At 39.4% G+C, this 124,259-nt stretch overlaps 5 protein-coding genes, 1 long non-coding RNA gene and 1 pseudogene across 8 annotated transcripts; 5 read left to right on the forward strand and 2 right to left on the reverse strand.

The window, feature by feature from the left end:
* The first annotated feature begins 4,592 nt into the window (after positions 1–4,592).
* On the forward strand, positions 4,593–5,522 carry LOC112832202 (olfactory receptor 8S1-like). Its single transcript, XM_025882734.1, has one exon. It carries the CDS (start codon positions 4,593–4,595, stop codon positions 5,520–5,522), a length of 930 nt encoding a protein of 309 aa, XP_025738519.1.
* Positions 5,523–29,053: 23,531 nt separating this feature from the next.
* On the forward strand, positions 29,054–29,962 carry LOC112832203 (olfactory receptor 5BS1-like). The gene has a single exon (XM_025882735.2). It carries the CDS (start codon positions 29,054–29,056, stop codon positions 29,960–29,962), a length of 909 nt encoding a protein of 302 aa, XP_025738520.2.
* Positions 29,963–43,556: 13,594 nt separating this feature from the next.
* LOC112832501 (histone-binding protein RBBP4 pseudogene) lies at positions 43,557–44,857 on the forward strand (annotated as a pseudogene).
* Positions 44,858–47,218: 2,361 nt separating this feature from the next.
* On the forward strand, positions 47,219–48,148 carry LOC112832204 (olfactory receptor 5BS1-like). The gene has a single exon (XM_025882736.1). The coding sequence runs from the start codon at positions 47,219–47,221 to the stop codon at positions 48,146–48,148; it is 930 nt and encodes a 309-aa protein (XP_025738521.1).
* Positions 48,149–74,186: 26,038 nt separating this feature from the next.
* On the reverse strand, positions 74,187–120,764 carry LOC141370766 (uncharacterized). Its single transcript, XR_012375086.1, has 3 exons — positions 120,718–120,764; positions 76,562–76,670; positions 74,187–74,663 (listed from the first exon to the last, which is right to left on the reverse strand). It is a non-coding gene; the product is annotated as an uncharacterized lncRNA (long non-coding RNA).
* ZNF641 (zinc finger protein 641) lies at positions 75,420–92,186 on the forward strand. Of its 3 annotated transcripts, none has more exons than XM_073882069.1 (6): positions 75,420–75,439; positions 78,755–78,963; positions 79,502–79,593; positions 80,757–80,886; positions 81,509–81,622; positions 82,721–92,186. In XM_073882069.1, exons 2-6 carry the CDS (start codon positions 78,780–78,782, stop codon positions 83,473–83,475), a joined length of 1,275 nt encoding a protein of 424 aa, XP_073738170.1. In that variant the 5' UTR covers positions 75,420–75,439; positions 78,755–78,779; the 3' UTR covers positions 83,476–92,186. The 3 variants fall into 3 exon arrangements, with proteins under 3 accessions (XP_073738170.1, XP_025738574.1, XP_073738169.1); XM_025882789.2 differs by lacking the exon at positions 75,420–75,439 and adding an exon at positions 75,686–75,813; XM_073882068.1 differs by lacking the exon at positions 75,420–75,439 and adding an exon at positions 76,404–76,543.
* On the reverse strand, positions 94,678–95,475 carry H1-7 (H1.7 linker histone). Its single transcript, XM_025882790.2, has one exon. The coding sequence runs from the start codon at positions 95,449–95,451 to the stop codon at positions 94,678–94,680; it is 774 nt and encodes a 257-aa protein (XP_025738575.1). The 5' UTR covers positions 95,452–95,475.
* Positions 120,765–124,259: the final 3,495 nt, after the last annotated feature.

The following is a 124,259-nucleotide window of genomic DNA, read 5'->3' on the forward strand; positions in this document are numbered from 1 at the left end:
ATCTAATTTGATCTGCTGAATCATTTGAAAGTAAGTTATGACACTGCAGCACCTCACTTGTGAATACTTAAGCATTCATCGCCTATGAATAAGGATATTCTCTTACATAATCACAATCCCATTGACAGACCTGAGATAAATAACAGTAACTCGATAAATATCTAATACTGAGTTTGTGTTTTAACAGATGGGATTTGAAGCCTTTTGAAATGTAGGTAGTGCTTCCTTGCCCTCTAAGATAGTATTTCAGCTCTAAAGAATTGTTACAGTGTCATTCTTTTGGTGCCTCACCATGTTGTCCATGCTTCTAGGACAAATGTGACTGCTATAGGGTACCAGAGATGTGAGGTAGTAAGCTTTGTCATTTGGTGCTCTTCCTGGCAAGCTGGAACTGGAAACTCCAGAAGGTGATATTAGTTACTGTGCAATGTATACAGCTAGTCCTCACTCATGTGGAGAAGTACTGTTTAAAAACTTGTCAATCAATTGCTTAATAGGAATCATTGTGATTTGTATATAAATCCTTGGGAAGTTTTACTGCAGTATAATTTATGTAATAATACTATTGATTTCCAGGTTTGTTTAGTAAAGCTTTGTGAAATGAAACCAGACCAAAGACCTCCCTTAACCCACCCCAGAGCATATGAGGTATCTCATCAGTCAAGGAGCGAGACATAAAGCAAAAGCAGGACACATATAGAAAAAAGGTGATGGTTATCTTTGGCACTTCTTATTTTATATTTCCCCCCAATGCCAAGTGCCCCTTATAAAGTAAGGGACTTCAACTAATACAGACTATTAGAAACTTGTATCTTGGTTACATTGACTGGCTTGTCTTTTCTTTCTTTCTTTCTTTCTTTCTTTCTTTCTTTCTTTCTTTCTTTCTTTCTTTCTTTCTTTCTTTCTTTCTTTCTTTCTTTCTTTTTCTTTTTTTCTTTCTTTCTTTCTTTCTTTCTTTCTTTCTTTCTAGCAGTCTCTTGCTCATTCATTCATTCATTTGTTCACATTTTTCACTATCACATTCTGAATAACCCTTATGGGCTATTTATTATGCTTTGTACCCTTTGTCTGACTCTGAAATTAACACTTCTCGGGGAACTTTTAGTTTGGGCAAGAGCCAACTAATTTCCTCCACATAATGGTGTTAATATCTAGAAACAAACCTATTCTGTTATGTTTCCAGAGCTGTTTACTTTAAATTTTGAAATAGAGACTAAAGAAATAAATCAATAATGGTTATGTTTCAGGAATGAACCACAATAAAAAAATGGAAGTTTTAAGATAAATTTTAAAGCACCTGATTGAGATGACATTGACAAAAAGCTGAAAATATTTAATGTATAAATTTGCTGAGTTTGGAGATAAGTATACATTGGTGAGACCACCACTATAATCTATGCCATAATATATCCATCACCTTCAAAGTTTCCTCCCACCCTCTTTATTTATTAACTTTTTGTGTCTGAAAATAACATTTAAGATATATCCTGTTAGCCACTTTTTAAGTATATAATACAGTATTACTAATTATGGTCATGATGGTATATGGTAGATCTCAGGACTTATTCATCTTGTGTAACTGATTTTGAACTCTTTGACTAATACCTCCCTATTTCTCCTCCTCTTAGCCCCTGGTAACCATATTCTACTCTCTGCTTCTATGAGTTTGACTATTTTAGATTCCTCATATAATTGTTATCATATAGTATTTTTCCTTCTGCATCTGGCTTATTTCACTTAGCATATAATCCTCCAAGTTCATCCATGTTGTTGCAAATGGCAGGATTTCCTTTTTTAAGGCTGAGTAATACTCTATTACATGTATATATGGCATTTTCTTTATCCATTAATCTGTGATGGACTCTTAGGTTGTTACCATGTCTTGGCTACTGTGAATAATGTGGCAGTGAATATTGGAGTGCACATATTTCTTCAAGAGGAAACTTTAACAAAGAAAGTCCTTCACTATCAGCCAGGCCAGAGATTCTGGGTAGGCTGGTTGATGGGGACCATGAGCAGGCTGGCTGATGGGGTATGTGGGTTGGTATTGTGCCCTTTGCTGGGGTTCACAGGCAGGCAGGTGGTGCTGGGATATATGGGGAGGTAAATCTGGGACTGGCATCTGTGGGTATGCTTGCTCTCTCTTTCCCCCATGGGAGAAGTTGTGGGTCAAGGATCTTTATGCAGTCCTCTATGCTGTTGTGAGAAGGTTGACATGGGTAAAGGTATTTCTTACCCTTTCAAATGTGTCTTTTCTCATTTCTGTGTTCCACCAGAGTGCTGTAATCTGTCACCTGGATTCCAGATCATTCATAAAGGTATTTTCATCCATGGATGATTGTTAAATTGCTGTTTCTTTGGGGGGATTAGGGCTGGGACCTCTTATTCCACCATCTTACTAACATCACTCCTTAATTTTATTTTTAAAAGATTGTTCTGAGAACCTCTAAATTATGTTAAAGAAGAAACTTACTGGGAAATCAAACCCCTAGCATTGACTTTTATCACAATGGTTGTTTCTTTGCAAGGTATTGCCTTGATCCAAGGTTTGGATTCTCTCTGCAGTTCATGGAATCTCTGGATCTAGTTAGTTGGACTATGTTTGTTGGTAGCCAAGAGAAAGGGAATTTTATTTTGTATGTACTGGCTCTGAAGTCATACAGCACAAACCTCACTCCTGGCTACTGTGAATCCTTACTTGGGTTCTCTTGCTTTGCTCTTAGGGTGATGGGGTGATCTCAGGATGAGCATTGAGAGCCCCCATGTGTAATATTGCTATATCTAAAGAGTGAAAGAGTAAGAATTTAAGAGATCGTCTCCATAGTCTGACCTCAGGTAATTATAAATAAATACCTATATGTTGCCCACAATTTATTATTTTTCATTGCTAGTGTTGAATCCATCATAAATGTTAACTTCCAATTTATGATTTTCTACTTCTCCTTTAAAAGAGTATTCTTTTTTCTTTCTTTTTTTTTATTAACATATAATGTATTATTTGTCTCAGGGGTATAGGTCTGTGATTCATCAGTCTTACACAATTCACAGCACTCACCATGGCACATACCCTACCCAATGTCCATCACCCAGCCACACCATCCCTTCCACCCCCCTCCACTCCAGCAACCCTCAGTTTGTTTCCTGAGATTGAGTCTCTTATGAAAACAAAACAAAACAAAACAGTCTCTTATGGTTTGTTTCCCTCTCTGGTTTCATCTTGTTTCATTTTTCTCTCCCTTCCCCTATGATCCTCTGTCTTGTTAAAATAGTATTCTTAATGTTGACTTCACAAGCTGAAGAGTTTTATTACTTACTGGATCTGAAAGTATTGTTGCCACAAAACATTGTACTACCAACTAAGAATTCAGATAATTAGGTTTTGTTCCTTACATGGACTGGCATGCTTAGCTGTTCAGTCAGTGAATCAACAACAGGATAGATCCCTCAGTCTTCACTGATGGAGTAAATGAAGTAATGCTGAATTAGAATAGCAAGGGCCAGGGAGCACCTCCAGTTTGAGGCAAGAATATTGAGCAGTTATATTGAGACTTAGGTGAAGTCTAAAATATCAGGCCAGTATGAGGATATATGCACAAGTTTCAAAGTATGAGGAGAGAGTTTGGATAACCATATGGGGGCCTTAAAACCTGCAATAATGGCCTCGACAGGAGTGGTGACTACATATATTCCTGGATATGTGAGTTTTAGGGTTAGCATGATGATCTAATCAAAACATTGTCCTATTAAGTGGAAACAGCTTCTCATGACCGATTGTAGTCATAGCATTGCCCACCTAAAATATCACTGGGCATCATGATCTAGGCTACCAGTTTTTAAAACTTTATTATTACTTTGTGAATGTATTTTAAAATTAAATTACAATGTGATGCCATTAAATAAAATGAAGGAAATTTAAAAGTATAAGAATCCAGAACAATCTAATTCCACATCTAGTTTCTAATTTCTTGATGTCTTATTGTCCTCCTATCCTGTAATAGTTTCTTACACTTCACATTGACCCCTATGCCCATGATCGTGCACATACTTTTATCATTATCAATACCTTTATAATTTATTGTGTATATGTGGGCATGCCTGCACACAGCCACATGAACAACCAATAATCTCATTTACACTTTATTGAAAACAAATGGAAGCAGTCAAATGGAAACTCACTTCTTGTACTCTTGACTGTCTCTCCTAGACATAGAATACAGAAAGTATCCCTGCTCCTACCTAAGTCCTTTGAATCTAGACTTAATCCTACCTCAATTTCTCAGGTAATTCACTCCTGAGATTTTCTTCTCTACCTTCTTCTCATATCAGGAAACTTCTTTTCAAATGTATCACTCTAAACTACATTATGGCTCTAAAAAAGATCATAATAAAAAATAGGATCTTGGCTTATTTAAAATACCAATGGCAAGATGATGACCAAGAAATTAACTTTTAAATACCTGAATGTGGATTGTGGAACAGTAATGAAAAGATATTCATATTGAATAAGATCTAGGTAGTGGGGTACTGAGATGCACTGAAAGACTTTTGGTGGATCTTCTTGTTTTCCAGAGAGAATACTTCTCTATGTGGCAATGAAAAACTACAGTGCTATCAGTGAGTTCATTCTCCTTGGACTATCCATTGACCCTAATATTCAGGACATGCTCTTTGTGTTATTCCTTCTGATTTATCTCTTCACTCTGATGGGAAATTTCTTGATGCTGCTGGTGATTAGGGCTGATTCCCACCTCCACATGCCCATGTACTTCTTTTTGAGACAGCTCTCCTTCCTGGACCTCTGCCACTCATCTGTCACAGTCCCCAAGATGCTGGAGAATCTACTTTCTGAAAGCAAAACCATCTTTGTAGAGAGCTGCCTGGCTCAGGCCTTCTTTGTGTTTGCCACGGGGGGTGCTGAGGCCTGTCTCCTGGCTGTGATGGCCTATGACCGCTATGTAGCCATCACCTCCCCTCTGCTCTATGGCCAAGTGATGGGCAACCAGCTCTGTATTGGGATGGTGTGGGGTTCCTGGGGCCTGGCCTTAGCTGATGCTCTCATCAATATCCTCTTGGCTGTCAATTTAGACTATTGTGAGGACCAGACTATTCCCCACTTCAGCTGTGAGCTGTCTTCTCTCTTCTCTCTGTCTTGCTCTGATACCTCCACCAACTTCACATTCCTGCTCTGCTCCTCTGTCCTACATTTCTTTGGAACCTTCCTTATGATTGTTTTCTCCTATGCCCAAATTGTCTCCACCATCCTGAGTATCAGCTCCACCTCAGGCAGAGGCAAGGCCTTCTCCACCTGCTCCTCCCACCTCACTACTGTGACCTTGTTCTATGGCTCAGGTTTCCTCAGCTATCTCTTGCCAACTTCAGGCTCCCCTATGGAGATGATGTTCTCCTTACAGTACAGTGTGGTCACTCCCATGCTAAACCCCCTCATTTATAGCCTGCAGAACAAGGAGGTGAGGGCAGCTATGGGAAGAATATTCAGAAAATACTTGCATTCTTTCATGTAGTAGACACAAAATCATGACTAAAGGGAAACTGAACTATTATGCTACATGATCAAATAATGGATTTTAAGTAGAGTTTCTTGGTTGTTCATGATGCTAGATGCTACAGAGAACATAGTGGCATTTATTTCCTTGAAAATGCTCATGAAGAGGACAGAAAACTAATATCTCAGGCTGATTAGGGTGAATTTGTATTTAGAAAAGGAGAAATGAATCAGATAGCCTTCTTTTTTAGGGGATCGTTTTATAAAAATATTATTTTTTATATCTATGTGGACATCTATTGCTATTGGTTGCTCATTACTCCTTCACACTTCTTCAAATAATTACACCCAAATCCTTAGGAAAACTAGTTCTCTCAAATTTATGTCTGCAAACATCCTCATTTCCTCACCAGCAAAGGAAAACTAACAATAAATGTATCTCATACCTGTTGAGATGATTAAGTAAGATAATAAAGGTAAGGTACCGTATTAGTTTTCTATTGCAGCTATAACAAATTACCACAAACTTAGTGATTTAAAATGGCAGAAATACATTATCTCCGAGATCTTTACGTCAGAATCTGGATAGGCTCAACTGATTCCACTTTTCTGGATCACACAAGGCCCAAATCAAGCCAGCAGGCCTTACCTGAAGGATCTGGAGGAGACATCATTCAGGTTGTTGGCAGAAGTCAGTTCTCTGAATTCCACAAACTGAGGTTCCTGTTTCTTTGCTGGCTCTTGGCTGGGAATTGTTCTCAGTTTCTAGGGGCCACACAGTCTCTGGCTAATGGCCCTTATCCATGATTAAAGCCAACAATGGTCAGTTGAGTTCTTCTTATGCTTATATTATCTCTGACCTTCCCTTCTGGCTTTTTTCCTGACTACAGCTGGAGAAGTTTCCTTGCTTTTAAGGATTCATGTGATTAGACGGAGCCCACCTGGATAATCCAGGATACTCTCCCTATTTTAAGGTCTACAATTTTATACATCTGCCCAATCCCTTATGCCATATAACATATTCATAGTTTCCAGGGATTTAGGAGGACCTCTTTGGGGGCAGCCTGCCTAACACAGGAACTTAGCACACTTCTTGACATGAGTTAAGAAATGTAACAAATTAGTTATTGTTACTATTTTTGTTAAATATATGACCTCAGGAAGGACAACTGCTAGGGGAGCCAGATTTCATGGTCTCTTTAGGCACTACAGTCAGATTGACTCTGTTCCAAATGCTGTCTTTTCTTGTTGTTTATTCCTGCTAAGTACTTGAATTTCCTAGAGTAAGATTCTGAATAACCTCACTTGGATCTTGGTTTTAATCCTTGCCTCAGTGTACTGTTAGGAGAAAGGGATAGAAAGTGAGCCTCTCCTAGGTTATTGGATCACCCCGTATTACAGACATAAATTTGAGAGAACTAGTTTTCCTAAGGATTTGGGTGTAATTATTTGAAGAAGTGTGAAGGAGTAATGAGCAACCAATAGCAATAGATGTCCACATAGATATAAAAAATAATATTTTTATAAAATGATCCCCTAAAAAAGAAGGCTATCTGATTCATTCAGATGATCCTTTTTATAATTATTTACTATCAGATTCAGTTGCTTACAACTAAAGAATGGTAACTGATATAGGTATCAAAGGTGAAATTAAGTCAACTGAACTTTAGTGAAATGCAAAGTGTTTAGAATTAGTTATTTGGTTAAGATTTGAGAAAAGAAAGTAATTTGTATGCTACCCTTCCTCTTCTGTTTTGTGAATCATCCTTTTTTCCCCCAAAAGTTCCTTTTCTGCCTTTAATCAGGTCATCCACAGTCAGTTTCTGTTGTTTTCAAAGAAAGCAAATTAGTTTTGAAATTGGAACTGGAGATTGATTTGTAGACAACACCTCTCAGGGAAGTGAGGATATGTAGAATTAGTTATTGTGCTATGTGTACAGTGAAGTGAGTTGTCCTTCCATTTTTTTCTGCTCATGATGTGTAATTGCCACCGTTAAGACCCATGATTGCCCGAGACTGTGGATATTGTGCTAAGCCTCTGAATAAGGAAAAAGTGCTAAAATTAAGCAAGTCCAAGAGAAAGAGGAATGCCAAGACCACAGGTCTTCTGTTGTCAAGATAATTATTTCATTTCTTGATTTTTGACCTTAAAGTACAGAATGAACTTCAGGGCCTTTCTTTCCCTATGCTGAAACGATATCTTTCATTTTACAGATATAGAGCAGAGGCTATACAAAATAACTCAGAGATTGATTCCATGAATTTGCTATCACAACAGGTTGCTTATGGGAGAATTAGATGTTTATCAGGGAATTGTATCATCTGAATAATTGGAATAATGACATTGTGGAGAATTTGGAGGACCTGGAAAACAACGAACCTCTAATCTTGCTAAAGCTACAATGTCTACCTTGCTTAGCATGCTGTCTCCCTAATGGAAGAAAGTTAGGAACTTCTCCTATCTTATATTCTTCCATGATGCTCTATTGAGGCGTAGAATTCAAACTAACATGGCCTGAAAGCTAAAATCAGAATCAGAGGAGGAAAGAATTACACATAGAAGAAATGATAGTAATGGATAAATTTTTATCTCCAATAATCTAGGGAATATTTCTAGGAATGAATTTTACTTTCTCTTAACTAAGGAGTGTATAATTAATTGCTGTGTGGTGGTGTTTTTTAAAATAATTTTTACATATATATTAATCCAGACATCATTTTATATAAATACCTAAATGAGATCATATCATACAGTCTATTTCCTGGTGATTTGGGGCCCAGGGAGCAGGGGGCTTGCCACCCTTTCAACATCTTCTCCTACTTATTTTCCACTCAAGGTAAACCATGTTAACTACAAAGTATTTATCTTTCTTAACTTTCTTTGGCTTATATATTCATATTCAAATTTCTGCATGCATATTCTGTCATATATATATATGTATATATAGAAGCTTTTCTATCTCTGTTTAAACACTATATATAATACACATTTTTCTTTTCTCATTCATTAATAATTTATAAAACTTACTACATGTCAAATGGCATAGCTCTAATTCATTTTTTTGTGTGTCAGCATTAAATCCCATCTTGTGACTGTGTCATAGTTTCTCAAGCCATTCCCCTATGTATGGATTCACTTTGCTTCCATTTAAAAAAATTTTTTTATATGAGTATAGTTGGCATACAATATTACATTAGTTTCAGGTGTAGAACATAGTGATTAACTTCTTTATACCTTATGTTAGGCCCACCACAAGTGTAGCTACCATCTGTCATAATGCAACACTATTACAATATCATTGACATATTCCTTATGCTGTGCCTTTTATTCCTGGATTTATTCCTTCCATAACTGGAAGCCTGTATCTCCCACTCCCCTCCACCCATTTTGCCCATCCCCTGACCCATCTCCCCTCCAGCAACCATCAATTCTTTGTGTTCACAGGTCTGATTCTGCTTTTTGTTTATTTGTTTATTTGTTTTGTTTTTAGACCATGTAAAAGTGAAATCATATGGTATATGTCTTTCTCAGTCTGACATGTTTTGCCTAGCCAAAATATGGAAACAACTTTGCTTCCCATTTTTAACCACTACAAAAAATGCTACAATAAACATTTTTCAGTACATAACATGAAATTTAATGTTTTTATTTATCTAGAATTGATTCCCAGAAATAGAATTGTAAAGTGTATGTGTATTTCTAATTTTAATTGATGTTGCCAAATTGTTTACCAGGTATACTTTACATTTCCACCAGCAGAGTAAGAGTGCCCTTTAACCCCTACTGAGCCTGCAATATGTTATAGTTTATTATATAATGATATTTTTATTTCAGTTTGTGTTCTTCTGACTACTAGGCAATATTAACACCTTTCCACATATTAGTTCACTATTTGCATTTGATCTTTTGTGATGATCATAACCATAGCCCATTTTACTTTTGGCTTGTTTGCGGTTTTTATTAATGTTTTAGAGCACTTTACATTTCAGGTATGTTAACCATTTGTATTCTACGCAGCAAGTGTTTTTTCAGCTCTATTATTTGCTCTTATCTTTTTTTATGGTATCTTTTGCCATGCCAAAGTTTTTGTTTTTATATATTCATACATAATTTATTTTCTTTAAACATCAAGTCTCTTTACCCATCTATGTAAAGGTCTGCCTCAGCTTTGATTTTAAAAAGTTTCCTAGATGTCCTTCTTATTAGCCTTTAATTTTTAACTTTTTACATTTAAGTCTGTAATCATTTGGAATTCATGTTTGTACTTGGTGTGAAATAGATGTCTAAATTCATGAACATGTTGGATAACAACTTGTGACAGCAACATTAATAAATGACTCATTCTTTTCTAACTGAACTAAAATAGCAAATGAGTCACACTAAATCTGAGATATATTTATGGGTTTTTAATTTTAACAATGTCCTACTTATCTCTTTTTATTAAAATATTATGTGGATATTTGGCAAGATAAGGCTCCTTCAATATCTTCCTCCCCACCACTATCATTCCTCCTCAGTTCTATTAAATGAGCTTCAGTATCCTTTTTTCAACTTCAAAGAAATACAATTTTGGCATTACAACTGAAATGGCATCAAATTTAGAAACTAGTTTGGGAACTAACATAACATAATTAAAAAAAAACTAGTTTGGGGATAGTAGACTTTTAATGATATTTAGTCATCCCAATAAGAATACTCTCACAAGAATATATCTTTGAATTTGTTCAGATATTGTTTATATCCCTAAATAAAATTTCACAGATTATCATTATGTAGGTCCTGTGCCATTCTTCTTAAATGTACCCATAAGTATAAAAAAATTCTGTCACTATTATAAATGGGTTGTTTTCCCATTTTTGTTTATAGGTTCTTACTAATAGTACAGAGAAAGATGGCAAGTTTTAAATAATTACTGTTGTACCCAGTATGGAAGATTCTATGGATTGCATTTGTTTGAATCCCTTCCTATCCTATTCTAGAATGCAGAAACTAGAAGGGTAACAACTATATTTGCAAACTCCATTGGATCTAGCTTTAAGAATCTTTCTTAGGTTTCAGACATATTCATATGAAATAATAATTTGGACCTTAATCCTAGGAGAACGAACAATGGCAAGATGTGTTATCCTTTTTTCTGACCTAGATCATGGTAGAGATGGCATGACTTTGCAGACAGCAGCTGTGGTGAAGACGCCGTGATTTAGAAGCTTCTACAATAGTAGAGACAGCTTTTGACTAGGTTGAAAGTAGCATGGCTCTTTAGTCAACTGCAGCAGTAGAAATTTCCTAATTCCTTGGCTTTCTGTACCAGTGGCCCCAGCTTTTCCTATTGTGACAAGGGAGTGGTTCTAGGATCTGTGTAGATTATTAACTAGAAGATCATCCTGGTGCCTGCTCCTCCAGCCCTTCTTTTTTTTTTTTTTTAACTTTTTATTGTTATGTTAATCACCATATATTACATCATTAGTTTTTGGTGCAGTGTTCCATGATTCATTGTTTGTTCATAACACCCAGTGCTCCATGCAGAACGTGCCCTCCTCAATACCCATCACCAGGCTAACCCATCCCCCCACCCCCCTACCCTCTAGAACCCTCAGTTTGTTTTTCAGAGTCCATCATCTCTCATGGTTCGTCTCCCCCTCTGACATACTCCCCTTTTCTTCCTCTCCTGTTATCTTCTTTTTCTTTTTTCTTAAAATATGTTGCGTTATTTGTTTCAGAAGTACAGATCTGTGATTCAACAGTCTTGCACAATTCACAGCGCTCACCGTAGCACATACCCTCCCCAATGTCTATCACCCAGCCACCCCATCCCTCCCACCCCCAACCACTCCAGTAACACTCAGTTTGTTTCCTGAGATTAAGAATTCCTCATATCAGTGAGGTCATGTGATACATGTCTTTCTCTGATTGACTTATTTCACTCAGCATAACACCCTCCAGTTCCATCCACGTCGTTGCAAATGGCAAGATCTCATTCCTTTTGATGGTCCTCCAGCCCTTCTTAAAAATTTTCATAAGCAGGGGCACCTGGGTGGCTCAGTCGGTTAAGCGTCTGCCTTCAGCTCAGGTCATGATCTCGGGGTCCTGGGATCAAGCCCCACATTGGGCTCCCAGCTCAGCAGGGAGTCTGCTTCTCCTTTGCCCCCTCTGACCCTCCCCCTCTCATGCTCACTCTCTTTCTTTCTCAAATAAATCAATAAAAATATTTTTAAAATTTTTCATAAGCAACTGAGACCTGTATCAAATTCCTTTCTGTGGTTTCAGGTGAACCCAGATGGATGCAATGAGCCACTGTACCAAAATCTCTTATTAACTCTTTTTTCTTTTACTATAATAATCTCTTAAGTGTCCTAGACATGCAATTATACAACCAAGAAAAGAAATTTTATAGTGTTTATTTCTCATATCCATATAGTAATTTCATTCTTTTTTTTAATTTGTGAAAAAGTTTTTTGAAAATGAAAATATTTAATAATGATATCAATGAGCATCCCTGGCTTATTCTTAAATTTAACTGAATTTTTTTTAGTATTTCACTTTTGAGATAATATTTCCTATAATATTTTATTTTAGGACTAGGTTGCTATTTATTAGCAATGGGTACAGAATTTTATAAATTACTTTTCAGCATCTACTACTATTGCCACAGTTTTACTTCTTTGATTGTTTGATATTGTCAAAGCAAGAATTGCACTAGATAAAATAAAGAAATAAAGAAGACTGTGTTCAAGACTATTGCAGTAGAAAGTCCAGAACTGAGTCTGAACTCAACTCCACTGAAACAAAAGATGGTAGGGTTTTAAGAACTATGGTGAGGGGGAAGATCCTAGGTTATCTGTGTTTGCTAATTGGTTTTACCCAGAGGAAAAGTAAACTCTCTTGTATCTTCATGACAGGTGGTAGTTTTACAACTTAGACCAATGTGCCCTTGAAATTTGGCTCCTACCCTCCCACAGAATCTGGGAGATCCAAGATGCTTATCTTTCTTGAGATTGCATTTCAAAAAGATATTTCCCAGTTCTTTCAGAAGGACATTCCTGAGTTGTAAAATTGGCAACAGGCCTTTTAAAAGATTACATCTCAAAGAGATAGAGAAATGATTTATGATAACAAGTTTTCTAAAGTAAATGTTCTAAGGAAAGAGAAGTCAGGGGTCTAGCATCAGGAAAAAGAAAGAAGCCCATCTCAAGACTAGTCAACCTGAGGGACACATTAGGCCATCTTGTTGTAATGTTTTTGTAGTAAACTTCCTGATATGAAGCCGTCCTTATATTTTGGCATTAATCCTTGTTTGGTCATACTGAATTTTAGTTTGATACATTGCTATGTTCAATTCACTAATAGTTTACTCAGAATTTTTGCATCAGTAATAATAATTTTATTCTATAGTTTTCTGGTTATCTTTTCTCATTTTATATTAACGGACTGCAGAGATTGCTCATTGTCACCAAATACCTATTATTACAGTTCTTTATCCAAGCACATGTATATGCAGAATAATTCTTTAACCAGTCTTTCTTGCAGCCATGTGTGACCACATGATTAAATTCAGACCAGTGAGGTATAATGTGAAAGTTTTAAGGAGTCATTCTTGAAAGAGTACTGTCTCTTGCATTTTTCCACTTTTTTCTTATCCCTTTCTCCTTATTGCTTGTTCGACTGCATTTATAATGCAGGAGCAGGGATACTCATGTTGTCTACCACATTTGGGAATGGAAGCCACTCAAATATGAGTTGCTGGGATGCTGAAGACTTTGGGAAATAAAGCCATAATAGCAACCCTGAATACCTACAGACTTTTACATGACAAAAATAAAATTCTGTGTTTCTTAAGCTATTATTGTTTTCATCTCAGATACTTATAAATAAATATTATCCTAAAGAATATAGAATGTGATTCCAGGAAGTGGAGAAACAAAACCTATAATATGTGGGGTTTGGTGCAAGCAGTAGGGATTTAGAAACTGAATACTAGGGGCACCTAGGTAGCTCAATTGGTTACGTGTCCAACCCATGATCTCAGCTCAGGTCTTGATCTCAGGGTTGTGAGTTCAAGCCCAGTGTTGGGCTCCATGCTGGGTGTGGAGCCTACTTAAAAAAAAAAAAAACCAAACCCTGAATACTAGAAAATCCAACACCCTAGTTAGGTTATAATAAATTATTTGATCAAAGTTTCATACATGGTACCCTGAAAGGCAACCCATGTGCTTACTGACAACATAACATTAGAGGAAATGATAGTAAAAATACAGGATGTTGGTGGATGTTGACTGCCTTCTTTTTATTTTAGCAAAGTCTTATGAGAGATAAATTATGGCTAGAATTCCTGCCCACAAGCAGAAATGGAAAGAAATACAGTCTACCGAGTTACTTTTTGCCTACAGTTAACAATCTGTATTAACTGAGAATTCTGTAACTGAGAGTTTTAATGGGAATGAAATGTTGATTGCTTCTGATCTGAAACTGATACAGTTATAAGCACTGGCTTTGATGAAAGGCCATAATAGGAGATGAGACTAAATTCCTTTCACACCAAAAGGCAAAAACATACTGGCAAAGCAAGGTTTTGAGTGTTACTTTCTCACTAAAATCCATTGATTCAGATAGCCTCAAAGTGTCCCAATTAAATAGGGGTGAGGGGAGTGCAGAGCATGCTCAGCATGGAGTCTGTTTGAGATTCTCTTCCTCTCCCTCTATGTGCTCATGTTCTCTCTCTTCCAAATAAATAAATCTTTAAAAAAAGATAATAGGGTCTTCAGACTTAAAAATGAAGGCTATTCAAGATTTAAGGCTATGATTACCTACACAGAGAACTGACAAGAAGCCTGCCCTGCAAAAACCAGTGTTTGATCAATCCCTAAAGAAAATTCTACATGTTGAAGCCCAATAAAAAGCAGGCAGTGAAAGCTATGAAGATGTTAAGAAGGACGTATTCTCCATTGCTCATCTCAGATGTGACCACGCAGGGTAATGGACAAGGAATACTCCTGAGAGTAGAGCTAAATGCTAGAAAAAATGATGGATTCAGGAGATCATCCTACCCAAAAGGAGAACCAGGGCTGTCATGTATGCTACAACAACCTTACTCTACTGCCAAGGCAGGAGCCTTCATAGCTCCTGAGCATATCTGAAAATTGTGACTGCCATTGAGTTGTTGAAGAAATCCATACAGTATTCCTGTGGAATATCTACACTCCGGACTTAGCCAATTGTCTTTCTAGTTGTGTTACTTACCTTGTCCATTGATCCCAAATTTTGACTTGAGTCCTTTCTGAAAATCTTTGTAAGTGGAGTTGTGATCTTCATGTTACATTACATCAAGAGAAGAATGATGTCTGGTTGTTCCACTTTTTTTATGACAAGATTGATCAGTGGATCCAGGTGATTACACTTGTATCCCTTCACTGTAGAGTTCTCCAACCTTCTTTTACTTAAATATATTTACAAACCACTGATGACAATTGCCTGAAGTACTTATTTTATTTGAAGTTTCAAACTGGTAATTCTCTTATTTTCTTTTCCTTCTGCATTTATTAGCTGGAATAAATCTGAATAAAATTAAGTTCTCATATCAATTAGTGTTTATTTGATTACCCTGAAATATAATTCATATTAGAAATCATGACAACTACTTTCTTTCTTTCCCTTTAATTAGTACATCTCTATTGATGTCCAACTGAGATTTTTCTTTCTGTCCTTTATCAGTTGATTGGTTGAATAATTGAATGTGCATTGTCATTAAATCATGTCTTTTATATATTCAATGTATTAATTATTTTTTACTAAAATATTCCATTCTTGGCCTGTGGGCTTATTGCTGTGTCCTTTTGATGAGCACAATAGGTTTTGATGCTTTCCTTACTTTCTGGCACAAAAAAAATCCCAGATTTTTTTAAGCCCTAAACTTGTAATCAGCCATTTTCCCAAGGAATTCTGGTTCCTTTAATGGTATTTAGAAGCCAAACTCAGGGTACCATAGGTGATCATTACTACTTTATCAATACTCCCAGGCTTTTTCAATAGACAGAGCCATTGAAAGCAGAAAAAAAAGTAACAAGTTCATAAATATTTCAAATTCAAATTTAAGATCACAAATTCTTACTTCTTTGATTCTATATTTTCTTACTTTGCTCTTGTGCTGAATAAATATTTTTAACCTTATTTGCATAATAATTTACTTTATCTTTCAAATATACCTATAATAATTTCAAAAAACTATCAATATTATTACTCACAATAAGACTACTGAATGAAGTGTCTCTCTCACAGAAGCAGCCCACTCAAAATCCTAAGATCAGTTGAAATAATTCTTTTCTATGGTGATTATATTACTTCTCTGATATATAGCTAGGCTCGTTTGTTTTAGTTTTGTTTTTTAGAATTTTGAATTTATTTTTAATATTTTAAAAGTCTAGATTAAAGATTAAAGAATTTAATCTTTTTTGTTTGGTCAAATAGATTATTCAGAAGTCAATACTATATAACAAATTACATTAAAAACAACATCACTTTCTTCCCTGTTTTACCCATCCTGTTTGTTTTCTCCATCCTCCTATATGTAATCATTCTTATTTTATTTTATAATTAAAATATTTTTTTGAAAACTAAATTATATATGTGTGTGTGTGTACACATACATATCTATATATATAAAATTTGTTTTACACACACACAGACACAGACATATATAGCCAACACCATACTGATTCCTATGGATACTTCCCTACTTACCAGGTGTAATTAGATCAAATATCTTTAACAACAACTTCTCCCCTTCTGGCTCCCTGATCTTTGAGGTAACATAAGAATAGGAGAGATCACAGGAAAGCTACTGAAACTTACATTCTGCTTATATACTTTACCATGACCATCTATTTGTTATATAAGATACAAATTAATATGAGTTATTTTAAAATTTAAAAAAATTACCTCACTTGATTAATGTTAATATTGATTAATGTTAAACCCAGTTGAATAAATAAAATAATCTCACACACACCTGAAAGGATAATCTGGAGGTTAGTTGTGATTCTCTTTTCAGACCCCAAGCGAATTCTCTGAAGGTCCATATGACCTGTGTATTCCTGAGGGAAAAGATTCTAAATTCTCTTTTCCAACCCTACCTCTCTTCAGTTACCAGCAGACTAGCAGGAAAGCACATGTAGGAGTTCAAGTTGATTGCTTCAGTTTACAAGTTGCAAAGGTCACATGTGAGAAAATCCCTAATGTCTTCTTAAAAGTTCAAGCTTCTTAACCACCTAGTCTAGACTGTAGCTTCAAGATGTACCTCCTAGGAATATATTATTGAGCCAGTCCCCTGGGTTCCTTAGTTCAGCCTAAACCAACTGGTCTTTTGATTGGTGGGGCATTATAGTCCTTTGTTCAGATAATGCTATCAGCGAAATATTTAGAGTTACAAGGAAAATATGTGAAAATGTCAATTCCCAGAGTTGGGAAGTTGTGGTACATCTTCTTTTAATGAGTATCACCTGATCCCTGATCCTGTCACCTATTGACTCAAAACTCCAGGATACTTTCTCCACTAAGAGAATTCAAGGGCATGAAAATGTTCCTCTGAATCCTCTGATGATTTTGTCTCCTCCTAACCTACTCCTTGAGTGCTTCCTTTTCCCCTTCACTCCCTTCCTCTCTTCTTTCTTTCTAAGAGGCTTAGCTTCTCTTTGAATCCTGTCATGTTCTCACTGTTCTCAAGTCTAGACACTATCTCCAGGTCTAGAGATAGCTCTTCTGCAGTATGGCCTCAAATTATCTCTTCCCTAACACACACTAGTTTACTCCTCTGAAATACCCTTCTTCTTCCTCTTCCTGGGATACATTAACAATTAAAATAGATCAGAAATCCTGTTTCCAGCTCTTTATGTACAAGCTAATTCAATCAAATGTAAGACATATTATTTCCCCCAAATTTACTAAGTTTGCAGGTGGAGCAATTATAGTTTAAAAGATCAAACAATATCATTGAAGTTAAACAGCTAGTAAGTGACATAATTGGGTTATACCACACATATGCCTGTCTGAATTGCACAATGTTGGCAACATTGTGCTGCACTTACTGAACCTCAGGCATAAAGCCCTTATTTTATGTTGGAGAAGCTGAGTCCACCATCTGAAAGCAGCGTGAATAGGGATATGGTAGGACATTAGGAGCCTATTTCCCACTCTTCATGGCTTGAACTGTCTCCTCATCAATGACTTCTGAGCTTCAGAGAATTACTTTATTTGCAGTTACAATAATCTTTAGATGGCCCACCCCTGAGACATGTGGGGCAGGATTGAGGCAAAATCTGGGCAAAAATGATGAACTAAGTGATGCTTATCTCCAATACACACTTAATTCTGGTTTTAGTTTAGTTTTGTTTTTTTTTCATTCGAAGTGCCTCTTCATAAACCCAGGGCTTTAGGCTCCTTTGTGACCAACCTTGTCTTTCAAAATCAATAAAATATGGGACCACTTTCTCCTTCTGCTTCTTATTCATTCATGCACTTAATAATGTTCTCTGCTAATACTTTCTGATCAACATTGTGAAATAAAGTCATTTCATATTTCATTCTGCACTGACCAGTCTTTAGCTATTTTTCCTTTGGATGGGATCCAATTAACTCTCTCCCTCTAATGATGTTACTATCTGTCAACAAAACTACTGTGTCTTGTTTTCCAAATTTGTTGATATTTTATGTTTAGAAACAGCAGAAGAAAGAACTTTAATGGTAACATTTTGGTCATCAACCACAGTAAAAAGGTTTGTTTTTATTATTTTACTTATTTACTTATTTTTGAGGAAATCCCTCTGACACTTTACAAATACGCTTAAAAGAAATCTGATGCTCCACTTCTGTGGAGGTCAAACCCCTGATGGCAACTTTTCTTCCTGTCATTGTATTTTATGTGTGCAAATACACTATGCAAGCTTATCCTGTCTTCACTTGTTTCAAGGATAAACTTTATCCCATAATTCATAAAATCTTTTGCAGTTAATAAGTCGGGAGTATTTGGAGGTTGAAGATAGGAAAGGGGTTTTTCTTTGTATTACCCTAAAATCATGTCACAGAAGCATGGCAGTCCCTTTCCTTCTACACCCTGGGTATCATGGGCCTTTTGCCTGACATAAAGGATTTCCTGCTTCAATTCTCTACCAGCTGCTTTGTCCATATCCTTTGGAGATGATGCGGTGATCTGGACAGCAGGAGCCCAGATCAGATCTAATTAATGAGTGAAATATGAAAATTTTAGCCATTATTTTCATAACCCAATGCTCCAATAACTGAAAATAAATATGCATATATTAGAAAAATAATATACATAATTCATCATTTCTTATTGCCAACATATATTTCACTACAAATTTTCAATAGAATTCTTCCCAAATCTGCCCTAGTACAGGATTCTCAATACTACCTGAAAAAGTTGAATTATTTTCCCTGGATATGAATAATTTGTCAGTGGATCTCAAAGTATAGCTGCCACCACCTGGTGTTACTGGTTATTCAGATAGGTAATTGAACTTAGTCATCCAGTGCTTGGTTAATGTCAAGGGAAGAGAGACCAGTCTTTGATCAACTGAATATGGTTCGTTGTCTTGAGTTAGAAGGAAAGTCCGGGGGGGATGGACTTGGACAGAATTAAACAGTAGTGGGGGGAGGAGCAAGATGGCAGAGGAGTAGGAGACCTAAATTTCATCTGGCCCCAGGAATTCAGCTAGATAGGCATCAAACCATTCTGAATACCTACGAACTCAACAGGAGATCGAAGAAAAGAATAGCAGCAACTCTCTGAACAGAAAAGCGACCACTTTCTGGAAGGTCTCTTCTGATTTGTTTAGTGTATATTTTTCTGGGGTCATTGTTACCCTGTTAGCATTTTGTTCTCTCATTCATCTATTCTCCTCTGGACAAAATGACAAGATGGAAAAAATCACCTCAAAAAAAAAGAACAAGAGACAATACCGACTGCCATTGACCTAATCAATACGGACATTAGTAAGATGTCAGAACTAGGTTCAGAATGATGATTTTAAAGATACTAGCTGGGCTTGAAAAAAGCATGGAAGATATTAGAGAAACCCTTTCTGGAGAAGTAAAAGAACTAAAATCTAACCAAGTCGAAATCAAAAAGGCTATTAATGAGGTGCAATAAAAAATGGAGGCTCTACAAGATGTCCATTGACAGATGAATGGATAAAGAAGATGTGGTATATATATACAATGGAATATTATGCAGCCATAAAAAAACCGAAATCTTGCCAGTTGCAACAACATGGATGGAACTGGAGAGTGTTATGCTGAGCAAAATAAGTCAATCAGAGAAAGACATGTATCATATGACCTCACTGATATGAGGAATTCTTAATCTCAGGAAACAAACTGAGGGTTGCTGGAGTGGTGGGGGGTGGGAGGGATGGGGTGCCTGGGTGATAGACATTGAGGAGGGTATGTGCTATGGTGAGCACTGTGAATTGTATAAGACTGATGAATCACAGATCTGTACCTCTGAAACAAATAATACATTATACATTAAAAAAAAAAGATAGCAGGAGGGGAAGAATGAAGGGGGGAAATTGGAGGGGGAAATGAACCATGAGAGATGATGGACTCTGAAAAACAAATTGAGGGTTCTAGAGGGGAGGGGGGTGGGAGGATAGGTTAGCTTGGTGATGGGTATTAAAGAGGGCACGTTCTGCATGGAGCACTGGGTTGTTATATGCAAACAATGAATCATGGAACACTACATCAAAAACTAATGATGTAATGTATGGTGATTAACATTACATAATAAAATTTAAAAAAAAAGAATTAAACAGTAGTTTATCCTGAGTCTGAGGTTACAAGTCATGTGTGTCAGAACAAAGCAGGTGAACATGGGCAAGTTTTAAGAGTGTGAAAATATGGGTTGGGTTAGCATGTGGACTTCCAGGCTGGCTGCAACATTGACAGGAGCATTGTCTGGTTTAGACATGGGATATGTGACCAGATATTATCCTGTTCCAGGGGAATAGCTTCTCTGATCAAATGCAAGTAGGAGTTTCCTCCAACAGCACACTAGGGTTATAACTTGACTGATTATCTTGGCTGAAATTTTTTCATTAAATTTTCTTTAAATTCTATATATTAAGGAGGGCACATGTGGTGATGAGCACTGGGTATTATATGCAACTAATGAATCATTGAACACTACATCAAAAACTAATGATGTATTACATATTGGCTAATTGAATGTAATAAAAAATAAATAAAACTAATTTGTATTAAAGGAAATGAGAATAAAATACTTATACTAGTGTGAATCAAATTAAAATTAATGTTGGTTGGAACCAAAGAATCCAAACTGGTATTCAAATTAGCACTAAAAAGTAAATTATGTTCTTCACTTCACGCCCAGTAAAATGTATGGGCTTTTAAAATTAAAATATAAGGAGGTGCAAAAGACAGGAAATCTATTTATATATTCAGTGTATTCAATGGCAAGTGTACTTACCACCCTGATCACCTCAAATTATGCGCCCATTGATAATGATGTTATAATGATTAAGAAGCTGCTGCTCTCATATTGGATGGTGGGGATAAGAATATTAATACTCAAGGATAGTTTCAAGCAAGACAAATTCAAATCTGGAAATTCTAACCTTACTTACGGCTTAGAGGTGATCTAAAGCCAAACTTAGAAGTTCATTCTCTGACTTGCTGAATTACAACCCTATTAGAATTAACTATCATATTGGACTGCATGTGTGAAATTAGGGAATTGGTCAAGAGTTCAACAGTGATACCTAGTAGAATTTGAGGTCTTAGAGTACCAAACTTTCAAGCCACTGAAAAGTACCCCCACAGCTGCACCTGACTGGCCATCAGCAAATGAAATCTTGCCATTTGCAACAACATGGATGGAACTAGAGTGTATTATGCTAAGCAAAGTAAGACAGAGAAAGAGATTTACCATGTAATCTCACTGATATGTGGAATTTAAGAAACAAAATAGAGGATCATAGGGGAAGAGAGGAAAAAAATAAAACAAGACAAAATCAGAGAGGGAGACCAACCATAAGAGACTCTTAATCATAGGAAACAAACTGAGGGTTGCTAGAGGGGAGGGGTGGGGATTTGGGGTAACTGGGTGATGGACATTAAGGAGGGCATGTGATGTAATGAGCACTGGATATTATATAAGACTGATGAATTACACTTTTACCTCTAAAACCCATAATACATTACATGTTAATTAATTGAATTTAAATTTTAAAAGAGTCTTTTGGCTTTTCCACATAAAGTATCATGTCATCTGCAAAAAGAGAGTTTGACTTCTTTGTCAATTTGAATACATTTTATTTCTTTTTGTTGTCTGATTGCTGTTGCTAGGACTTCTAGTACTATGTTGAGCAGTAGTGGTGAGAGTGGGCATCCTTGTCGTGTTCCTGATCTTAAGGGAAAGGTGCTCAGCTTTTCCTCATTGAGGATGATATTCGCTGTGGGTTTTTCATAGATGGATTTTATGAACTTGAGGAATGTTCCCCTCTATCCCTATGCTCTGAAGAGTTTTAATCAGGAAAGGATGTTGTATTTTGTCAAATGCTTTTTCTGCATCAACTGAGAGGACCATATGATTCTTCTCTCTCCTCTTATTAATGTGTTCTATCACATTGATTGATTTGTGAATGTTGAACCACCCTTGCCATCCCGGGGATAAATCCCACTTGGTCGTGGTGGATGATCCTTTTAATGTATTGTTGGATCCTATTAGTTAGAATTTGGTTGAGGATTTTGGAATCCATATCCAAATTACTAGAACTCATACAACAATTCAGTAATGTGGCAGGATATAAAATCAATGCACAGAAATCAGTTGCTTTCTTAGACACTAACAATGCAACTGTAGAAAGAAAAATTAGAGAAACGATTCCATTTACAATAGCACCAAAAACCATAAGATACCTCGGAATAAACCTAACCAAAGAGGTAAAGGATCTATACTCTAGGAACTACAGAACACTCATGAAAGAAATTGAAGAAGACACAAAAAGATGGAAAAATATTCCATGCTCATGGATCGGAAGAACAAACATTGTTAAAATGTCTATGCTACCCAGAGCAATCTATACTTTCAATGCCATCCTGATCAAAATTCCAATGACATTTTCAAAGTGCTGGAACAAACAATCCTAAAATTTGTATGGAATCAGAAAAGACCCTGAATCGCCAAGGAAATGTTGAAAAAGAAAAACAAAGCTGGGGGCATCACATTGCCCGATTTCAAGCTATATTACAAAGCTGTGATCACCAAGACAGCATGGTACTGGCACAAAAACAGACATATAGACCAATGGAACAGAATAGAGAGCCCAGGTATGGACCCTCAACTCTATGGTCAAATAATCTTTGAAAAAGCAGGAAAAAACATGCAATGGAAAAAAGACAGTCTCTTCAATAAATGGTGCTGGGAAAATTGGACAGCCACATGCAGAAGAATGAAACTCGACCATTCTCTAACACCATACACAAAGAAAAACTCAAAATGGATGAAAGACCTCAATGTGAGACAGGAATCCATCAAAATCCTAGAGGAGAACATAGGCAGTAACCTCTTTGACGTTGGCCACAATAACTTCTTTCAAGATACATCTCCAGGGGTGCCTTGGTGGCTCAGTCATTGAACGTCTGCCTTCGGCTCAGGTCCTGATCCCAGGGTCCTGGGATCGAGCCCCGCATCAGGCTCCCCGTTCCGCGGGAAGCCTGCTTCTCCCTCTCCCACTCCCCCTGCTTGTGTTCCCTCTCTTGCTGTGTCTCTCTCTGTCAAATAAATAAATCTTAAAAAAAAAATGATACATCTCCAAAAGCTAGTGAAACAAAAGCAAAAATGAACTTTTGGGACTTCATCAATATAAAAAGCTTCTGCACAGCAAAGGAAACAGTCAACAAAACCAAGAGGCAACTCACAGAATGGGAGAAGATATTTGCAAATGACACTACAGAAAAAGGGCTGGTATCCAAGATCTATAAAGAACTTCTCAAACTCAACACCCAAAAAACAAATGATCAAGTCAAAAAGTGGGCAGAAGATGTGAAAAGACACTTCTCTGAAGAAGACATACAAATAGCCAGCAAACATGAAAAAATGTTCATCATCATTAGCCAATTAGGGAAATTCAAATCAAAACCACACTGAGATACTACCTTACACCAGTTAGAGTGGCAAAAATGGACAGGGAGAGAAATAACAAATGTTGGAGAGGTTGTGGAGAAAGGGGAACCCTCTTACACTGTTGGCGGGAATGCAAGTTGGTACAGCCACTTTGGAAAACAGTGTGGAGGTTCCTCAAAAAATTTTAAAATAGAGCTACCCTATGACCCAGCAATTGCACTCCTGGGTATTTACCCCAAAGACACAGATGTAGTGAAAAGAAGGACCAGGTGCACCCCAATGTTCATAGCAGCAATGTCCGCAATAGCCAGACTGTGGAAAGAGCTGAGATGCCCTTCAACAGATGAATGGATAAAGAAGATGTGGTCCATATATACAATGGAATATTACTCAGCCATCAGAAAGGATGAATACCCAAATTCTACATCAACATAGATGGAACTGGAGGAGATTATGCTAAGTGAAATAAGTCAGGCAGAGAAAGTCAATTATCATATGGTTTCACTTATTTGTGGAACATAAGGAATGGCACGGAGGACGTCAGGAGAAGGAAGGGAAAAATGAAGGGCAGGGGGAATTGGAGGGAGAGATGAACCATGAGAGACTATGGACTCTGAGAAACAAACAGGGTTTAGAGGGGAGGGGGAAGGGGGGATCGGTTAGCCCGGCGATGGGTATTAAGGAGGGCACGTACTGCATGGAACCCTGGGTGTTATACAAAAACAATGGATTTGGATCACCACATCAAAAACTAATGATGTATTGTATGGTGACTAACAACATAATAAAATTAAGAAAAAATAAATATGAGACATATTCTTAGTACAAATGAGTAACAGAAACTGATAATAGGGTGGCTCAGTTGGTTGAGCATCCGACTCTTGATTTTGGTTCAGGTCATGATACAGGGTCCTGGGATTGAGCCCCACGTCAGGCTCTGAGCTCAGTGTGGAGTCTGCTTATTCTTGTCCTTCTACTCTTCCCCCTGTTCCTGTGTACTCTCTCTCTCTGTATCTTAAATAAATAAATAAAACCTTTAAAAAGAAAGAAACTGATGTTAAAAACAGATAATTGGCACAGTTGAAGGAGAAGGACCCAGAGGGCTAAGATGAAATGGTAGTTAAAATACATATACAGGTGTTAGTCTTGGATTCAAGGCAGATACCTCTACTAAAGAAAGGACAGAGAATACATTTGTAAGTGGGAAATCAAGAAAATTAGAGTTTCTACCTCATAGCTCTATTTGCTCTTGCAAGGCCATGTGAGGAGAATGTGATGGAAAAAACATAACACATCTGAAGACTATAGAGTTTGGAGTAAATCCAAAAGAGAAAAGGGAATGTTAGACTTTATATGAGTATGTAAGGGTGTGTGTGTGTGTGTGCCCACACGTGCACATGCTAGCAGGCACACTCATACCTCTCTATGCACATACTCATATAGCTGAGGTTGAGAAACCCTAAACTGAGCTTTATTTGTCAGATTCTGCATCATGCCTTGTGCTCTTCCTGGAAATGTTTCTGTAACCCTACTTCCAAATTACAGCCAGCCCTTCAAAGTCATCATGAGATCTCAAATGACTCTGACACTGCCCCATGGGCAGTGAGCAGGTTCCCTGGGATCTTTCCTCATGCTCCTTCTCGGGGTTATCTTGGCAAAGAGATAGCCAAAGAGAATAGGGCTGGAGAAATATAAGACTCCTACAAACTGGTCAGGAGCTTTTCTCAGGACTCAGGTAGGTTACTACAGGAAGACTGACAAAAACTAGTGGCTTTCAGCAAGGCCCAGAAAGTCCCAGTGCAGAGAATGCCAGCCCTTTAGGTGTTAGCTAGAACTGACCCCACAGTGTCTGATCTTAGAAAATGTCAGGTTATAAAATTGACTTTGTCCAAGGCCTAGCTAGAGTACCCTCTCATCCCACTTGCCCAACTGTGTGAGGGAGTAGGCAGTCTGGCTCAGAACCCCCAACAGGAGCCAGATTTAGAATAATCTAGCTCAGCAATAGGGATGAAAAAGGTCCAATTTTCATGGGTTTGCACAACCGGGAGGAATCCTATTCTGACCCAGATCCCTCATGGTATTGAAAAAGAAGTAAAAGTCAAGCATAAGAGAAATATCTTTCCTAAAGTAAATAAATAGACCAATTTATTCCTCCCGGGTGTAGAATCTTGTGAGATGTTGATCTATGTGTACTTCTGTCCGTATGGGATCTCTCTGTCTCCTCTGTTCATGTCCCTGGTCCCTGACACTAAGGCAGGCCTTCTTTTGGCATGGAGGAGCTGTTGGGAGGGCATTCAGATGGAAAACTGGAGAGCATTCTCTCAAATGTATACAATGGCAGGAGGAAAGGAAACAGAAGGAGTCCTTCTCATCCCCTCTTACTTGACTTTCACTAAGAGTTCCAAGATATTATGGCTTTAGGGATAGCAAGACATCATTAAGTTATATTCCTTGTCTCCAAACAAGAATAACTGGCAGAGAGGACAGACTGGGAGTTCAGTCTCTTAGAAAGTTTCGGAAGCGGATTTTCCCCAACAATGCCTTTGCTATGATTGTCAGAACTAGGAATGAGAAGTTTTCTTGATCTGAAAAGGCAATGCCACTAACCATAAGTATTCCCAAAGAAGGGCAGGGCTCACCCATTTCTTTCTATCCCTTCTTTTAGTAGTCAGTTCCTTTCCATGAAAGCTCCGCAGAACAGTTTCTTCAGAAATTTGTCTTCAACCACCAAAAAGCCTTTTTATTTTTATTTTTTTATTATTATGTTAATCACCATACATTACATCATTAGTTTTTGATGTAGTGTTCCATGATTCATTGTTTGCGTATAACACCCAGTGCTCCATGCAGACCAAAAAGCCTTTTTAAATAAGTTCATGTCAACCACATGAGACAGATGTAATTGTTCCATTTTATTTTATTTTATTTTATTTTATTTTATTTTATTTTATTTTTGTTGTTCTTGTCAAAAATTTATTTATTTTAGAAAGATAGTGAGTGAGCAAGTGGGGGGAGGGGCAGAGGGAGTCTGATGCAGGGCTTGATCCCCATCCCACCAGTCATGAGATCATGACCTGATCTAAAACCAAGAGTCCGGTGCTCAACCGACTGAGCCATCCAGGCACCTCAGCATTGTTGTAACTTATTAAAGACAACTTGAAAAAGTAAAATTAGAGTTATTACATTTCACTTCTCTATCTCAGGCTTTTAATTATTAATTCCAAAAGAGGTATTTGAAAGATTAGGAGAAACATTGAGATAAAACATATACTTGATTTTCATACTCCTGAACAAATAATTCAGTTAAATTTGGTTCCTGAAATACAAATGGAATATTGTGGCATTGTTCTCCAAATACACTGAAGAATGGTCATAAGACTTTAATTTTACCATAAGTTTTGATGAATTTTAAAGAATTTTCTTGTTATATAGAATGCATTTGTATTATTACTATTCACAATAACTTGTTTGTGTAAATTAGGATTTTCAACCACAACTTCGTTAAAAACAACAAAAAATAGACTCAGTACTGAATCAGATTAGCATGTATCCGGTCTATATATGTTCCACCTTTGAACTAAAAAACAGGAAAGCATAGCCACAATATTCAGTAAAATAATTCCGAATGTTTTTATACTGGAAATTATTTGCTGTGTTGTGTTTAAATATTAAGGTAATTATATTAGGTGTTAACTTTGTTATATTTTTACTTTATCACATATAGTTGGGTATGTGGGGTTTTTTTTGGTGAGCTTTTATTTAATATGTTTGTGTGTATGTGGGTATCCATGTATATGTCTTTAAAAGCAAATTGTTTCTTTTTTTCTTTTTATTATGTTAATCACCATACATTACATCATTAGTTTTTGATGTAGTGTTCCATGATTCATTGTTTGAGTATAACACCCAGTGCTCCATTCAGTATGTGCCCTCTTTAATACCCATCACCAGGATAACCCATCCCCCCACCCCCTCCCCTCTAGAAAATTTAAAGATGAGAAAAATTGTCCTTCAGAAGGGTTAAGTGACTCGTTCAAGTTCATATAGCTCTCAGGTCCAGCTTTTTAATTTTAAGCACAGTGCTATATTTAAGACACAACCATATAGTCCTCTAAGCATACTTTGAACGACAAAAAAATACATCATCCCTCTGCTGGCTGTGTTGTGGTGGCAAGAGCATAGGACTGACAGCAGAGTGTTCTGTTTCATTCTTGGCTGTTCTGCTGATAAACTGTGATGCAGAACAAGTCACCTCGTGTCTGTGGGCCTTCATCTCCCCACTCTGAGATGCTGTGAAAACCTGACCTCCTGGGCTTGAGGACAGAGCAAGCTTTCCTGAGGCATATCCACCCATTCCCACAAACATTTCTCCAGCTTTGCCAGTATGGGCTTGGAGAGACAGGGTACCCTTGAAGGATCTTGAAATGTTTGGAAAGCCCCATACATCCCCTAGTAGCATTTTCCAAGTCCCTTTTCCACATCTTTATCTAAAACTCAGACTGTCTACAATAAGATGGTGAGTTCTGTAGTTTTTGGCTTTATGATCCAAACCTAAATATAAAAAGACTTGCAACTAATGTCTGTTTTCTGGAACAGTTTCATTTGAAGGATCCTGTTTATTTGTTTTCATAAGTATACTTGTAAGTGTCAAAGGATGTAATTTGATTTAGGTTCCAAAGATGTTTGCTATATTCACTGACAGAATTAATGAGATCAGTTGGGAAGGACCAAGGGGCAGAAACCTTGAAAGTTACTGTTACTTGTTGCCTAGGGCTGATATAACAGAGTACCAAACACTGGCTTAAAACAATAGAAATTTATTGTCTCAGTTCTAGAGACTGTTAGTCTGAAACCAAGGTGTCAGTAGGGCCACTTGCTCCTGAAACTTGGAAGTTTCAAGTTTCCAAACTATGGAAGAACCTTTCCTTGCTTGTTTATGGTGGTGGCTGTCAATCATTGGCATTCCTTGGCTTGCAGCTGCATCACTCCAATCTCTGCCTGTTTTGTCACATGGCTGTCTTCCTTCTGTGTGTCTGTTTTCACATGGTACTGTCTTCTTTCTTATAGGATACCAGTCCTATTGGATTAAGAGCCCATTCCATATGAGCTAAACTTAATTTACCACATCTGCAATTATCCTAGTTCCAAGTAAGATCACATTGTGAGGTACTGGGGATTAGGACTTCCAACATATTTTTTGGAGAGGAAGGGATACAGTTCAACCCATAGCAGTCACAACTGAAAATACTCAACTTGTTTACTTTTCTATTTTTAAGCTGAAAGGAGTATTTCCTGAAAAGTTTTAGGGTGTGGGAATGATATTCTGATTACTAGAAACTACTCAGATTCTGTAATACAGTTGATTTCTTTCTAGGGATGGAATTTATAAACAACCATGAACAACTTCACTTTCTTCACTGAGTTCATCCTCCTTGGGCTGTCTGCTGACTGCCACATCCAGACTCTGCTCTTTGTGCTGTTCCTGGGAATTTACCTCCTGACCCTGATGGGGAATCTGGTAATGATCCTGGTGATCATAGGGGATTCTCACCTCCACATCCCCATGTATTTTTTCCTTGGACATCTGTCCTTCCTAGATATCTGCTTCTCTTCAGTTACTATGCCCCAAATGCTACAGAACTTCTTATCTCAGAAGAAAAGCATCTCAGTGTGGGGCTGCATCACCCAGAGTTTCTTTTTTCTTCTCTCTGGGTGTGCTGAAGCCAGTCTTCTCTCTGCCATGGCCTATGACCGCTATGCTGCTGTCTGCCACCCCCTGCTCTACACCATGGTCATGAACAGGCCTCTCTGCATGGTAATGGTTAGTGCAGCATGGGTGATGGGGTTTCTCTACTCACTAGTAAATAATCTTTTCATCCACAAGTTACATTTCTGTGGGTCCAACATTATCTCCCACTTCTGCTGTGAGCTTCCCTCACTCTTCCCTCTGTCATGTACTGATCCCACTGCCAACAAATTCCTTCTGTCAGGGTCCAGTGGATTTCTGGGACTGCTGACACTTCCCCTGATCCTCTTCTCTTACTCCAGAATCATTTCTGCCATTCTGAACATCCGCTCCTCTGAGGGCCAAGCCAAAGCCTTCTCTACCTGCTCCTCCCACCTCACCGTGGTGCTCTTGTTCTATGGGACAGCTCTATTCAGGTACATCAGCCCTGCCTCAGGCTCAGTGTTGGAGCGAGTGATCTCCATTCAGTACAGTGTGATTACATCCTTGCTGAACCCCCTCATCTACAGCCTCAAGAACCAGGAGGTGAAGGCGGCTCTGCAAAGGATGCTGAGGTAGTAAATGTGCTCCTCAGATGAGGGATTCTCTGTGTGGTGTTCAGTCAGAGAATGGGAGGGGAGATCTTCAGAAGTACCTTGAGAGGATAAGACATTTGAGGTCAGTGGTTCTCAAACTGTCATCCACAAACCAGCAGAATCAGCATTATTTGTGAGCTTACAAGAAAGGCAGATTCTCAGGCCCAACCATTAATCTACTGAATCAACATTAGAGCTCAACAATCTATGTTTTAATTAGTTAGCCATGTGAGTGTGAGAAGTATGAGAAAAAAATGTTCTAGGACAACTAATGTTTGAGAAAACAGCCTTTGGTGAAAGATACAATACTGACATCTAAAATTGAAGAATCTCTTATTAAATGAGAGAGTTGGTCTGTCCAGTAGTCAAGATGAGAACATTTGATTGTGTGATCTTATGATCACACCCTCTGCAAGACTATAAAAGAGAAAAATAAAAACCTGCATTATTTTAAGATATTGGAAAGAGGGAAAATGCTGGACTGTCTACTGAAGGCAGACCAGCCCATTCCTTCCACCACCATTTGGGAGCTAAAAGATTCTCCAGAAGCTAGCACAGCATAAAGCCAAGAACAGATGTTCCAAAACAGTGACTCACAAGCTTCCTTCACCTCACCTGAGAGCATTTGAGGCCATCAAATAGCCAGTGTGCCTGGGTAGTGGTCACTTGTTTGTCCTCAAAAGTAAAGACAACCTGAGGCTATGGCAGAAGGAACAGACCAGATGAGATAGCACTTTCTGTGCAAGCGCTTTCACTGGGAACCTCTGCTTCCTGACGTGGTTGCCTGGGCCATGCTGTCAGGAGCTCTGAAGGCTGAGTTCTTGCTTCTATATATTTTGTCACAAGACTACCTTTATTTTTATCTTTCACTTAAGAAATAGAGCATTCCCAGAGCCTTAGAAGCTCCATGCGTAGCCCCATCACCTCTTTTTCTCTCCCCAGAGGTAACCACCGTCCTGAATTGCACCATACTCATTCGTTTGTTTTATTTAAAGTTTACCTCTTATTTGTGATCCCTAAATAAGATTGTTGAGTTTTGCCTGTTCTTGAAATTTGTATGAGTAGAATCATACTGTAAATTTTTTTCTACGACTTGCTTTTTTCACTTAACATTATTTATTCTTGTGTTTTTATGTACGTCTTTGTAAGCAGTTCCTGGCTGCATTTTGATTATTTATTCCATTCTGAAAATTATTTTAAGAGAAGAGTTTAATCAACAATTATTACAGTAATTACTGGTGTGTTCAGATCCGTTTCTATGTTTCCCACTTCTTCTGTAACTTCCTTTTATTTCTCACTCCTTTTTCCTCTGCTTGTCTATTTTTTTTAAAGATTTTATTTTTATCTATCTATCTATCTATTTATTTATTTATTTATCCGAGAGAGAGAGAGAGAGCATAAGCAGGGGAAGTGGCAGGCAGAGGGAGAGGGAGAAGCAGGTTCCCTGCTGAGCAAGGAGCCCAATGCAGGACTCTATCCCAGGACTCTGGGATCATGACCTGAGCTGAAGGCAGATGCTTAACGACTGAGCCACCCAGGCATCCCTTCTTGTCTATTTTTTGATGGCGATCTTAAAGTTAGTACCTATCTAACTAAAGTATTTATCTAATTACCTATCTATCTAAAGTTAGCATCTTTATCCTCTTCCAAAACAATATAAAGATCATAAAATACTTTAAGCAACAACATCCCAAATTTATATGCCATTTAAATCCAGTATTTTAGTTCTTCCCTTTACCCCACAAATTAGACATTATCACTAGACAATATTACTATATTATTTAATCAATCAGTTTTTATTTAGATTTACCCATATATTTATCATATCTTGGCTCACCATATCTTTTTTAAAAATAATATGGTTGTTATTTATATAGTATTTACAGTATGCTGAAGAACTTTATTTATGGAAAGTATATTTATGAAGGTACAATTATAGACAAAACAGAAGATTATATATAACATCATAATGATATTTCATAACTTGTAAGACAAATACAGAAGATTTTAAATGTTTCATATTTTCCCTATATATTCTATAGATCACTATACCTTACTAAATTAAAAAAAATCCTTTGTATTACAGTATAAAATTAGAGGTTATTTTTTATCAATATTGCCTCTGCATGCCAACAAAACATTTTATAATAGAATTACCAATTACAAATATTGACTTTTCTGATGAAATTTATCATTACTTTTGAGATTGTCTTATTAAACCATAACACTTGAGATCTTTTATTAAACCATAATACTTGGAATCTGTATGTATCTTTTTTTTTTAAAGATTTATTTATTTGACAGAGAGAGACACAGCGAGAGAGGGAACACAAGCAGGGGGAGTGGGAGAGGGAGAAGCAGGCTTCCCGCTGAGCAAGTAGCCTGTTGCGGGGCTCGATCCCAGGACCCTGGGACCACGACCTGAGCTGAAGGCAGACGCTTAATGCCTGAGCCACCCAGGCCCCCCTTATTTATCTTTTATAGAAGGGACTGAAAACATTTTATAAATATTGAATATAATTTTGGGAATCAGTGACAAATGACACATTAATAATTAATTCCTATGGCAGTAGCCACAAGCCCACTTGCTCTTGAAACCTTAATGAAATGTAGACAAGCTTGCCATGTCTTTCTGCATCTCAGATCTTCTGTTAGTGACCATTTTCTCATGTCCATAGCTGATCCTTAAAAATTCTCTGTGTCAGGGGCGTCTGGGTGGCTCAGTCGGTTAAGCGGCTGCCTTCGGCTCAGGTCATGGTCCCAGGGTCTTGGGATCGAGCCCCACGTCCTGCTTTCTGCTCAGCGGAGAGCCTGCTTCTCCCTCTCCCTATGCCTGCCACTCTGTCTACTTGTGCTCTCTCTCTCTGTCAAATAAATAAATAAAATCTTTAAAAAAAATTCTCTGTGTCAGTATGTAAGTGATGAATTGTTTTTGTTTGCCTGAAAATTACTTTTTTTCTTGAAAGGTAATTTTTCTGGCCATAAAATTCTAAGTTGTAGCCTAGGTTAAGTTCTATTCTCATAGAAAGGATATATATTTCCTTCTGTCTGTTATCTTTGAGTCAGCCCCACTTTAAATGAAATTCTCTGCTTGAGGTGTTTCACACCACACACACAGACAGCATGAATTCAGACTTCACACTTGCCTGAGCACCAGCTGTAGTTATGAATTTGCAGGAAATACCCTTTCCCTCTTTACCCAACTCCAATGTCAAAAGATGCCAATGCCAATTCTCTCATGGCCCCCATCCCCATGGTAGATTATTTCTTATCTATGCTTACACTGAGATTGTAGCACCTTATTTCTAACAATTACATAATTCTTGCTATGTACCAGGCATTTTAAGAAGTTTATATATATTAACTAATTTAATGCTCTGAACAACACTAGAGAGATAGATACTATTATTTTCCTAATTTTACAAACTTAGAAAACGATGCACAGAGAGGAAAGTGACTTTCCCAAAGTCAGTGGGAGAGCTGGGATTTAAACCCAGGTAGTTTGTGTACAGAGTCCATGCTCACACTACTAGGCTATGCTGCTTCTGGGGTTTTTTCCAATGAATGTGTGTCAAATTCACTATTAAAGTTCTCTTATTGGAATTATTTCTATTAGGATTCTCCTATTAGACTCCCTAGCCTAGCTGGTCTCTAGGTTTTATCTCTTGCCCTCTGTATCAAGCTGGTTAGAGTACTTGCTTAACTCCTAGGATTTCTTCTTTCACTTCATTTGTGAGCTCTGAAGATCCAAAAATGTCATCTTGGTAAGCCATTAATTTTTTTCTAGTTCAGTATGTTAATTATTCAAGCAAAGAATACTGTGAGACAATCAGCTATACTGGTCAGAAGTAGAAGTCACCTCCTTAGTCAAGAGATCTTGATACCTTCATGCCCACCAGGCCAACACAGTTTCTGACCCAGGCCTCGCCTAACTTCCAAACTTGTCATCAACATCTTGAGTATTTTATGCTTTATTAAGATATATCAGAACCTTGTTTCAAAAAAAATTTCAATAAACTATAAAAGTCAATAACTCCATTATATTGAGTTATGATGCTCCTACTAATTGTTTCAAAAATATAAATATATCCTTTGGAGTAAGCTCCTGGTTTATTTTGGAAGTAACAAACTGTCTGATTCCTTCAGAGAAAAAGGATCTTGGTAAAGAGCATAACCAGCCACATGTCTCATTTAGAATAACTTATTTCCCTGGAACTTCATCTTTAAGAAGGTAACACCTGAGATATATTTAGAAAGTAGAACTAAGAAACTCGGTGACCTATTAAATATGATGAATGAAGGAAAAGCAAAAATCTGATTTCATTTTATTTGGGTTAATGTAAACTATTTCATAATTATGGAACAATTAGAATTTTTGTCAGGTTTTTCTATTATAAATAATATTGTAACCAATGTCTTTGTGCTTAAACACTGGTCTTCATTTTCAGGTGTTTCATTAGGAAAGATTCCCAAAAATAGATTCACCAGGTCAAATTGTATTAATGTGCCATCCTTACTGCTTCTGGCCATCCCAGGGCTTGAAAGATGGAGTCATAACCAAAAGTATCTGGGGGAAGGAGGCTCACTTTCATCAGCTACTATTGGGTGTTTGTTCCCTCCCTCATAACCTGCCTTTATTTATGGGAAACCCCAGGGGTATTTCTTGGTTCTTTAAGCATGTCTTCTCAATTTCCGTAAACTGCCAAGAGCACTTGCAGAGGAAATACTGAAATGGCCCTAAACAATACTACTTATGCCAGTAACTGGGTAGATTGGATATTTTGCAATATTCGGGATTCTGATCTAAAAAAATGAAATCTTTATTCACTGAGATTTTCTACTTGGGAAACAGGTGATTTTTCTTCATACTGATTATGTTTCTTCTTCAGAATTAGTCTGTTTATTTTTACAGATAATGTAAATGAAATCTCTTTTCCTGTTATATCTTTTAAGTGATTATTACTGGCAAAGAGAATATATAATAATGAAAATTATGATGCACGTACCACATATTTGTGATATTTGTTATATATTGACAAGTAAATGTATGCTGGAAAAACACACTGTGTTTTCTTTTACTCTCATACAACACTTCCATAGCCAAATGTGTGGGTTTTTTTCCCCACACTGACCAATTCTCTGCCACCAGTTGGGTGTATAATTCAATTCAATTTTGACACTGGGGTTAGCACAGACTTTGGAGGTTAAAGGCTTAGTCCCACAAGACTGCCCTGCCCCCCTTCCACAACTTCAGACACCAATTACAAGTCCAGTTGTTACCTGTGCTTTTGACAAAGCAGTTATAAATCAGAGGTTCCCACAATCCCCTCTTGGGTTTGATAATTTGCAAGAGCAGCTCAGAGAGCTCAAGAAAAACAATTTACTGACTAGATTACCAGTTTATTGTAAAGGAACACAACTCAGGAAGAGGCAGATGGAAGAGATGTATAGGGCAAAATATGTGAGAAGAGTTACTGAGCTTCCATGTTCATTCTGGGGCCACACTCTTGGCATCTCCATAAGCTTGGTAACCTGGAAGCTCTCCAAACCCCATACATTAGGGATTTTTATGAAAGCTTCATCACATAGACATGATCCATTCATTTGTTTTCCAGCCCCTCTCCCCTCTCCAGAGGATGAGGGGTAGGACTGAAAGTTCCAAGTCTCTAATCACGGCTTGGTTTTTCTAGTGACCAGCCCCCATCCAGGAGCCCACCAAGAGTTGATATGTTTATCATTCAGGACATCGTAAGGGACTTAGGAGCTCTGTGTCACATGCTCTTATCACTCAAGAAATTACAAAGATTTAGGAGCTCTGTGTCAGCAACTGGGGTCCAAGACCAAATACTAGCAGGAACAAGGAGCAGAAACCAATATACATATATTTATTATTTCACAAGTAGGTATCTCACACACAACACACACACACACACTTACATGGCATTGCTTCTCTAACTCAAAAAGTGTATATACCCTTTTAAATAAAAAAAAACCTTAATATTATCCATATTCTCTTACATTATTTTAACATTAAAAAATATTTTCAAACAAAATGTAACTTCCTTATCTTTATGGCATATAATACACTGTGAAACCAAACCAAACTTATGAATTAAACATGCACAATATTACAAAAGTTATAAAGAATGAAATTAACTATGTTAATGGGATAGATACTACCATTTGCTGTTACTATATTACCTATGTTTGGCTTAGTAATACAAAGCTATATCTGTTTGCTTTATGTTTGGCCGTTTTTATCCATTTGATTCTGAGCGTAATGGATTATCATTTGAATCACTGTAATTATCACTGTCATTTATTTTTCTTTTTATCAATTGACTCTTTTTATCTACCCTGTGCTATTTTAATTTTTCAAAAGGTTTTATTTATTTATTTGAGAGAGAGAGAGCACAAGCAGGGGGAGGGGCAGAGGGAGAGAAAGAAGCAGACTCCCTGCTGAGCTGGGAGCCCTACACAGGCCTTGATCCGAGGACCAGGAGATCATGACCTGAGCCGAAGCAGACATTTAACTGACTGAGCCACCCAGGTGCCCCTACCATATGTTATTTTTTTAAAAAGATTTTATTTATTTATTTGACAGAGAGAGAGAGAGCACAAGTGGGTGGAGTGGCAGGCAGAGGGAGAGGGAGAAGCAGGTTTCTCGCAGAGCAGGGGGAGCCCGATGTGGACTCGATCTCAGGACCCCGGGATCATGACCTGAGCCTAAGGCATTTGCTTAACCAACTAAGACACCCAGGCACCCCGTCATATGCTATTTTAATGAAACAGTAAATTTAATGCTATTGCAGTAAAATACTGAAAAAAATTGTTTAATGAAAAGTCTTTCATTTGTATTTAATAATGCAGTTACTGGTGATTACCTTTAGTTCTTTCACTGCATTTTGATGTCTTTTACCCTCCACTTAGCCCAAGAACTGATTAGTCTTTAGAATTTTGTCATTTGCCTGTAACAATCAAAATGGCCCATCACTGTGGAAAGATCTTTTAACTTTAAATTATCACTGCAAAAGAGAAATACATTCTAACTAGTAACTATTAAAATAATTAAACATGAATAAAACAATAGAAGATAATTGTAGGATTTCTACATTAGAAATACCAACCTAATAGCAGCCAGACAGCTTAATGCATCAAATTTAACTTCCATTGTTATTTCTTCTCTAATCTGTGAGTATATGAAAGTATTGCTTATTTTCCAAACATTTAAGGATATCCTAGCTATTTTTTATTGAAATACTGAAATAATATTGAACTGACTATTTCTACTTAGAGAACATCATACTCTGTCTGATTTCAGTTCTTTAAAATTTACTGAGATTTTTTAATGTCCTGGTATATAATGCACTTTAGAAAATGTTTCAGATACATATGAATACAGTGAGCATTCTGCAGTTGTGGAATGCAGTGATTTATGTATTGTATCTCAGTGAGGTCAAGATATTACTCATGTTTTTCCAAACTTTCACATATTTACTGATTTTTTGGTCTGCTTTTTCTATCAGATGGTTATCAAGGGTGCAATTTGTCTATTTTCTTATAGTTTAATTTTTTACTTTATATATGTTGAAGCTTTGTTAAGTGCTCTATCAGTCAGCTATTGCTGCATAAGAAACAACCACAAAATTATTGTGATAGCAGTAACTAGGTTTATCATTTACAGGTACACAAATCAATTGAGGTAGCTAAGCATTAGGCTGAGGTCTGCAGATTGGATGAACTTACTTCCTGGCTATAGTCTGTTCCACATGTCTCATTCTAAGTAGGCAATACCTACCCAGGGTCATTATTCTCATCATGAAGGTTAGAAACTCTCTGAAAGACGAATAGAAACATGCAATGCTTCTTAAAGCCTAGGCTCAAAGCTGGCAGCTACCACTTGTGCTTACATTCCATTGGCCAAAGCAGTCCATTCACATAGCCATAGCATTCCCAACTTCAATAGAATGAAGTGCATTTCTCCATGGAGGTGGTGGGAAAGAGGGTTAGTGGATATTTGTTGAACAGTGATCTAATCTACGTGTGCTTAAAAATTTTAAATTGTTATGTTCTTGTTGGATTGATTTTTCTATCATTATTAAATGTGTCTTATCTCCAGTAATTTTTTTTGCTTTAAATCTACTTTGATATTAATACAGTTTCACAAACTTTCTTTTGGTTAATGTTGATTTGTATATCATTTTCCATCCTATTGTCATCCTTAAGTATCTTTATATTTCAGATATGTCTCTTATAAGTAGCATATAGTTGGGTTTTGTTTTTTAATCCAATATGATAATCTTTACCTTTAATTGGGCTGTTGAGTCAATTTACATTTGATACAATTATTCATATATTCTGGTTTAAATTTACCATCTGACTGTTTTCTAAGTCCCATCTGTTCTGTTCCTTTTTCTCTCCTTTCCTTCTTTCTTTTGAATTTACTAAGAATTATTATTCTATTTTTCCCCTCCACTAACTTGTTTTACATTTTTTTCACTATTTCACTATTTTTTTCACTATTGTGGTGGCCCTAGAGATTACAACATGCATTTTTGTTTTATTAAAGTCAAATGTAAACAGTACTTTTGCTACTTTCTAAACAGGGCAAAGACCCTAAAACCATTTAACTCTATTTTCCACACTTATCTTTTGTGCTATGGCTGGTATGTATTATATATACACATACATTATACATATAAGACATTGTTTTTATTGTTCTATACAAACAATATCCTTTTGGATTTACCCATGTATTTACATTTTCTTGTTGATCTTCATTCCTCCTTGTTTCTCTGTTTCCAACTCGAATCATTTCCTTTTTCCTGAAGGACTCTCATTAAATATGCTGATGAATTCTCTATTTTTTTTTGTTTTTTGGGGGAATATTTTTGGTCTAAACATATCTTTATTTAACCTTTTTTTAACTTAACATTTCTTTTTAGAGAACATTTTTACTATAGAATTCTTTTTTTTTTTTTTAAGTAAGCTCCATGCCCAATGTGGAGCCCAACATGGGGCTTGAACTCACAACCCTGAGATCAAGACCTGAGCCAAGATCAAGAGTCGGATGCTTAACCAGCTGAGCCACCCAGGCACCCCACTGGCTGTAGAGTTCTTGACAGTTATTTCCTTCCAGCACTTCAAGGATCACATGATTTTGTCTTTCAGCTTCCATTAAGAAATTAACTGTAAGTTTCATATTGCTAATTAGAAGGTAATATACCTCCCCCCACCCCGGCTTCTTCTATTATTTTTCTCCTTGACAGCTGTTTCATTATGACATGTCTTGTTGTGGGATTTTTTGTTTTATCATGCTTGGACCTTGGAGCTATTCTTCATTCAGGAGATCGATGGCAGCTTTGGTCAGTTTGGGATAATTTTCTTCAAATATTGCATTTGCCTGTTCTCTCTTCCCTCTCCGGTGGTTTCAATTACTTGTGCATTATGTTTTCACCATTACATACATGCCTTTTATGCTCTTCTCTGTGTTGTTTATCCTATTTTTCTCAGTGCTTCAGTTTGGATGTTTTCTTCTAACCCATCTTCATGAAACTTCTGTTATGCTTGATATGCTGTTACACACATCCATTAAGTTCTTAAGGTGAGATAGTTTTGTTTTTCACTTCTAAAACTCTCCTATGATTCTTTTTTATAGGTTCCAGTTTATCCTGAAAAGGTCTACCTACTTTGTCATCAAATTTCTTAAACTTCTTAATTAGTAATATGGGAATCCATATCTGACCACTTCAGTATCTGGATCTGGTTTTCCAATCATGTGGTATTGCCTTTTGGCATGCCTGATATATATGTGTGTGTGTGTGTGTGTGTGTGTGTGTGTGTGTATAAAACTGAATTCTGAGAAAGAAAGAAAAGAAAGAAAGAAGAAAGAAAGAAAGAAAGAAAGAAAGAAAGAAAAAGAAAAGAAAGAAAAAGAAAAAGAAAGAAAGCATCCAAGCCGACAAGGAAGAAATCAAACTTTCACTATTTGCAGATGACATGGTACTCTATATAGAAAACCTGAAAGACCACCAGAAAACTGCTAGAACTGATAAACTAATTCAGTAAAATTGCAAGATAAAAAATCAACATACAAAAATCTGTTGCATTTCTGTACACCAATAATGAAGCAGCAGAAAGAGAAATCAAGGAATCCCATTTTATAATGGTACCAAAAATCATAAGATACCTAAGAATAAACCTAACGAAAGAGGTGAAAGATCTGTACTCTGAAAACTATAAAACATTGATGAAAGAAATTGAAAGTGACACAAGAAATGGAAAAACATTTCATTCTTATGGATTGGAAGAACAAATATTGTTAAAATGTCTATACTACTCAAAGCAGTCTACACATCTAATGCAATTCCTATCAAAATACCAACAGCATTTTTCACAGAACTAGAACAAAAAATCCTAAAAATTATATGGAACCATGAAAGACCCCAAATAAACAAAGCAATCTTGAAAAAGAAAAGGAAAGCTGGAGGCATCACAATTCTGGACTTAAAATTATATTACAAAACTGAAGTGATCAAAACAGTATGGTACTAGCACAAAAATAGACACATAGATCAATAGAACAGAATACAAAACCCAGAAATGAACCCATAACTATATGGTCAATTAATATTAGACAAAGCAGGAAAGAATATCTAATGGGAAAAAGTCTCTTCAACAAATGGTGTTGGGAAAACAGGACAACTATATGCAAAATAATGAAACTGTATCACTTTCTTAAACGATACACAAAAATAAATTCAAAATGGATTAAACACCTAAATGTGAGACCTAAAACCATAAAAATCCTAGAGGAGAACACAGGCAGTAACCTCTTTGACAGCGGCAATAGCAACTTCTTTCTACATATGTCTCCTGAGGCAAAGAAAATGAGTAAAAATAAACTATTGTGATGCCTCCAGCTTTGCTTTTCTTTTTCAAGTTTGCTTTGGCTATTCGGTCTCTTTTGTGGTTCCATACAAATTTTAGGATTGTTTGTTTTAGCTCTGTGAAAAATGCTGTTGGTATTTTGATAAAGGTTGCATTAAATGTGTAGCTTGCTTTGAACAGTATAGTTGTGATGAGTACCAGGTGTTGTATGGAAGTGTTGAATCACTATATTGTATACTTGAAACTGATATTATGTTGACTAACTGGAATTTAAATATAAACCTAAAAAAAAGAAAGTGTAACTTAGCTATTCTTATAAAAAGATATGAAACATAACTCCTCAAGATTTTACAGTTGTTTCTCAAACAGTTGCATAGATTTCATGTACTTCTTCTTAAACATCCTATAAATCATATTAAATACAACCACAAAATCCAAAAAATAAAAAATAAAAATAAAGGCTGCTCCATAAGGCTAGGTCCTGAAGTAAAGACTATGTAGTAACAAAGCCACGGCTATCTTAATAGACATGTAGCATCAGAAGTGAATTATTGTTGTTAGCCACTGAAATTTTGGGTCACTTGTTATCACAGGATAACTTGGCCTAGGCTGATACATTCAGCTTCCCCTTCTGTAGGTCCATTAGCCTCTCCAACTCTGAGCGGCCTCCACTCCTCCTCCATCCAATATAGATCTTACTCTTAACAGGTAATTTTTGTGAGGTCATTTCCATTTGTGGGGCTCATAAAGTATCCCTAAGCCTCTTTTCCTAATCCAAAACATCCTGGGCATCCAGTCTTCTGGGGGTCAAAGCAAAGCCTTCACTGAGTCCACCAATGCTCACCAATCAACCACAGTCTTTATGTCTCTCATGGGCTTCTGAATATAGCAGGTAAATTGTCCCTGGGGGCAATAGAGGTAACAGAAAAAGAGAGATGATGGTGTACTGAGAAGTGAATGAGGAGGAGACTACAGTATAGAGTATACTCCTACCCCCCTCAAAAAGAAAAAATTGGCTATAAAGAGAAAGAAAGACAAGGAAGTTCTTGGGAGCTCCACCAGCCTGGAGTCTGATATGTTTGCTTGTATACTCCAGATAGTTGGCTTCTCTCATTCCCTGTTACAGAGGAGTAAATTCTAATTTGTGGAGGTAAGCCAAAGTTTTCATTTTACCTTTACTTGTGTCTGTACTCACCACCTGTTTCCTTAGCAGAGTAAGTCCTTTCCTGCTACAGCACTGGCTCTAGGGAAGCTGACTCCCTCTGGAGGAGGAAGGGATACTAATTCTGTCCACTCTATTTTGAAGTGGGAAAAACTTGAGCAATAACAGTGCTGAAGCCCAATAGAGAGCAATACAACAAAATTAGAGAAAGGAACATTTTCTCAGTTAAGTAGGAGGCAAGAGCCTGAGCTGAAAGCTGGAGAAGCAAGGGTTGAGAAAGGAGTAAGTGTCTTCATAGAAGTAATGAACTTTTAAATTGTGTAGACCTGTTTGTGTGTGTGTGTACATATTCACATTCAAAATCCAAGAGCTGTTAGAGACAAGACAAATCCTTTACAGAACCTCCTGATCCCCTGATTTTTAGTTAGTAAAGCAATTTGTGGCTAGGAGCTTTCTGCACTTCTGTACTCTCAGACAGACCCCTTTTGGCAATAGCTATATTAGTAGCCACTTTGTCCTAGGACCAGTGGCCCCTTTGACTGTGGTTAATGCTGCATTTCCCGTGGGCAGTGAACAATTCTTGACTCTCCAGAGACTCTTCTCACCACCTCCTCAGGGCCCGCCTGGCACAAGATCTCAGAGACTTAATGAAAGAAGAAATACAAGTCACACAAACTGGCCAGGAGCTCTCATCAGTACTCAAGGAAAAAAGAAGAGAAAAATCCAAGTCTTAAGAGAGCCACCTCCAGAAAGACCCACACCAGAATACTTTGGCTTTTAACCACTGCCTGTCTATATCTATCTCTGTTCATATTATTAGCTGGAAAACAAAGTCCACTTTTCATGGGACCTGGTTTGAGGCCTCTCATCTGAAGCTGTTGGAACTACATCTCCTTTGAGTAACAGTGTCCTGTGGCAGGCAGCCTGGCTGGAAAACCAGATGTTACATCAGACCAAGAGCAGTCCTGCTCAGTAAGGTTGGTGAAAGCCTTAGAGGCACATTGATATATGTAACTGGGAAAGATCTAGTAGAGGGACCTCTGGCCCAAGCCCCTCTAGTTAACACAGGACCTAGATTAGGGTAGTATCTTTCTCAAAGTCAGACATAGTTACTTCTCATCAGATAATAGCTGAGCTGGAAGATGAAGTCTTCTTTGTCCATGTAGGGTCGTTCTGTTCTGTTTCTTTATGTATCAGGTTCTGGACGCACACACAAAGTTAGGCTGTTATTTTAAATAGGAATGCATTACTGGCTACAAAGCCAGATGAAGAGCACAAAGGAGATTTCTCTGGGGGATTGAAAATGAAAAGGGTGAAGAATAGAGAGAGAGACATTCTTAGTGCCTCTGGCAATTGAATCCCGAGTTCTCTGTGTTTTAAAAAGTTTTTCGTAATGGAACCCTTTGCTTCAGTGAAATCCTACTACCAAATCAAGTATGATAAATAAAAGAAAGAAGAGGCCCATAGCCTCCCCACCCCTCCTGCAACGCTCGACACTGGGATCCTCCTGACTTACCTGCCTGCCATGGCCAACAAGGAAACAGCCTTTGATGATGCAGTAGAAGAACATATGATCAATGAAGAGTACAAAATAGGGGAAAAGAACACCCTTTTTCTCTATGATTTGGTGATGACGCATGCTCTGGAGTGGCCTAGCCTGACTGCACAGTGACTTCCAGATATAACCAGACCAGAAGGGAAAGACTTCAGCATTCATCAACTTGTCCTGGGAACACACATGTCAGATGAACAAAACCATGTTGTGATAGCCAGTGTGCAGGTCCCTAACAATGATGCTCGGTTTGATCCTTTACACTATGACAGTGAGAAAGGAGAATTTGGAAGTTTTGGCTCAGTTAGTGGAAAAAATGAAATAGAAATCAAGATCAACCATGAAGGAGAAGTAAACCAGGCGCATTATATGCCCCAGAACCCTTGCATCATTGCAACAAAGACTCCATCCAGTGATGTTCTTGTTTTTGACCATACAAAACACCCTTCCAAACCAGACCCTTCTGGAGAGTGCAACCCAGACTTGCATCTGTGTGAACATCAGAAGGAAGGCTATGGACTTTCTTGGAACCCAAATCTCAGTGGCACTTACTTAGTGCTTCAGACAACCAAACCATCTGCCTCTGGGACATCAGTGCTGTTCCAAAGGAAGGAAAAGTGGTGGATGTGAAGACCATCTTTACAGGACATACAGCGGTAGTAGAAGATGTTTCCTGGCATCTGCTCCATGAGTCTCTGTTTGGGCCAGTTGCTGATGACCAGAAACTTATGATCTGGGATACTCACTCGTTCAAACAATACTTCCAAACCAAGCCACTCAGTTGATGCTCACACTGCTGAAGTGAACTGCCTATCTTTCAATCCTTATAGTGAGTTCATTCTGGCCACAGGATCAGCCCACAAGACTGTTGCCTTGTGGGATCTGAGAAATCCGAAACTTAAGTTGCATTCCTTTGAATCACATAAGGATGAAATATTCCAGGTTCAGTGGTTGCCTCACAATGAGACTATTTTGGCTTCCAGTGGTACTGATCGCAGACTGAATGTCTGGGATTTAAGTAAAATTGGAGAGGAACAATCCCCGGAAGATGCAGAAGATGGGCCACCAGAATTGTTGTTTTTTCATGGTGGGTCACACTGCCAAGATATCTGATTTCTCCTGGAATCCCAATGAACCTTGGGTGATTTGTTTTGTATCAGAAGACAATATCATGGAAGTGTGGCAAATGGCAGAGAACATTTATAATGATGAAGATCCTGAAGGAAGCGTGGATCCAGAAGGACAAGGGTCCTAGAGATGTCTGTACTTCTTGTGATTTTTAGACTCCCCTTTTTTTCCTTCTCAACCCTGAGATAGATTTAACACTGGTTTTGAGACACAGACTTTGTTTGGCTATCCCTCTATGATAGGTAGCATCAACAATGTTATTAGCCCAAACAGAGGGTGTTTTCTAAATATTAACTGGGGGACTTGATTCAGTAAAGCCACAGACTTATATTTAAATTTTCTTTAGGAATTTTCTAGTAACAAAGGTCTAAATAGCCACAGAAAGGGGAATATTATGTGTGGTTATTTTTCTTCTTAGGCTATATCCCCAAGTTTTTCAGACTCCTTTAAGTAAAGGCTAAAGTAAGGAAGGAGTAAAGCCAAGTGAGGTAGGTGTCTGAGCCATGAAGTATAAATACCACAAGATGTCATTTTTATTCAGGAAATGGGAGATTCAAGTCATATAAATTCCTATTCTAAATTTTTCCCACCTGACTTTCCAGGATGCACATTTTCCTATGTAGACCAGTCTCCTCTCAGTTTCTTCAGTTAAGTCAAAACTATGTGTTCCTCTTTCCCCATATATTTTTGCTTGTTAGTGTATTTCTTGAGCTGTTTTCATATTTCTTTCCTTTCTGTGAAATGGTTTTTTAAAAAACTTGGGACCACCAAGTTGTAAAGATGTATGTTTTTACCTGACAGTTATACCACCACAGGTAGATTGTCCAGTTGAGTTGAGAAGAGTAAATTGATAGCTTGTATTTGTTTTTAAAATTAAATTAATCCTGGGCAAGAGTTGTTTTTTTTAGGAGTTAGTCTTTGACCGCAGTTTGGTACCATCTCTATTTTGGGTGACCTGTTTCACCAGCAGGCCTGTTACTCTCCATGACTAATTGTGTAAGTGCTTATAATGGAATAAATTGCTTTTCTATGTAAAAAATAAATAAACAAATGAAAGAAGAGATGAGGCAATTGAGATGGTTGTGAGGGCCCAAAGATGCCTCTAATTCCTCACCCCCTCAACACTTAGAGTGGCCCCTAAGGCACTACAACAGAATATATAGGATTTCATTCAACACACTTAGAAAACACAGCCCTGGTAGTGTTCTGGGATCCTAGGTATGAGGGATTTCAAGGGGGCATCAGTTTCAGTCCCACGTACCCAAGCAGAACCAAACTACTGGGATGCCCAGCAGTGATGGGGAAGAGACCACAAAACCATTTCTCTTTAGGAGTTCAGCTTCCTGTGCCCTGGGGCTTTTCTCTCACTTCAGTCCAGTTTTCTTTTTGCCATCCTCTCTGGAGAAAACAAAGCTAGCCTGAGAGTTTCCTGAAAGTCTCCAAGTCATTTCTTTACAAAAAAAGAGAAGTATTCAATGGAAAAATAATTTTACAATATTAGAGAAACTATTTAAAAGAAAAAAGGCCCATAAGCCTACTACCCAATAGAGACATCTTTTCTATTTTTCAGTATTCTATATCAATCTTTGTTCATACATACAAAAATTGATTTTTGCACAGCATGTTATGAGCTGTATGGTTTACAAAAGTTTATGTTTCATTTGCTCAATTTCATAGATGAATACAGTAAGGCTTAAAGAAACTGAGTAATGTTTAACCAGATGATACTATTAGAATGTTAGAGCTAAGATTCAAACTAAGGTTACTACTCTAAGACTGGTTCTTTTTCCACTTCAATAGCAGCTGACACACAACTGTAGAGGCCACTGTCTAAGTTTCAGAGCCAAGGAATATTGAAATATATTTTAGGTGAACTCCCTACTAGCAAAGTTGTTTATGACCCCAAAACCACACAAAACTCAGCTTGTAACAATTAATTCAAAACCAAGTGTTGTGCACTGGGAGCATACCAGACTAGTTGGAACATCTGGTCTAGTACCTACCTCAACATGATTTTGCTATGAGACCTTAGGCAATTCATTCTCATCATGTGTAAAATAAAGACTTTAAAGTCCACTATGACACCACCCTCACTGTGAGTCTATGACCTTACTATTCTGAGAAGGAATCACTTTTCCATGGGCCTCCTAGCCTTTAACCATAAAAGGTTTTCCAGGTTTAGCCACTGGGGCTCTTCTCCCTTCTTTTGACTCCAGGACATACCTGACTTGCATGTGCATGGTCTTTTTATTAAAAGAGTGATGAAGTAGGGTGAAAGTATAGGGATCATGACAAGATAGTGCTACTAGTTAGAAAAGAAGGGCAAGTGAAGAGATTGTATCTGAGAAGACACTTCCTTATCCTGAGTTTCCTGTTTTGGTCTATAGGTAAGGAGGTATATTGTCTGTGAGTAGGAAACTCCTGTTCACTGAGAAAGACTCAGATTGATGTCTTACCAAGTGGAAAAGTCATTCATTTCTTTTGAGGGACTGAATCTCTAAGCAACCATGAAAAATATCAGTATAATTACTGAGTTTGTCCTTCTGGGATTGTCTAGTGACCCCCAGATCCAGACCATGCTCTTTGTGCTGTTCCTGGGGATTTACCTTCTGACTTTGATGGGTAATCTGGTGATGATCCTGGTGATCAGGGTTGATTCTCACCTCCACACCCCCATGTACTTCTTCCTTGGACACCTATCCTTCCTGGATCTCAGTTTCTCCTCAGTCACTGTGCCCAAAATGCTACAGAACTTCCTATCTCAGAAGAAAAGCATCTCGGTGTGGGGATGCATCACTCAGAGTTTCTTTTTCACTCTCTCTGGGGGAACAGAAGCTTGTCTGCTCTCTGCCATGGCCTATGACCGCTATGCTGCCATCTGCCACCCTCTCGTCTACACCATGGTCATAAACAGACCTCTCTGTATTTTGATTGTGAGCATAGCTTGGACAATGGGATTTCTGATTTCCTTGATGAATAGTCTCTTCATCCACAAGTTACATTTCTGTGAGTCCAACATCATCCCCCATTTCAGCTGTGAGCTACCTCCACTCTTTCCTCTGTCATGTACTGATCCCATTGTCAACGAGATTCTTCTAGCAGTGTCATGTGCATTCCTAGGGCTGCTGACACTTCCTCTGATCCTCTTCTCTTACTCCAGAATCATTTCTGCCATTCTGAGCATCCGCTCCTCTAAAGGCCAAGCCAAAGCCTTCTCTACCTGCTCCTCCCATCTCATTGTGGTGCTCTTGTTCTATGGGACAGCTCTATTCAGGTACATCAGCCCCGCCTCAGGCTCAGTTTTGGAGCGAGTGATCTCCATTCAGTACAGTGTGATTACATCCTTGCTGAACCCCCTCATCTACAGCCTCAAGAACCAGGAGGTGAAGGCAGCTCTGCAGAGGATGCTGAAGCAACAAAAGTGTGCCTTAGGGTAGAAAAAAACCTGTGTGATTCTGCTCAGGAAATAGAACAAAATTATTTCTAAAGAAGAAAGATTTTTATAGGCCTAGAGCACTTGGGGAAATTTCATTTCAATTAAATTCAAGTATTTGTCTGGACTTCAAAGCGAATATAACAAAAATGGGCGCTGGGGGGAAAGAGTTTGATGTATAGGCTTCTATCTAGCAGCGCTTTGCAAAATAATCTCGGGATCTTGGCTTCATCTGAGAAGATGGCAGGTGAAGTGTATTTGGAGCACAGCACGGTGTCTGGCCAAATTGATTATTTCTGGATGTGTCTTTGAGGGTATTTCCAAAAAAACTTGAATCAATGATGTGAGTAAAGAAGATTGCCCTCACCAATGCGGGTGGGTATTGTCCAATCTGTTAAGGCCCCAAATACAACAAAACTGGATTGGCAGGGTGAATTTGCATTCTCTGCTTGAAACAGAACATTTATTCTCCTGCCCTCAGATATTGGTGCTCCTGTTCTTGGGCCTTCAGACTCAGATTGGAACTTACACCACTGACTCCCCTGGTTCTTAGCCTTTTGGGTTTGGACTGGAACTATACCACTGCCTTTCCTTGGCCACCAGCTTGCAGACAGCAGATCATGGGATTTCTCAGCCTCCATAACCATGCCAGACAGTCTGTCATAATAAATCTCTTTTCTATTCTATTCTAGTCTAGTCTAGTCTATTCATTCTGTTTTCTGGAAAAGAGCAACCAATACACCAAGGAAAAGTGAAAAAGAAAAATTAATAGATTGTCAGATTGAAGATCAGTATATTGTGCCTATTTCATTTGCCCTAAACTCTCCTACCTGGGGGCTTACATCTAAAAATATAGTTTGTGCATGTGCTCCTGTGAATCACTATTTTTGTATCCTTTGGATAAATACCTACTAGTGCAATTGCTTATAGCAGCACTATCCACAATAGCCAAAACATGGAAAGAGCCCAAATGTCCATCAGCTACTGAATGGATAAAGAGTATGTGGTATGTATATGGACTGGAATATTACTCAGCCATCAAAAAGAATGAAATCTTGCTATTTGCAATGATGTGTCTGGAATTAGAGTGTATATGCTAAGCAAAATAAGCCAGTCAGAGGAAGACAAATACCATATGATTTCACTCTTATGTGGAATTTAAGAAACAAACCAGATGAACATAGGCGAAGGGAAGGAAGAATAAGATAAAGACAGAAAGGGAGGCAAACCATAAGAGACTCTTAAATATAGGGAAGAAACTGAAGGTTGCTGCAGGGGAGGTGCATGGGGGGATGGGGTGACTGGGTGATGGGCATTAAGGAGGGCACTTGATGTAATGAGCACTGGGTGTTTTATGCAAATGATGAATCACTAAATTCTACCACTAAAACTAATACTACACTATATATGAACTAACTTGAACTTAAATAAAATTTTGAAAAATAAAAATATAAAAATATAGTCTGTGAATTTGATCCAAATACATATTGTATACCAGTACATGGAGAGGGGGATAGATATAAATCATTCTAGAAGCAAAATTAAAAGATCAACAAGGTACCTGTTGGGTCTACTTAATAAACATAAATATATAACAGCAGCTTCCTGAGAAATGTTAAAGACAACCTAAATAAATGGAGACTAATATACTATGCTTATGAATTGGTAGACTGGGTATTTTAAAGATGTCAATTGTTCCAAGTTGATTTATATATTCAGAATAATGTCAGTCAAAAATCTGGAATAGTACTCCAGACAAGGTACCCTTTTTATAAATTTAAAAAGTCCATTCTAAAATTTATCAAGAAGTAAAATGGTCCCAAAAATGCCAAGCTACTCTTGAAGTTAAGAAGAACAAAGTAGATGAGCTTGTTCTACTAGATATCAAGATTTATTATAAAACTAATCAAGATTTTCTATTACTAACACAGAGACAGACAAATACAGCATTGGAAAAGGAAAGAGAACTCAGAAATGGGCCCCAAATACTGAGATGGCAAGACATATAAATTTGTTCAGGGTGGACTTTTCAATCAATACAGATGGATGATTAGCTATCCAGGTAGAAAATTATTGAAATTTTATCCTCACCCACCATAGGCAAAAGTCAACTCCCATTAGACTAAAGTACTAAATATGAAAGGGGAAATTATAAATCTTTCAGAAAATCATATAGGACAGGTGCGCCTGGGTGGCTCAGTCGTTAAGTGTCTGCCTTCGGCTCAGGTCATGATCCCAGGGTCCTGGGATTGAGCCCCGCATCGGACTCCCTGCTCCACAGGAAGCCTGCTTCTCCCTCTCCCACTCCCCCTGCTTTTGTTCCCTCTCTCACTGTGTCTCTCTCTGTCAAATAAATAAATAAAATCTTAAAAATAAATTAAAAAAATAAAATCATATAGGACAATGTGTTGATGGTAAAGAAGGATTTTTAAAAACAAGATATGAAAACCACTCACTACAAAAAAAGATAAATACAATTATATGTATATATGTAATTTATATATATGCAATTGTATTAAAATTATGAACCTTATCAAAAATCTCATAAGAATGAAAAGACAAGCCACAAAATAGGAAAAACATTTGCCACACACATGAACAGTAAAATCCTAGTATCCTACATTATAAAAAGAAAAAAATTATTCTGACAGGAAAATGAGCAAAAGAATAGAACAAGAACTTGACAGAAGAGGAAATCCAAATCTCTAAGTTCCTCAGCCTTAATAGTAATCATACAAATTAAAACCACAATGAAAAGTACCATTAAACAGGTATCAGAATGGCAAAAATTAAGAAACCCAATAAAATGAACCACTGGCAATAATGTAGAACAATGAGGACTCTCATTTTGGGAAAAATTTTAGCTACCCATTATGTGGTAAAGTTACTTCAGCCCAGAATTCCATACTAGGTATTTATCCTAGAAAAACTCATACTCACTGCACCAAAATAAATGTACAAAATGTTCATGGTAGCACTGTTCGTAATAACCAAAATTGGGAAATAACTCAAATGGCCATGTACAATAGAAATAGAAAGATAAAATTTTATATATACATACTGTGAAGTGAATATAATCACTGAAAATGAACTAACGATAGTCATGGAATAGCATGAATGAATTTCAAATATAATATTGAACAAAATGATATGTAATAAATTACTCTGTTCATATAAAAGTCAACTAAAGGCAAACAGATACATAAATAAATGGTAAAACCAGGGGGGAGTTAAGATGGTGGAGTAATAGTGGGACCCTATACTTGCCTCATCCCTTAAACATAGCTAGATAAATATCAAATCATTCTGAACACCTAAAAAATTGATCTGAGGACTGAGAGAACAAACTGCACATCTAGAGGGTGAAAAATAGCCACATTGTGGAAGGTAGGAGCTGTGGAGAGTTGATTTGGGAGAGAAAAGAATTGTGGGTACTGCAGAGGGGAGGGACCCCTGATCACAGGAGGAGAGAGAAAGAGAGAGAGAGAGAGAATAAAGAAAGATAGCTGCATACAGGAGATTGCACAAGAAAAACTCTTCCCCAAAACCATTGACTGGGAAAAGGAGGTGAGCTGTTTATCATAAGTTTTAACAAGCAGCAGAGCTCAAAGTCTGAAGTTTTAGAAATTCATGCCATCACCGGGGTTATGCTGGAGGGCTTAGGGGTGCTCCTGTGGGGAAGGAGGGCAGAGGCCTTGGAGCAGACTGCATGATCTGAGGATCTCCTGGGTTGCAGCGAAAGAAACAGTTCCCTTTTTTGGAGTGCATTTGGGAGAGGTGGCACTGCCTCTCAGGGGACAAAAGAGACAGTAGACACTATTGAGCAGACCTGTTAATTAGCATAGTGGCAGAGACACCTGCTGAAGGCAGCTAACCTGGAAGCCAGCTTTTGGCTGTGCTTTACCATAAACTCCCAGACCCTGTGCAGTCCTGTGACTGCTTTTCTGGGACAAACTAGCACCAGCCACAGTGCAGCGAGACCCTCCCCCAGAGGATCAGCATGGGTCCAGCCAAGCTGGTCCCTAAAACTTGGAGTTTTGAAACCCAGCCATGCATCTAGATAAAACACAGGAGTACTGTGCTGCTAGGAAGGCAGACAGCTTGGACACAGACAGGGTGAAAGCAGGGTTCTGATGGAAGCCTGGAACATAAGAGGGGAGATTGTTTGCTCTTCTGTGAGGGCTTCCTGAATGGTGGTGGCTTGAACTCCCCTCTCCAGGGTTGAGAGAGTGGGGTGATACCACTTCCCCACTCCACCATCAGCAGAAACAGACTTCAGTGAGCAACACAGCACCCCCCCAGTGGAGACTGGAGCCACTTACACCAAGCCTCACCCCACTGTAACCTGCAGTTGCATCTTTACTAGGGCAAGTTGGCCTGAGGACCAGCTCAGCAGGTCCTTCCCTCAGAAGACCAGTACAAACCCTCTGCATGCACAAAGTCTACTGATCATAGAGTGCTGCAAAGCTTCAGCTCTAGTGGAAATAGGATCAGGCTTATTTTAAGAAGCAATCCAAAGCACATCTAATTAAAATGCCACACTGGACAAGGTCCAAACACTCCCCACTGCAGGCAAGGGAAAACTCTGCAAAGGACTGACCTAAGGGAAAAAGCAGCCAAAACACAACAGCAGAGTGCACACTCAAACACTTCCTGAAGCACCAGGCCCTGGACAGTATAGGACCTTTTCTTAATATAGCCATTAATCAGGAGCAGGAAATATAACAGGCTTTACACACACACACACACACACACACACACACACACACACACACACACAAAACAGTGACCTAGACAAAATGCCAAGATGGAGGAATTCACCCCAAAAGAAAGAACATGAAGAGGTCATGGCCAGAGGTCTTATCCAAACAGATATAAGTAATATGCCTGAACCAGAATTTAAAACAACAATCATAAGGAACTAGCTGGGCTTGAGAAAAGCATAGAAGACACTAAAGAATCCCTTACTGCAGAGATAACAGAACTAAAAACTAGTGAGACCGAAATTAAAAAAATGCTATAACTGAGATGCAAAACTGACTGGATGTCATAACAACAAGGGTGGATGAACCAGAGGAACAAATCAGTGATAGAGAAGATAAAATTACAGAAAATAATGAAGCTGAAAAGAAGAGGGAAAGAAACGTATTGAATCATCATGAATGTAGATTTAGGTAACTCAACTACTCCATAAAGCATAATAACGTTCATATCATAGGGGTCCCAGAAGAAGAAGAGAGGGAAAAGTTCCACTTGAGCAAATTGTAGCTGAAAACTTCCCTAATCTGGGGAAAGAAACAGATATCAAAATCCAGGAGGCACAGAGAACTCTCATCAAATTCAACAAAAGCCAGCCAACACCAAGACATATTGTAGTAAACATTTTAAAATACAGAGATAAGGAAAGAATCCTGAAAGCAGCAACAGAAAAGAAATCCCTAACCTACAAGGGAAGACAGATCAGGTCCACAGTGGATCTCTCCACAGAAATCTGGCAGGCCAAAAGAAAGTGGCATGATATATTCAATGTGCTGAAGGGAAAAATATGTAGCCAAGAATACTTTATCTAACAAGGCTATCACTCAGAATAGGAGGAGAGATAAAGAGTTTCAAACAAAAACTAAAGGAGTTTGTGACCAATAAACCAGCCCTGCAAGAAATATTGAAGGGGACACTTTGAGTGGGAAAGAAAGACCAAAAGCAACAAAGACTAGAAAGGAAGAGAGAAAATCTCCAAATCAGTGACTTTCCAGGTAATAAAATGGCACTAAATTCTTATCAATAATGACCATGATGAGATACCACCTCACACCTGTCAGAATGGCTAAAATTAACAACACAGGAAACAATAGATGTTAGGAAGGATGCAGAGATAGGGAAACTCTCTTACACTGTTGGTGAGAATGCAAACTGGTGCAGCCACTCTGGAAAACAGTATGGAAGTTCCTCCAAAAGTTAAAAATAGAACTACCCCTATGACCCAGAAATTGCACTATTAGGTATTTACCCAAAGGACACAAAAATACAGATTTGAAGGGGACATACACCCTGATATTTATAGCAACATTATCAACAATAGCCAAATTGTGGAAAGAGCCCAAATGTCTATTGACTGATGAGTGGATAAAGAAGATGTTGTGTACACACACACACACACGCATGCATGCATGCACGCACACAACGGAATATCACTCAGCCGTCAAAAAGAATGAAATCTTGCCATTCACAACAATGTGGATAGAGCTAGGATGTAGTATGATAACTAAGAAAAATAAGTCAGGGAAAGACAAATACCATATGATTTCACTCATATGTGGAATTTAAGAAACAATTTGAACTGGAAATGGAAAAAAAATTCCACTCACATTGGCAAAAGAATATCATAAAATAACTAGTAATAAATTCAACAAAAAAAAGATACCGAATTTTTTTAAATTTTTAAAAATTTATTTATTTGACAGAGAGAGAGAGCACAAGCAGGGGGAGCGGCAGAAGGAGAGGGAGAAGCAGGCTCTCTGCTGAGCAGGGAGCCTAATGTAGGGCTCGATCCCAGGACCCTGGGATCATGACCTGAGCCAAAGGCAGACACTTAACCAACTGAGTCACCCAAAAAGATACAGAATTTATATGAATAAAACCATACTGAGTGACATAAAACAAGCTCTGAATAAATGGAAAGACACACCACATGGCTGACCTCAGCAAAACATTAATAATAATAATTATAATTATAATAGAATATATTTGAAGGACATTGAGAATCTCAAGAAATAAAAGAGAAAGCTGAAGATCCAGGCTTGGGGCAGGTCAGGAATTAGAGTACCTGTGGAGATCTAAGTAGTGGAAATTAATGAATAATCTCTTCAGATCATTCCCCCATTGGACAACCATAACCTCTGCTGATTAAAATTCCTGGGTGAAAGGGTCCAACTGGCCTAAATTAAGTCACCTCTTGCCTGGGAAATGACATTCAAGGTTTGTCTGTAATGTCATTTTCCTATCTAACCCAACTTTTTAACCTGCCCTTTAAAAGGATCTACAACTCAGCAATAATAAGAAACAGCACTGCTGTTTTAATGAGCATGTGTTTGGCTCAATATATAACCTTGGTTTGGCACATGAGTCTCAAGGTCAGATGTTCATGTCCATAAGTTATTAAAGCACAGCCCCTGCGGCTTGTAAGTACTTTTCCCCAGTTTTAAGGCTTTGATTCTTGTTGGTGATCATATTGATCTATTTTTCTCAGTCTGCCTGGGTAGCCACTGTTTCTTGAAGTGATCCTGCTGGAAGCCTCCTGGAGTGGCCAGAAATGGCCCTCTTCACCTTTCACTTTATCCTGACTTTGAGCTGTGAACCATTCTGAAGGTGCTCTTGGCCTTCCTCCTACTCTCCAGGATTAGGCCTCCTTAGCAGGCGACTTTCCTCATTTCCTACTGGGGCATTTGTTGTGTTAGTGAACATCCTACTACTTCTAAGGGCTCAACAATCTTTGAACTCTCCTTAACACAAAGACAGTCAATGAGCCAAACTCTGTAGCCTTCCTCTTGCCCGGAGTCAAGATCCCTTTTCTGTCTTGAAAATCATGTGCCTCTAAAGGGCATGGTCTGATGACACCAAGTTAGCTTTCCCAGCCCAGATATGACCAAATGTGATGGAATCTATTACAGCCCAAACTGTGATTCTTTTTCTTCACCTCTGATCTTTTACTTTTCTCCAGTACCCTGCATCCCTAAGCCATGTGTTCAAATTTGGATTCCCATATCTCATTTTATCTGTTACAGGCTTAAAAGTACTCTTATATTTTTCTAGAAATGCAAATACCATTTTTAAGTGAGGCAAACATGAAAAGCCAAGTTTGGGTGATTGTGATTATGATCTACTATTCCACAAACCATTGCCCTGTACCCAAAGATTTTGCTAAACAGAGAGAGTTCTGGAAAATTGAGACCTTAACCCACAACCCTTTGGAGCCCTATGAGGGTTAGAAGACATTAATAGATGAAGAACTTGAACTGGACTGGGAAGCTAGACAGGCTATGCAGGTTGGGTCACCCCGGCTACAAATTTTGGTACATAATCACCTGAAATCTAAAATATACCATTGAGAAGTGAAGTTAAAGGGTTTCATATAGTATGGGTCAGTTCTAATAGAATTTGGGCCTTGGAATCAATAAGTTAACTAGATGGTGACTTTGTGCAAGTTATTGAATCTGTGTGATTGAATATTCTTATTCGTAAAATTAATAGAAGATAGTTCTATTTTTGCTTTCATTGTCACAACAGCTCTATGTTAAACAGCTGCAATTTTACAGATGAGGAAACTGAGGCTCAGAGGGGTTATTTAATAGCTTATTTCTACAGAGCAGAACTCGGACTAGGTATTTGGATCTCAATACCTGTGTTTATCCTAACTTTAACCCACTTACATTTTCAAGACCCTGATCACCCCCAAAATACCTATTGCTTAGATAGAATTCTGGGTAATCTTTTTATTTTAAAAATACCTCATTGTTATTTTGGTGATACTGTAATAAATAAAATTTGGGGGTAGTTGAAAACAAGAAAGGGAAAGAAAAGAAAAGAAGAAAAAGAAAGAAAGAAAGAAAGAAAGAAAAAGAAAGAATGAAAGAAAAAGAAAGAAAGAAAGAAAGAAAGGAAGAGAAAGAAAGAAAAAGAAAGAAAGAAAGAAAGAGAAAGAGAGAGAAAGAGGAAGAAAGAAAAAAGAAAGAAAGAAAGAGAAGGAAAGAAAGAAAGAGAAAGAAAGAAAGAAAGAAAGAGAAAGAAAGAGGAAGAGAGGGAGGGAAGGAAGGAAGGAAGGTAGGAAGGAAGGAAGATGAGGGGAGGAAAGTAGGAGAGTGGAAGGGAGGGAGGAAGGGAGGGAGGGAGGAAAGAACTGCTCCCAGAAAAGTAGTTGTTATATTTCCCATATTTAAAGAAAATAAATATTGTAAAATAGTATTAAATAACAATATGGTAAACTATATTTGAAATTCATATTTTATCCTTGCTTTTCATTCCAATTATAGGTGTTTATTTTATTCAGCCAGCATTCAATGTCTAATGTATTAGACCTAGAAGAGAGAATAAGAAACAAGATGACTGACATATGTCTTAGGAAGATTTCCACTTTCAAGGATCCTCATTCAACACTCAGTAGGCCTGATGTATTGAGTATTCAATACTCAGTGCTTAGTTTCTGGGTAAAAGTTTGATTAAGACAGTTACTTCTGTAAATATTTTGCCATTTGCATTAGTTTTCTAGGTACATAACAAAGTACCACAAATTGGGTAACTTAAAAAAACAAAAAATTATTGTCTCACAGTTCTGGAAGTTGTTAGTCTGGTGTCCACAAAGTTGGTTCCTTCTAAGTGCTCTAAGAGAGAACTGTTCCAGGTCTCCCTTCATCTTTGGTGGCCTCAGGCATTCCTTACACCCTATCCTCCAGTTGCATCACTCCAATTTTCTATCTTCACGTGACATTGTCCCTGTGTCTTCATGTCATCTTGCTTCTATAGGTGTCTGGCTCTGTGTCCAAATTTCCCCTTTCTATAAGGATATTGGATTAGGGGCCACCCTAATGACCTCATTTTAATCTGATTACCACTGTAAAGATCTTATTTCCAAATAAGATCATATTCTGAGGTACAGGATGTTAAGACTTCAACATACCTTCTTTAAGAGACACAATTCCACCCATAACACCATCTTTCCTTTTTTTTCCTATAAAGTTTGCTAAATTAGTTGAAAACCAAATGATGATGCTCCAGTCTATTCTAATCAATATGATTTTTCATATTGCCACTGCACTATGATGAAAATTCATTTTTCATTTATTATACTCAAGAAATTCCTAGAAAAGTAAATTGGAGGTTATACATGAATGAAGAAAAATAGAGTGATCTTAGCAATAAAAGTAGCAGGTTTGTAATATATGGAAAAAAATGGACAAGATGTTGCAAAGAGTTAAGTTGTATCTGCTTGGAGGAAAGTTCTCCAGATGGCGGGATTCCAAAACCATCATCCATGGGCTGCGGGATTGCCATATTGACCATCATTGTATGTTAAACTGTCTTGCTTCTAACCAGAGAGCTCATTTTATAGCAAAAATTTATGAGCAATGGTGGAATTTATTGGTTTTACCATATTCCCCATCACCCTGAAGTTGGCATTATAACATGGTGGAATGGCCTTTTGAAATCTCATTTATCATGGCAGCTGAGTGACAACACTTTGTCAGTGTCCTACTGCAACAGTTCTCAAATTATTTGCTATCAGGCCCTTTTATATTCTTAAAAATTATTTAAGACTCCAAAGATCTTTTAATGTGGGTTATACCTGTTGATATTTATTGTTTTATAAATTAAAATTGAGAATTTAGGAGCACCTGGGTGGCTCAGTCGGTTAAGCATCTGCCTTCATCTCAGATCATGATCTCAGGGTCCTGGGATCAAGTCCTGTGTGAGGCTCCCTGCTCAGTGGGGAGTCTTCCCCGCCACCCCTGCTTGTGCTCTCTCTCTCAAAAATAAATAAATAAATAAAATAAAATTGAGAATTTAAAAAAGTTTATCAATTCATCTAAAAATAACAATCATGTGTTAACATAGTAGCATTTTTATTAAAATAATTATATTTTCTGAAACAAAAATGAGAAGAGTAGCATTGTTAAACATTTTTGCAAATCTTTTTTAATGTCTGACTTAATCAAGATAGCTGAATCTGTTTTTACTGAAGTATATGAAGAATATCCTGCCTCAAACAGAGACATTATTGGAAAGGGAGGAACATTTTCAGATCTGAAACAATATAAATGAATTTTTCATACTCTGTTAAAATCCATTGGTCTATATTGCACTTTGAGTGGAACTTTCATCCAGGCATGATTTTTTAAATACCATGCGTTAGTCATTTGAAAACTATTGGTTCCCTGATGCCCCAAATATTGACACATTTATTATATATTATACAGATGCTCTGAATATTAACACAATTACAAAATATTAAAAAAATCCACATCCATTAATATCACCACAAATCTCAATCAGAATTTTATCACTGGCAACAAATAATGTCAGGTGTTTTTTTCTGTCATGCTCATTTAAGTTGGTTTCAAGAAAAAGTCTGCCAAATATGTTTCAATAGCTATAGTTTGCCAGGCATTCTTTCAAGAAAAGTGCTGTTCTATTTTTTTTAGAAAAGAAGTTCCTTCAGTTCACAACTAAAATAATTGTACAGATGCTTTTCCTTGAGACAACCATCATGGTCTGGTTTGTAGCACAAGTGACTTATGCATACTTCCCATTTTGTCACACAGAATAGTAAAAAGATATATACTTGAGTCTCAAGATTTAATAAAATTAACATTTTGTACTGTTTCACCAAGATGTTCTCAGTGTTGTCAAGCTATCCTCCTATTTTCTTCTAAAGACACTAAGGAACAATTTGGAGATAACCGGCATCTTAATAATAGTGAGTCTTCCAATCCATCAACATGGTATTTCTCTCCATGTATTTAAATTTCTTCAATTTCTCTCTGCAATGTCGTCTAGTTTTCAGTGTACAATTCCTACACATCTTTTGTTAAACTTATACCTGAGTATATCATATTTTAAATATCATAAATGGAACTGTTTTTACTTTTTTAAAATTTTATTATGTTACGTTAATCACCACACATCATTAGTTTTTGATGTAGTGTTCCATGATTCATTGTTTGCATATAACATCCAGTGCTCCATTCAATACATGCCCTCTTTAATATCCATCATCAGGCTAACCCATCCCCCCACCCCCCTCCCCTCTAGAACCCTCAGTTTGTTTCTCAGAGTCCATAGTCTCTCATGGTTCATCTCCTCCTCCAATTTCCCCCCCGTCATTTTTCCCTTCCTACTATCATCTTATTTTTTTTAACGTATAATGTATTATTTGTTTCAGAGGTACAGGTCTGTGATTCATCAGTCTTATACAATTCACAGCACTCACTATAGCGCATACCCTCCCCAGTATCCATCACCCAGCCACCCCATCCCTCCCACCCCCACCACTCTAGCAACCCTCAGTTTGTTTCCCGAGATTAAGAATTCCTCATACCAGTGAGGTCATATGATACATATCTTTCTCTGATTGACTTATTTCACTCAGCATGGAACCCTCCAGTTCCATCCACATCATTGCAAATGGCAAGATTTCATTCATTTTGTTGGTGGCATAATATTCCATTGTATATATATATACCACCTCTTCTTTATCCATTCATCTGTCAATGGACATCTTGGCTCTTTCCATAGTTTGGCTATTGTGGACATTGCTGCTATAAACATCAGGGTGCACATACCCCTTTGGATCACTACATTTGTATCTTTGGGGTAAATACCCAGTAGTGCAATTGCTGGGTCATATGGTAGCTCTATTTTCAACTTTTTGAGGAGCCTCCATACTGTTTTCCAGAGTGGCTGCACCAGCTTGCATTCCCACCAACAGTGTACGATGGTTCCCCTTTTTTCACATCCCTGCAACATCTGTCCTTTCCTGACTTGTTATAGCCATTCTGACTGGTGTGAGGCGATATCTCACTGAGGTTTTGATTTGGATTTCCCTGATGCCGAGCGATGTTGAACAATTTTTCATGTGTCTGTTGGCCAATTGGATGTCTTCTTTGGAAAAATGTCTGTTCATGTCTTCTGCCCATTTCCTGATTGGATTATTTGTTCTTTGGGTGTTGAGTTTGATAAGTTCTTTATAGATTTTGGATACTAGTCCTTTATCTGATATGTCATAGGCAAATATCTTCTCCCATTCTGTCGGTTGTCTTTTGGTTTTGTGGACTGTTTCTTTTGCTGTGCAAAAGCTTTTTATCCTGATGAAGTCCCAATAGTTCCTTTTTGCCCTTGCTTCCCTTGCCTTTGGTGATGTTTCTAGGAAGAAGTTGCTGTGGGTGAGATCGAAAATGTTGCTGCCTGTGTTCTCCATTAGGATTTTGATGGACTCCTGCCTCACACTGAGGTCTTTCAACCATTTTGAGTCTACTTTTGTGTGTGGTATAAGGAAATGGTCCAGTTTCATTCTTCTGCATGTGGCTGTCCAATTTTCCCAACACCATTTGTTGAAGAGACTGTCTTTTTCCATTGGACATTCTTTTCTGCTTTGTCGAAGATTAGTTGACCATAGAGTTGAGGGTCCATTTCTGGGCTCGCTATTCTGTTCCATTGATCTTTGTGTCTGTTTTTGTGCCGGTACCATACTGTCTTGATGATTACAGCTTTGTAACAAAGCTTGAAGTCCTGAATTGTGATGCCACTAGCTTTGCTTTTCTTTTTCAACCTTCTTCTGGCTATTCAGGGTCTTTTTTGGTTCCATACAAATTTTAGGATTATTTGTTCCATTTCTTTGAAAAAAGTGGATGGTATTTTGATAGGGATTGCATTATATGTGTAGATTGCTCTAGGTAGCATTGACATCTTCACAATATTTGTTCTTCCAATCCATGAGCATGGAACATTTTTCCTTGTCTTCCTCAATTTCTTTCATGAGTATTTTATAGTTTTATAGATCCTTTGCCTCTTTGGTTAGATTTATTCCTAGGTATTTTGTGGTTTGGGGTGCAATTGTAAATGGGATCGACTCCTTAATTTCTCTTCTGTCTTGTTGTTGGTGTATAGGAATGCCACTGATTTCTGTGCATTGATTTTGTATCCTGCCACTTTACTGAATTCCTGTATGAGTTCTAGCAGTTTGAGGGTGGAGTCTTTTGGGTTTTATACATAAAATATCATATCATCTGCAAAGATTGAGAGTTTGACTTCTTCCTTGCCGATTCAGATGGCTTTTATTTCCTTTTCTTGTCTGATTGCTGTGGCTAGGACTTTTAATACTATGTTGAATAGCAATGATGATAATGGACATCCCTGCCATGTTCCTGACCTTAGGGGGAAAGCTCTCAGTTTTTCCCCATTGAGAATGATACTCGCTGTGGGTTTTTTCATAGATGGCTTTTATGATACTGAGGTATGTACCCTCTATCCCTATACTCTGAAGAGTTTTGATCAAGAAAGGATACTGTACTTTGTCAAATGCTTTTTCTGCATCTATTGAGAGGATCATATGGTTCTTGTTCTTTCTTTTATTAATGTATTGTATCACGTTGATTGATTTGTGGATGTTGAACCAACCCTGCAGCCCAGGAATAAATCCCACTTGGCCATGGTGAATAATCCTTTTAATGTACTGTTGGATCCTACTGGCTAGTATTTTGGTGAGAATTTTTGCATCCATGTTCATCAGGGATATTGGTCTGTAATTCTCCTTTTTGGTGGGGTCTTTGTCTGGTTTTGGGATCAAGGTAATGGTGGCCTCATAAAACGAGTTTGGAAGTTTTCCTTCCATTTCTATTTTTTGGAACAGTTTCAGAAGAATAGGTATTAATTCTTCTTTAAATGTTTGGTAGAATTCCCCTGGGAAGCCATCTGGCCCTGGGCTCTTGTTTGTTGGGAGATTTTTGATGACTGCTTCAATTTCCTTAGTGGTAATAGGTCTGTTCAGGTTTTCTCTTTCTTCCTGGTTCAGTTTTGGTAGTTTATACAACTCTAGGAATGCATCCATTTCTTCCAGATTATCTAATTTGCTGGCATATATTTGCTCATAATATGTTTGTATTTCTTCGGTGTTGGTTGTGGTCTCTCCTCTTTCATCATGATTTTATTTATTTGGGTATTTTCTCTTTCCTTTTTGATAAGTCTGGCCAAGGTTTTATCAATCTTATTCTTTCAAAGAGCCAGCTCCTAGTTTCGTTGATCTGTTCTACTGTTCCTTTGGTTTCTATTTCATTGATTTCTGCTCTGATCTTTATTATTTCCCTTCTCCTGCTGGGTTTAGGCTTTATTTGCTGTTCTTTCTCCAGGTCCTTTAGATGTAGGGTTAGGTTGTGTATTTGAGACCTTTCTTGTTTCTTCAGAAAGGCTTGTATTGCTATATACTTTCCTCTCAGGACTGCCTTTGCTGTATCCCAAAGATTTTGAACAGTTGTGTTTTCATTTTCATTGGTTTCCATGAATTTTTTTAAATTCTTCTTTAATTTCCTGGTTGACTCATTCATTCTTTAGTAGGATGCTCTTTAGCCTCCATGTATTTGAGTTCTTTCCAACTTTCCTCTTGTGATTGAGTTCTAGTTTCAAAGCATTGTGGTCTGAAAATATGCTGGGAATGATCCCAATCTTTTGGTACCAGTTGAGACCTGATTTGTGACCTAGGATGTGATCTATTCTGGAGAATGTTCCATGGGCACTAGAGAAGAATGTTTATTCTGTTGCTTTGTGATGGAATGTTCTGAATATGTCTGTGAAGTCCATTTGGTCCAGTGTGTCATTTAAATTCTTTATTTCCTTGTTGATTTTTGCTTGGATGATCTGTCCATTTCAGTGAGGGGCGTGTTAAAGTCCCCCACTATTATTGTATTGTTGTCAATGTGTTTCTTTGCTTTTGTTATTAATTGGCTTATATAATTGGCTGCTTCCATGTTAGGGGCATAGATATTTACAATTGTTAGATCTTCTTGTTGGATAGACCCTTTAAGTAGGCTAAAGTGTCCTTCCTCATCTCTTATTATAGTCTTTGGTTTAAATTCTTATTTGTCTGATATAAGGATTGTCACCTTTATATAAGAAAGCCACAACTTTCTTTTGGTGGCCATTAGGATGGTAAATGGTTTTCTACCCCCCCTCACTTTCAATCTGGAGGTGTCTTTGGGTCTAAAATGAGTCTCTTGCAGACAGCATATCAATGGGTCTTGTTTTCTTATCCAATCTGATACCCTGTGTCTTTTGATTGGGACATTTAGCCCATTTATATTCAGGGTAACAATGGAAAGATATGAATTTAGTGCCATTGTATTGCCTGTAAGGTGGCTGTTACTGTATATTGTCTGTGTTCCTTTCTGGTCTATGTTACTTTTAGGTTCTCTCTTTGCTTAGAGGACCCCTTTCAATATTTCTTGTAGGGCTTTTTCCGTGTTTTCAAATTCCTTTGGTTTTTGTTTGTCCTGGAAGCTTTTTATCTCTCCTTCTATTTTCTTTCTTTCTTTTTTTTTTAAGATTTTATTTATTTATTTGAGAGAGAGAATGAGATAGAGAGAGCATGAGAGTCGGGAGGGTCAGAGGGAGAAGCAGACTCCCTGCTGAGCAGGGAGCCTGACACGGGATTTGATCCTGGGACTCCAGGATCATGACTTCAGCTGAAGGCAGTCACTTAACCAACTGAGACACCCAGGTGCCCGCCTCTCCTATTTTCAATGACAGGCTAGCTGGATATAGTATTCTTGGCTGCATATTTTTCCCATTTAGTGCTCTGACTATATCATGCCAGTCCTTTCTGGCTTGCCAGGTCTCTGTGGATAGGTCTGTTGCCAATCTAATGTTTCTATCATTGTAGGTTACAGATCTCTTCTCCCGAGCTGCTTTCAGGATTTTCTCTTTGTCTGTGAGACTCGTAAGTTTTACTCTTAGATTTTGACCTATTTTTATTGATTTTGAGGGGGGTTCTTTGTGCTTCCTGGATTTTGATGCTTGTTTCCTTCCCCAAATTAGGGAAGTTCTCTGGTATAATTTGCTCCAATATACCTTCTGCCCCTCTCTCTCTTCTTCTTCTAGGATCCCAATTATTCTAATATTGTGTCTTCTTATGGTATAACTTATCTCTCGAATTCTGCCCTCGTGATCCAGTAGTTGTTTATCTCTCTTTTTCTCAACTTCTTTATTCTTCATCATTTGGTCTTCTATATCACTAATTCTCTCTTCTGCCTCACTTATCCTAGCAGTTAAAGCCTCCATTTTTTATTACACCTCATTAATAGCCTTTTTGATTTTGACTTGGTTAGATTTTAGTTCTCTTATTTCTCCAGAAAGGGTTTCTCTAATATCTTCCATGCTTTTTTTTTTAAGCCCAGCTAGTATCTTTATAATCATCATTCTGAACTGTAGTTCCAACATCTTACTAATGTCCATATTGATTAGGTCCCTGGCAGTTGGTACTCACTCTTGTTCCTTGTTTTTAAGGTGATTTTTTCCATCTTGTCATTTTGTGCAGAGGAGAATAGATGAATGAGAGAACAAAATGCTAACAGGGTAACAATGACCCCAGAAAAATATACGCTAAACAAATCAGAAGAGACCTGAAACTGAGGGGAAAGAAAGGGAAAGAAAGAAAAAAGAAAAAAAAGGAAAAGAAAAAGATAGAAAAAAAGAATATGATCAAATATGATCAGGCTGGTGAATAGATCAGTGCCACACACTAGATTTTGGGTGTATTTTGGTCTGTTAGAAGAAACTGCCTCCCAAAATTTTAAAGAAAGAAAAGCTTATATGTGTATAAAAATAAGGGTAAATATGATGAAGGTATGGAATATGACTGTAAAAATGAAAATTATATTTTATAAAAGGAATTGATAAGAAGTTGGTTGAAAAAAGAAAGAAGAGAAATTAAAAAAAGGGGGGGGAGAGAATGTGATCAGGCAGGAGACTAGAACAAAGCCATACACTAGAGATTTAGGGTATATTTTGGTCTGTTAGAGGAAAATGTATCCCAAAATTTTAAAGAGAGAAATATATATATATATATATATATATACCAAAAATAAGGTTAACTACTATAAAGGGATAGAATATGACTCTAAAAATGAAAAATAAAAAAAGATTTTAAAAAAAGAGATTGATAAGGGGCGCCTGGGTGGCTCAATCATTAAGCATCTGCCTTTGGCTCAGGTCATGATCCCAGGGTCCTGGAATCAAGCCCTGCATCAGGCTCCCCGCTAAGCGGGAAGCCTGCTTCTCGGTCTCCCACTCCACCTGCTTGTGTTCCCTCTCTCACTGTTTCTCTCTCTGTCAAATAAATAAATAAAATCTTAAAAAAAAAAAAGAAGGGTGCTTGGGTGGCTCAGTCATTAAGCGTCTGCCTTCGGCTCAGGTCATGATCCCAGGGTCCTGGGATTGAGCTCCACATCAGGGTCCCTGCTCGGCAGGAAGCTTGCTTCTCCCTCTCCCAGTCCCCCTGCTTATGTTCCTTCTTTCGTTGTGTCTCTCTCTGTCAAATAAATAAAATCTAAAAAAAAAATAAAAAATAAAAAAAATTAACTTTGAAAGACTAAAGAATCATGGGAAAAAAGCCATGAATTCTATGTGCAGTATTCCCCTAGCGCTGGAGTTTTGCCGTTCTCATTGATCGGTAAACATGGTCTTGGCTGGCTGTGCTTTCTGATCTTTTGTGGGAGGGACCTGTTGCCGTCGTTCCCAAATGTCTTTGCCAGAGGCAGAATTGCCCCGCCCTTGCCAGGTCCAGGCTAAGTAATCTGCTTGGGTTTGCTCTCAGGAGCTTTTGTTCCCTGCAAGTTTTCTGTACAGCTTTGGAGGACAAGAGTGAAAATGGTGGCCTCTCAGTCTCCCCCCCGAGGAGCCAAGAACTCGGGGGCCCACTCCTCAGTGCGCCTCCAGAGAAAAGCAGTCACTCACTCTTGTCTCCCCGGTCTCCGGCCACACCCCGTGCTCATCCAGCCTGTGACCGAGTGTTTCTGTCTCTGTCACCCAACCCCGTGTGGAGTCTCCAAACCCAGCAGATTCCTGTGGTGTACTCCCACACCGCTTCTTCTCAGGGAGGAAGTGGGTCCTTTCCAAAAAGTGGTTGCTTTTCTGGTCAGAGTGTTGCTGCTATTCTTTTCTTCAATCTCCTGTTGAGTTAGTAGGTGTTCAGAATGGTTTGATACCTATCTAGCTGAATTCCTGGGACCAGAAGAAATTTAGGTCTCCTATTCCTCAGACCATCTTGCTCCTCCCCCCAGCAGTTACCTGTTTTTACTTTTATTTTCCAATTGTTGCTTGTATATAAAAATATAATTGATTTCTGTATTGACCTTATATCATGTGACCTTCTTGAATTCACTTACTACAGTCTAGTAATTTCTTTGTAAATTATTCAAAATTTTCTGTGTATGACAATGTTACTTTTCTAAACTATGTGCATTTTATTTTTTATTTTTGCCCCTTTTTTGCACTGATTAGTGCTTCCGGTACAATGATGAAAAGAAGCAGTGGGAACAGACATCCTTGTTTTGTTTCCAATCTTAGGATAAAAGCATTCAGTCTTTCACATTAACTATTATGTTTGCTATAGGCTTTTCAGAGATAAGCTTTTTATTCCTAGCTTTGTGAAGGAGTGTTACATCCCGTAGGTTGCTTTTTTGCTGTCAGTTGAAACCATAAGTATTTCCTATGTTGTTCTGTCTATGTGGTATATTGATTTTCAAATACTAAAGCAACCTGCATTCCTGGAATAAATCCCACTTGGTCATTGGTTATATACTGCTGTAATCAATTTGCTAAAAATTAGTTAAAGATTTTTGCATCTATGTCCATGAGGGTCTGTAACTTTATTTTCTTGTAATGTTCTTGTTAGTTTTGACATCAAGGTTATATTTGTCTCATAACAAGTTTAGAAGTATAATGTCTTAGTTTGGTTTTAGTATTAGGATAATTATAGCCTCTTTAAATGAGTGAAGTGTCCCCTTCTCTCTTTTCTGAAAGTTTTTTTTTTTTTTTGTAGGATTAGCATCCTTTTGTTTAAGTTTGATCAGATTCACCAGTAAAACCATCTGGACCTTGAGATTACTTCTGATTTATAATTACAAATCTAATTTCTTTAGTTGATATAGTGCTATTTAGGTTTTCTATATTTTCCTATAATTCGATAATTTCTGTCTTTCAAAGAATTTGTCCAATTCATCAATTACCAAATTCATTGGCATAAAATTTTTCATAACAATCTCTTATTAGCTTTTGAGTGTATGAAGAATCTGTAGTGAGGCACTCTTTTATTCCTGATGTTGGTAACTTGTCTTTTCAGTTTTTCTTTTAGTCTAGTGGAGATTTATTAACTTTATTGTTTGTTTTTAATAGTTTTTGCAACAACTTTTGCCATTTGGCATTATCTTGTGAAGGTGACCATTCACATACTCTATGGTTCAACAATTCTAATCCTAGAGAAACTCTTAAACAAATGTACCAGAAGTAATTTACAAGGTACTCACAGTAGCATTGTTCAAAAAGACAGAAAAAAGTATGAACAACTAATTTCCATGTACAAGAAAAAAAATAAATGTAGTGCCTATACATGTACAATCATAAAAATGAAAAATGAGACACATAGTGTACTCATTTTCTATTGTTGCATTACAAATTACTGCAATTTAGTAACTAAAAACAACACAAATTTATTATTTCAGAGTTTCTGTGGGTCAGAAGTCCAGGCAAGGGTCAGTTTGGTACCCTGCTCAGGGTCTCATCAGGCTAAAATCAAAGTGTAAGCTATGGTATGATCTTATCTGAGACTCGTGGTCTTCTTCCAAGATCACATGGTTGTCAGCAGAATCTGATCTCTTGTGGCTATTGGACTGGGGTCCCCACTTCCTTGCTAGCTGACAGCCAGGGACAGTTCTCAGCTCCTATGGGCTGCATTCGGTTCCTTGCCACATGGCCCCCTCACAGCATGGCAGCTTCTAATCTGACTTTAGGAAGTGCCCACTTCTATGGGCTCACCTCCTTAGGTCAGGGCTACTCAGGATTATCTCCCTTTTGATTAACTCGATCAGTAGCTTATCATGGAAATTAAATCCCACCATATTCACAAGTCCTACCCATATTTAAGAGGAGGGGACTATACAGGACGTGTACATCAGGGGGCCAGAATGTTAGGGGGCATCTTAATATTCTTTCTACCACAGCCATATAATAGGAAAATAACTTTAACCTGATGGAAAACAACTTTGAGCCTGAATTATACCAGCCATTATATGCTATAGGCATTTATAATCTCAAAAGAACTTTTAACCCAGTCTAACTCTTTCTGACACTGGGTATTAGATGATGCCAGGTATTTCTCTAAAATGATTCAACAATCTGGCCTACTTAAAATATAAATTAAGTGCCAGAGATAACAGAATTAATGATTAGATTTTCAGTAACTTATAAATAAAATGTGTTGTAAATAAACAGATAGCTAAATTAAGAAACTATACTATGTCAATGAGAAGTCTGCTGTAAGTTTTTGTACTATTAAAAAAAATGACAGTTTGAGATTACACAACTCCAAAGCTGTCCCAGTGTAATATGATATTTCACAAGTGCTGTTTTGACCCAGTCTTGATGTCATGGCTAAAACTCTCAATTCCCCTTCATGGGCAACTTATCAAATCCCCACCCCAGCTACTTCCCTTATCAGGCTCTAACACTCCTGGGTTACAATACACACATACCCAACTGCCAGAGGCCCCCAGACACCTACATTCAGGAACAGCTCCTTCTTTCTTAGGCCCATTGAATTATTCAAAACACCCAATCCCCAGGAAGCCTGGGGAACCTACTTAACTCTATCCTTTTTGCCATACATAAGCACCTCCTACAGTTCCAGCCTACTGTTACCCTGTCCTCAGTATAACCAGCTATATGGCCCTACACAACAGACTTCTCTCTTAGGAGCTATAAGTAACAAAGAGTTCTGCCTTTTATCTATTTGTCTGAGTTGCGTCTCACCATCAAAAATCTCTTTAAATCTTATAAAACATCTAGTCTTACCCTGATTGCAACACCAGCTGTCACTAACTGACAGCTGCTTGTACTCAGTCCACTATTTGCACTGACTACAAATTGTTTCTGCCAAGTAATGCCCATTGCCAACATCTTGCCTTTGAATAGTGCTTTATAAATTTTACACCATATGCCTATATTTTTACTTAAGTTATTCCTCAGAAGAGCTTTTAAGGAAAAGAAGAACAACATTATACTAATTTGGTAGATGAGGTTAAGGCTCTGATCTATCACCCAGAGGCACAGCCAGAATTAAAAAACAATCTTTTGGTTCTTAGTTTAGTGCTATTTCTAGCATATCTTTGTGCCCACTATTTAATTTAGCACTGTCTTTTTAATTAAAATTTTCCTACTTAAAGAGTACACATGAAACTGTTACCTTCTTGTAAGGCCACTCCTTTCCTCCCCTTCAACATCAAGGACAGCAGGATTTAACTGTAAGCCGCAGAACTCCTTAAGCCTTGAAACCACTACCACTCATTGCCAAGCCTGATTTAAGGGACTCTCAGAGCCCTGGCACTTCCAGAAAGATAGTCCCTCTAGCCTTAACTCTATCCACAATAGAACTGAAAAAGAGTCCACAGAGCTCAACACATTTCTGTGAGACCCTCATTCTACCACACACACACCTCATCTACTCAACCCCAACCAACACTTACACCTCACCTGACCACTGACAAACTAGGAGACCCATCCCAAGAAGGGGGCTATAATTAGAACTGATTATCCACCTCCCCATGAGAGAATTAATCCCATCATGTCCTGTATCTCCTCTTACAACATTCACCATAAGAATCCTTAGCCTCCAGATCATCCCTCAAAATAGAGATTCTTACCCTATTACTGTCCTCTACATTGTGTAATTTGAATCAGACTCTAACTGCCAAAACAACCTCTAAATCCTTCCATTGTAACCTTTGGAATTCAGGGTCTGTCGTCAACAAAACCCCCTTTCTATAGACTGAATGTTTGTGTCTCCCTAAAGTTCATATGTTGAAATCTAATTTCCAGTGTGATGATATTTGGAGGTGGGGCCCTCAGGAGGTGATTAGGTCATGAGGACAGAGAGCTCACGAATGGGATTAGTGCCCACATAAAAGAGGCCTCAGAGAGCTCCCTCACCCTTTCCACCGTGTGAAAAGACAGTGAGAAGACATCTGAAAGCAGGTTCTCACCAGACACTGTCAGCACCCTGATCTTAGACTTCTCAGCCTCCAGGACTGTGAGAAATAAATGTTCATTGTTTATAAGCCACCTAGTCTATGGTATTTTGTTACAGCAGCCTGAACAGACTCAGACACCTTTTATCCTTCAACCTCTTTGATGGATGTTTCTTTCTCCTCCTTTATCTAGTCAAAACCTGGTTGTTCCTTAACAAAGCATGCTTCCCAAGCAGTCATTTCAAGAGGTGGTTATTTTTGCTTCTACAACTTACATACCAATACTTTTCAAATGATAAGCTATAATCCATTAGTGAACTGTAAAATCAATTTAGTGGGTGGTAAATAGAAAACTTTTTAAATATGGTAATAGAACAGAAATCAACAGCATATACTGCATGTAGTTAAGGTGAGTATTACTTCATGAAAGTTTTGTTTTAACTATATAAATGATGGCTTTACACTACCTAGGGCTAGAAGTAAAGTGTTCTCTTTGCTCTTCATTGCTGCCTCAAGTACCATTTCCCTCCTTCCTCCATAAATAATGTCCTGTGCCTCTGAAGCCCTTGCCATTAAAGCATTCTACACAGAACCCTTCCTTCTTATTATCACCTAACACATCCTGGTCATTCTCCTTCTTTCATTAAAGACTCCATCCCCTAGCTTGCTAGACCACCCTCCATAACCCCATCATCATTCCTGGTGACTTCAATATCCACGTGGACAATTCTCTCTTATGCCCTGGGTTAGATTGCACAAGTGCGATTATGAAAATACTGAAATATTTTCATAGTCACTGGTGCCTCCAGGACCAGCACTACAGGCTACACCCATTTTGATGGATCCATCTCCAGCTAGTACTGGTAAATACTAATCCTGCTGACACCCTACCCTCTAAGCTCCTTGACTTTCTCTTACCTGAAATGACCTTGTCCACCATCTTGGCCACTCTTCTCACCATCATACCCCATACCTAGTTATTACCAACAACTGCAACCCCTCCCTATCTCCAATTCAAGCACCCCACTCTGTGACCTACACCTTCAGCTCATTCCATTCCAACCAATTTGTCTACCTCATCAAAACTCTGGAATAAAATTGATCTTTCATCCTATCTTTGCATTGTCCATCACCCTACCAAACTCCTCTTTTTACTCATTATGCAGCTTCAATTCTTAGGTCTTATAATTTATTGAATTCTTACTATGTATTATATTGTTTACCTACATCATCCCATCCTTCACGACAACCCCACCAAGTAGGTATAATGGCTTTCATTTTATTGATTAGGAAACAGGTTTATATACATAAATCTGCCCAAGATTATATAAAGGGGAGTTTCTATAATTTAAATGTCTATTTCCTTAACCATAAACTAGTAATAAAGATAATTTATCTCTGTGAGTCATGAAGATCACATATACAAGAAGCACTTTGTAAATTGTAAAGTGCTGTCCAAATGTTAGTTACAATTATTAATTACTGACAAGGGGGCCCTTACCCTTTCCATAGGAGTCCTAATTTGAAACTTCCCTCAACCTTTCTCTTTCCTTTCTTCTTTTCCTATGTAGGACAAAGAGGAAGTAAACAACACTAACCTGTTCATAGAAAATTCATCTCTGACATCAAGCTTTAGAACTGAATGAAAGGAAAGCAGTGTCATAAATGGTGGTTAGTTTCTAGTTAGCAATGGAAGGTATGGTTTCATTATGGTCGAATAGGCTTTTATAAGCCAAGCTGTTAATTCATTACAGTCAACTGATAAAGGAACTTATAACACAATCCTAACTGGTGAACACCTGCATTGCACTTTCTTGTTCAAACCACAGCAGAACGGGAGTTCAGAAATGAAGTCAAGGCTGATAGACAAGAGACTGAGTCTCTTAAGGTCTTCCAAAGTCCTATAAAGAACTTGAAACCTTAAATGTCTGGGAATTCTCCCTGAGCCTCAGAAAGAACACTGCTGTATCCTAAAGAACTCTGTATTCCATACACTAGAATCTGGCTATGGGCTCAACTCATCCCATTCTGTTGTTCTGAACTCTATCAATAGGGCAGCCCCAGACCACCAAGTCTCCTTAGAATGACATAATTAGACCCATTAGGTATATCACTTCCTTATAACACTAAGTATAAAGACTCCCTATTACTTGACATAGCAAATAAAAAACCCATTATTCTAATCTTTCTATCAATTTCCCCATTTCATTTCTCCTCTACTCTAGATAGACACCCCCACATCTGTGTTCTTCATCCCACAGCATGTGACAGCCTATCCATTTCTGCCTTCTGACTCTATCCAGGCTGTTCTTTCTACATTTTGCCACCAAAACTGATCTTGAAACTTTTCCACCAGGAAGTTTTAGATGGAATTTTCTACCTGCTGCTCACTGCATTTTTAATTACTCTATCTTGTAACATTATGTAGGAGTTTGGATTTGTCCATATATTACTGTGAAAGGTAAGGTACTACTCTGGTGCCAGGTTTTAAGTCTAAGGCCAGAGCTCAAGTCCTAATTTTGCCTTTTGGTTCACTTAATACCCTTGAACCATGCTGAGATAATATCTACACTTCACAGTTTGTTGACTGATAGGTAAAGAGGTGGCACATCAAAGCATAATACAGAGGTATTTTACGTTTTTTCCCTGTGATGTTTAAGGCAAGGTTCTGACATAAAGCGCATGTTTACTTAAATATTAATGCCCCACTATCATGCCATTAGGCCAAAGACTATTTTGCCTCCCTTCACCCTCCCCCTACCTTTTTTTTTAAGGATATGATCTTACACTGGTTTGTTTCCCAAAGAAGAAGAGAGGAGAGTCTGGGCTGCCTCTCCCATCTATCTGGCTGCCAGCTTTCCCCAAATATCCCTTTTAAGTAAAGTCAGGTTTAGGTGCTTGGTTAAGTTCAGTTTAACACTGTGTAGCAGAGGCAATGTAAGTGTTCATTAAACCCCATTTCCTTTTCTACCAGGTACAAGCATTTTACTTTCCAGTCACCCCTGCAGTTAGGTGGGACAATGTGACTACACACCTGAATTCAGACTAAGGGAATGGGGTGAAAATGATGTACTCCACTTCTAGGGCTGGCCCCCGTGGTATCTCTAATAAGTCCACCACGGCTCTCCTCCCTTATCTGAGGCACATAGATTGGATGATTCCAAGGCAACCAGTGATGGTGGAGTCACATGATAAAAGCCATGTCCTTTCATGAGTGCAAGGGACAGCCCACCATTGGCCCCAGTTAACCCACTATACACTGACTTGTATGAAACATAAGCCTTTATTGTGTTAAAACGCTGAGATACTGGTTTCATCAGCCTACCCTGGTTAACACACCTTGTATTTATCAACAGTGGTAACATAAATGAAAAGAACCCCTAGACTTAGTTCCAGGACCTGAGATAGAAAACCTGGCTGTACCACTCCCCCCACATATCCTATGATTGGTTCTAGAATATGCTCTATACCCTTTCCCAATTACACGTCTAGCACATTCTCTTCTTTCTCATTATGAAGCCCTTTCCACTCTCCTCTGCCTCAAGACTCCTGTGAGGCATTCTCTGATTTCCTCCCATACATATGTATTTCTTTGTTCCTAGTGCAGAGTATATTCCTCCATTTTAGCATCTTTTACATTTGATAGCAAATATTTGTTGACTTGAGTTTCCAAAGACTGAGTCCTTGAATCCACAGTTAATTCCTTTGGGATCTCTGACTGCCAGCATTTAGTTACAGCGCCTGGCAAAAAAAATAAATTTTTATTAAAGGAATGATTGCCACCTATGACCTTAAGTGAGTCACTTATTTTTTAAGTCTATAAAATTTTATAGAATTGTTGTGATAATGAAATAATGTGATTTGTAGATTATAAACAGATTCTAATGGTATCATGGTTTATTCTGTTTTGTAGTCCCTTCTCATCTTTTTCAGTCAAACTTATCTTAATGCTTCGTTCCAGGTAGCTCTGTCAATAGAAAAATAACGCAGGCAACATATATAATTTAATAATTTCAGTAGCCATATTTAAAAAGTGAAAAGAAGTAGGTGGAATTAGTTTTAATAATGTATTTAACCCTATACATGCCAAATACTGCTTATTAGCTCTTCGACATTTTGTTAATTCATCTACATCTGGTGTGTGTGTTACAACACAACTCTGTTTGGACTAGCCACCCCGCGAGCACTCAGCAGCCACATGGGGCTAGTGGCTCCCGCAGACCGGACAATGCGGCTACAAGGCCTACTTCAGAGAGCACAGTCTCGGTGAAGTCAACCTGACTATCCCTCAAGCGGAACGAGTGACTCCTCCTCAGGGCTCTCTCAAGCCCCCTATCCTTGCTGTCTTGAAACCTAGAAGTCAGTCAAGCTCTTCGAGGAATTCCGGACTGTTGCCTGAGAATTCGCTTTCACAGCGATTGTCTGGCATATAACGCGCGGTTATTAAATGTCGGGGTAATTAATGATCCCGTGTGCAGAGAACCCCGTGGGAGGCCGAGGGGCCGGGACCGAAAATGGTCAGTCAGGGAGCGGGCGCGGGCGGGCGGCCACCGTAGGCGGGATCCGGACGCCTGGGCCCGCGGCGTCCTCGGGCGGGCGGGCGCCGAGATCCGGGGCTCGGCGGGCCCGGGCGCGGGGGGCGTGGGGGCCGCGGCCTGCCCACCCCCTCACCCCCACACCCCCTCCCCCACGCCGCCGCCGCCGCTGCCGCTGCCGCCGAGCCCCGGAAGCGGGCGGGGATTTCCTGTGTCCGCCCCGCCCGCGCCCGCCCGGCCGCCGTCTCCGCCCGTCGCTGGCTCCGCGGCCGCCGGCTCCGACGAAGCGGAGGGCGGAGGGGAGGGGCAGGCGGCGCCCTGGAGGGAGGCTCGGGCCGCAGGCCAAGCCGACCAGGGTGAGTGGGGCCGGGCCGCAGGGAGTCGCGGCTGGAGGGAGGGACGCCAGGCTTCCCGGGGCGGCGGGTGGGGGCCCAGTCACCCATGGGGCGGGGAGGAGGATCGACGCGGCCTCCGGGTCGCTGCCTTCACCGGGGGGTCGGCCCCACTGACATTCTGCGCCCGCCCCTCGCCCTGGCTTCCCCGTCTCCGGCGTCGCTGTCAGGCCCCGCGGGTTCCCGCCGCTGTCACTCGCGCACAGGTTACCCCGTGGCTCCTTTCTCTTGACTTGCTCTTGCCCCGGTTAAGGGGAAACCTGTTTTTCTGACCTCACTTCCCCTGCCCCAGCTCTGCCTCTCTCGGATTCTCTGAAATCTGACCCTCTCCAGGGGCACTGTGACAAGAAGGAGGGGAGAAGCAACCCTACTTAGGAGCAGGCGCCCGTCCCGCCCCTGCCCCACCCGGGGCAGAGGGCAGGGTTCTCTGACAGAGAGCGACTCGTCCCTGTGCCCTTGGGCTGCTCCTTTCCTTACACCCTCTTTTCCCTGTCCGACAGCGCGCGCTGCAAAAACTTCCTTCAGCAGGTGCCCTGACTCGGATATGTGAGGAAAAGTGGGAAATGGAAGCCCTAGAACCCATGCTCCAGTAGGCCTGGGAACATCCTGGAGCCAGGAGAAACCTGGTTAGGGCTGACACCCTTGGCTGCCCAGGTGCTGGCTCTGAGAGAGTGAACATCGGAGGAAATGCAGTGTGAGGATAAGTACCCACTCCCTTGTTGCTGAGATTTTCAGCACTTCCAGAGGTTTTCTGTCCGTGATCTGGAGAGGCTCACCGCTAGCCCAGTAGGCTCTGCAGAAAGAGGCTTCCCATCAAGGCACTGTGCTGGGGAGATGGAGAAATGAGTTTGAGACAGGTGTCCGGGTATTTGTAGGTAAACGCTGAGGGAGGATGTTCAAAGGGAGCTTGAGAAACAAAGAAGACCTCCAGTGAGGAGAGGGAATTGGTGCCTTATATGTTAAAAATAAGGCAAATACAGGGGCTGGAATTCAGAAGAGAGAGTTAAAATGGAAGTTTCCCTTTATTGCTTTATTGGGAATTTTCCTTTCTCATGAGAAGTCTCTGAAAAGGAAACCTCCTAAGCTGGGAATCAGTCCAGGATGTTCCCATGAGGCCCTGAGACTTCTTTGGACTTCTGAGATGAAAGGGTAATTTGTTGCCTTCCTGTGCATTGGTTTTAGGGTTGCCACCTACCTCTTTTGTCAAAGACAGGCAAGAAAATAAACAACTTGACATCTGTCATTACCTGTCCTGGGCTTCTGGGTTCCTGCAAATGTTACTGAATAGATATGAGTGAGCCAGGATAGTTAACCAAGGTTCTGACCTGTTTTTGGAAGCCTTTCACTGGCTCTGACTGCTTGAGTACTGAATAATAATCACACACACACAAAAAAAGTTGCCAAGCAAAAAGGACTCTGCAGTCTCATAGACTGTTTCTCTGCCAGAAGTCAGGGAAGCCCTTGTCACAACACCTGAGACCTGTTCTGACTCCTAAGATGTCCAGAGAAAAGAAAAGCCCACAACCTGGTCCTGTGCACTACAGAATTATTGTTAAGAATTTTTGCCTGGGTGGCTCAGTTAGTTAAGTGTCTGCCTTGGACTGAAGTCATGATCCCAGGGTCCTGGGATCGAGCCCCTGCTCAGCTTCTCCCTCTGCCCCTCCCCCTACTTGTGCGCACTCTCTCTTTCTCTCTCTCTCTCCCTCTCTCTCTAAAATAAATAAATAAAATCTGTAAAAAAGAAAGAAAGAAAGAAAGAATATCTTTAACCTAAATCTCTTCTCTTGCAATCAACAGAATAGATCTATACAGAGATATAAACCATTTCTCTTTCTTAGTAGCATCATTCATCAGCTTTTTTTCCCTAGACAGGAGAAAACTATGTCTGTTGTTTTTAACTTTTCCCAATGGCCATATTTCCCATCCCTTTCTCCACTTTTGTTTCTTCTGATGAAACATATTCTGGCTTCTTCATACCCTTCTTTAAAACTGAATATATTTTTCTAATGAGATCTGACTGGTTCTTTCTTATGTCTCAGGTTCTTTCCTGTGTCTCAACTCACAGGGTTGTTAATTCACCCACTGAGGTCATGTTAGCATCAACTATTTCCCCTTTATCCACTCTGGTTCAAACCCTTTGTGTTCTTTTTTTCAATTAGAATCAATTCCTCACTGATCAATTTCTCCTGTCTGTTATGGTTGTTTTGGATTTTTATACCTGCTTTCTAAGTTATTGGTCTTTCCACCACATTTACTACCAGTTCTCATTTTCTGCCTCAGAGTGACAGGTTATGTCTCTTTGTTGAGGCTTAAGTGAGGTGTCATTTGGTTCAGTCTTATAAAGGAGAGGTGTGCTCCTTATACACACACATACACACACACACACATATTTGGCTGGGTCTTCTACCTATAGTAATCATTTCATTCTGAACTAATTGATGAGAATGGGATTTGTGGCAGAAAATCTTATATGTGATTATATCCATTTTTGTTGAGTGTAAGTCAGTGCACATCCCATCCTACATGTGTCCAGATTGCTTACTTCATTGTATTTGTTGAAATTAAATGAATAGCTTTTGAATTTCCAGGATTGTTTTTGTTTGTTTGCTTGTTTGTTTTAATGAAGTTCTTCCAGCCGTCAGGGATATTCTGTTTCTGCAATGAGGTCCCCAAAATAACTGTTAGTGACTTTGCTGTTTAGCACCTGCTCACTTCTGAGTTCCTCCAAGAAGCTTGGCCCAGGCTCAGTTGATTGGAACACACCAAGTTTTTAAAGTTCATCTGCCATCAGGCTTCTCTTACCCAGTTTCATCTTTTTATCCCTGAGGCTGTTCTCCATAACTCCCTTACGAATATCACCCCTTTCCATTTTGAATGGGCACAGCTGATAATGAATTTGTTCCAGGTCACAATTTGGGTTTGCAGCAAAAATGCTTTCAGAACAGACCGCAGTCCTGGGGACAGGATGGGAGTCAATGAATGTCCAGCTGGATGGAGCAGAGCCTCAGGTGGAAAGGGGAAGCCAAGAAGAGGGGCCATGGAGAACAGCACCAGGGCCACTAGAACACCTATGCTGTGACCTTGAAGAGGAGCCACAGTCCCTTCAGGAGAAGGGTGAGAGCCTAGAGGGTGTATGTGTGTTTGAGTATGGTAACCTGTACCAGGACTAGTCCATTCTTCCTGGCTTCCTGGGCCCTGGTCACAGGAATATAAGGAGTCCCTGGATTCTGTAAACCATAAAACTGGGCTTCTCCCATTTCTTGCATGATCACTCCTTCCACATGCTGCAAGTGCATGGTTAGTGGTATTGAATGTGGGAGACAAAGGAAGTGACAACAACTCCGATTACTGTTGAGAACACACCCAGTAAGATGCACTTTACTAGGTGAAAATTATATTCAAATAATATAAATTCAGACCACAGCTAGCCTAGTAGAGATGGCTGACATATAAGCTCTTGTAAAAACCACCTAATAGCCTTGCAGAACATTTTGAGTGAATGTCTCTTCCACTATGTGTATGCATTTTAGTTTTACCAAGGGGCATAGATATAGGAAAATGTGACCCTTAAGCTCCTCTAACATGGGGCCCAGGCTTTCACTGGGAAAGGGTGGATGGTCCATTTCTAGTGGTTCCTCTTTCTCCTCTCCAGCTCAGTCAGCTCCCTGGGTTCCTGCCATTCCCCAGGAGGGGAGCACCGGAGATTGGGAGATGGCAGCTGCACTTCTTGCGGCAGGATCACAGGTGGGCTATCTGCTTCCCTTGGCCTCTCCCAGGGTCTCATCACTGCTGCCTTTCTGTAGCCTCAGCATCAGCCTATCGATTTGTTATCTCACATGATCACTAATGGTATCTTCATCTTATAACTGAACAGATTACCTTTCCACGGGGCTTATAATACCCTTGAAAAAATGAGTGGAGGCATGACAAGAAGAGGGGAATTCCGAGAGGTTAAGTTGTTTCTAATGGATGGCCATGCCATCCCTAGAGAGATTTTTTTTAAGAACAATTTGTTAATGTCCTTTAAGAAAAAAATCTGGAAAGATTAGGAAAAGAGGACCTGAAGGAAGCTTGAAAGAACATAAAGTAGGCAGGACTGGGTGGATAATGGAGAATTTATAGAAAAGAAGAGAAGATAGAGAGGTGTAAAGAGGGGCAGAGCCAGACAGAGAAATAGGTTTAGATTCAGAAGGCACTGGGAGACCCTGGGAAAGATAATAATAGTAGTAGTAGCTACACTCCCAGAGTGCTTACCATGCTTGCAATTCTCTGAATGCTTTATGTATATTAACCCATTTAACCCTGAGAGAAACCCAATGAGGCCCATTTTACAGATGAGAAAATAGAGTAGGAAGAGATTAAGGCCCTTGTGTAAGGACAAACTGCTAATAAGTGGCAGAGCTAGGAGTCATTTGGCTCAAGAATCTGGGCTCCTAACCACTATACTATGCTGTCTCAAAAGATAAGGATATGGCATGGTGGGCGCGGGGCAAGAAAGAATGTTTTATCTAAATGATTTTGTGCTGATAGAAAAGGAAAGGTCAAGTGGTGGAAGGAGAGGCTAGTACCCAATTTCTGCAATGAAAAGAATAAGGCAAGTGAGAAAGACTGGGCAGACAAACTCTGAGTCAAACAGAGGGAGCGGTGAGTTCATGGTGCCTCCAACTTCCCATGGTCCCAGTGGGAAACTGCTCCAGAGACATTATCCTCACTCACTCACTGACCATACTTTTGCCCATCTGCTCATTTATCTTTCACCAAAACTATATGCTTTACCCAGGGACCTCTGGGAAGTTCTTTCTCTAGATGCTGTCATGGCCTCTCGTCTACTACTTCAGCCTTTTACACTGGGATCACATTTTCCTTAAGGAACAACTACTGACAGATGATGCTACATTTTGTTTCAGGGCCTGGTAACCATCAAGGATGTGTCATTGTGCTTCTCTCAGGAGGAGTGGCGGAGCCTGGACCCTTCTCAGACAGACTTTTATGGAGAATATGTCATGCAGGAAAACTGTGGGATAGTGGTCTCTCTAAGTAAGCATGATCTTCCCTAGCTACTTTTAAAAGATTATTATTCTGGGAGGATGGAGCCATCTGCTCCAGAGCTATTGGATAGTGTCTATCTAGGGTTCTTTCCTTGGCTGGAAATCTGTCTAAGCTTTCACCAGAGAAAGAGCATTAGGGCTAATCCAGAGAGAATGGAAATGAGGTGTCATTTCTTAAAAACAACAGCAAAATAATGCTGAATTGTGAAGAGAACTTCAGGCTCTTCTTGGTTGGGAATTGGGAGGTTCTTACAAAGCAGAGAGAAGGACATTTAAGTGATAGAACTGAGTCCTTGGAAAGTCAGCAAGCCATCTAGGTAAGATGGGAGTGGGGGTAGGACAGCTGTGGTAGGGCTAATTAAGTGAAGTTAAGGACAGTTGGGCTGGAAGTATTTGAAATTTGAGTGGAAGGAAACAGACATGCTAGGTAAGACAATATGATTTTCTAAGAGAAAGAAGAGGGACTTAACAGAAATGGGGACGGGAGAGAGGCCTGTATCTGGCCTTCTTTTATCTTCAGTTCCAAGGAGTAATCTAGGAAACAGCTTTTTTTCAGAAATGGAATTACAGTTGAACTCACTGACATCTCTGTTTTCCTTTCCCATGGGCAGGATTTCCAATTCCCAAACTGGACATGCTTTCTCAACTAGAAGGAGGGGAAGAACAATGGGTTCCTGACCCTCAGGACTTGGAGGAGAGGGACATCCTGAGGGTCACATACACAGGTAAGCACCTAGTATAGACTTTCAGCCACTGCTTTCAACCCTCTCGGAATGTCATTGTTATATGTCCATCTAATCCCTTCGCTGCTCAGTGAGTTACAGAGTCAAAAAGTTTACAGATCTTTTTCTTCAAAGGCAAGACAGTGTAGCAGAAAGGTTTAGAAGGCAGGCTCTAGAACCAAACTTTGTGGATTTGAATCCAGGCCTACACCTGGGAACCTTGGAAAAGTAACCCCTGTTTGGGTTGCTCATCAGTAAATTATTGTGAGATTTCAATATATTAACAGAGTAGAACAGTACCAGACACATAATAAGCACTCAATAAATGTTAGTTGTTGTTGTTGTTACTGTTGATGTTATTGTTCAACCTCCCATCCATTGTGGAGATGCTTTCCGGAGTGTCTCTAGTATTGCTGACAGGTGGTCACTTAGCCAGTAAGGATTGCAGCACATTTCTTTTCTTTTCTTTTTCTTTCTTTTTTTTTTTTTTTAAGATTTTATTTATTTATTTGACAGAGAGACAGTGAGAGAAGGGAACACAAGCAGGGGGAGTGGGAGAGGGAGAAGCAGGCTTCCCGCGGAGCAGGGAGCCTGATGCGGGGCTCGATCCCAGCACCCTGAGATCATGACCCGAGCCGAAGGCAGTCGCTTAACTGACTGAGCCACGCAGGCACTCCAGCACATTTCTTAACTCTCTCCATCTATGCTTAGGCAGGAAGATGGAAGTAATTGTAATAAATAAATAAATAACAACAATAGCACAAATCATTTACTAAGTGCTCACTATGTGCAGGTATTATAGTACCTATCTTATAACATCTATTTTATAATTATTCCCATTTTACAGAAGAGGAAATGAAGGCTTACAAAAGTTAAGTGGGAAAGCTGAGATTCAAAATTGGGTAATCTGCCTCCTAAGCTTAGGTTTTTAACTTCTACACCTCTTGCACTGTCTTATACAACATTGGAGTCTGTTCTCCCAGGCTTTATGGGGTGAAGTTTAGGCCCTAACAGGAATCAGACAACTTCACGTGTGACTTGGGTCCCGGAGTACTCTCTTGTGACTCCCCTCTTGGGGTTGGTATTTTCCCTTCTCCACAGGAGATGGAAGTGAGCACGAGGGTGATACCCCTGAACTAGAAGCAGAACCTCCCCGAATGTTATCTAGTGTGTCTGAAGATACTGTTCTCTGGAACCCAGAACAGGATGAGAGCTGGGATTCCATGCCCAGGGGCTCCAGAGGAATGCTCCTGGGCCCACCTTTTCTTCAGGAAGATAGCTTCTCAAACCTTCTATGTAGCACAGAGATGGATTCCCTGTTAAGACCACACACATGCCCCCAATGTGGGAAACAGTTTGTGTGGGGCTCCCACCTTGCCAGGCACCAGCAAACACACACTGGGGAGCGGCCCTATAGCTGCCTCAAGTGTGAAAAGAGCTTCGGGCGAAGACACCACCTGATCCGGCACCAGAAAACCCACCTACATGACAAGCCCAGCAGGTGCTCAGAGTGTGGCAAGAATTTCCGATGCAACTCCCATCTGGCCAGCCACCAGAGAGTGCATGCGGAAGGCAAATCCTGCAAGGGCCAAGAGGTTGGAGAGAGCCCAGGGGCTAGGAAACGGCAGCGTGCCCCACCAGTGCCAAAATGCCATGTGTGCACTGAGTGTGGGAAGAGTTTTGGCCGACGGCACCACCTGGTGAGACACTGGCTGACCCATACTGGGGAGAAGCCCTTCCAGTGCCCTCGCTGTGAAAAGAGCTTTGGCCGTAAACATCACCTGGACAGACACCTGCTGACCCACCAGGGACAAAGTCCCCGGAGCAGCTGGGACAGAGGGACAGCTGTCTTTTGAAATCTGTTTCTGCTGCAGCTGTGGTCACATCTATCAGCAGCTGGTGCTACCAGGAGTCTCTGCCAGAACTGCCCCTCTCCTGCACCCCAGTGGCCAGAATCATGAGCCCTGGCTCCATCCCTCGAAAGATGAGGTTCTAACATTGGCCAGACATTTCTCACCAGTTCTGTGAGATACCACATAAAATGGAGTTCTTTGGGCAAAACTTTTAGGAAACAATGCTTACTGCATGGGCTGATATTCAGCCCTAGCCCATTCTCAAGGGTACCACTTGAGAATCAGCAGTTTATGGCTGAGGTCCATTCTAAGTGGTTGGAGTCTATGCCATGCCAGTTAAATATTTGAGTAACACCTTTGTATATTGTAACTATTATATCCTCTCTGTATATAGAGAGAAAGACCATATTAGCATGTTGAAGGCTCTGAGAACTTATTCATACAGAGAATTGTTAAGCCTCTTTTAATGCAGTGTTTCCTAAATGGATTTGACCTTTGTCCTTTCTATTTCACATCCCACAGAACTGGTGACTCCATGAAACACACTGGTGAACACTGGGTTAGAGAGTAATGAGCAAACGGGAAAGAGATAGTGATCAGGCACCAGAGTCCTTTTTTTATTCAAATGAAAGCTGAGGGGCAGACCTCATTCCTGTGTGGGTCCATCACCCTTTCCCTGATCATCCAAATATACATCCACACCTCTTACCCCCACTTGTTGAAAAACAGAAACAAGAACCTTTTCACCCTTATTCCAACTCCCTTCATCTTCGTCATACACATGTTCAGATGAGCGATCACGCTACAATGCTAAGAGATGGACTTATACCCCACCAAGGGACCCAGGCCCACACAGAAGAAAAAAATCTTTATCCCCGTGAACAGACCCCTCTCCTCTTGACTGTGTCTTTTTGTGTCTATGTGTATCTGTGTGCAGGGTCTTTGAAGAGAGCATGCAAAGTGCAAACTGTACAAGCTAGATTTTCTAGGGGCTGTTTTCTGGGGATGAGGGTAGTAGGGATTGTATGGGATTTTTTGTTTTGTTTCAAGATAGGAAGTAAGCTGAGCGATTAAGGGAGCCCTGGTGGAAAGGGTTAAGTGACGGGTTAAGCTGTGAGAGTTGAGGTGTAAAGCCTTCCTCGGTATTACTGAGATCAAGACAACTGTGGATAATATATGTCTAGGTCTAAATCTCTGGGCCACAGATTCTTTTTGCCTGGGAGAAGAGAGAAAGACACATCCTCAGTGAGGTGAGCTGTTTCTTGTCGATTTCAAGTAAGGTACATATAGAAGCTTTGTGCTGAGTGCGTTTCTTTGTCTTGTTTTAGTGCTGGGAAATTAGGACAGGAATCGCAGTGCTTGCAGGTTGTTGTCATCTCTCTTATTTGACCTTGATTGCCTTATCAAGGAGACAGTTTTTCTTGAGGATCTCATTCTCCCAGAAACAGAATTTTAGGGGAAATGGCTATGGTTTAGCTTTTCAGCTGATGGGGGGTGGGGGGGTGTGCATTGGGTTTACTTCCCAATTCTGGGAAGGTAGCCACACTAAGACTCTTTTAACTCCAGGACTTGCATAAGTATTCTAGCATCTGTTGGTTGATGAGTTGGTCATTGTTTTGCTTTATTGATAATGTGTTAATACCAATCTTATAATTTAAAAATTATCTTGTATGTAAGAGCAGTTTGGGGTTAGGGAGAGAGGAGCAAAGCAGATGAAAGTGGGATAATTTCTCTTTAATGCTTAGATTCTGGTTTTTCCTTAACACACTTATTTCTCGACCACAATTGGTGGAATTAACCAGAGAGGCAAGAGGAAGTAAGCTGCAACAATCTAGTTTAGTGATTGTCGCATTTGCTTAGGAAAAACTGGGTGAATCACAGCTCCTTAGAATTCTGGACCCAAATGGAGCTGAAAATAGGGTCATTTTGTTGACTGGGCTTCTTAGAGTGGATATGACTTGAGCAACCCAGCCCCTACCTCCGTTCTGCCACTCAGAGCGGCCTTCCTTCTTTGCCTGGAATGCACTTCTCTTGCTTACGTTCCTACAAATAGAGCAAAATGGCCAGCCTTTTGTAAGGTCCTCAGAGACAGGAGCATTTTAGGATTAGAGATACCCCAGGGTATAAGAGAGTATTGGATTCCAGTGGTAAAACTGGACTGTGCCATTTCTTTTACCCTCTCACTATGCCTCATTCATTAATGCAGATCAGCTCTATGTAAGCAATGGTTCAGAACCTGTTTTAGGTCACAGACCCTTATGAGACTCTGATAAAAACCAGAAACACCCTTTTGAGAAAAACAGACATTAGCAGTTCACTTTGTTTTATATACACATTTAGCAGGTTCAGAGCCTATCCATGGAATAACTAAACTGGGGTCATTGGGAGTTACACTGACCCAATATGATCATTTATATATTTGTGTCAAAAGTTACAAGGCAAGGATCACTAAATATTTTAAGGACTAAGATATCAGAGGCAGTAGGGTATAAAGACAGAGTCTAGTCTTTAATGACTAGAAGAGTATTGCTGATATTCTACTCTATGTTTTTTTTTTTTAAAGATGACAAGCTGACAAATGGAGCTCCTCACAAACCTTATTTTAAAGACTTATGGGAAGTGACTCTCTGTACTATCAGATCACACATCTTAATAACCAAATGTTAACCTCCAGCAGTTGATCTGTTTTAGTAATTGTAAGGATAGCAAGTAAAGCCCCCAAAGTGTGGGTGCAGTCATAGCACCCAAATGAAAGGCATGATGGAGTCTAAAAGCTTTCTGCAGAAAGGACATCCCTTTAGGTCATTTCTGGTATACCACTGTCTTCTCTACCTCGGTCCAATACCACTTCCCTTGGACGAAAAAATAAAATAAGCAGCAGCCATCAGATGGGTGAATAGATTTGAATGATTTTTCCCACAGGGAATCTCCCATCTTTCTCCTAACTGGCTTTGCCACATGTCCACCCTACCCCCTTTAAATAAAAAAAAAACCTGTCTCTGTGTTCTCTCTGGGCAAATGTAAAATGGGGACGTCCATCTTCAGGAACCTGTCACCTTTTCCTTCTGTGGTGCCTCTACCCTGTTCAGGTCCCAAATACCTCCCCTTTGTCCCCCCATCAAAGTATGTCTGCAAAGAATCCCTTCAAAGTGTTAGCTTTTCCCAGAGTTATTTACATTTTTTTTATTATGTTATGTTTAGTCACCAGACTTATTTACATTTTAAGCCTTAACACTGATGTAGAAGTGGAAGGCAAAAGTTTTCCCTTGTCAAAGTGATATTATGCCTTCAGGGAGCTAAAGGTGTGATAATTGTGACAAAATCCTTTCCTTTCCTGTACTCCTGCACTCAAACTACTGTTTCCTTATTTCCATCAAGGGCAAGGTGAGTCCTGACTCAGAACCAGAGATGCCAGGAGACATGTTCTTTACATCTCTGTTCAGATGAGTGCACTGGATGGGGATGAGGGGTGCTGGACAGTAACAGAAAGGTGAAGTCTATTCCCTTAGACCCCTTAGAAATCCTGAGCTGGCAAAATTTCCTTCTATTCCCTGGAGTGCTATATTAGGTCTTGGGTCTCAAAATGTGGTCTCTGAACCAGCAACATCGACATCACCTGGAAACTTGTTTTAGAAATGCAAATTCTCAGGCTCCACCCCAGACAAACTGAATCAGAAACTCTTTTGAGAGCAGAGCCCAGCAATCAGTCTTCACTTGCCTTCCAGAACATCTGATGTATGCTAAAGTTTGAGAATTACTGGCCAGGAGATTCAAATTCCACTTCAATCAGTGGTACCTCACCCTCTTCAAATAGGGAGAAAGGGGAATCTTGTCAAATTTATTTTCTGCAACCCCTCAAGGCTAGTTTGTCCTCAGTTCTGGTTTCATTGAGTCCCCACCCTTAAATCAGTGACAGGACTGGGTTAGTCAACAATTTTAGAAACTGGTTGGGGCCACTACCGAACTGTTGTGACTGATTGGGGCTAGAGCTTCTACAGTGGACACTGAGGATTCATGGGTCCAGAAATCTGAAAGGACAAAAAGGAGCAGGTACCTCAAAGAAGGGAAATTCAATGTAAAACTGAAAAACCACATCCAAGGAAATGGTCTTCCTTTGCTAGTTACCTGGTCCTTCTGGCCTAATAAGTTGGCCCGGAGGCATTCAAGGTGAACATTTAGCTCAGGATAGAGAGTAAGGCCGGCTCTCACGAACCCTTAAGGAACCAAGTTTTCCAACCTCACAATTGCATTGGAGATCAATGAGGTACCGTGCAAGGGATTCCTAACCATGATTTGCCTACCCTATGGGCAAGGGCAACAGAAGCATTGGAGAGCCCCCAGGACACAAGAAAGAACCAAGCTCATTTAGTAATATGTGACACAAGCGAGATTTGAACCCAGACTCTGTTTACCAAGTGGAGTTGTAATCAATTAAGCCATGGCACCTATGTCAAAAATACATTTCCTGCTTTGAAGATTCTGTCCAATTCAGACTGCAGGAAGGGACCTGTCTTGCAGGCCCTGGTCCCATTACCTCCTCTAGCTCCTCTCCTAACCAAACTCATGAGGACAGACTGAACTGACCGTTGCAAACCCACCACCCCTGTGGGGCTCTCCCAAGATCAAAAGGTTGGAGTTTGGGGGGAGGTGATCAGCCCCTCTCCCCAAGATGGAGAAACTTGGCTATAGTTTTCTTCAACTTCAGGCCCCAGGGAGGAGTCCCTGCCTCCATTTTCCCAATAAATGGAGCTCCTTCCTCACTCTTCACTCCCACTTCTCTTTTTCTGTTAGTTTGGTTTGGTTTGGTTTTTTTGTTTCGCCTGAGGCATGCCTCACCTCCCCAAGGGTATTTGTTCTAGTCCCTATCCTCTTTCCATCATAGTTAGTCCTCTTCAAGCTTCTAGCCAATTCCGTTCCATTAAGAGCCCTCTGTCCCTCTGCCTGTTGTCCAGTTTGTCAGCTTTAAGCCTACGAAGCAGGGTCAATTGCTCATACTTCCCACTTTCTTCCCTCAGATCCTTGGCTTGGCTCTAGCAACTCAGCTGCCATCTCACCACTCTGCATCTCTTCCTGTCTCTCTGACCCTTCCTCACCCACCCTAACCTGGCCAACAGGTTGTCTATACTGCCAAGTCCAGGCCCTGCACTCCATTCCCTGCAGGCTCTTTCTCCCTTGATGTAGCTTCCAAAGTGGATTTCTACTTTTTGCTACTTTGATTTGCTTAGTCCCTTCCTGTCTCTTGTGGTTTCTGAGAATCAGTTTCAATTCTAAAGCCATTTTTGGCCAGCTCACTCTGTGCCAGGCACTGCTATCCCAGACCTGGGAGAACAAGTGTTAACACAGGCCCTGTACTCAGCATGTTCCTCAGCCGAGCCCTTCCCTGGCACCACTTTCCTGCCATGCCTCACAATACTGCCACCACGGCACCCTCATACAGGAAGCTTCGGAGGTGTATGCCCACGTGCTATCCAGCCCAACTGCTCTGTGCCTGCCAGATTTCTAGCTGTTGTCTGACTTGGTTCCCTCTGATGGACTGTGAATTTCCCATGGGTTACCCACTGGGGAACTTGGTCTGTATCCTTAGGGTCTCTAATATGTTCCTGTGGTCCCTGTCAGTTGAATAAAGGTCGTATTGGCTGTATCACTGATTTCCTATCTCAGTCCTCTCCTCTCCTCTTTCCTCCATTCTCAGCTCTTCTCTGGTGATCAAAAGGCTGCCACAGAGTGGGGGACCCCAGATAGCTCTGGGGGGAGCTACACAGCCATGTGTGAGCCCCTTCACTGCCCCTCCCAAAAACATAAACCTTAAGATGCCACAAGTTAGGCCTCCCCATTTCCCTCTTGGTGTCCTGGCTTCCAGATGTCCCTCCCCAGTTAGCTGGTCTTCACCCAACCTGGAGATGAGGGAAGCAGAGTACTGAGCAGGACTAGGCCTAGGGTAAGGCAGGTAAGGGCCTAGGGAGCAAATATGAGGAGGCCTTCCATCTCGGGGTCATTCAAGTGCTGACCCTGCTCTTGGGAGCCCCTTAAAGTGGTAAGCCGAGTCTAGAGACTGAGGTGATGGTGGTGACTTGACCCCCTAGGCAAATTTACAATAATTGGCGATGTGAGGGGAACCCGAGGAGGCATGCACAGATGGGGTTAGGCAGGAGCTGGGTCCACCAGACATACTCACATTTGTGGTTAAAGAGGATGGGCATATAGCAGAAGTTATCAAGAGAATAAGGTAACAGAAAAAAATAGTGTGGGAGAAAACACGGGAAGCTGGCATGGAAATTGCCAGCCTCTGACCCACTGACACAGCCTCCCACCTGTGGACCTTCCTGGGGTGTGGGAAAGAGGGGAAGGAACCCCTCCTCGGGCCTTGAGTGCAACCCAAAGGCTTTGCTCTTCCTCCATGGGAGGTGCCTTAATGGAGCTTCAGGCCTACTGTTTAGGGGATGATCCACCTCTACAGCTCCCTGAGCACCAGCCAGGCTGTTCTGACACCTACCACCATGCTTCATATTTCCCTGTTTTCTTGTGTTCACTCTTACTTCCTCCAGTCACCTGGAGTAATACTCTTGACAAGTCTGGTCTTTCTCCTAACCAAAAAGGGGGAAGAGTAACACAGCTGTGATTGTTCATTGAGGCCCCTGTTCTCGCCGTTTATTTTTATTTTTTTCTTTAAATTCAATTAATTAACAGATAGTGTATTATTAATTTCAAAGGTAGAGTTTAGTTATTCATCAGTTGCATATAACACCCAGTGCAATGAGCATGGGATGTAATGAACATCACGTACCCTCCCCAGTTACTCCCTCCCCTCACCCCCATCCCCTCCAGTAACCCTCAGTTTGTTTCCTATGATTAAGAGTCTCTTACGGTTTGTCTCCCTGATTTCGTCTTGTTTTATGTTTTCCTCTCTTCCCCTATGATCCTGTTTGTTTCTTAAATTCCACATGAGTGAGATCATAGGATAAATGTCTTTCTCTGACTTATTTCCCTTCACATCATACCCTCTAGTTCCATCCACATTGTTGCAAATGGCAAGATTTCATTTTTTGATGGCTGAGTAGTATTCCATTGTATATATATATATGACATCTTCTTTACCCATTCATCTGTCAATGGAAATCTGGGCTCTTTCTATAGTTTGGCTATTGTGGACATTGCTGCTATAAACATTGGGGTGCAGGTGCCCCTTCAGATCATTTGTATCTTTGGGGTAAATACCCAGTAGTGCAATTGCTGGGTCGTAGGGTAGCTCTATTTTCCACTTCTTGAGTAACCTCCATACTGTTTTCCAGAGTGGCTGCACCAGCTTGCATTCCCACCACCCCGTTCTCTCTGCCATCTCCAGTGGTGTTTACTGAAATCCTGCCTTCCTCTCCTTGCTCCCTTCTCTCAGTGCCTTTCTCAGCCCCATCCAATGCTTCATGCTGACACCCCCTCAGTCTTCAGTTCCTCTCTTCTAAATCCTTTGGCTTTTTCTCTTTTTAAAGTTCTCTTTCTGACATGGTGCCCCTATATTTATTTCCCAGAATGTCTTCCTCTCCTTGCTAGGCATTTAGGTTGTGGCTGAAGTGATCTCCAGCCCAACCTCATAGACTTGTCATCACAGAGCTCCCCAGAGGAGGGGGGACAGCTACTGTTTGGAGACCACTGACAAATGGAGATGTTTCCATGCTCTGAAAATACACCCTGCAATGTGTTTGAGAACACCCTCCCCCACAAGAAACCTCAAACTTTTAAAACAATGTAGAAATGAGTTCTAACTCCTGCCCTTTACCTACATAGAAAGGATGTCTCAGAGAGTTACTGAGTGGATGGTGAGGTCCCCTTTGGCATGGGTAGCTGTAGACAAGAGAGCACTGGAGTCCATAGTTAAAAGCCAATTTCTAAAGTGCACATTTTCCAAACATTAGCTTTTTCACTTAAGATCTAAGAGACTGAGGTGAAAATGAAATGAAATAATGCACGCAAAAGTACAAACCACCTTATAAATGAAAAAGCTATAACTGACAATTGTGTGAAATTTTTTTACCTTATTTTTGAACAAGTTACAATGTACATGTTCTTTGAAAATACAAAAAAAGAGAGAGTAAGAGAGTCTCATTTCTATGTATCCTCTACAATTCCCATCATCTTCCCCTCCCAGTGGAGAACCAGTAAGTTTTTGTGTGTGTATCTTTCCAGAATTTTATACAATTACAAAGAGGTATATTTTCCTTCATTTTACACAAAAGGTAGTATGGTATACTTAATGTCCTGAATTGTTTTTTCACTTACTATATCTTTGGGTGCTTGTCATAATAATACATCGAGAATCTCCTTTTTACAGCTGCATGCAGCTTCACTGTATTGGAAGCTTCAGTTTAACTAGTCCCCTAGTAACATTTAGATTATTTCCTTTTCTGTTTTGTTACTGCAGTGCTGCACTGAATACCTTGGACATAAGTCTTTTCACAAATCCATTTACATCTAAAAGAGAAAGTGGTTCTGCTGGATCAAAGGACATTTGCATTTGTAATTATGAAAGACAGATTCCTTCCATTTACACACTCACTAGCATTGTGTGAGTGCCTGATCTCCCACAGCCTCACCAATGGAGTAGGTTCTCAAAACCTTTGAATTGATTAAAAAAATATTATCTTATTGTTTTAATATGCATCTCCCTTGTGAGTAAAATTGTACCTTTTCATGTTTTTAAAGGCCATTTGTATTTCTGTTAACTGTTTCATCAACAGTCATTGAATATATGATGCTAGAGGGCATCTAAACTTTGTTACCACTGTAAAGTCCAACAATTTTCTGATCATCATCATCACACGAGGCAGTTGAGATAAAAGGAAAGCAAAGAATTGAGGTCAGGGATGTTCCATTTGCTCTGACTAAAGTTAAAAACCCAAATATGCCACTAGAATGTGAGCAGTGAAAAGTGGGGATTATGCTTTATCCATCTTCATTCAGCAAAGTGCCCAGAATACTTGCAGGCATTTAGTCATTAGTGAATACTTGGGATGAGATTAACTATTCTTGGGAATTCCTTTCACAGAAGTACCCAGCTAGCATTATGACCTAGATAATGTGGATAGCTTGCCAATGAGTTAAAATCATTTCTTGTATTTCATTGGAGTATAGCCACCATAAAATTTACCAATGAAAAATAATCTGAAATGACCAGTCAGATTCTGACACTTAATAGATCTGCCAAATTTACTGACTGAATGATTGGGAGTGTGCTTAAATAAAGAAATCATCACAATACATATAGAACTGTGATGATTCTTAGTAAATCTAGAAAAATTTTTGCCAGTGTCCTTCCCATCCCATCTTAGGAGAAAAGGCTTCTAGTTCTGGGCCATCTGATTGTTTAGGTAAAAACCTCCCAGGACCATAAAGAGGTGGTACATCTGGCTATCATAAAGACATCTGATTAACTTTGTTCTAATTGTGCTCAATGGACAATGTTTCCCACTACCTTTTACCAGATGGCTCCCTATTCTCTTACTCTGTTTGCTTCATTCTGCTACTCACAGACAATTCAAGTGCACAGTGAACCTAATTAGCAGGGGGGACTTTCAAAGTTCAGATCATCTATAGATGAGATGCGCGGCAAGCATTTTGCTAGTAGCTCTGCATAGGTTTAAAGCAGTGATTCTCATTTAAGGGTGTGAGAGGGTGAATATTAGTATCACTTAAGCTTTCTTTCCCACTCCTCCCCCCCTTCCCTTCTCTGTGTGTGTAAATACACATACCCTGTTCCCCCTTGTAGAAGATATCAGACTCTCGGGAAAAGCTTGGTAGGGTACACTGAAAAAGCTCCCCAGGTTGTTCCAAATCATTCTCATCTCCCACCGTCACTCTCACCTCTTTACAAGAATGAAAAGCACCTTCCCAGTGTTTCCCTTTTCCCTACTCCTTTGGCTTCAGCTGGAAACAGCAAGTCATTTCCCTGAACCGGCTACTCTGATGTTTTTACTTCCCTAGGAACCATTTCTGTGTCCTATTATGACCTATAGCATGAGCACTATTCCCATGCTGTTCTTAATCTCTGCATTCAGAACTAAAAAAAAAAAAAAAAAAAAAAAATCATACATTTGCTCTATACTTGGTATATGGTGCTCAATACATGTTGTTTTTTAAGAAAAGCAAAAGACCTAGCTATTCATTAGTTAGCCTTCCCATCTCCTTATATTTCCGATATGTATTCTATAAATCTTAATTATTTCCTCTTTAGGAGTTAGTATTTTCCCAGTTGAAAATTCCCTCACTGCATTTTGTCAAACAAAGCCTAATGTCATGATATTTTAAGTCCTTATTTTACTAACACTTAAAACCACCTAAAACAATCCTAGTCCTATTCCAACCTTTTTTTTACAGAGAAGGAAAACAAGACTATAAATGGTTAAGTAACAACTTAGCCAAGGTCAGAGTAGCAGAACTTTGACTAGAATCCTGGTCTCATTAAGTACTGATCTGGCAGAGTTTTCTGCTATAGCATATTATCACATCATCACAAACTATTTATACTCTTATTTAACTCTCAGTAATGAGCACCTACCCTGTGCCAAGCCCTGTTCTAGATGCTTTCACACACTCTCATTTAACTGAAGACTGACATAATAAAGTTTTACAGTTAAAATACTATTATCAAGTCAGGCAAAAACTCCAGACCCATTACAATCAACTTTGGGAGAAGGGCCTTTTTCCTAAAAGGAATTTCAGTTAAGAACACTTTGGATCAGTGGGACCGCTCAACTTAAAGTTGTCTACTCTTCTCTTGCCCGGACGATGCCCCCCACTTCTCTCTTTACAAGCCCTTCTCCCCAAAACTCAATTTGGATTTGATTGGGTGTCTAACGTTAATTCAACACTTCTGTCTAATCCCCCCAAGTTGCTGCTTTTCTTCTACCTGTTTTCTTTTTTCCTTCTGAAAGGCATTGTCCTGTGGCCTGAAGCAGGAACAGAATCTCGACATCTTTTTGTCTCTTCACCCCATACGCCCCTGCTGTATGTCTCCCCTCAACACCCACCCGTACCCATGTGCGGCAAAGAGGAAACGGACACGATGTAGTGGAAAGGTCTTGTATATAGTTTTGTCCACTTCAGTGTGTGAGAGCTGCTCTCATTAGAGCCTATGGGGAAGGGCATCTGTGCCTGGAGGAAGGGAAACTGCTCCCACACTACGAATAACTGGCTGCATTCCAAAGACTTTCAGATTTAGTAAGTCTTTGTGCGAGCAGCCCTTAGGTCATGAGTCTTCCCCTGACTGCTAGAATGTCGGTCAGTTTTAACCAAAGCTGTCTTCTGGATGGTGCGTTTTACCGGCTTCACCGGGTCCTGCTGCTTCTCTTCCCTGGGCTTCGGGCCTGGCCTCTTCTCTCGGGTCCTAGGCCTGATGTCTTCCTTCTTGGTCCGTCCTCTCCCCTCGTCCATCCCCTTGGCCCTCACTTCCTCCCTGGCTCTGGAACGCACCGAGTCCTTGGCTCTTGGCCTTATCTTCCGCCCCCTTGTGTTTACCTTCGTGCTGCGTCTCCAGACTTCCCTGGCCTTCTTGGCGGCCCTGCGATGAGTGCAGCGCCGCCGGGGGCTCCAAGGCCGGGGAAGGGTCCTCCTTGAAAAGCGCACGCCCTCTTCCAACCTCAGGCGTCCTGGCCTTCTCTTCGGCTTCGGAATCTTCCAAACCCTGAAGTAGCCAGAAGCATCGCCGCTGCTGACCCGGAGAAGCGTGCCCTTAACCTCAGACCAGAGTGCATCGCCCGAGTGGCGGCAGCACTTCCGTCGCATTTCGTAGCCAGCATTTCCAAGCTCCTTCTTGAGGGCAGCCAGAGTCAGCCCTTTGTGCTCGGTGATGGCTCGGAGCAACAGCTGGGACACTTTGAGCACGGAGCGCAGGCCCTGCCTCGGCAGGGCCGTGAGGGTTTTCTCCGCGGCCTGCTGCGTTTTAACTTCAGTGCCTTTGGATTCACCAGTGGACCCAGCCACCTCAGCCATGGCCCCGCTCCCGCCTCTGCGGGGCCACTGCTGTGGGCCACCCCCACCAAGGCGCGAGCTTAAGCTGAGACCGGCTGGACCACGTCACAATGGCACGCCCAGCCTAGACTTTCAGGTCCTATTTGGCGAGCTGCCAGATACCCCCCAGGTAGGTGGTCCAATCAGACTCCACTTCCTTCTAGGTCTAAACCAATCCAGATCTGGGCGCCTGTACACCCCTAAGAATCACCTTTATAATCTCCAGGGTTTGTTCCCTGCCCTTTATAATGCTGCCACTTCTCATTGACCTGGATCTCAACCACTTTCTGAAGTTCAGTATTTTTCCGTGATCCTGAACACCCATCTACTCACATTTCCCTAAGGTGAAAGAAGCTACTCCCAACTATCTAAAACAGGTAATACAAAGCCTTTAAAAAGTAAATGTGGTAGTCTATCAAACAAAACCCGACCTAGAAACTCCCACCTTTAGGTCCCACCATCTAGAGATCGACAGTCATGTCTCCCTGACTCTCCACATGGGGGATTCTGTGCAAAAATATGAAGGAAAGAGGGAATCACTGTGGTCCCTCTACCCTAAACAATGATTCTCACACCTGGGTAATTCAGTTGCCTCATTCAGTTGGATCAAAACAATCCAGTTTCCAAGTAGACCAAGAACTCTGGTCTAATCATTATTCTTTCACCAGACTTTGCTTTTCTACCTCTTGTCCCTCTTCTTGGATTGCTCACCCTCTTTCTCTGTCCAGATATATTCTGCTCATCTTTCAAAATCCTGCTGAATCCTTCCCTCACTGAAGCCCCCTCACTCTTGCAAATGATTTCTCTCCTCTTAACTACCACATTAAACTTTTGCAATCCTATACTGCATTTTCTTTATTTTAAATTAATCTGGTAGTAGAGAGTACAATGCAGCACAAGAATTTTAAAAAGAAAACAGCCTGGACTTAGAGCTGAAAGACATGGACACATACCCCCACCCCAGCTCTTTAACAGCCGTATGGCATTGATAAATGCCATATCTGACTTCTTTATCTTTAAGGGGGGGGGCTAATAATCCCTTCCTACCAACATCACAGAACTATTGGAGAGGTTCAGAAGAGGTGATGGTAGATGACAAAGGACTACCCAAATATAAGGCATAAAATTAATTTTACTCTGAATGTTTATGCCTTTCCAACTAAATAAAAGTTTCCTGAGAGCCAAATAGCCTTTGAATTTCTATGGCCCCTGCTGCACCTAACACTATTCTTCATTATACACAGAGCAGGCATTTAATTGAGTCTGTGTAAGCTTCTCTCTAGTGAGGAGGATTTCTCTGGATTCAAAGGAAATGCCCAGGAAATCAGGAGAAAGGAGATAGGGAAAAAGGGATAAATCTCAAAGGGTTGAAAATGAAGGGGACCAAGGAAGCTAGTTACTCAAGGACTTCTTATTTTGGACACAACTTAGTTGGGAATTATTCAAAGAATACCTCAAATTGCAAAAGCATATCATACTTCTCTAAAGGACATTCCCATATACTCAGCAGTCACAGGCTGGACTGCGACATAGTTTCTGCCAGGAATAAAAGTGCCAGGAAGTAGCTTAGACCAGTGCTTCTTAAACTTTAATGTGTACTTCATAAAGTACTGATTCCAGTACATTAGGTCTGGGATGGGGCCAGAGGTTTTACCTTTCCAACAAGCTTCTAGGTAGTTCCACTTGGTGAAAACACAACTGTTGGGGAGTGGGGAGTAGACAATGAGAAAGGAAGTGGCAGGAGATTAGACTGGAAAGGTAGTTTAGGGCCAAGGTATGAAGGACACATAACATAATGACACAGCTGTAAGTAGTCACACAGCAGTAAGAGGTAGAGTGTGGATTCATACGTAAGTCTACTTAATTCTAAGGCCTGAGTTGTTAATTACTGAGCTAGGTTTCCTTTTCTCCAAGGTTGACCCTCTCCACACCTTTATTTATCTCCACTACAGAACAAGAGGAAGTTTATCTCCACAATCACAGCTCAGAATCAGAAGGATCTACAAGCACTCACTGTACCTTCTCCCAGTCTGTAAATTAGAGGAGGTTACTGTGGATCTCCAAGAACAGGAGACTAACACATTAGCACAGGGACAGTGCACCAATGAAGAGCTGCCAGACTGAGAGGCAGAACCACATGGAGCAGGCTTTCTCTCATTTGTGTAGTCTCTTGGTCTGGCTATACTTCCTGGTTGCATAGGCCACTGGCCGTAGGATGGGACAACCATCAGAGAAAAAAGACAAAACTGTTTGCTTTGAGAATAAGAGGAGAGTAAGTGAACTCTGACCTTCATATCAACTGACTCCAGGTAAAGATAGGTTGGCTGCACACAATGGTATCATCATGAAAGAAAGACAAAAACCAAATCAGGGGCACTTGGGTGGCTCAGTCGGTTAAGCAACCAACTCTTGATTTTGGCTCAGGTCATGATCTCACCATTGTGAGACTGAGCCCCACATTGAGCCGCACATCAGGTTCCATGCTGAGTATGGAGTGGAGCAGCTTAAGATTCTCTCTCCCTCTCCCTCTGCCCCTCCCCTGGATCTCTTAAAAAAAAAAAAAAAAAGAACCAAATCAAACCACCATGTTTATTGATACCCCTGTGATGAAAAAAGAGACCAATTAGAAACCTTTGGGAAAGGCTGAAATCAAAGGACAAGAATTATATGAAAAAAAAACATACCAAACCAAACAAAACATTTTCGTTTACACATAACCATTCATTTCTATGTAGATTTCTGTATAAATATACTGTAAGTAATAGGGGAATAACAAAAAATGAGAGGTAGGAAACCAATGCCCCACTACCACTCAGCTGGCTCAGAGGACAAGAAAGCCAGCTAGCTGACAGAAACTTTCTGCTGCACCAATCCCTTGGAGTTATTTTGCTCCTCTTTGGAATAAATCTACTCGCCAGCCCTCTTCTTCTGATACCCCAAAGAAAAAGACACTTCAGAAAAAACAATTTCTTGAGGAAAAGAGTCAGTACAAACAAGTGTCATACCTCTAATCAGGAGACACCAGCTCCAGCTCCAGAAAAACAAGACTGAACCATCCCTTCCAATTTTAATCATCTATGATTATAAACCAGAAGTTACCACCTAGCACCACCCTGTTATGAGAAAGATCAATAGCTCTTAATTTCTGGAAGGCTTGGGGTTGGCTGGTGGTGAAGAAAAAGGATACTTGGGAATAATCTTTAGCCTAAATCTTTCTGCTTCAAGTTCCAGAGCAAGATCTATTGCTTTTTGTTGATATCTTCTATAGTGATTGTGACTGAGGACTCCAGAGGAACTTGGTTGACTTAGGCATAGGAACCTTTAATTACTATACAAAATTCTAAGGACGTCAGAAGTTTTATTAATCTTACTCCCTCACATAGAGTCATGCAGCTCTAACTTCATTAAGAAAAACTCCATACAAGAGTACAGCAAAATTTAGTAGCATACTCATAGATTTAACCCCAATCTATACCTCACTGCCCCTCCTTGACCCACAGTCCTGGGACCCCAAGGTTCTAGTTCTTGCTTACTCAATTATCTTGCATTGATTCAGTTTATCTCTCCCAAAACCGAATAATATAAACCTTTTCAACAATCTATTACAACTCCCCAACTTAACCTTAAACTGCTAGTTGTTTTTCCCCAAAAGACTCTTTTCCTCTCCTGTATCACTTTGTGCCTTCCACTTTAATGCAAATATCCACAACAGTCATTTCAGCAAATAAACCCACCAGTCAACTCATGGCTTTGGGGAGAACTAAAGTGGTTCACATGTGAAAATAAAAATATTAAGATTCCATAAACCATGGAGACGGACTAGCAATTGGGCATTCATCCTTCTAATCCTCAGCACAATTGTCCAGAAGTGAGTCTAGAGATTATAGATCCAGGTGATCTTATTGGAGGACCAGGAAAATTTCTCAGCAATTATCCCCAAAATATGAAGATCTGGTCTCCCTGACTCCTCCCAAGAAGCTCTAAACACCCAGTGTAACACACTCCGCCCCACAAATATAAAATCTATACTCATCCCTCCAAAAATGACACGAGAGAAATAAGGGCTTTGGTATTAGCAAAATCCTACCCAAGTACTTTTTTTTCACCCAAAGGAGTCTATATAATTTAAATCTCTCATAAATTAAATCAAGTTTTATTAATAGTTATATCTTTCCATGAGCCCATAATGTGGGACCTCCAAGAACCATTCTGCTACAATCAGTTAAATCTCAAAACCAAAAACCCATTTCTCTGAGGATTTTTACTTTGAATATGAGGCTCAGGGCATCCCAGGACATAGACAAGCTGCAGTCCCACAATAACACTACATTCTGGACAACATTCAATTCTGTTATAGTAACTCCCAGCCATTCCATGCCCTTGTCAATTCCCAGAATCCTGTACAAATGAAGCCAAAGCAGAAACACACACACACACAAATGGCAGAGTAGAAATCATTTACCATATATATGTAACTCTTGGAATCAGAGAATTGAAATATCCCAGATCTACAACCCACTACAGAGAAGCTTATTTCTAGCCTAATCTCTACAGATCTAAAATTCCAGAAAATCCAAATTCACTAATTAAAAATTGCTTTCCTCCAAATTAAGTGGTATAAATAAATGCCAATGCTCAGGAATATAACCAAGAGTAAGCTTTATTTGCATTCTCAATTCACAATACACATTCTGGAATTATACTGCATAACTTTCCTCATTTTTTCCTTCAAACCTGCGGTTCTAAATATTTCATTTCAAAAAACACATCTCCATTTCCTGTTTAAAAATCACATCTGATTTTCTATTTTAATCCTTCTTCCCTTGGCTTTTTCTTGGCCTTTGATCCATCTGGGGAAGAAGAGCTACTATTTATTTATTGAAGTTCTATGGATCAGGTATTGTGTATAAATTATCACTAATTCTTTCAGCAACACTGAAAAGTGGATAATATTATTCACATTTACAGATGAGAAGGTAAATGGTGTACTGAAGGAAAAGTTTGGAATGAGAATTCCCTATATCTCCCAGGTAACCCCAAAGATTCCTATTTTTCATTTTCCACCTAGAGAAAAGAAATTGCCATACCACCTCTTCTATCATTTCACTAATCAAAGCTTTGAGCAAGAAATTCAGATTCTCCTTCCTCACTATAATTTCTACCATACTGGTTATGCCAGTTACCAATTTATTGTTTTTGTTACCTGAATGTGAAAATGGATCTGGGCCTTTTAAATATTTTTCCTTTTTTCAGCTGACATGATGTTAAGCTTTGTAGTAAAGGGTACTGGAGAGACTGCAGGAGGAGAGGGTTTTCCCTTCTAGTTCTGGTTCTCTGGTCTGTCCTTTACCAAGGTTACTAGAGCAGAGGTTGGAAAACTGTGGCCCATGGGCCAAAACCAGCCTGCTGCCTATTTCTGTGTGGCTTGTAGCCACAACTCAGGTGGACTAGCACTTTAAGCTGCAGAGAACAAGACATAATGTCCCCACCTCTATTTCATGCTCCACTCCCAACATATGCCTCCCTGGCCTGGGCCATATCTCACCACTCTCCAGGTCCTATGCTGGCTACCAAATATACAGTCCCCAATTCTCCACTGGTGGCACTGAAGAACAAACTTGTATCTTTATAATGAATTACAATCTGGGACACCTGGCTGGCTCAGTTGGTAGAGGATGTGTTTTTTTTTTTTTTTTTTTGAGACAGAGAGCATGTGAATGCACAGTGGGGGATAGGGCAGAGGGAGAGGGAGAGAGAGAGAATCTTAAGCAGGCTCCACACCCAGCCACGTGGAGCCTGATGTGGAGCTCAATCTCATGACCCTGAGATCAAGACCTGAGCCAAAATCAAGAGTCAGATGCTTAACCAACTGAGCCACCCAGGCTCCCTGAGCATGCGACACACTTGATTGTGAGTTCAAGCCCCACATTGGGCGTAGAGCTTACTTAAAAATAAATAAATAAATAAATAAATAAATAAATAAATAAATAAAATATAAATAAATAAATAAATAAAATTCCAATCCTTAAAATCACTTTATATTTAAAAAAAAAAGACTCTGGAGCTTTTATCTATTTGTCATTAGACCTAACTTTCAACAAGTTAGGAGTAACTTTTAATGAGAAAAATGTATAGGATACAATAGTTAATAACTTGAAATTTTTTAAACACAATACTCATGTTTCACCAAACACTAATAAAATTAAGGGGGATCAAAGAGTTAAACATAGAAAATGAAAGCAGGGAAAAATATATGTATTTATTGGATTTTAGGAAGAAGAAAGATTTTCTAAGCATAAAATTAATGGAAGAAATCACAGAGGAAATTACTGACATTTTATAAAAACCTTAAAATTCTGCACATTAAAAAATTAAAACAAGAGTAAAAAAGCAAACAGGAAAAAATCTGCTAAAAAAAGTCTATGAGTTATTCCAAAATTAAGAGTAAACCCCCAAATTAAGCAATGTAGAAATGAAAATAATGGTTAATATGTGAAAAATAAGGTCTTCCTTTGACTATAGCAAAACTACAAAATGAGTAATAATTTTTGACCTAACAAATTATTTTTTAATAAAAACAGATAAGAGACTTCTATTTTTTTAAGGATTTTTATTTATTTATTTGACACACATTGAGAGAAAGAGCACAAGCAGAGGGTAGTGTTAGAGGGGGAGTGAGAACCCAATGTGGGGCTCAATCCCAGGACCCCAGGATCATGACCTGAGCCGAAAGCAGATGCTGAACCAACTGAGCCACCCAGGCGCCCCAAGAGACTTCTATTTCTAAATAAAACAAACTAATCACCCTCCATTCAACCTCTCCTACAACAACTTCCACAAACCTTGGACTAAAATATGTAAAACTACCAGAAGACTCCAAAAAGCAGTTACAAGCAGACTAAGGGTCTCAGGACTTAGGGGACAAGGTAGCTACAAGTTCCTTGGGTTTTCTTTTTGTCTCATATATATCCCTACCTGGACACTAGAGCAGCCTAAAATCCAGAACTTCCAATGGCCCAGACAGGAAAAAAAAAAAAAAAAAGAAAGAAAAGAAAAGAAGAAGAAGAGAGAAGATTCTATTCTTTAGCTGTAAGACTGGCAAATAGGAAAGGGACCATTCTGATTTTTACCCATCCCACACCATGGTTGTCCCCAAACTGGCAGCACTCCTTCCCCTCCTCACCAGCGGTGAGGTAGTCCCTGAAGAGGAAAGCCCTATTTCAGCCTTCTATTCTATACCAGAGAAGTGCTAATAAAGAGCAGAGCTAGGGGCGCCTGGGTGGCTCAATCAGTTGAGTGTCCAATTCTTGGTTTCGGCTCAGGTCATGATCTCAGAGTCCTGGGATTGAACCCCGCCCCGTGTCAGGCTCTGCACTAAGCACAGAGTCTGCTTCACATTCTCTCTCCCTCTACTTCCCACTCTCTCTCTCAAATAAATAAATAAATAAAATCTTAAAAAAAAAAAAAAAAGAGCAGAGCTACTCCCTCTCCCCACTGTGCAGCAGTGGTAGATTCAGCATAGCAGAACCCTAGAGCAACACTGTAGGGAACTCAGCAGAATGGAGATGACAGAAGAAAGTCACTGAGCTTGAAGATGAAATGTATTCAGTATAAATAAGAGAAGGGAAAAAAGAATGAAATAAATTGAAATTAGTCTTAGAGACCTGTAGGACAATATCAAAAGGAACAATATTCATGTCACAGATTTCTCAGAAGGAAAGAAGAGAGAGATTGGAGTAGAAAAAAATATATAATACATACATACATACAAAATGGTTGAAAACTACCCAGACTTTGTGAAAAGTATAAATTCACAGATCCAAGAAGCACAGAAAAACCCAAACAGATGAACTTAAAATTATAGTCAAACACATCATAATCAAACTGCTTAAAACTGAAGGAAAAAAATCCTAAAAGCAGACAAAGAACTATAAGACATTACATTTAGGTAAAGACTCAAATGATGGCATTCAGGCCAGAACATTTAAAAATAACTAGTTCTTGGGGCACCTGGGTGGCTCAGTCAGTTACATGTTAGATTCTTGGTTTCTTTCTTTTTTTTTTTTTTTTTAAAGATTTTATTTATTTATTTGAGAGAGAGAGAATGAGAGATAGAGAGCACGAGAGGGGAGAGGGTCAGAGGGAGAAGCAGACTCCCTGCTGAGCAGGGAGCCCGATGCGGGACTCTATCCCGGGACTCCAGGATCATGACCTGAGCCGAAGGCAGTCGCTTAACCAACTGAGCCACCCAGGCGCCCCTAGATTCTTGGTTTCAACTCAGGTCATGATCTCAGGGTCCTGAGATTGAGCCCCAGCAGGGCTCAGTGGGGAGTCTACTTGAGGTTCTTTCCCCGTTTCTCTGCCTCCCCCTCTGCTCCTCCCCCATCCTGCTCCTGCGTGCCCTCCCTCTTTCTAAAATAAAATAAATAAAATCTTTAAAATGATTAGTTATTGGTCCAAATGGCTTCTAAAATCTCTTCTGTGGGTTGCAAATTGAATATGGTGTTTGCACGTAATTGGATGAACAACTGTACACACACATAAAGGAGATCCTGAATAATTCACTAAAGTGTACTACCTTCTCTGAATGAGGATTAGAGAGAGAAAGAAAAGGCCTTACTATTCCCTAGGGCACTGATTCTCAAAATGTAGTCCTTATACCCCTGGGGGAGTCAAGACTTTCAGGGGACTATCACGAGGTCAAAACCTTTCATAATAATCCTTAGACATTATTTACCTGTGTTGATATTTACTTCAACAGTGTAAAACCAATAGTGGGTTAAACTGCTGGCCTCGAAGCATGAATCAAGGCAGTGGTACCAAACTGTACTAGAAGGCACTATATTCTTTACTGCTACACACTGATAGAAAAGAAGGGATGGAAAACAAGTTTTACTTGAAATATCTTTGATGAAGCAATAAAAATTATAATTTTATTAAATCTCAACCCTTGATTACTCTTCTTTTTAATAAATATTGTGTAGCAAAATATTTTTATATTTATTTTTATTTTAAATATTTATTTAGAAATTTATATTTATTTATATTTATGTCTGTATCTAAAGCAATTCTGCTGTGTGCTGAAATTTTCCCAAAGAAAATGTAGTGGGCAGCAGTTCCCCTGCTTCTTCTACCTTTGTCCTGTTCACTTTACCTGCCCTGATCACATAACGAGTCTCCTGCCTCTTGCCCTGCTTAGAATATTTGTCTTCAGAAAACCTCCATTTCTAGGTCTTCAAAAATCGTTCTTCAAAAATTCGCAATCTTGCGAAACTCCAGAAGTGTTGCTCACAACAGTAAGACGTATGCGGTGATGCAGGCAGAAGGCTTGCCAGGGAGGTCGAGGGCCCCCTGTAGGGCCAAAGGAGTCCAAATTAAAATGATGGTTCACAGGTAATCTCGGGAGAGGGGGCAGAGCCTCCCACAGCTGCCCCGCCCACAGAGGAAGATGACCGGCGGGCCCTGACAGCCCGGAACTCACGCCCCCAACAGCAGCGAGGCCCACGAATTAGGGCAGTGCTCCGCTGCAAGAAGAAAAACAGGAAACAAACAAACAAACAAACAAACAAACAAAAACCCCTCAAACTCTCCTCCCAGGAGGCCCCGGGCGCGGTGAGGAAAGCAAACGTTAGCCAATGAGACCATCTGTTCCCGCGGCTTTCCCGCCCTTTCTCCCTGAGGCTGGAGAGAGGCGGCTCCTTTAGAGCCCACGGGGAGTTATAAAGGACTGTGGTGCCTGCTCTCAAAGAGCACCCCCCGCGAGGAATAGGGGGAGCGAAAAGAGACAAGTAATAGGCAAGGGGGGAGGGGAACATGCTGGCCCAGCGGACGGACGGACGGACGGACGGTTGGCCGGCCGAGGAGACTCTTGCAGGTGAGGAGTTGTTGTTAATGAAAGGTCTACATGGGCAGAGAATATAGGACACAAGACACTTAGCCAGAAAGGATGGCATGGGCAGAGCCACAAGACATCATTTCTCCTGCACTTACAACAGCTATTTCTGAATAATTCGCGAAAAAATAATCCTTTCCCTTCCCGTGTCCCCCTGTAAGTGTTTCCTTCATCTTCTGACGATCTTTCCTACTCTTGGCTCTCTGTGTAGACGCTTGTAGTGGCCTTGAGCACTCAGGCTCTCTTTACCTCATTCTCCTGCCCATCAGCCCGTTTTTCACCAGACGTGTTATTAAAATTAACTCCCCCCAAAACCCACAAAAACAAAAAGGGGCGCCTGGGCAGCTCAGTTGGTTAGGCCTCGGACTCTTGATGTCGGCTCAGATCAGGATCTCAGGGTGGTCAGATGGAGGCCCGCCTCCCGCTCAGGGCTGGGCGCCCAGTCGGCTTGGGATTCCTTCTCTACTCCCTCTGTCCCTCCACGCTCCAGCGCGCGCTCGCAATTAAAAAAAAAACAAAAAACAAAAAACTGGGGCGCTTGGGTGGCTCAATCGTTAAACGTCTGCCTTCCGCTCAGGTCGTGATCCCAGAGTCCTGGGATGGGGATCGAGCCCCGCGTCGGGCTCCCTGCTCCGCGGGAAGCCTGCTTCTCCCTCTCCCACTCCCCCTGCTTGTGTTCCCTCTCTCTGTGGCTCTCTCTGTCAAATAAATAAATAAAATCTTAAAAAAAAAATTTAACTCCCTGTGTTACTGCTAGTTTATACCTTTAAAAAATGTGTAAGTGATAAACATAGCAAGATATTTGTAAATAAGATACCTTCAGGAGAATGTCAGTTTTTGTTTTTATCATAGTGGGCCTTCATTCTCAAACGTTGGCTCTGCCTATCAGAATCACCTGAAGAAGGGCTTGTTAAGAAAAGAGACCCTACCCCAGGTTTCTGATTTAGTAGGTTTAGGATGAGGCCCAAGAATTTGTACTTATTTGTTTTGTATAATATATAACATGAGTTTCAGGTATACAACACAAAGATTGATACTTGTATATATTATGAAATGACCACCACTCTATCTAGCTAACATTCTGTTATAAATTTTTTTCCTGTGATCAGAACTTTTATCTACTTTTAGCAAATTTCAAAAATGCAATACAGTATTACTAACTATACTCACTATGTTATACATTACATCCCTGTGACTTATTAATTGGAAATTTGTACCTTTGACCCCCTTCATTTCACTGATCCCTCCGCATCTCCAGCAACCACCAATCTGTTCTCTGTATTTATGAGTTGGGTTTTTTCTTCTGGTTTTTTTTTTCTCCAGATTCCAGAAATGAGTGATATCATATTGTATATATCTTTCTTTGACTTATTTCATTTCGCATCATGCCTTCAAGTTCCATCCATATTATCACAGATAGCAAGATTTCATTTTTTATGGCTGAATAATATTCCCTGAATAAATATATATGACATTTTCTTTATCCATTCATCCATCCATGGACACTTAGGCTGTTTCCATGTCTTGGCTATTGTAAATAATGCTGCAGTGACCATGGAGGTGCAGATATCTTTTCAAGTTAGTGTTTCATTTTCTTGGGATAAATACTTGGAAGTGGAATTGCTAGACCATATGGTAGTTCTATTTTTAGTTTTTTTAGAAACCTCTATACTGTTTTTAATAGTAGCTGCACCAACTTACGTTCCTACGGATGGCATAAAAGTGTTCTCTTTTCTCCACATCCTCACCAACACTTGTTATTTCTTCTTTTTGATAACACCCATTCTAATAGGTATGAGGTGATAGCTCACCGTGGTTTTGATTTGCTTTTCCTCATGATTAGTAATGTTGGGCATCTTTTTCATGTACTTGTTGGTCATCTCTATGTCTTAAGATTTTGCATGTTTAATATATTCCCAGCTGATGCTGTTGCTGCTGTTCTGGGGACCACTGGCCTAGCATATCTAATAGCTAAAATTTACCGAAGTTCAGGCATTGTGCTAAATGAGTGATTTATTTTACATGCCATTCTTATCAAAACGGTAACATATGGGGTTAATATTTCTCTTATGGGGAGTAAATCTGGCTGAGGCTAATGACTGAGATTACTCATTCTTAGAGAAGGCTGAAATTTACAAAAACACACCTCTCCACCCTCAGGCTGGAACCCAGCTTCATGTTCTTCTTTGATCCAAACAATAAGCAGGCGAAGAGAACACTATTGTGCTACGGTTAAAAATACCTTTGCTAATAAAGATAGACATACAGATCAATGGAATAAAGAACCTAGAAATAAACCCTCATTTATACAGTCAAATGATTTTTGACAAGGGTGATAAAGCCATTTGATAGAAAAAGGATACTCTTTTTAACAAGTAGTGTTGGGAAAATTGGATATCTACATGTAAAAGAAACTTGGACCCTTGCCTAACACCGTATACAAAAATTAACTCAAAAAAGGATCAAGGACCTAAATGTAAGACCTATAACAATAAAATTCTTAGAAAAATACATAGGATAAAAGTTTCATAACATTGGACATAGTAATGATTTCTTGGATATGATGCCAAAGGCATAGGTAACAAAAGAAAAAATAGACAAATTGGTCTTCATGAAGATTTTAAAAATTTGTATACCAAAAAACGCTATCCACAGAGTAAAAAGGCAACCTATCGAATGGGGAAAATATTTGCAAATCATGTATCTGGATATCCAGATAATATCCAGAATATATAGAGAACTCCTAAAACTCAACAACAAAAAAACTGCCTGATTCAAAAATGGGCAAAGGACTTGAATAGACATTTCTCCAAAACTATACAAATGACCAGTAAACACATGAGATGCTCAGTATCACATCTCACACCCATTAGGCTAGCTACTATTAAAAAAAAAAAGAATATGGAGAAATTGGAATCCTTGTGCACTGTTGGTGGGAATGTAAGATTGTACAACTGCTGTGGAAAACAGTGAGATGGTCCTTGAAAAATTAAAAATAGAATTACTATATGATCCAGCAGTTCCACTTCTGGGCATAGAGCCAAAAGAACTGAAAGCAGAGTCTCAAAGAGATATTTGTACAGCCATGTTCATAGCATTATTCACAATAGCTAAAATTTGGAAGCAACCCAAGTGTCCATTGATGGATGAAAAAGATAAGTAAAACAAGACTATACATTCAGGGATCATTTCTATAGTTCGAAAAGTAAAGTGTGGTATGTACATACAATGAATACTGCTCAGTCTTAAACAATAAGGCAGTTCTGACATGTGCTATAGTATAGATGAACCTTAAGGACATTATAAGCCATTCACAAAAAGACAAACTGTATGATTCCATTTATATGAAGTCCTTAGAGACAGAAAGTAGAATGTGGTGGCCAGGGCTGAGGAGAGAGGGAGAATGTTGAGTTATTGTTTAATAGGTATAGTTCCAGTTTTACAAGATGAAAAGAGTTCTGGGGATGGACGGTGGTGATGGCTGCACAACAACATGAATATATGTGATACCGCCCAACTGTACACTGAAAAATGGTTAAGATGGTATACTTTATGTTATGTGTATTTTAACCCAATTAAAAAAATTTTTGATACCTTTACTGAACTATGTTCCCTAGGAGATTAGCTTTGGGTGAATCATTTCACCTTTCCTCAACTTGGGTAGGTTGGACTACAGCAGTTAGACCATCAAGAACCCTAATTTTTTTACTACTTTCCCTCGTTGGGTCCCATGCTTTGAAAGATTTTGTCTTGCAAAGTACTGTATTTGTTAAGAAACTCTTTGTTTTATATTTCTTATTAATTAAAGACATTTTTGTTTCTGTAGCATTAGATAACCATGATTGCCACCCTGAGCTGAGATGTCAGGCAAAGAGAGAAACAAGATTTATACAGGTAGTTAGGAGATTTCTGTTAGAACATTTCAAATATTAAAAATTGTTAATTAACTCCTAGAGGTTTGGAGACCAAAGGCTTGACACACAGAAATGGTTGATTTTCAAGGTTTTTCCTCCTAATATAGATGATTCTCTGAAGGTATGGCTTCCTATAGGCTCAGTGCTGACATAAGATTATGGAAATTTGTACTATATCAATCTAACTGGCCTGACTGAGGCTTGAGTGTGTAGGATAATTCCATCAATATCTCTATTTCTTTACTTTGCCCAGAGATGAAATGTGAATGAGAAGTGAAAATGGAGTTCAGGAAAATCGTTTATATCAACACACTTTTTGGGGTCTGGAGACCAATCCAAAGACAGTACAAGCTATGTGATCCCCCGAGGCCAAATTCTTAGACTTCTATTATGAGTGATAAATGATCACTGCACTTGAACCAGATAAATTTTTCTAAATAATTATTCATTTTCTATGAATTATATAGTAGAACATTACCTGACAGTGGGAAAAAAACCCTCTGATTAGTGTGAATCTCACATTCTATAGAGTGAAAAAAGAGACATGAATACATTTTGTATGATTCTATATATATGAAGCTCAAAATAGGCAAAACTAAGCAACAATATATACCCAAAATATTTAGTGTTTCAGTAATCATTATGGTGGTAGTCTTAGTATTGTTATTCTGAGAACGTATTGATGTGGGATAAAGCAAATGAGTAATTATGAAATTTTCTAATTCTGTTGTCTCTTCATTCTTAATAATAATCAGGATTATTAATGTAGGACAAAGGAGACAGAGATGTAATACCAAAAAATGTTAAGTTAAAAACTCTGTAGTCTTGGGGCGCCTGGGTGGCTCAGTCGGTTAAGCAGCTGCCTTTGGCTCAGGTCATGATCCCAAGGTCCTGGGATTGAGCCCCGCATTGGGCTCCCTGCTCAGCAAGAGCCTGCTTCTCCCTCTCCCTCTGCCTGCCAGTCTGCCTACTTGTGTGCTCTCTCTGTCTCTCTGTCAAATAAATAAATAAAATCTTAAAAAAAAGAAAAGAAAAAAAGACTCTGCAGTCTTGGGGTGCCTGGGTGGCTCAGTCGGTTAAGCACCTGCCTTCAGCTCAGGTCATGATCCCGGGGTCCTCAGATCGAGCCCCGCATTGGGCTCCCTGCTCAGCAAGAGCCTGCTTCTCTCTCTGCCTCTGCTTGCCGCTCTGCCTACTTGTGTGCTTTCTCTCTGTCAAATAAATAAAATCTTAAAAAAGAAAAAGAAAAAAAAAACTAGTCTTGGATTTGAATTGGAAACATTAATGTGAACTCATAAGGTATAAATATAAATATATAGCTGCTATATCCACTGGAAATTCCTAAAAACAATAAGGAAAAGAAAATAAAAAGAACAGTAGCAGTGAGCATCCCTAGCATTTATATTGTGGTCTTGAAATACGATTTCACATTAGAGGAAACCAGGGCTTCTTTTTTTTTTTAAGATTTTATTTTATTATTATTATTATTTTTTGATAGAGCGAGGGAGCACAAGCAGGGAGAACTGCAGAGGGAGAGGGACACGCAGGCTCCCCGCTGAGCAGGGAGCCTCATGTGGGGCTCAATTCCAGGACCCTGGGATCACGACCTGAGCCGAAGGCAGATGTTTAACCGACTGAGCCACTCTTACCTGAAACCAGGGCTTCTTAGAGAAGTAGCCAATTCCAAATCTGAAGCCGGAATTGTACAACACAAGCTTGGACAGTCTTGACACATGAGATAGTTAGGAAGCTTTCAAAGACTAGGAGGGTCATATCAAAAGACATCAGCAGCCAAGGGAAGATAATCCATTAACCTAAGAAGGGATTATTTGAGTATCAATAAGGATGAGAAATACCATAGATTGAAACCCATCAGATGGGTTTAAATCCATGAGTTCATAATAGATATTTAAAAAGAAAGGATTGGCCACTCACAGAAGATAATAGGAAACCAATTCATTATCTGGTAAATGAAAGAATCAAGTGTTCATCTGGCCTTTCCCATATGTACTATACCACTGCATAACCAAATAGTACATGAAATAGACGAAGTATCTCTTTTTATAAAAGTATCCCAACTAACACATGGAAAAAAACTAGAAGCATATCACCATTCTGCAACTCCTGATGAATTAAGAGATATATGCATGATGCATCAATGGCTGTTAACATCACAAAGAGACTAGATATTTGCCTTCTATAGTCTTGGCAAACATCACACATATCTTTTTTTTTTTTTGCTATGAATCTTTGAATTTTTCTCTTTTTTTAATTGAAGTATAATTAAGATAGTGTTATATTAGTTTCAGGTGTAGGCTATAATTATTCAGTAATTGTATACATTACTCAGTGCTCAAGGTAAGTATACTCTTGATTCCCTCTATTTTACCCCTCCCCCCACCCACTGCACCTCTGGCCAACACCAGTTTGTTCTCCGTATTTATGAGTTTGGCTTTTTGTCTCTTTTTTTCTTTGTTCATTTGTTTTGTTTCTTAAATTCCACATGAGTAAAATCACATAGTAATTACCGTTCTTTGACTTACTTCACTTAGCATTATACCCTCAACAGAAGCACTAAGTTGAAAAGACATATGCACCCCTAAGTTTATAACAGCATTGTTTACAATAGCCAAGATATGGAAGCAATCTAAGCATCCATTCATAGATGAATGGACAAAGAAGATGTGGCATATATACACAATGGAATATTACTCACCATATATATCTTTAATATTCAGGTCAAACCTGAGTTTGATATAGGCTCTGGATCCAGCTGCTAATTTGCAGAAACTACAGAAGATAAAGAAGATAAGTTCTACATGTAGAATTAGACATGAATATGCAATCAGCAAAATCTATATTGTGGGAAACTACAGGGCAAATGGGCCTGGGTTCAGTATATAAATTGTAAGGAAAAGATACATAAGACAACTCTATAGATTAAAAGAAGCCTAAAATAAATCAAACATTTTTTAATGGACAAGATGAAACAATCATAACTAGGGATGCATATTTGAGTGATAAAACTGAAAAAGTGATAAAATTTTGAAAGAGCTAGGAGTGATTACTTTAAAAGTCATGATAGCAGTTACATATGAGGGGGAGAAAGGATTATCACTGGGACAAGGCAAATAGAGTTTCTGGAGTGAGAGGCAAAGTTCTATTTCGTTACTAGGGTGTCCCCCATGGGGGTCCATGAGGTACCAGTTTATTGTCCTCTACATTTGGCTAGTTATATTAAGTCATATAATTCATGCTAATTACCTTATTTCTTTAATTCATGTTGAATTAATGTAATTCATAGTACGGTCTCAATAAAGACATTACACACTAAGGAGAAAAAAATCCTTGGGAGATGGAGAGATGCTAAATTTTCCTGTCACCTATTGCCCACCTAGTGGGTTTTAATGTCGGAGGGGCACCTGTATCTGTGTGTATTACAGAAGGGTAACACTCATAGTGACTTTTGTCTTAATTTTTAATAGTAAGGTTATAAACTTTAAATTCAACCTAGATTTTGTTGCAAAAGTTTATGTTTACTTGCTTCTTTTTAGATTTAGTGCTCATTTAGTTTATAAATTTGACAAATTTCCTTAAATATTGAACATCATTTATTAACTTTATCTCCTGCATTAAAGCTTGTCATACCCTGAAAGGATTCTGAACCACTACTTGTCCTGAAATTACACCACCTTTCTCTTTCATAATTCTTATGTGTCTCATGGCTACCATTTTGTGGTCACTGTTGATATTTACTACCTTCAGAAGTAAATTATTCTCCTGACTACCATCCTTCAGGGTCCCTTTTTTCCCATGAAGGGCCCCTCCAATCAGAGTAGACATTATCACTGGGTCAACTGTGATGGACCTTTATCTGGTCAATATAAATTCAGTAGAATAATTTGCCTTGGAGAGTTTTGTGTTTACTCATATCCTCAAATGAGTATGTATGTACTCAAATGAGGATATGAGTAACCACAGTACTTTTCTGTGTATTAGGTAGTAACAATATTCTTATCCACACTGACCAATTATTTTTTTTTCTTTTCTTCCTTCAAACCTTTTTCAGTTTGTTTGCTTGCTTGCTTGCTTGCTTGTTTTTATCAACATTGACTGAGTCCAGTACTTAAGTAGCTTAAAATTGTAGTTGTAACTTCAACATTGGAGGGCATCAAGGCAGAGTTGCCATTACTCACAAAGCCTGGCTTGCACTGTTGTAGTGGTTAAGGTTTATGGACTTGAGCGTCAAACATACTTGGGTTTGAATCACAGCTCTGTAACTTACTTGCTTTGTGACCTTGGGCAAGTGATTTAACTTCTCTCAATTTCATCTATAAAATGTGGATATACGAGGAATAAATAAGGCCTATATTTTTAGAGCACTTAGTGCTCTAAAATGTTGTTATAGCTTAAGAAAGAAAAATACAGTACTCTTACCTTATCTCTAAATATCCTCTTTCTTATTTCCACATGTAGAAACCAGAAACCCTCCTCTACTTTGAAATGAATCTCAAAATACACCTCTTCATGAAGTTGTCCTCATTCCCTCAATATAACCTTTGCTTCTTAAAATCCAAGGATTTTGTACCTCATTAGTGTACTTACTTTCACCCTCAATAGATTATAAGCTCCTCTGCACAAATACTCCCTAGAAACTAACACATTACTTTGCATATAGTATCGGCTCAATAAATGGTTAGTGAAATTTACCAGCAGTTACTTATTATTAATACTACTATCAGTGCTCTTCAGTCAAAGGCTGAGGGAACACCTACAGTTAAACAAGTTGGATCTTTTACTCACTGTAGCAAGAGAGAACACACCATGGGGAGTCTCACTAAGAGGATGTTAGAATTTATTTTGGGATTTGGGCTTTGTTTGGCTAATTTTGGGGAGGGGCCAAGGAAGTAGAGCTTCTAGATTTGGTGGTGCCAGAAATCAGGGCAACACTGTGATTGGGTATCTCAATAAATTTTATCTATAGGGAGGGCAAACTAGAGCAAAGGCAAAAATGTAATTGGTAAAGAAGTGACATTCATTCATTTAGTTGACAAGGAAATGTTTGGCATTTTGTGGGTTGTACAATGATCTTGTCTGAAGTGGATGCTCTTGTGAGATCGTTTATGTCCAGTAAGAAGACAACTTAGCTTAGGTGTAAGTGTCAAATCAGTTCCTGAGTATTAGGGATAGTTTTTTTTTTTTCTTTCTCACTACATTCCATTTGTAGAAACCTCACATTTGTTGTTTCTCATTTAAGAATTATAAAAGGTAATTTTGCTTTGCTCTTGGTGTTGAACGATAAGATTCAGGCTATCATAAATGTTGGAGGATCTCTCTAATTGGTCTTAGACCTAAGAATAAGTTTTCCTTTTGAGTAGTGATTGGGACCTTTCTTCTCCCCTCAAAAGTTACTGCATTTTGAACAGTAGAAGAACTCCTTGATATACATATGGAACTGTATTATTGTCCTTGATCAATTAACCATGATCATACCTAAAGGTTTTGAAGTGACCTTGAAGTCGTACCATCTGGGTTCATTTTCCTAATTCTGACGCTTTCTACTCTTGTGATTTTTAGGAAATTATTTAATTTCTCTGTTCCTCAGATTTCATTATCTATAAAATATGTTTAATACTACCTATGAGACATTGTTGAAATGATTATATAACTCATGAAATCTACAAGAAAATAAGCCCAATGACTGCAAGGGTGCTTCAATATTTGCAAATCAATCAACATGATACACCACATTAATAAAAGAAAGGATAAGAACCATATGATCCACTCAATAGATGAAGAAAAAGCATTCAACAAAGTATAACATCCATTCATGATAAAAACCCTCAACAAAATAGGGATAAAGGGAACAAACTTCAATATCATAAAGGCCATATATGAAAAACCCACAGTTGATATCTTCCTTAATGGGGAAAAGCTGAGAGCTTTTCCTCTATGGTCAGGAAGAAGACTGGGATATCCACTCTCATGACTCTTATTTAACATAGTACCAGAAGTCCTAGTCACAGGAATCAGATTAACAAAAAGAAATAAAAGGTATCCAAATCAGCAAAGAAGTCAAACTTTCACTATTTGCAGATGACATGATACTCTATGTATAAAATCCAAAAGACCACCAAAAAACTGCTGGAACTGATACATGAACTCAGTAAAGTCACAGGATACAAAACCAACATACAGAAATCTCTTGCATTTCTTTATACCAATAATAAAGCTGCAGAAAGAGAAATTAAGAAATTAATCCCACTTACAATTGCACCACAAACCGTAAGCTATCTGGGAATAAACCTAACCAAAGAGGTAAAAGATCTATACTCTGAAAACTATTGAACACTTATGAAAGAAATTGAGGATGACACAAAGAAATGGTAAAACACTCCATGCTCATGAATTGGAAGAACAAATGTTAAGATGTTTGTGTTACCCAAAATTAATCTCCACATTTAATGCAATCCCTATGAAAATACCACCAACATTTTTTACAGAGCTAGAACAAACAATCCTAAAATGTGTATGCAACCACAAAAGCCCTGAATAGCCAAAGCAACCGTGAAAAAATAAAAAAAGCAAAGCTGGGAGGCATCACAACTCCGGACTTCAAGTTATATTACAAAGCTGTAGTGATCAAAACAGTATGTTATGGACACAAAAATAGACACATAGATCAATGGAACAGAATAGAAAACCCAGAAATGAACCCACAATTATATGATCAATTAATCTTCAACAAAGCAGGAAATAATATCCAATGGAAAAAAGACAGTCTCTTCAACAAATGATGTTGGGAAAACTGGACCACTTTCTTACACCGGACACAAAAATAAATTCAAAATGGGTAAAAGACCTAAATGTGAGACCTGAAACCATAAAAATCCTAGAAGAGAACATAAGCAGTAACTTCCTTGACATCAGCCATACTAACTTCTTCCTAGATATGTCTCCTGAGGCAAGGGAAACAAAAGCAAATATAAACTATTGGGACTTCATCAAGATAAAAACCTTCTGCATGGTGAAGGAAACAACAAAAGTAATAGGCAACCTTCGGAATGAGAGAATATATTTTGCAAATGACATATCTCATAAAGGGTTAGTATCCAAAAGATATCAAAAACTTATCAAAGCTCAACACCCAAAAAAACAAATAATCCAGTTAAAAAATGGTCAGAAGAGGGGTGCCTGGGTAGCTCAGTTGGTTAAGCATCTGACAGTTGATCTGAGCTCAGGTCTTGATCTCAGGGTCGTGAGTTCAAGCTCCATGTTGGACTCCAGGCCCAGCGTGGCACCTACTTAAAAAAAAAAAATGTGTGTGTGTGTGTGTGTGTGTGTAAAATAGAAGTACTGGACGATCCAGCAATTGCACTTCTAGATATTTACACAAAGGGTACAAAAATACTGATTCAGCAGGATACATGCACCCTGATGTTTATAGCGGCAGTATCAACAATAGCCACATTATGGAAAGAGCCCAAATGTGCATCAACTGATGAATAGATAAAGAAGATATGGTCTATATATATAATGGAATATTACTCAGCCATCAAAAAGAATGAAATCTTGACATTGCAACAGTGTGGATGGGGCTAGAGTGTATTCTGCTAAGTAAAATAAGTCGGAGAAAAACATACCACGTGATTTCACTCATATGTGGAATTTAAGAAGCAAAACAGATCAACATGGGGCAGGGGGGAAAGGCAAACCAGAAGTACTTTTTTTTTTTTAAAGATTGTATTCATTTATTTGACAGAGAGAGACACAGTGAGAGAGGGAACGCAAGCAGGGGGAGTGGGAGAGGGAGAAGCAGGCTTCCCACGGAACAGGGAGCCCGACATGGGGCTTGATCCCAGGACCCTGAGATCATGACCTGGGCCGAAGGCAGACACTTAACGACTGAGCCACCCAGGCGCCCCCAGAAAACAGACGCTTAACTATAGAGAACAAACTGAGTGTTACTGGAGGGGAGGTGGGTTGGGGGATGGGTTAAATAGGTGATGGGTATTAAGGCGGGCACTTGTGATGAGCACTGGATGTTGTATGTAAGTGATGAATCACTAAATTCTACACCTGAAACAAAAGAAAAGAAAAGAAGAGCCCAATGAGACCAAGAATCTTGTATGACTTGTTAACTGTCCTATTCTCAACTAGCACCGTGCTGACAAGCACACACTAGGCGCTCAATAAATATTGGTTAAATGAATGAATATCAAGCACTTAGGACCTTTCAACATATTAAGCATGCAAAAAGTTTGGCTATTATATATATTACTATCATCACTATTTTTATTCTCCTAACGGTTAAAGTGAAGCCCAAATGAAATTGCCCAATGAAGCCGGACCATTTTCTCACTCTCTAGAACTATAATACCAATCTAGTTGTAATGACGTTTGGATCTAAGCATATTACAGTAGGTGTGCTTTACCTATATCTTCCAATGGAGATAGAAGATAGAACTTAGTTGGTTCTAAACTCTTGAGTATATGCATAAGCTTTCTATCATCATGTTTACCTGTTATCACAGTGTTATACAGTGAACTGCTTCATGAACCCACTGATGCCCTCAATCTTATCTCTCTGTACAAAACTACTTCAAAGTCTTTGTGGCAATTTCCCTGGGAGCCTGACCCTTACTACACCATAACCTTGAGATATGCCTGAGTCCAGGTATATAACTCATCTTCAGCACTCGGGCCTCCTTGAACTTACTTCTTAGTTACGTTTTCATTCTCTTCTTTATGGTGGAATTACTTGGATACAGTCAGATAAGATCGGCAACTGTAGGGTACACTTTTGTCAAAATTTTAAAAAGCTTGTTAGGCTTTGGTTTTTCTGCAGTGAGGTGGAATAGGCCTAGAGTTTGGTCATTTTCTTCTGAAAGTTCTGGGTTAATTATTAAATAGTGGCTCATTGTGAGAGGAAATGATATATTTGGGTTTGGGCATTTTACATTTGAGTTAATAAAAGGAAATATTCCAGAACTAGGAAAATTAACCTTCAGTGAAAGTTATGTCTATAGAAACAGTTTAAATATTTTACTGAATAGATTATATATCCTATGAATATATTATACATTCCTCCCTGACCTCATTCTTCAAACCTCACCCAAACCTTGACCCTCTCTGGCAAAGCCCAGAATTGGAATAAGACACAGGAATAAAAGGGCCTGCGGCTCACATTGCTTGGTAATTAGAAATAACAAAAGCGTTTTAAAACAGTATTAACATGTCACCAAGGTCACTAAATCAGTTTAGAATGTTGGCAGCACTTGTACATAAGAGTAACCAGACTCTTCCTTGCAAGCCGTCATGTAATTTTAAAATGGGTCATAGAGTCTGGGTACTTTGGGAAAATCTTGTTTTCCCATATGAGCTCTTTTCTGTATAGGTACTATATTTTGACAATCATTTAGCCAAGCCAGTTAGTCTAGATTAGTGCCTGTTGACATAAGTATTGTATAGTATTTCCAGAGTTTAATTATTCCCCTTTGACAGTTTTTACTATTACAAACATGCTACAGTAAGTCTCTCTTCACTTTCCTCTTTGTGTATATGTGCATATAATTCATTAGGAGGGATATTTGGAAATGGAATTCCTGGTAAGGATACATGTATATAATGTTCTGGTGGATATTGGCAAATTGTCCTCTAAAAATGCTAAACCAATTTAAGTTAATGTCAGTGGTGTTTTACTGTTTTAATTTGCATTTTCCTGTTGGTGCAGTTGAACATCTTTTCATGTGTTTAATTATTCATTCATTTGTATTTCTTTTGTGAATTGTTGTTTCTATCCTTCCATCATGTTTTATATTGTTTTACTATTGTAGAAGTTCTTTATATATTCTACAAGAAAGAAAATGACTGGTGTCAGATAAGAGCCAGCCTGTAACTAGAACCTAGGCCCAGAATTTCCCTACTTAACAGAAACAATTTCAGAGAACATCAACATCAAACAGGGTTATCCTGTGACTCTTTTGGAGCAAGACAACAATACAACCACTTTGTAATCACATCTGAGCACAGATAAGGGCAAAAACATTGTGAAAATTACCAAAAAAAAAAAAAATGACCAAACATCTCCTTCTCCCAGCTAACATGAGGGCCTGCTACTGCTTTATCAAATACAGCTTTAGCTCCATTCAAGTGCTACCACCATAGATAATAATTAAGCTATCCAATCATGGAATTGCCCCACTTTGTGACAGACTGTCCCCAAACATAACACAAGCCCAAATCACAAGACAGTTCCTTCTTAACCCCCTCTTATGAGATGTCCAATAGGTTCCCCATGGTGCACAGTCTTTCCTGTTTCAACATGTAAAAACCCAAATCTGCTTGCTTACAAGTATGTTTCCTGGCACTTTTGGCTGGTGGGCACAGACATCTAGATATTGATTGCTCTCATGCATGATACAGATATTTTCCCCTTGTCGTTCTCTTATCTCTTAACCTTGTTTATGGTATCTTCTGTTATTGATAAGTTGCTAATTTTATGTTGTCAGTTTTATCAGTCTCCTTTTATGGCTTCTTAGCTTTGTGACTTGTTTCCCTGCCTTAGGTCATAAAAATAGTATCCTATATTTTCTTTTTAAACTGTTATTTTTTAAGCCTTGTTCTTTGATCTATCTGGACTTTAAATTTGTGTGTAGATAATGAGGATTGAAGTTTTGCAAATCTAGGACACTTTATCAATTTCTCTGGGTGGCTTTCCTTGACTCTTTAGCTCTACATTTCAACAGTCTGGGTTAGGAGTCTTTGTGTTTTTTTTTTTTTCCGCATAGCACACATCACAACAATCATCACTTCTGTCTTAGGAAAATGTGCTTCATAGCAAGAGCAGCGTTTAGTTTGTTTTACCTCCATGTCTAGTATGTTGCCTACACAGTAGGAGTTTAATAAGTATTTGTCGACTGACCAACTGTCCTCCTTACTTCACCTCCTGGAGAGCAAAGGCCAAATCTTATCTGGTGGGCCTTTCTCGGTGTATTTGAGATTCAAGAACGAAAGAAACCAGAAATTTTAGTCCCTGGGCTGTTGCCGTGGCAACGGGGCGGGTTTTTCAGGTCTGCAACATCAGTTGTGCTTTACCGATTGGCTAAGAAACTGACTGCTTGCCTCACTCTTCACAATTTTCTCCCTGCCTACTACACTTAAAACTAAATTATGCAAGCTGCACGAATAATTTATGTGCAGTTTCGCCGAAGTCCCTTTCCTGGGGCTCTGGTTTCTTCTTGCCGTAAAGCTGAGGAGACATACGCAGCGGACTCCTGTCCTCCAGGGACCACAGGCATCGGACTGAGGAACCATGCTGTTGCCAAACGTAACACAAGCCCAAATCACAAGGCAGCTCCTTCTTGCCACCGCAAGAGATGCTGGAGAAAGATTGGGTGCCAGGAGTTGGGTAAAAGCCCAGAGTGCCTATATTTTGAGTACTTTCCCATATTCTGAAAGCTGGGTGGGTCTAACCTGGCCTATCCTCCAATCACGGGGATCTTGTACTAACCGTCAGAGCATGAGTGCCCCCGAGGAAGAAAATTCCGAGACCGGAAGCGGAGCAAGTGTCTTGTGGGGAATGTAGTCTCAGGGCCTCCTATGTCCCGATTCTGAGATGGGAGTAAGAGGCCGTTGCCCCAAGATGCTGTATCAGTGATTTGGCTCGGAAGGAAGAGGCTGTTGTGCTCCCTATTAATGAGACGTAGAAGAATGAGAAATGGGTGAGAGGATAGCTATAGACAGTCTGGGGTAGAATTTAGCAGCTTCTTAAATTTCACCCTCCTGAAGAACAGACCCTACACTCCTTCAGTCTCTCTGAAACTGCTGAGGGTTCCAGAATCTGACTAGGACTTTTGATCACCTAAGCATTGGAGTGAGGGAGTGGGGTTGTGTTTGGTTTTTGTTCTTTTCTCCCTGAGAATGCCAGTGGGGAAGCTTGAGGAAGATGCTTAGCACAGTACTTCGCACAAAGAAGCCAGTAGGTATATGGCCTTTGTCGAATCTAACATGGTAAAGGGCTCTGAGAGTAAAAGTGATTACCCATTATGGGGACTTGGGAGAAAGAAATATATGGTTTGGGTCAGAGGATCTATGGGTCTGTCCTTGCTTGACACCCCATAAGTATATCTTGAAAATTCCCTCATTTCGCAGAAGAAAAAATTGAGAGAGAAAGGGCCCTGATCAAGGTCCCACCACTGCATGGCAACAGCACTGAAACTAGTACACAGGGCTCGTTCTCCAGTGATTGACATACAGGCAGGCCAGTGAAGTGTGGCGAGAAGCTTCTCACACTTCTCAGGGAGGATAAAGGCCAGGGAGGCAGTGGCAGGGAAAGGCATTGTCAGAGTTCTGGCCTTTCTGCCTAGACAAATGGATGTCTTTTGCTCCAGGGACTCTCCTGTGTAGTTCGGCTATACAAAACAAGTTTACCCTTCCCATGAGCTTTGGGAAGTGAGGAATAACGGTTTGAATCTCCAGTGATAAGGAGCCTGGGACCCATGAGACTGGTAAAGTAGACATACTCAGTTGTATCCTATGCTCCAGCCTAAGCTATATTATCCCTTTCATTTCATGTTTCCTCTTCCTCATGATTATTATTATCAGTTCTAACCTAACCTATGAAATTTTGGAGGTAGAGGATTTTATTTTTTTCTTCTTAGAAACCTTTAGAAATTGAATTCCCAATTGAATGATGACCAGCAGCACGGGACTTGGAAAGATCAGAGGCCTTGGCTTTAGAAAAGCCTAGATTCAAGTCCCAGCTGTATCAGTAAATCTGATATAAGCAAGTTATTTCTCTGAGTTTTCTTATTTATATGGGGGTACTGATACTTCATGGGGCTGTGGTAGAACACAAATGAGATTTATACCAAAGTAAAATACTTAACACATGGTAAAGGGTGCGCTGGTTTCAAGGGTTTTGAGCTTCATTTCCCAAATGTCCCTGAGTTGTAGTTGAAGAACTAGGAAAGTAAGAAACATGAATAGAAGTATTTAGAGGAAGTTATGGGGGAGATCTTTTTCACTGAAGGAATGGTTAGCAGGGAGTATATAACCAAAATTTGGAATGCCAGCATGTAGGGCTCCTGTATGTACCAGGATGCACTTCTGAAAGTCTGTATCTCTTTTCTTAAATGTTGCCTTTCCCCTGGCCTGCAGTTGTCCTCTGAGCTAGATAATGGCCAGGTATTAGAGACAGAAGAGTACCCTGTGTTGAAACTCCCTGGATCAGGAGTTCAACCTAAGTGGGAACTCTTTTGGCCCAAAGATTTCTTGCCATAGCTTCTTTGAATTAGCTCTGACTCAATTTTGGCAGCTATGCCTTAAGGGGTTGAGGTCAGAACCACACCAAAGAACAGAGCCTGGAGTGACAGGAGCAAATTCTTAAATCTTCTGCCTGAGGATATCTAGTTCCATGTTCAGTAGCAGAATTCAAAAAGTGATGAGGAATGTGTAACCATGACATAAAAGAAAACTTGTAGAAAGAGTCCTGGGAGCTCACATAGTAGGTGAGTTGGGGCACTAAGGTGAACAGAGAGGGAGGGAAGCTAGAAGGGCAAAGTTGGAGAGAAGGAATAGGGCTCATTGCCTCTTTGTTTCCCATAAAGACACATACAAATTCAGTATGTGGAATACTAGAAAATGTTCTTGAGGATTTTCTGCCAGAAAGGAAAACAATGAGCAGCAGTGAGGAAGGAGGTTATGTATCCTTGGGCCAATATCCTTCCTTTGTGTTATAAAGATTTGTATTTCTCTTGGGCTTCTAACCTTTTCAGAGAAGAGGTTTGTGATTCTTTACTAAGGCCCTATACCTCTAATATTAATTTGTCTCTTTGCTTGAAGTTATAAACTGTAACAGCATTGCAGAGGCATGATGAGAATGAGTGAAAATAAAGGTATAATACAGGGCAACAAAGTTGAGTAGAGATCATAAGGTCCTTCTGCTAACTCTCAGTACCCTATATTTCAGTAGATCCTAGCTTTATCTTTAGGTCAGAATCTTTTGGAAATTTATTTAATGTCCCAAATAACCCCTGAAAATAGGACTCTGTTTTCTCTTTCCCATTCTCTTATTCCTCAGGTCTAGGCACAACTCAAGCTAGTTTTCCAAGAAGTCTTGATCCTGAAGTGCTACAGCATTCAAGTCTCGGTCCAGAAATAGGACCAGGGAGTTCTTTTGGTGGAGTCAACATCACTGACTTCCCCAGTACAGAAAACTAAACTGTAACTTGAAGGACTTCCCTGGGAGAAGGGGTCACAGTATCTGTACCCCAGATTAGAGGAACAGGGAAGGCCCAGGTAAGTGGAAATGTCTCAGTTGTTTAAACCCAATATAGACAGCAAACAGCTTATGGCCTCTATCCTTCTCCGCATCCCAAACTTCTTAGTCTCACTTTCTGAGATGCAAATTCAGTTTTGGACCACCCTACGGCCAAGCAACAGAAGGTCCTGAAGGCAAACTACCTTTCTAGAATCAATTTTATAGAGAATAGATCTAGATTTCAAGTCAGTAATGAAAAAAACAAAAAATACAGTTCAGTTTTCATTTTCCTAGTGTTGCTAGTATAGTACTACCTTTGGGGAGATAGGCCCGCTTGTAATGAAGAAAATCAGAATATTGCTCATTTCTAATTACTTTCTTCTTTTCTAGATCATTCACCTTCCTAGTTTCCTTCTCTTCCTGATGACAGTAATGCTAAAGACTGGAAGATGGTATCTCCAATTTTCTTACAGTCAGGTCCCAAGTAAGTTTTTCTTTGTTTCTTATTGAGAGGATGACAGGCCACAAGTTGATTCAGAAATCATAGTGCTGGGAAGTGGGGGCTGCCAGGAAATCCCTGCTGTGATGAAATCTGACAAAAGGTTTTGATGGCGAAACTAGGAGAGATGATTTTCTGATAGTTTGGAGAGTGCATTTGCTTATATGTGCCTGTATTTCCAGAATATGATTTCAGAAAGGTGCTAACAGAGGAGAGATGGTC

Source organism: Callorhinus ursinus, unplaced genomic scaffold (genome assembly GCF_003265705.2).
Source record: "Callorhinus ursinus isolate GAN/ISIS: 27379988/994484 unplaced genomic scaffold, GSC_fseal_2.0 scaffold44, whole genome shotgun sequence".
NCBI lineage: Eukaryota > Metazoa > Chordata > Mammalia > Carnivora > Otariidae > Callorhinus > Callorhinus ursinus.

What these genes read in the sequence shown, in the direction of transcription:
- LOC112832202 (XM_025882734.1), top strand. Translation starts at nt 4,593, where the DNA reads ATGAAAAACTACAGTGCTATCAGTGAGTTCATTCTCCTTGGACTATCC.
- LOC112832203 (XM_025882735.2), top strand. Translation starts at nt 29,054, where the DNA reads ATGAACAACTTCACTTTCTTCACTGAGTTCATCCTCCTTGGGCTGTCT.
- LOC112832204 (XM_025882736.1), top strand. Translation starts at nt 47,219, where the DNA reads ATGAAAAATATCAGTATAATTACTGAGTTTGTCCTTCTGGGATTGTCT.
- ZNF641 (XM_073882069.1), top strand. Translation starts at nt 78,780, where the DNA reads ATGCTTTCAGAACAGACCGCAGTCCTGGGGACAGGATGGGAGTCAATG. An exon ending in TTCTTGCGGCAGGATCACAG is followed by an intron (nt 79,594 to 80,756) that starts GTGGGCTATCTG and finishes ATTTTGTTTCAG; the next exon opens with GGCCTGGTAACCATCAAGGA. An exon ending in CCTGAGGGTCACATACACAG is followed by an intron (nt 81,623 to 82,720) that starts GTAAGCACCTAG and finishes CCTTCTCCACAG; the next exon opens with GAGATGGAAGTGAGCACGAG.
- H1-7 (XM_025882790.2), bottom strand. Translation starts at nt 95,451, where the DNA reads ATGGCTGAGGTGGCTGGGTCCACTGGTGAATCCAAAGGCACTGAAGTT.